Here is a 144,179-nt window from a genome sequence, read left to right on the forward strand (position 1 = left end):
GCAAAATTACTAATGTACAGCAACACCTAACTTGATATTAGAGCTTCAGAGCTTTATATTTAAAAATATCTTAAATGAAACCATCACCAGTGTGAAGATTTGTTTCTACAATCGCCTGATATTTAATAGATTTTTTCCATGTGAGGCAGGATGAGACTGGTGAAAACGGAGAGCGTGGGTGGTGGTGTCCAAACAACAGATGCATGTGGAAATGCAGACATGTGTTCGCTTTCCGGTTTTTGCCCCTCACTGTCAGCCCACACAGATGTTTTAGAGACGCTGAATTTAGTTTTATTGCCGGGTTGTATTTATTTTCTTACTATGTCTGGCAGATGCACAGATTTTTCCACCTTGTGAGGTTTAGTGAAGACATTCTGAGGGACAGTGGTTGTGTTTAAAAAAAAAAAAAAAAAGGCACCTTTAGGTCACTGCTATTTTGAAACCAGCCCTTTATATCTGCCACAGTAAACAATGTACAATATAATGCTTTATTTAAAAATCATGACTGTATGAATTATCAGCATGTTAGCATGGATCTTCAAGGGGCATACGAATGATTTAGAGGAGAAGTTGACTTCCAAATATTTCTTTAATGGGAACATATCTATGTCCCCAGGGTTCAGTTTTCTTTTTTCTTTTTACTGGAACAAGGCTTCAGAACAGCTATATAAACAAAACAACCCAAACCTCATTTGACAAGTTCCCTAAAGTGTAAACCTATTATATTGAGAGCCATACAGCAGTACTGCAGAACAGAAAACCCCTCTGAGGAGTTCCCACAGTAGCCCATGTCATATTAAATGAATTCAGAACTGGGGAACATAGGACCGTGGGAACATAGAACCAGGGGGACCTCAGGAGAACACATATATAGAGCTAGGGAACATAAGACCCTGGGGAACATGTTTCCATTATGTGTCATTTTAATCTGATGAACATAGGAATGATTATTACCGTAACATGCGTTTTAATACACTGAAACAAGGTGACTGATGACTATATGTCTGGTGTCGTCTGTATGTTCTCCATTCATTCTGCTTGTTTACATGTTGCCATGATAACTGTCAATAGCTCTTCACCGTCAGTTCTCTTGGCCCACACTTCCCCCATTTCACTCCCTGTCAGACATCCCATAGGTCCACTTACTGCTTTCAAAACATCATAAAACAGAACAACTCTATGTTCAAAATTGTGCCAGGCCACCAGCCGATGGTTTATAAGGTCATGCTGGTGACTAAGCATCAGGAAAGTGTCTTACTTGTCTAAGACACTTTCCCTTCATGTGGTGCTTTTTTATTGGGAAGGTAGTGATAATACATGAATTAATGGAAAAACACTAACAGTACAATTTCCTCAACAAAACACAAAGTTTAGAACTGACACGTAAACACACAAATAAGCAAAGATTATTTCTAAGTGTTGTCAATCAGTGGTAAATTCTGCACTCTCTGCAGAGTTAAACTAACTTGATCCTGATGGGAGAAGCAGAAATGCTGAGAAACATTTTTCACCATAACACCTCTCTGGGGTGTCTGGACGTGCACGTGTGTCGACCGCAGCAGCTCCCCCACTTAGTTTTATTACATGGGGTCGTAACGTTCTTCCGTGCGTTGTTCTCCTGGCTTTTTTTTTTTTTTTTACCTCTGTAGTTGCACATAATACTGCCAAGGGCTAATTGGCATAGTTACATATTCCTCAACTGTATCTGGTTCAGCCTGTGTGTGTGTGTGAGTGCAAGTGTGTGTGTGTTTGTAAGTGAAAACCAGACACAAACCAGCCGAGAGAAAGAGAGGGAGAGACAGGTTGCATCGGCAGAATGTCTGGTTCATGCCCCCAGCTAACCGCAAGTAGCCAAGATATATCGGCAGTTCCTGTGCATTATGGGACGCCGTGCTGGCAATAAACAGAAACAGAGGAAATCTGAAATGAGGTGACTGAGACTTTTTATGACTTGTCCTCTTCAACAATGCCATCTGCAGCCTGAATCACCAGCCCAAAATCAAACACATAACCTGCTATGTATTGTACATATATCTCACTGTCTGCAGCTGAAAAACAAGAACACACACTGAGGTCTTGCATGGAAAAGCTGGACTGTCTTTTCATAGATATTGTCTCCTAGGTTAAACACACTTTAATGAGAAGTCCTCCTCTCCCTCCCGTCTCTCTTCTTTTATCTCCTGTTGTGACTGCTCATCTGGCTCATTGGCCCAGGAAACGTGGCCTGAATCACAGAGGCAAGTTTGATGATGATGAGCTCTCTTCATTCTGAGAGCGTTGACATATTTGCTAGCATAGCCACGATAACTCATTCTGCTATGTCTGTTAGTGTGTTTCTGCACATGCATCAGAGTAAATTGTGAAGGAACAGAATTCAAATAATAATAATAAGCACCAAAGAAACTCTTTTTTATGTCACTGTGTAGTCAGGGTGGACATCACTGACTGACACTGACTTATGTTTTAATAAAAAGCTGATATCATCCTAATATATCAGTGCAACTCTCTTCTTTGCCCCATTGCAAGTGGGATCTTGAAAACATTAGATGTTCCTCCATCCTCTTTGATTTGGTTCTGGCTCTGATATCAATAAGCTTGATTTGGAAGGGAATAACTGAGGTCATCCTGTGAACTTGAACTGGATCCACTGATACTGTTTGGATAGGTGCACAGTAGGCCTTGAGAGACATACAATGTAGCTGTAACCATCACTTTTTTATTCCATGCTAACTGGGCCACCACTGTACTTTGGCTCAGTCCTCAAAAAGAATCATTTGGGGGAATGAAATTGCAGATTGAAAGATGAATTTATACAAATATTTCTCAGAGCCAGTGCTACACTGAGGGTAAGTTCACTGGTTAAAGGATTTTTTTCTTGTTGTCAACAAGTTCCATGACAAGAACAAAACTGACAATGTGTTGATCCTACAAACAAGTACTGTGTGCATATCCAAAGACAGATATATCATATTCCTCTGTGGCACAGAGATCCATTGTTCTCAACACATCAGTTCACTGTCACACTAAGTGACACACCCCTGCATGAACATGAACACTGTAGGTTGTCAGTCAGCCCCACATACAGTACACCATCTTACCAAATTATTATTAATCTGAGGCAGAAAATAGCTCCCAATAAGTACACAATTTACTCTAGTTTGAGTAAACTGCAGTGCCTAGCCTGTTTAGGAAATTACCTAATTTGTTTTTTAAAATTGAAAATTTATGTTTGTGATCTATTTCTATATCTTCAGTGGAACAATGGATGGACAGTTGGTTTTACTGTTGGAATAACTCCAGATGTATGCTTTAAGATGCTTTATTAACATTTGTAACATCTGCTCAGCACCACCAATGCCTCAGAGAAAACTTTGTAACAGAAAATGATAACAGATAAAGTAAATGGCAATGGACAGACTAATATATACTTGAATATTTAAAAGGGAAGTAATGGTAGAATAGGTGTGCCTGCATAATCTGGAGCAGCTCAGCATGAGCATTAAATCTTTTGACTACACATGAGCTATTTCTTATTTGTCTAAGTCCCATGCATTGCCAAAACTTCTACATTACATCAAACTGTGCTCTTGAGCCGCAGAAAAAATACAGCACAATGTAGTTACATTTCACTTTACATGCCTGTCAGTTTATGCATCCTTAATGTCTGACAGGAGAAGCTACGAGATCATTCACACCCTAAATTGTGAAAACAGCCTTATGAACATATTTAACTTGATCCTTGACACAGTCTTTCAGAAGAAAACTGCCTGCAGTGATAAATCACAGATGTTTCTTTTGTCTATTTTGTCACCATTTATTCCGTTAAGAGATGCTTGAGGTCAGAGTATGTCATATTGACTTTCTCCACTCAGATTTTCCCAGCGTGGATTCAAACTAGCAACTCTCCAGCCACAGTCTTGATTCTCTGCCCATTAGGCCACAGCTCATGTTGAAACTCTTTGTACTCTCCAGGATGTTCCTGTTCAGAGCTGCTTGTTGGACCACTCAGCCAAAAGTTTAAGCCACTGTGACAGTTACTGGCAACAGACGGCAGCAGCTCTGCTTGAGTTATAGAAGAACACTCCATGTGGGATCCCACCGTGGGTGAGTTATGCTCCCACTGCCTCACGTTGTCTTTTGATCACAATTTATTGCTGAGTGTTTTGTGTCGACCTTGCCTTCTGACACACTGAGCAGAAAAGTGAGGGTGAGATAATAAGATGATATTTTTATGTTGTCTCTTGGATCTTGCTGAATAGGACTGTATTGATTAATAGACTGAATGGTCTTACTGATTGATGATGTGCAGGATGAAGCTATTTGCAGTGTACAACATGTAAAAGTATGGTGATAATCAGGATAGAGAGTTATTTTGGCTGGTGCAGCTTTGTATCAATTTGTTGAGTTAACTGACCATTTGATAGCAACCATAACTAGACACAGCAGGCCTGTTAAGCTTTGAATTTCTTCACTGGCAGAAATGTTGTCAGTAGGGTTTTAGAAAGAGCAATACTCCATACACCTTTCCAACACCAGAAAACAAGATGAAAATATAAGGAATGGATCAAACTGAGTGCTTATCTTCTCTGACCTAAGCTATATATATATATATTAGCATGCCCAGCTAAACAACTTACCTACAGTACAGTAGTAACCTTGTATGTTTAAGGGCAGAGACTTTACATCTATTGTACATTATTATGTGGGGTTACAGGTTAGATTAGAAAAATACCTGTTCAGGATTGATCTGTCAGTAGTAATCCATCCTTTTCAAGTCATTTCCTCTTGTACAAGTGAAGCACAATGTTTGAATATCTGAATATTTAAGTGTAAACCTAACGGCCATATTGTTTGTCCAAGTATGTTTTTCTACAGTAAGCATTAAACCATCCAAGGCTCATGTTAAAACAAATAAAATTTTAATTCTATGTTGATAAATAACACTGTGTTATAACACTAAGGCTTACTGGCTCTATCCTGCACTACACAAACAATGCTGCTCTTTTATTTCCATGTCTTTTAATGGATCATCAGCTGGTGAGGATGTTGACCTTTGCCTTAGGCAGAGATATTTAGGCTGCACCTAATCTGTTTGCTTTGGTTAAGACAAACTGTTGTGCATTTGCCCAGTTAGTATGGTTCGTTTGGACCGGTGAGGAAGCTGTCAATCAGACTTTGGTGCAGACCAAATACCTAGACTGAGACCATTTGAAAAGAGAGTCTAAGTCTGCTTTCAAGCAGACTCTTGTGCAGTATGCTTGTGGTCTGTAATCTGTGGTCTGCTGTGGTTGTAGTCTCTTTGTATTTTGACAATTCATGAAGTCCATTAAAACACAGTGAGTTGAATCAAATCATGCACAGTCTAGCCAAGATTTCTGGTCTCTGGTGATAATCTTCCTCTCTAATGATAACCTCTGTTTAGCAACATGCACACTCAAGAGATGGTATGCAACGCTCTTGTCCTTTGGCCACAGGTTCACCAGATGTTGCAGCAATGAACAGAGGGGAAAACTAAACAGTCAGGGTAGCTCTGATGAGTCACCAGCCTAATGGACCATGGTATGAAACCTGATATGGGCTGCGTCTGCCTTGAGAGGGCAGTTTAGTGAAAACAGTGTCATTACAACAACCTGAGGCCTCCCAGGCCAGGACCTCATGCGGTGAACAGTATGCCAAGAAATGAAAGAGAGGAGAGGGAGAGGACAGGCTGAACACGATACAATCGGGGATGGAGGGAGTCCAGTTTCAGACAGCGAGAGCAGGGAGGAAGGAGAGCAAATGGGCCAAAGTCTTTGTTTTATCTGGAGCAAATGAGATACTTGCATCATAGCAGCTCTCCAAGAATAATGTCAAAACCTGATGACTCAAAGAGAAAATAGAGAGTTGATGAAAATGAAGCTTAGCCTGTCTCGCCTGGTTAACACTCAAACGTTGGAGCAGAGTGCAAAAGAGGGGCTCGGACAACAGACATGTTTGTATCTCATTATCTCGTTTTTATGTTGTTGTGCATTTTTGATTCAAGTAGGAAACCAAAATAATGGATGCAGACAGTGTGAAATACTCCCAGTTATATAACGCAGCCAATGGCGCAGCATAACCCAGGTGACCAACTGTCAGTCGTCACTCCTCAGCACTCTGAATCTGACCACAGTTCAGAAAAGAGCTAAATTGACTGTACAAAACTAGGGTGTGTATGCAACTCTGTATTTGTAAGAGAGCACTCAAGGTTTTCACTTTTCATTGCATGTTTGTTGGAATGGTGCTAATGTTATTCTATGTCCCCAAGACAAACTGGGAAAAGAATCGACCTTTGCTGCCTTCTCAGCCATCAGCACTCACTCCAGTTCTTAGTCAGCTGAAAATTAGTTTTTTCATTGGCTCAAGTGTAAAACACACAGGAAAACTTGTCTGCAGACCATCTGAGGAAAATAATCGATAAATGTTAAACATTTTTCATGATGGCTTCTGAAATGGATTACTTTTAATACTTTGCAATCCTCTGTCTTTCTATCAGTGATACAATAAACAACACAGACTCAATTTTTTCCCCCAGTTTTTAACAGATTATGTTCCACAGTTCTGACTAAACTGACTAAAATATGAATCAAAATAGCTAAATTCCAATTACAGGATTTAATATGTAGGAGGAGGAGCTTGCTAACTAGCTTACAAGCCAGTAATGCTAAATTCAACTTGAACACTCATAGTTGAGGGAAAGGGCTTCGAAAATTTACCTGAAAAACGAGAGTATTGGAAGATAACAGTTAGCACAATACAGGTTATATTCTTTATTTCAATGTTTTTATTTTTACCACCACAAAGTGCGCGCGCGCACACACACACACGCACACACGCTGCAGTGAGTGCAGCTGTGGTTATGAGCCTCAGTAAGCGCGCTAACCAAACCGAAGTTGGTGGAAACAAGCTACGGGACTTAAGTACTTATTGGGAGAACAGAGGCAAAACGAAGCAACAAACTGTGCCAATAACACAAGGGAGGCGGGAGAAAGCACCTGCTTTTAGGAAATGTTCTCGGGTCAAGGGAATTAAAACAAGCGAGACTGTGGGACTAAGTTAGCTACTGCAATTCTCGAGTTAGCATTGATGCTAGCTAGCCTTGCTAGTGACAACCAACCACCTAGCTTAACAGCGCGATTGTGAGAATTCATTTTCCAAGATGGTTGTCGAAAAAATGAAGGAATACATCGATAATTTACATGTAATATGCTGGTTGCCCCCAAAATTTATCGTGGTGGATTCTTCTGCAGAAGGAAAGGCACAGAACAAACACCAAGGTAAGCTAGCTCGTATTGTTAGCATATGTTAACGTTTATTGCTGGTTGAAAGAGCAGTGCGACTGTTGGGCTTGTGTTAACGATGCTTTGCTTGTTGGTGAACAAATACAGGTGGTTCACTGGACGCATTTCACAGTAGAATTTTGTCACAGGTAAAGGTTATAATATTATAGATAACTGGATTACAGTTTGCTGCTTTATTTCACGGTCCTGGCATTATGGTGGCTCACTGTCATTCTACTGATTGGCAGAAAAGAGCAGAGCATTTGTTAATGTTATTACTAACATCTGTGCTATTCCTGCTATGACAAGTCAAACTGTCTGCTGCCATTAGCTATGTTATTACTTAAATCTTAACGAGTCAAAATCTCTGTTGTGAGAAAAATTCACTGTAGGACGCCAGTAACCAATTAGTGTAATTCAGATTTGAAAGTGGTGGTTTTTAAATAATGGTGAATAAATCACTGGTGTGTTACAGAGTCTCCTTAAATGTGAACAATGGAAACTCTGATTAAATCCTGTATTGGAGTATATAGTACATCTGAGGCACACACATCTTCATGTGTGGTGCAGTTCACATTGCCACCGGTAGTTTCACCCTGTTTCACTGGTTGACCGTTCTCAATGGTAATATATCAACAGAAGGAAGGGAAGAAGACTTGCTTGCTGGCAGTCTGCTGCCTGTGTCAAAATATGTATTCATATATTAATCCTACCAATAACATGAATCTGCTTTGAAAATGCTTTGTGATGAAGGAAATGCCTTTAAATTTTGTTGGATCCCAAGAATGCACACAGTTCCTTTTGGTGAGAAGCACCAATGAATGCACACCAATGATGGGTGAGAATGTAAACATAACTGTGTTTTAAATGTACAAAAACATTTAGAAATAAATCTCCAGCAGCAGCAGCATAGAAGGTGAATAGTGATGAGTGAAACATTTCAGCCATCAACAGCTGAGTGCTGAGCATCTCTCTCTTGAGAGATGATTGCTATCATGTGGCCTGTCAGAGGCTATTACCATCCACATGTGCAGTATTCACTGCCAAGGGCTTCCCTGCCCTCCACTTGGCTTTGGAAAATGTGCAACAAGAGTATTAAGAAATGGAAAAAGAGTGAAAGTAAAGGAAACATTGGGAGACAAAAGAGGGAATGAACTATGTTTTAAGAAAGACAATGGAATAAGGGTGCAAAGTACATATGTTTACTGGAACTAAACTATTATCTAATGGTGGACCCAGCTAATTAGGCATGTCTGCAACAGTGCATTTAAAACATGACATATTGCTGTTGAGCGATGGAGGGAGACACTGAGTTGCAACCAGCTGCTGTGACCTATTCAAATAGCTCATTGGCTTTACGTGGTTAAAATGAGTAAAAATTTCCATCAGAACTGCAGTTAAATGCCATCTCTAGTGCTCACAATAGCTGACACATAATGGAGCTCCTTGTGTGCATGAGACAGGATAGTCTGGAGGTAAAAAATGTGTGCCCTTGTTCATGTTGGTGAATCTGTGGCAGCTGTATTTGAATATATTACTATATGTCCTCCCTCTATGGAATAGTCTGGATTTATGACTGATACTAACTCTGGAAAAGAGCCCACAGTGGAAACAAGCTTTGGGTGTCCGCCCTTTCACCTTGAGGGTCCCACGCAGTACCCTGTCATCACTGCCGTCCCTGTAGACACTCACACAAAAGGCTCTGCTTCGTGTCCCCAGTATGGCACTGCATTAAGACTGAGACTGTGTGTGTGTCTGTCTGTCTGTCTGTATCTGTCACCTCTGGTTTGGGGACACCCATAAACACAGATGTACACACAGACACCCACATCTACGCCCACACACACACACACACACACACACACACACACAGAATAAAAAAACATTGCCACATGATACCAGGGGTTCATGTTCATTTTGGGGAGCTGTACATTTGAGAACCTCAAGATGTCTGTGACTGTTTTCAAAATTATATATTTACACTAAAAGTGACCTGTCTGTGACTTAGCTGCAATCACACATAGCCAGACAAGACAGAAAGACAAACAGATAAAGTTTTTGTGGTGGTGGAAAAGGCCTTGAAAACCATTTTTTCATCACTCATGTAGAAGTCAAAAGAGCATTGTCTGCTGTGCTAATGCATAAATGACCGCAAAGCAAACCAAGTGGAAAACGTGCAATGGCTACAATAAAGTGTGGACAGCAAAGGGGGAGTTAGTGGTCGGAGAAAATGCATTTGAGGCGATGAGTAAAAACGAATGTTCTCACTCCTGATGTCATAGGCAGGGGTGCACCAGCCGGTGAGAAGTCAGTCCACCTTTTTCCTGTCCTGGCATCTCAAGGACGCCCGAGGGAGCCAGACGTCAGCGTCACCGCAGCCATCAACCACCGTCACCATCATCGACACTAACATCATCCTCGACGTGTGGAAGGTAAAGTTCACATATCTTTCATCCATCCATTTTTACCCACTTAGGATGAGTGATTTGGTCCCTGCCTCTCTTTACCTATGTCAGTGACCCTTGTTTTTGTTTTTTTGACTTTCTCCCATATCCCACAACTAGCATAAACACTCTTCTACACAACACCATGTCATTTAAAGTGTTCCTTTTCCTTGGTTTATTTTAGTCTGTAGAACTACTGCATCAATAATTCAGTGGGCTATCAGTCTTATTCTTGTTGGAGTTGTAGCAAACGGGTGTGTGGTATCCAAATGCAGGGTACATCTTTAATACCATATTAAAGATGCTAAACTCATTCAGTGCAAAAAAAATTCAGTGCAAAAAAAAAGACAGAACTAAAAACAATCTTTTCCTGCAAAATGCATTTAGTCAAAACTTACTCTACAGGCTCATGTTTCTTGATATTTATATAAAGTAGCAAAATGTGTACTTAATTTTACCTTGCTTTTGCTTTCCTTCTGTCTTTTTTCTCCCCACTTCCCATCCTTACTGTCTCACCACAGCCATTCACTGTTTGGGTTATAGCGCTTGGATTAGACAAGCCAGAATTTACACATGCAGGAAAGATAAGGGGACATTTTTACGGCACAGCCACTATTTTAGAGGTGCGTATGAGAGTCGAAGAACCATTTTTAGAAAGCAGACACGGCTGGAAAATTGGTGTAAGCTACTAAAAACTGGGTTGTAACATTTTAAGGCCTCATGGCTTTTCACGGAAACACCTCCCCATACAGAAAATACACCTTATTAATCACATAGCTATTAGCATGATTGTCTGTATCCAAGAGGGGTGGGTGGGAGCGTATTAAATATTATACTCTATTTAGTCACATATTCTTGCATATGTTCTTTGTACTCCAGACTCGCCTAACTGAAGAATCTAGTCCAAAAGGATTTCTGCATGTACAGGCCAAAATTAATAATGAAAAGTATTATTTAAGGTTTAGGATTAGGACAGTAAAAACAACATAACAATGACAGCACTGAAGTGGGTCCAAATGTACAGTATTCTACTTATATATTCTGTAGCTGCTCCATTGGTGCATAGGGTTAAAGGCCTTGCTCAAAGGCATCTCAGGGGTGGTCATGAGAGAAAGGCAAGCACTGCTATTAATTTCACTTTCAACAACCAGATAAATCCTGCTAGTTGGTGGATTGAAAAATTGTATAAATTGGTATTTTTATTCTCCAGATATATTCAGCCTGACATTGTTTTAGCCCATTTCTTGTCAGTAAGGGAGGGTATTTGGTTTTATTCTGTCCTCACCAGTTAGCATTGAGTAATGGATTCATTACGCCAACACAGAAGCTGTGGTAGTGGTTGCTAGGTGCAGTTAATCAAACACTTTTCACAACAATAAAAGAATTTGGGCAATTTACAAGTTGCTATTTGTGTAAATCAATTCCTCTGTAGCTGTCACCACTTTTTTGTTGCTGTGTTTCATAGAGGTAGCAAACTAATTATTTAGGAAGAAGATGTTCCCATTCATAATCCAGACCACAAAGATCTTTATTGGTCAACAGTTTCTGTTATGGCTGTCTGTTTCTGGGAGAAACAGCCATCAACTGGTACACCAGACACCAGACCTGTTTCAGTGCCCAAACAAATTGAATATGTGGGTGGTGATTCAAAGGTCTGGAGCCAGTCTAGTGCAAATCAGCAACCTTTTGGTAACAAAACATGGTTTTGGACATCACTACCAAACATTATAAATTAAGAACTTGGGTAAATTTAGCCAGATCCCTGTCTATATCTTTTGTTTTTTTAACCAAATGTTGCCAACCTTACGCAGTAGTGCTTTTGAAATACTGACTAGTAACATGATTATCCACTACATGCAGTTAACTTGGACAGAAATGAGCTGTGGTCCTCAATGGAGGCCCCGCGCTTACATTTTCTCTATGTTTTCATATGTCTACGATTTTGCCTTGAGTCCCAGAAACCAACCAGTATGCTGGTTAGCTTGTGATAATCTGAAATGCAGATTTGTTTTTGATTAGCAGTCCTACAGTGTAAACAAGATGCAGCTATATTAGGTTCATTTTGTGCAGTAAGTGTTCAGGTTGTTGTACCATTGCTACATTGGATACACAGTCTGTATTGGCACCAGTCATAGGCAGGGCTTCCCCGGTGGTTCATCGTGCCTGTTGGTGACCTGCTGTCCTGTATGGTAATGGTGTCAGTGGGACACAGAGTCCTCTGTGCAGCAGTTGCACACTGGCCCGTTGTGACTGTGGCTAGTTAAACAGAGGCCTTGTATGCCCCTCCATGAGTGGCACATGTGTCCTCCCCTTGCTGTTCTGCTAAATATAGCAACAACAACAATGGCACCGGGAAAAGCCTGGTTAGAAAAAACCTGACCTCAGATGATATCCGTTTACAGCCTATGAATAAAGCATAGAGAAATTTTACTACTACTAAGGAGGGTTGTTTGCTGGAGCTATTCATCTGTTTCATCCCTTCATGTCTAATTAGTATCAACTTAGATCTATAGGTGGAGGTATAGAATGTTGTTTTTTAGAACAGTAAATGGAAAAGGTGTGGAACTATGTTTTGTTTATCAGCTGTTTATATGGAGAAAGTAATTTTTATTTAGATGAAAATGGTGCAGATTATTAAAAACTTGTTTTTCTCTTCATGAACAGACGTCACTTGAATCCACAGTTAAAGGTTTTTTCCTGTTTAACCCAATTTGAAACTGTCCGCATATAATATAAAAGGTGCCTGGCTTTATCAGGCCTAGTGCCAAAATCGCTAACCGGATCAGCACAATACAGTATATTAACCCCTCAATCCCTCCCACACTGGGGGGAACCATTAGAACAGTCCCTGGTGGAATATATCATAGTTATAGCTCTTAACCTTTGTAGCTCAAATGGTCCCATGCATATTGGTCTGGACGCCTGTGTTCCTCCCCAGTGGTCCGCTCAGCTGACAGCCAGCGATTAAATTATCATCATCAATTGGAATCGTTGCTGTGGGTCCTGATACGGGGCAGCCTCCGTTAAGAAAATGGCACGTTCCTCGTTGAGAGGATCTGTCTTTGGCTGGAAGGCATGGAGGGACTGTGCAACCTCAGGCAGTGAACTGCAGCTATTGAATGGCCTCCTTTCACCCATGGGGCTGTGAAATGATTTATTGAATAGAAGAAAATAGATTTTAACGTGTTTTCAGACTTGCAGTGCAGTATAATAGGCTGAAAAGGGCAAATAAATATTATCACTTCACATTAATAATGATTGATGGCTCAGGGGGTTGGCAAACATGCCTTATAACTCAATGCATTAACAGAAGAATGTTAAATTTAGGATATTCCAACAAAACATACTCCAGTTAACTCTTGTGATGAAGTGGGATTATTGACTTATCCTTTGTATTTGTAATATAAGAGTTGATGAAAACTGACAGTGATAGAAGGAGCAGTGAGACCTTTACTAAAAGTAATACCTCAATGTCATAATACAAGTAAAGTCCTGCAAGCTTAATTTCACTTGAGTAAAAGTACAGAGGTATTAGCAAAATTAGCAGAAGAAGTGTTATATTATTATATATGGCTGTTACTGATGCATGAATGTGTCAGCAACATTTTAATGTTAGAACTTTTCAAGGTGGAGCTTATTTAAAGAAGTTTGTATGTTCTTTTTCTGTAACATGTCATGTGTCATGTGATGAAAATGCACAACCCACTCTAATGGCAGTTTGTGAAATAGGCACAAATGTAATCTATTGTGTCATGTACACGGACACAGATGCAAGTGTCTCAAAGTTCAATAACTTGGATTAATGTATACACAATGACTGATTGTGTCTTGTATTGACAAGTGATGTGAAATTTAAGAAAATGGTTTTGAACCTTGGGGTGTTGTTGTTGACTTTTTTTTTGTTGTTGTTGTTGTTTTTGCTCATGCTATTCAGGCTTTTAAAAATCCTTTAAATAATCAAGGATAAAAAAGCCCCCTTATACACACTTTATCTTGACAAGATTAAGAGATCTCATGCTAAAAGGTTGTGCAGCTTGCCTACTGAGGGTTTTATACTGATACACTTACAGGAATGAACACTTGAATGACATTAACTTGAAAATAATGATTTTGAATTTCATGATATATTTTCTGGCAGATGACTATTTCATTAATCAGCAAATCACGAACTGTGCTGTAGTTCTGTATGACATACTCTCTGATACAGCATTCACATCTTTAGAAATCTTTTTCCATATATTACATGACACCTAATTTTACCAAACATGGCTAGTGAAGCTCTGCTTATAGCTATTTTTATTCAACAAGCAGGATTTATTTACATTTCAGCCCTGTCGGTTACTCCCAGCCCTCCCCAGCCTCTTAAGCGTCTTGTTATCTCTGTTAGGTGTGTTTGGTCAGGAGTGTAAGAGCTGGATGCTGTATGGACGTCTTGTTCCGTGTGTTTGCTTTTCGTCACTGGAGTGGCGAGAAGATGGATGAGTCTTTCAGTGCTGATAACTCTGGTTTTTGCCACCATTAGCTACCAAGCAGGCTAACACCCCCTGTGATCCCTCTTCATCTCAAATAGACTGGAAAATCTAAGATTGTAGAGCTGTCAGGAGTGACCACTTCTATATTCAGTCCAACCATGATGGACAACCTGGGTTCATACCCAGCAGTCTCAGTACCTCTCAGTGTAGGTCTTCTCACTCTCTCTTCTTTCTTTCTCTCTTTCACACACGCTCTGTCTCTATTTGGAAGAAATACACAGAAACGCAGGAAGGCAGAGTTCCTAGATCCGTCAAAGCTAATTTGTCCGAGCAGTTTGCCAGCAACACAAGGATTTAGACAACGAGGGAAATTATGTTGAAGTAAACATGCCTGCTTGCATGTAAACTCATCAGCACTCGCAGCGCGTTCCAAATAATTCTGTCTAATTTTCAGAGATGAAGTGGAGGAAAATGCTTTGCGATGGTGCAGAGAGTCGTCAAGGTTTAAGTTGTGGACTGTATAAGTTTGCGTCATGGTTCCCAGACTGCGGCGCTGCACGCGTCATGAACAAAAAGAGCTGGAATATTTCCTTTCAAGAGTCATGGGAATCTTAATATTCACAATCCAGCTCTCTGATTGTACCTACTCTGCTAAGCTCTTTTCTCTGCACAACAGCCAAACATTAAACATTTTAGCCCCTTGATTAGAGCTGAACGCTCCATCTGCATGATTAGCCAAGCCTGTAAAACACAGAGGAAACATTGTGGTTGTATTTTAAAGGGATATTAATTAAGTTCATAAATTTCAATAAATAAAACGTTTTTTGCAGATCATTGTGCAGAAATTCCTAACTAATCATGAAATCCTAAAATATAAGGACAAAAGCTCACACAGTGGGGTTAGTCGTAGGGTTCAATAAGAATAGTCGTGTATTAAAGATGCTAATATACAACTTTCTGTATATTCATCATTTTCCTTCCAAGAAATTATACTCACATCACCAGGATTGAGTGTCTTGGAAAATTATACCATGATCACATTGGAAAACCTTGGAAACACAATTTAAACCAAAACAGCAAACCCCCTGAAAAAAATTCTAGGTCAGTAAGTAACTAAAGGTTAGTGAGGCAGCTTTCATTTTAAGTTTACAGACTCATAACTGCACTGGATAATTAAAGATTTAAAGACTGTTGACTTAGGCTGCTGAATGAACATGTGGCATCATATTTTGAGTTTTGTCATGGAAAGGGATCACATTTTAAACTGAGACAAAGTAAATTTTGATAGATGAAATAACACCCTCTTCCCCGTACAAAGGAAATATTGAATTGATAATTAACAAGATGTGCTAGTGCTCAATTCAATACAATAACTTGGTGATACAACCTTACTTGGTCTGGTAAAATTAAGAAGGTCAGTGGCTAATAATACGAAAAGAAAGAAAAAGTTGATGCAGCAGAAGCAACATATCTATAAATTCCCCTTTAATAAACTTTAGTTGGACATTGCTGTGTAATGGACATTATTGTGTAATTTTCCTGATATGATAACTTCCTCATTGTGCTACAGTTAAACTATGTTTAAGCATTGACCAGTATCACATAATTGTTACTTTTGGACCACTGTGGCTGCTATTCAGCAAAAGTCACACAGACTTGTATTTATTTTTGTAAAGAAACAGCTTTTGGTATTGTTTTTGCAAAGGATGTCTGGTTTTTACCATAATCTTCAGTCATGTCCACAGTTAGTACATTTAAAGAGGCTGTTCCCAAGTCACACTACAACTATAACGAACTTCTTGACCCGCACATATTTAGAAACCAGTGTGTCAGATGTAATCTCCATCTCACCTGATTTATTGTATGCAGTCCATGATTAAATTTGTACCAAGCCTAACATCTAACAATCGTGATTTAATACTTATCTATTTGAGGCTCCTTTATATCAAAAGAGGTTTAGGACCTCCTGTGATATAGTATCAATTACTGCATATTTTAAGAGCTTAGTGGTAGGTAAAGCCCAATGAACAAATATTTGGTGTGTTGAAGCAAACATTTTCCCCTGTGTTTAATCGTTTGGGGGAACAGCAGACCTGTGTAGGTGTCCTTCAGTGAATCTCAGTGCTACATAAACACTTGTGGTAGAAGGTGTTTACTCGAATCTCCAGCAGACGTGTGCTCAGCTTCCACGGAACAACTTAAATGTGTTGGTTGCATGGCCAATTTGACCTCCTTGAGAACCTGCGGCTGGTGTGTGTGTTTGTAACATATCTATTACAAACACAAGGTGAAAATGCTGCTGGAAATTAGAGGAGTTTGGAATGAATGAGGCCCTCCTCCCTCCTTTCTGAAAGTGTCTTTTGTTTGTTGTATGCAAAGGGTAAAGCTCAATATGCAGCCTACATACATCCACAAATCATTTTACGCATAGAGCCAGAGTGTGTGTAATGAGGATAAAAATATCAAACTATTCAGTAAGTATGTCTTTGTAGAACATCAGTTTTATTAAATGTGTGGACTTTTGTGTGCATGCACATTACAAAACTGATGTGATTCTGTGCACATCGCTGCTTTCAGCCGTTGATCTAGAAGTCTCTGTATTTGGCTGTTTCCTTCATTGTAAGTCACTCTGAATAAAAAACATAAGCTAAATACCTTAAATGTAAATGTGAAACCCAAGTATTGTTCTTCACGGTAGGAAGCCTTCTGGAGGAAAGTAGCCTCTCATAGGGGAGATCTGTCAGCCTAATAATGCTACTATATCTGAAGATGGATATGGACATTAAAATTCAGCGGAACATTGGTGCAAAGATTCTCTTGAGACTGTCCTCCCTTGTGCTAATGTACATTAATGTATGCAGAGAAACATACAGAAGGACTTGCTAACAGTGGTGTGTATTACATTACTTATGAAGAACTTCCTTTATGACAGTTATTACTTAGCCCTAACCTTTGTCTAACCCTGAACCCTGACCCAGACCTAGCACTGTCTGGGACTGTGTCATTAGCTGCGTGGGAGACAGTCCCGGATACTCTATATCGCATTGCAGAGTTTAGGAAGGTGACTTTATGCAGCTCTTTATCAGATATGGGTGAGATTACCTTACATATTTTCACCAAACCAGTTTGTCCTCATCCTTGAAGCTTCTCCTTTTGCGAAAGAAAAAGATACTGCTGCCAAATGATGTGTAAATCTCACTTTCTCTCTTTGTGAGGCTAGTGTTTTCAAGACCGACTGGAATAGTCTTATTGTTGCTGCTTTTGGTGAAATGTGGAAAACACATATCAAAGCCAATAGTAGTTGCATCGGTTGCTTTCTTACCTTTGTCCAAAATGAGCAGTAATGAGCCTATTCCAGCTTAGCGGAAGACAACATCATTTCATTAATTAAAGCATTGTCACATCATAAATCTGATTATTTTGTCCACTAGTGATCTGTGGCAGTTTTTGGAGTCTACAGATTTACATCTGAGCCCCTCAACTCCGCCTTTTTTTTCCCTGGGCCTATAGATTTACATTAGTCTTTCTGTAGAGCGGAGGAGGAAGCAGACTGAAACATGGCACAGGAAAAGGTTTATGGGGTCGCTATCTATTTACAATGATCTACTTTTAATCCCTGAGGAGAGGACAGATATACATTTATTCCCACATGTAAATGCAGGAGGGAGCTCTCTCTTGGAATTTATTGTGCAAGATCCTTCAGCTTCATAAAAGCAATGTCACAATTTAACGTGACACAGCTTCCTGTAAGAGAGATCTACCCTGAGGCCAATTTAAACAGCCTACATTCAGCTAAATTCAAACTGATTGAATGACTGGTGCATACTCAGCACTGTCAAGCTCACTGCTGAGTCTCCCATTCACTTTGACACTCTAACACCCATCTCAGACCAGTGCCTCGTTTGACGTACCATGTTTGACAGTGCAAAAGCTGTTTTATTTCAAAATATTTGCTCAATAATTCAGAGACAGATGTGCTCGTATTCCCATAGATTTGATTTCACGCAACTTGAAATAAAAGCTCACCCCCGCTCATAAAATGCACCAGTAAGCTGAGTCTGCTGTGGGTAGGTTATTTTGCACATGGAAGGAGGGATACATTTCAGATTGTTATCAAGGATTGTCCAAAGACTACACATGCCTTCACTGCTATACTGGGGTCTTGGCACGTCAGTATATTTGCACAGTTCTTCGTGCACACCGACAGACTTATGGAGTCAGTCACACTATTACATTTCTGTTGCTTGTATGCCAGTAAAAATGTTGTATTCATGTCTTCTTGTGTATGCTGATTTGGCACTTATAGTTACAGACTTGCACAGCTCACAGCAGTTTTTGGTGTACATGCCCAAGGACTTGTCAGGATGTTATACCAAAACATGCTCGAGTAGATGGAAAGAGAGGGATTATTCCCCTGAGATATTCAACAAAAGGGTGGTAGACAAAGTTATGATTGTAACTATGATGTCTGTCTTTGCCTTTTGTCCATCATGTCCTTCTTCAGTTTGTCTGTAGTTTGATAAAATTGTCCAATAGTTATGTTTTGTAAGCATATTGAAGAAAACCAGTTCAGTTCTTTTTTTTTTTTTTAACTGGTGCATTGCCAGTAAAACAGTAGTGTTATTGTTGATTTAGTGTTGAAGGACAGGCAGGCAGAAGGTCAGAATGTTGGGAAAGGCATTATATCATACATGTGGATGCTGAGAGGAGCAGAGGGTGACGTGGTCTTTTTTTTGTCCATGGATCAAAACCATTCTACAGTTCACATAGCCTTTTTAGTTGAGAATGTCTGAATGTGAATCTCGCTGGTGGCGAGATAATGTTCCTTTCAGTTTTCCCCCTCACCTAACGATTCAGCTGCTTTTAGTTCTTACTTTTCAACTGACATCCAACCTAATTCTGCGATCACATTTCAGTTGAAAGTTCAGATCCTCTTAGCACGCTTAAAGCTTTGAACTTAAACTTCAACTCCTTTCACTGTAAGGTTAGCCATTTCATAGCATATTAAATACATGAACTCAGGGGACACACGTACATACTCAAAGCAGAACCCAAAGTCAAATCTTATTTGTTTGTATATCCACATGCATTTCATTATAATATGTGTCCATATCACAGTGCTCCAAGGCTCCACCTGACCAAGAAAGTGATGTCACCCTCTTAAAACCAGACGTGTGATATACCCAAGGCCACATGACCGCTTTATATGTCAACTCTACCTGCCATGACATCTTCATAGGTTTGGCCAAAAGACTTATTAGTTTAACACAGGGTGTATACAGTTCATATCAAATTCCCTTTCTGAGCTTTGAGTTATACTGTCAAAGGAAGCCAAAATAATTCAAAGAAATCTATAAAAGAAGTTTATTTTGACAAATGGTGCTATACTATATCATCAGGCTTTCCAGACAATAGTGCAATCTGATCATTTGATATCAGAAATACACAGTTCCAGAGAGGCATTTGGCAAACAGGCTGCATATTATCAGGTGAAGGTAAAGAATAAGAGTTTTTTGGTGGCAGCCGACTGGCAGGTTTATTAGGCGAGATGTAATTTGATATCCAGAGTGTCTCGAGAACTGATGTAGTTTGTGTCAGAGCCCTTTTTGATTCATTGAGATCCTATAAAAGCTAAGAACAAACCAACCTCCTCCTAACCTGATGCCTTAAGGCTCCTGTCACCACAAAGTCTCAGGCCAAAAAATGTTCAGTTGAAAGATTACATCAACATTTACCCTGATGTCAAATGCCAAATAAAAGAGGACATTAATTGGACTTGCTTGTAAAATCTAATATAATGCAGTCATTTTGAAGGCATGCATACTCTACGTGAGTAGAGTTATGTTTTTATATCTTACCCCACCAGTTTGTGCCATTTCATCTGACTGAAATTATTATTTTTTCTTCTTCACACTCATAGACTGTAGTTGCTTGATATCCTTAGATTTCTTAAGTATCATCCACAGTTTGGGATTTTAAACAAACTCCCAACTTCATCAGAAACCTTGGCGTTAACAGATGAGCGATCATCATTTCCTTGGAAAACCAACTTTAATGTTCCACTGTAATTTTTATTGGAAAACAGACAGTCTTTGGAATGTAACATAATACCAGAAGAGAACCAGTACACACTGGCTGATACGTACACCTAACAGTGTAAGTGACAGCATGCAGGTTTCTATTTACCTGCTTCTGCTGTTGTACTTTAATTATTCCACAAAAGCAGAAAAGAGATGACTGACAGCGAGGAAGAAAATGCTGTTCACTGTTAGGATTGAGAAAACTTTAGGCATTCTGCTGAACAAAAGGAAGATTTTTACAGGAAGAAGTTTAAGAAATTTAACATTGTAAAATTTAGCAAATAGTGAATAATGTGATCACTTATGTGAGATTCTAGGCAAAGAAATAAAAAGCAAGGAGAGGGGAAGTTAAAATTTTCTCTGCCTTTGACCCAAATCTGCCTCGCTGAGGTAAATTTCAACTCCAGGAAAGAGAATCCCACAAATCTTTGCCAACAGACAGACTGACACGGACAGAATGGTCCCACCAATGGGCCGTGAAGGCTGAATTTAAAGTATCTCTTTTACAGCGAGGGGGAAAATATAAATATTGTTCTTGAAAAAGCTTGGAAGTTGACTATTTCAATCAAAGATTTTTAAAACTCTCTGATGTTACAGAAATGAACTCATAGGTCCAGGAGTTCAGCTGAACGATTTATCAGAGTCCCAAGAGAGTATTTTTGTTCTATTTTGCAGCCAAAATCTCTTTCAGTCTCTAACCATCATATTATTCACTGAATTCACTTGCCATTTCATTTGGAAAGTATTAGTAACTCTTAACTTTTATAACTTTACATGGACATTTGGGGCAGAAGAGTGTTTTGGGCCATAAACTTTAGTTGTTATAATATAGGATATGATCCTTTCAGTTCACATTGAAGCTAGATAGTGGTACACAATAAGTCAGAATCTGTCAGTAGATGTGAAAACAATGCTCCCAATAATGAAAATACTAAGAGCTGAGAATTGCTTTATATAAGAGGTCTGGATTTTTGCTTCTGACTTTTTGAGTCTATGGAATAGTTCTGGATTTTAGGATGTATGCTTATTCACTTTCTGTCTTCTGTCTGAGATTTAGTCTAAGCTAATCGGTCGCTAACTTCAGTTTAATATTTAGCATACAGATATGAGTGTGGTATCAATCTACTCAGCTAACTCTTGGCAAAAAAACAGTGTTCCTTTATTACATCTTTAAAATTGCTACATGACTCAGGTAACTTGATTTATCTTCAGTGTTTGTACAGAACACAGTTTGTATCAGACTCAGGAAAAAACACTTATGTCAGCGGTAATTACTGGACACTGGACATATGAGGGTTACTTGCCAGTGTGAAATTGACTGATGTTTGTGTAATAGTAATAATAAAAAGTAATTAACTGGTCATATTCCTACTAACTCAGTCAACATGAATTATGAAAGTAAGTGTAGCTCATTTTAACACGTCCCAACAAATGCATCAGCATCAGCGTCAGCATCTTTGATGTGAGCACTTCTAAGGCTTTTAAGTTGCAGCAGAAAACCCGAAAGTGATATTAACCAGTAGTATTTAATATAAGTCAAGTGTCTAGAATACCAAGATAATATTCGGACAAATACAGCTGAGCATCTTCAGCAATTCTCCTTCTCTCTGTCCATCTCTCTCTCACACTTCCCCCTCCCTCTCCACCCAGTGTCATTTGTCAGTGTGACAAATACGACTTGTAGCTAAATGTGTCCTGTTGTCCCCAGACTGCACTAAACACCAGTCATGAAAAAGTCATTGCTAACAGCCAGACATCCTGATCCAACTTGTGTCATGGTAGATGCATTAAGCCCCCCTGGCTGCCTCCGCCTCCTCTTCCTCCTCACCCCTGTGGAGAGGGAGTAGAAGGGAGATGGGGAGAGTAAACAGCAGGAGGTATGAGTTGGTTGAGAGTGAGACAAGAGAGGTGGATGGATGGGAGTAAAAAGTTGAGAGAACGAAGGAGGGCAAAGTTCGCTGAAGGGAGGACAGACGCTGGAAAAGAGCTGGCAAAAGATGAGGAAGAAGACTGATAGTTATTGAGTGAGAGAGAAGGCAGAGAGAGGAGGGGAGTATAAAGTAGACATGCTGGATTGAATGTAAACTAAAGCAGGGTAGCACAGTGGGGGGTGTATTTCAGAGTACCTGAGGGACAGCCTCGCAAAGCAGCCCCTACAAGCATCCACAACCCCTGATGCGTCCAGCAGCTGTTCCAGTGGAGCACTCTGCGTGTCTGGCTTCTGGGAAACACATTTTCCCTCCAATTGTGGGGTCTCTTTCTCTCTCTCCCTCTGTCTTTCTCCCATCATGGGTAAAACATATCAAAGCAGTGTGCCGTACATCAGGAACACATTGGCCCTCTGGGGTCACTTTGAGAAGTGATTTTTACTTTTTTTTTTTACTCCTCTCCTAATTTTCCTACATCTGTCTCCAGCACTTACTTTGTCATCCAAAGCTGCTGTTAATGTTGACCAAGAGGCTTATTAAAGGAAAGTGTTAACGGAGGAGCAGTTGTCACATTATAACAGCAGAGGATGATGTTCTCATTGTGACTCATTGTGTGAGGAATTATTGGTATTTTTCATTCAGATGGGAGTTGCAGTGTTCCTCTACAGTTTGTCTGACCTCCCTATTGCACACCTGTCAGACAATCAGCTGAGTTCTGCCTCTGTTAGAGCAGGTGCTAATATACGTGTGATTCAGCTTGACTGATATGGGCTTTTAAATGCCAGTACTAGTAATTTTTTTGAATGATCTTTCCAACTGACCTTACTGTTTTCCCTGGATTATTTTTGTCTGAATTATAATTTATACCACTGGTTTCCAACCTTTAACCTTTGTCCTTAAAACACATCAGTCAAGCTATGACTTGAGCTGGGAGGTGTTTAATCAAAGAATGATTTTAGAGGCCTGTAGGTTGGGAAGTATTTAGAAATATAAGATAAATATTCTTTCTCATGCTTTTAATTATCTTGTAACTTGTAACTTTCTTTTAAAGGTTCATTGTGTAGTATTCAGAAAACACTTTGTCATTAATGACATGGTGGCCATTAAGACTGCAGTCAGCATCCTGTTGCCCATGCTTTCACTTGAACTCTTTCACTTTCACTTGAAGGTAGGCATGAGTATAAATAATTATTAATATAATTTGTAATGATTATCATATAGATTGTACTGACCAATGACAAAAATACAAATATTGGTTTTACAAAGATATATTCCCACCATGCAAAAAGCCAAGCATGCATGAAGGGTCAAAAGTGTCCTGTTTAAAAAGAACAATGAATATGAAAGCATCTGGGATACTAGAGGAAATACTAAGCTTAACTAAACAAAGCTGCAAAAACATAACTACCAGTAAGTCTTACCTCGAGAGAGAGAGAAAAAAGAAAATCATAAAGAGACATTCTTAAAGGCATAATCATCAGTTGGCGTACAGCAGTCCACACTGTCTGCAATTCAATTTGCAACTCTTGAAGAGATAGTATTGATGAGTGTTTAGCCTCTTTGACATCTAGCTGCCCTCCACAGAGTAACTTAGAGAAAGAGAATAAGCCAAAATTCCTTGAACACTAATACTGGATGCAACAACACTGAGCTATGGTACCTTGACTACACATGTGTTTTTATGACTCAACAAGGCTGGAAAAGAGTTAGGAAAAGGAATAATGTACAAGTGGACCAGAGAAACTTTGTTCTAATAAACAGGTCAAATACAGGTGGCAAAATGTTCCTAAATGCTGTGAATGTTTAGGTGAGGTTAAGTCCCAAGGACCAAAGTAATTGTTGGTACAAATTCGAAGTAAGATGTAATTCAAGTGGTGTAGTGTAAATCCAATTAAGAAGTGTTAGACACAGTCTGAAATCTGTGGATTCCTTGGGATGTAGCATTGATTTGCTGGTAGAAAATAGATAAGTTGAAATTTATGATCTGTTTAATAGAGATGCCGTTTTCCGTTTAAAGGGGCTGTTCATCGATTAAAGTTTCTTGCCGGGTGCAGGTGGTGGTGATGGTCACTTTCTAAGAGCTTCAGCCATCTTTGTGTTTACTATACAAGAGGTTAGACTAGGCCCTCTGAGTGGTGCTATTTTTTCAGGGCAGTCTGGAAGCTACAGTGAGTAGCTATCAGAAAGTTGGCGCTGGGGCTAGCTGGTTAGCATGCTAACCAGAATCGAACTAGAAGCAAAACAAAAGTGACCATTGGCGTTGCTTTCCACTGCTGGACACAACTCTTCGCTAGTATTGAGTATCTTGAGACAAGACAATGTTAGAATGGGGAAGTCATGACAATGTAACATGGATGAGGAATAACTGTGGGTGGAGAACAGGCATGAAGCTCAGCACAGAGAGCGAATCAGACTGTCGACATGCCAAACACAAAACACAGTAATTGGAGAGTAAGTAATTGGACGCATCCAATTTTCCTTGAAGGGGGAAATGGGTTTTGAGGAGTGGTGAGTAATAGAGGTGCACCACTGTGGGGAAAGTGGATCAGTAAAATATGAGAATCTTTCCTCCAAAGCGTTTGCCATGCACTTTAAGCCATCCTGGCACTGTTAACAACAACATGTCATCGAACTGCTACCTCAGAGATTATTGTTCTTTCCAATGTCTCCAAATATTACAACATTAAAAGCTGACTCCGGTAAATGTTAGGCTAAGTAACAAGCATTTTCATAACAAAGCCATGGATACTGTCATACCTTTGGCTAGTCAATAGGAGATATGACTCATAACTCATCCAGAGGGCTAATAGCTAATGACTTGTCATGGCATAATGCAAGAGATACTTTGAATTAATGTTTTCCCAGACTTGTAGTCTCATAGTTGAGCATTGAGACCAATTTAGAGTTAGGGTTACATGTCAGAAGCCGTGACTTTGCAACCTTCTTGGGCAGCAGTGCTGCCAGCCAACCAGCCAACCTGACAGCAGCAGCGGTCAAGCTGCTTCATGATTTCCCTGTCAGCAAGGTGAGTCAGGCCGTGACTAACCAGCGAGACTAAACCACTATCGAGTCTCTACATCTATGGCATGAGGGCCAGCAGGCATGATGTGTAGCACAGGAGTAATTCTATCTATTCCCCTCTATTCTCTGCTCTCCCAGAAACATAACACACTCTTTTCTGTCTGAGAGACAGAGGGTGGGGTTAGTTTTGTTCCCTTGCTGGATCCTGACACGAACCTGGAAGACTTGGAGCCACAGGGGCCAAATGTCTGGGAGCTACCCAGTCCTCAAGGCACCCAGACTGAGAAGTGAATGCCAAGAGGCTGCCTCGTCTGGGCCGGGTGTCTCCCTGGGGCTTGGACTACAAGCATAGAGATGAAGGGTGGATGGGACTTAACATGGACAGCAGGAGCCTATACTGTAATTTGATGTAAATTGTGGCCTAAAATTTGCCATGTGAAGACAGATATAGTATGATGTACTCATAATTTCTACCAAAATCATCAAAACATTGTTGATATTGATCCACTGGCATCAAATTTGACAAAACCTCATGTAGAAATGTGGGAAAAGCTTCTCGTGGTGTTAACAGCAGCCTGTCGTCAGTCAGACTGAGGAGTCGGCTATTGACTTTTTGTCCGTTTTTTCATGAGGAGACAAGAGCTCCACTTTGACTTAAAAATGTGACCAATATGAAAAATTATACTTGTAGCTATTCAACTACAAACTGCATGGTGCACCATTCTTGGAAGACATGTAAATGTAGCAGGAATGAAAGCTTTCAAAGAGGCACTTACAAAAAGAACAGAGAAGACTGTTTCATGTCCTTATGAGCCATGTCATTCTGATGCATGCCTTGCTACTGATCAATATTTTCAAATTGACAACGTGTTAAATGATTAGTTGTAATGGCGGAAGGCACTCGTAGTTTTCCCCAGCTCCATACCAAATACTGGTTTAGCATCTTTTAATTGAACTGATTTTCTGCACTCTTATTAACCTCTTCTCCAGCAGCAGCAGACAGCTGTTCTGATAAACCCACTGTACAGTGTTTCCCATGCACCAAACAGGAGACAGAAAAAGTCACCTAATGTTACTAATTAATAATTCTAATTCTAGCTGGCAGTGTAAAAAGAGTTTTTACACTGAACCTTGCCCAGGACTTTACAGGAAATTGGGCACTTTCCCTTCAAAGCATTGCAGTTTGTACTTAAAGCCTATGTTGGTGTGTTTGTTTGTTGTTTTTAATGCCTACGCTGCCAACCACATAACAGGGAGCTGTGAGAGCCAGGCCAGCCACCCAGACATGATGCAGAATTAAGCAGCTTAACCGCACCAAGCCAGCCAATCAGAAAGAGCCTAATGGGAATACATGGACCTGGGTATTTAGCTGTCACAGGGCCGTCAGCAGGAGATGGAGAAGCGACCGCGCTGTGGTGCCGCAGTCTGTGATTATGCTCCGCCGCCAGAGGAAAATCAAAGTACTGATTACACTCTGCAGCTCGCTGTGGGCCTGGCCTCACAGACTCAGTGGTCAGAGATGACTGACACTCAAATGGCAGTGGAGAGAATTTACAGTTTCTGCTTTCTTATGTAAAGCAACCCTCCGTAACTGATAATCAGGGATTCCGTTTCATTTTGGGAATCCCATAAAATGTTGATGCTCCAGTGCGGCAAGCTTCCATTGTGCTGTTTATACACTTCTTCCAAATCTGCTGTCAACCATGCAAGACTCTGAGAGATACTGAAATCCTCTTCACACTCATCCCTGCCTCTGCATTGATGGAAACACTGATTACAGTGTTGCTCAGCGTGGAATTAGTCCTACAACCACATGCTGGTCAGAAGTGGCCAATGTTCAGACGGTAATAGAGAGAGAAAGGCAGCCTGTTTTCTTTTCCAGGGTGGTTGTGTTGTCACATTTAGATTTTTCAGCTTCGTCCTCTTCAGTTGTTCGTCTGAGCTTACAAAGTCTATACAGCTGAGTGCGGCTCAAGTTACTGTTCATGTAGTTGTTCTAATTCACTGTGAAAAATGTCTTATAGTGGAAACAATTAGTCATCCAGCAAACATAAAATCTATTCTCACTAATGATCTCTTTTAAAGAGAAATATTTGATATTCTAAAAGACTTGTCCAGAATGGGTATATGGTGTTGTGTAGTGTTCTGAAAGTAATCATTTCAGATTAATTTCAGTTCTTCACTGAAAACTAAAACTGCTGTTTGAAGCTCTCAGTGTTTTCTCCATACAGCACTAGCACACTGACATAACAAAAACGGTTGAATAATCTTAATTTTCTCAGTAAGTGAACATGATAAGGATTAATACTGTGTAATCCATCTTTTTGCCGGCAAGAAAAAAAGCTTTTAACCTATTACTGCTAATTTTCTGTTGTTTTTAAATTAAAATTATTGAACTTTTAAAACCCAGCATCATTTTTGTTTTGGCCCCCAAATCCTTTCATTTTCTGATATGGTTAAGTGAGACCACTGTCCTGGATGTACTGCTGTTGTCTGCATACGTATGGCATATGTATGTCCCCAAGCAACAAGATGTGAACAAAGGTTCCAGTGTAAAAGTGCAGACACCATTTACACAATCCATACAAGCAAATGGTGGTAGTGAGTCACTTCATAATTTGCCAGTTCCTATAAAACATTAAAAGAACAAAAAGGAAAGTGTCCACAACAAACATGTTGGGGGAAAATGAAAGAGTCACCACCAGCCTGAGCATTGAAGAAGAAAAGAGTAAGATCGACAGTGTGTCAACAGGCATAAAAAGAAAATGACAAACAGCAGAGCAAGACAAGAATAATCCTTGGTCCCACAATAACAGGATGGAACGAAGCAAAGTGACATTTGAGTTTTGAAACTGACTCAGATGGCATCCGCTTTACTCAACCAGTAATGTAGCTTCTAATATTGGCCTCTGCTGTGCATTGGTTACTGTGTTGAAGTGGCTGTTTGGTGTGGGAATTACATTTTGCTGTCATTGCTGTTTGTGGCCACAATTCAGTATCCTTATGTTAAGAGAGTACATACTACAAAATAAACTTATGTTAGAGTTTTATTCAGCTGAAGCATACGTAACATATCGTTACACACGACTCATAATTCACTAGAAACTATGTTCCTTGTTCATATGTTAACTCGTGTTAACTCAATAACATCCTGGTGTTTTGAGCTGTCACTTGCCAGCTGAGGGAAGATCATCCCCTGTTACTAGTCACTAGTAACTAAGTCAATGTAAAGCTTGTAGTTGCTTTTAGCAAGTACATTTTAGCACACAACTGTCTTGGGTTCAGATGGTTCTGGTCACAGTTGTCAGATTAGCCGTATGCTGTCTTGAGATGGGTGGACAGCATGATGGCTGGTTTGTATTGGTGTGATGTATGAGATGACTCAGAACTTAAAGCACCAGCGTCCCGTAATTACCACTTGTTACGTAGTCTCACTTCAAAGGAGCTGTTGTAAGTTTTGTAATTGCCACATAGCCAAGTTAAGCATTAACAGCTGTTTACTTACTCGTTTAAAGGAAATGTTGCGAGTTCACCATCAAACTTCATTCTTTTACTCATCAAGAGCTTTCGGTAAACAGCAGCGACAATGTTTTGCATTTTCTTCTACTGATATTAGCATGCTAACCAGTCCGACTGGCCCATCTCACTACTTTTTGATAGCAACTCGTTGTAGTGTAGAGGTAGCACTGCTCAGAGGGCGCATTCTGACCTCTTGTGTCGTAAATGCAACAATGGTTGAGGCACTTGGCAAATCACCACCACCACCTGTTTTTTGCCAGAAACCAAGCTTGGTAGCAGAGAAAACGTACTAATAGCTTCTTTAAGTCTTTCTATGTTAGAATGCTGTTTGCTTCTGACTACTGCAAAACTTCAGCCAAAAGACAGGTCCAGTCATTTACCTCATCCAGAAAAGCTCATCTGAATGATTAAGATGATTAACATTGTAGTACTACCTTTCCTCATTTAAAGCAAAAACACTGTGGTTCCCCTTACTGCCATATTTGGACCCAAAACATATGTTCACCCAGACCCTTATCATACTTGTTTAAATAAGTCCCTCCCAACTCATATTACTGTTGCTGACCATCCCTCAAACTTAATCCCTCTTGACCCATCCACAGCTGGTTAGCAGCCTGTCGCCAGCAACCTTTAACCCCTCACCCAACATGGCTGCCATCTCTAACAATTATCAGCAATTGGTCAGTTATTTTCTTAGGCCACTGAAATTACCATGCTGTCAAAGTAAGGAGGCGATAAAATGTAAACGCTTCCATTTGCAGATCAGAGCGCAGAGAGGTGTGCACACTCTCACATGTGGGTAAACAGCCTCACACGTGCACCCAAGGACTTTCACATTTGTAGAAATAGTCCTCATACACCACAGCATAATCCCAAATTTTTAAAAATTACTGTCATATCAAAGCATTTTGAAATTGTGCACAAATATATGAATATTTATAAATCTGCATTTCGGGGTGAACATGTCACCCAGCAATTCTGTCCAGTGAAAGTAGAGAGCAGAGATTTTAAACATGTGAACTTCCCCTGTACTGAAGCACTGTAGCTGACTACAGCCCAATTAAATCCCTATACACACTTTCCATCATCATTTCCAGATTTATTACCCTTTCCAAACAATACAGATCCCCCAGTACAAGAATGATTTAGTGCTGCTATGAAACTATGATTCCTGCGAATGAGGGAAAAAGTGAGATGGACAGAATGGAAGAAACTATAATAGAGATGTTAATGGTGGGTATTTGGTGACTTATGTTTGACAGCGGTGATTACTGGAGTGGTGAAACAACAGCACTTACAGGAAGCTGTAGACTTTCATCCAGGGCTGGACTGCAGGATCAAATGAGATTGATGTCAGACATCAGCAGAGAGTGAGGGCTCTGCAATGACACCAACACTGCCAGGGTTAGGACTACAAGTCTGCGTGAAGCTCAGTGGGTGGAGAAAGGCACTACACCTCCTCAGATTCCCGTTAGTTTTACGATGAGGAAAAAAGTGAATTCATACTTTGCACTTCAAGTGTCATTGTCTCACTGTTGTTGTAGTCATTCGGCTTGTGTTGCATTCAATGCACTTTTAATTAACTAAAAGTAGCAGTACCACGCTATAAAAATATCTCATTACAAGTAAAAGTCCTGTATTCCAAATTTTACTTCTCATTAGGCGAGATAATAACAATAAAAATAACAAAAGAAATATAAAGGTGCATTTCAGTTCAGAAAGCGACTTCTAATTTCTGCTATACAGATTTTTACAGGTGGCACTTACCTGCATTAGAACATTGTGCTAAGGTAGACAGTTCAACTAAATGAGTGATTAGCCGTTGGTGTAGGAAGGTGAAGCTGAGAGGTGGATTAACAATACATTTTGTTTCTGATAGCAACATTTATTGCATTGTAACTTGTCTGACAATGGTTTCTTTCTAAACAGAGTTGTACTGTCAGATTTTGACATAATGATTCAGCAGGATCCTGGAAACACAGGCTCAGTGACAGTGATGCCAGTGGTTTATTTACTTATTTGCTTGTGAATGTGTGTGTATGTGTGTAAGAGAGCGTACTCTATTAGTCTGAGACTTGTCTGTGTTTATGTTGGGATGAAACTCCTAGTGGCGCCATTTTGCTATTTACGCAACAACCTGCATTCCGTCATGTTTGTGTTTTTTGCTGACGGGGCACAGGGCGACTGACGCACAGGAAAAACAGGTCTACGTGCCTCCGCTCCACTTATTTTTCCTCAGTGTCTTCTTCAGGCACTATAACATGTTCTACGGACTCTCCAAGGCAAAGCCAGAGGATCTGAGTCGTTTTTCCATGAAAGGCCAGTGGAGACGAATCCATTTGGAGTGATGTCACAGTTCTTACCTTTTTCAGTGTCAGCCTCTGCTAATATAGTAATTTTCTGAGTGATTGACATGTTTATGATGTAAGCAGCACCTCTTATATTTGCTTGGATAGCACTGAGGATTATCTGCCAAGATGGTGTCATTTGTTTACAAAGCTCATTCCTAATGCATACTGTATGCTCTAATGCTGCACGAAAACCCCAGCTTTACATTTTCCATGAACCTGCTCTCACAGCATAATGTTCAGGTGAGAAGAAAGTCATTCTAGTGATAATTTAAGCCATATTAGAGACACTTTTCCATCCATCTCCTCAGACAGAGTTAAAGGATAACTTGGGTGGTTTTGAGCCTTGACCTTATTTATCCATGTTTTCGGTTGTAAATGTTCGATAGGGGCAAAAATCTTTGGAATTGGTGCAGTGTTGAACAAGAACGGTGTACCCAGCCACCACAAACAGCTGCTACAGTGTAACCCAACTGGGCAACTGTCCACGTCAAAGCACATCCACTAAAGTGCTTGTTTTTGCCACTGACAGGCTCAGATTGTTATTACAAGCATGTGACAGTGTTACGGATAGGAATCCTTTTTGTTTAACCAGACTCAGTTGACAAAAACTGGTGTTTTAGCTTGTTAGTGTTATTGTGTGACTGTTTCAGTGGTGGAAGAAGAATTCAGATCCTTAATTTAAGTAAATGTAGCAGCATGATATCACAAACAAACAAACAGATAGAGGCAGTGGTGTTCCAGACCCCCCTGTGTTCTGTGTGGGGGGACAAATTGTCTTTGTCAATGGATTCTGGTGGTGATATATAGCCATGTTTCTGGTTGAACAAAAGGGTCCGTCTCTGTAGCAGTCCTAACCATAATGTTGTCGGACAATAGTAACAATCTGAGCCTGTCTGTGGCAAAAACAAGCACTTGAGTTGACGTATGTAGAAATGGACAATTGCCCATTGGATTACATTGCAGCAGCTGTTTGTGGTCTCTGGGTACACCGTTCTTGCTCAATACTGCAGTGGTTCCAAACATTTTTGTCCCATTAATCATTTACACCTAAAAACATGGGAAAATAAGGCCCAGGCTCAAAAATACTGGAATTATCCTTTAATCTGTACATTTCCAAAACTTCCAACCTCGATACGAGCAATAAAGTTGGACTAACGTTCAGGAAACAAACACACATAGGCCACCATTCATTTAGCCTCCGTTGCCATGGCGATGTTGCAGTCCAGTGGATGCGCGTGCATGCTTGCGCCCGGTGTCGCTGACTCACGCCGGGGCCACAGTCCATGAGCCAGGCGCCAATCAAATGCAACTTGTGTGCCACCGAAACCGCCGAATCCATGCCACCCTGGCCTTTCTCTACAGCTGTCACCGCTTGGCACGGAAAAAACAAGAAAAAGAAAGAAGAAATAAAGAAAAGAAAGAAATGTCTCGCTCTCGTAAGCAAGTGACAGGTCTCAGACGTTTGGCAAAGGAAACCCAAGACAAAAAATAAAAAGAACTACCCCAGCCCCCGCACCCCCAAAAAGCAAGAAAGGGTAGATTTTTCATTGCTGTTCTTGTCAATAAATCAATGTTCTGACAAGAAGTTTGGGGATTTTTTTTTTTTTTTCTTGTTGAGCATGCCTCCCTCCCTCTCCTGCCTGAGAACAAATGGGAGGCAATGAAAAGAAATGAATCTAAATAACTCTGAAGGTAGAGGAAATCAGAACGGAGGAATAACACAGGGCTCAGGCAGTCGGCTTTCTCTGGCCCTCACAAATCAAACCACATAAAATTGTCCCAAGACTTGCAGCAGGAGATGTTTGACATGAGTGCTCTCCACCCAAACACACACTGAGGGGTACACGCACACACACCACACACATGCATGCATATGTGCATATACACACACAGATGCAGAGATTGCGAGCATGTCTCGCCTCAATAGCAGTAGAGTCAAACAAATTGCTAAGGTCTGTGCAAACAAGAACAATGTGTGGCAGGATTTGTTCAACTACTCTCTCTCTCACACACACACTCACACAGTCTTGCCCTACTCTTCTTGAGTTACCTTTATTTATTCCATAAAAAGTAAACCAGCCAACATCATGTACAAGGTTTTTATTAACGCTAAACATGGAATATTACATATCAAGTTTTTTTTTTAATGACATTTCCAAATCATGTATAAACCTTGTGACCAGTCACGGAGCAAAGTGTTTCATCAAGCTTTATTTAGATGTGTCACATTGAGACCTGCATAGAAGTGCTGGTCTACCCTGATTACCAAAAATAAACAGTGGGTAAGTAAAAGTCTGACTCATTCATCATTGCATCATATTGACTGGCGTTTGATGTTCTGAGGTTTGTGGATGTAAGTGAGAATGTCAGGGATTTTCCTCCGCATTACTCAGCATTTGTACTGTAGATCCATAGTTTGTGTTTGAGAGATACACTATCAAATATCATTTCACGTTTATGTCACGGAACATGACATGCATGACTGGTGAGTTAAGTGACTGCCGGGCAGGCCTGTAACTGTGACATATCATGAAAACATATTTCTTTCTTCCTTTTTTTTTTTTTTTTTTTTTAGCTCTTTGTGCAAAATATCCTGTCATGAAGTTGTAAAAGTCATTACATGTGACAAGGACAAAAAGGCATCAGTGTAACAGCTTGATGCTGCCAGCAACATTATGTTTCAGGTCTGCGTTTGAAGGAAATTCAAAGCTTTCACATATAAAAAACATTTAAAGCTATTGCAGATGTGCATTTTTGCATTTCCAATTATTGTAGCTGTTAGATGTTGATAGATTTTATCTGTAATGACTGAATGCTACTATTTGTCGATTTGCGTATGCTTTCTTATCAAAGAAGACAGATATGGATCATGTACATTGCACTGCGTGGGTCACCTAGAGGGCCATGTAAACACTTGGGCAAGAATAGTGCTGTACACCAATCACAGATTGGGACTTAAATGCACAACATCAGAAAACATGTTCGATTTTCCCTCTCTGTTTCTGACTCCCATTACTTTGACTTGTCTTGCCTTGAAAAGTGCTTAGCTCCATTCATTAGAAGGAGAGTGTATTTTATTTCATATTTTTTTCAATTCTGGCAACTGAAATCAGATCATCTACTGACCTCCAACTACTCAGTGCACATGATTTACAGCTGGCTATCACCTCAAGCACCACAAACATTTGTTCAGTCCTCAGTTCTACTCCCTGTATTTAGCTCAGAATTTAAAAGAGGAACTTCAGTTCATGCTCTTAATGGAAATGTACAACACAGGCCCTGCACATGCAAAACAGAGACTGAATGTATATAGAAACATTCCTTTTAAACAATACCATTTATTTTCTCGACCATAAAAGATACTGTATATGTTTTCTTTAAGGCAGGATCTGGTTGACAGACTTTTCTTTACCGCGGGTGGGCAGATTAATTAATTAGCATCATTAGACTCCTGACAGTGAAATGAGGCTCATTAAAGAGAATTAGATGAAACACACACCAGCCAGTGCAGGCGAGGAGAGGGGGTGGAGCCGGGGTGTGTGCGGGTGATGGGCGTATGTGGAGGGGGCTTAGGTTATGAAAGGCAGAAATAGAAATAAAGAAACTGAGTGATAAATACATCTAACTGCAAAGTACAAAAGCATCAGTGGTGCATGGTGCTGTCTGGAGTGAGCAGAATTATAGCTGTGATTCAAACAATGGCAGGAAATGGACTGACTTAGTAAACCTGTATCATTAAAGCTGCTGGCCCAGTGATGTGACTCCCCATGGGGGTTTTGCCCCCTCTTGTGGAGCTTAGTCAAACTGTTCCATTCAACAAGTTGGAGCTTGTCCAAGAGTGTTTCCACTGTGCAAATTCAGTCTAGTCTGGAATTCTGTAGAATACTGTAGGAGCAAAATAGTGTGTAACAGATTGAGGTTGACGTCCACATACGTTCAGCAGGAATACAGTACAGAAACAGATAAGGGAAAGTTCCTCCTCAGGCAGTGAGTGAATCATCAGTGACTTCCAGAGTGATTGCTTAACATCACTTTCATTTTTACAACCAGTCCTGGGTTTGTCTTCCCATTCGCAGCAAGTAGGTCAAAAATAAACATATTAAATAGAACTTCAAACTAAGAGAGCGTGACGCATCTGTTTGCTCCATCCCTGTATTTACCTGCGGTCCTTATTTAAACTAGGCTCGCCATGCCAATCCCGCTACCAAGCCCAGACCCGACCAAAGAATAAAGGCCTAGCAATAGGGCAAAAAGTGGAAGAGGTGAATGGATAGGAGAAAGGGGTAGTAAGATTAATTGGGGAGGAAGGCAGGAATTAGGCCCACATGAGACTATGAGAAAGAGAGAGGAAAAAAGTCCTAAATAATACTCTACAGCAGATTGATACAGAAAGGACAGAAAAAGCCTGTTTGTTGAACCCTGCATCTTCCTACATCGACAGGGATAGGAAAATCTGCAACTTCTGGGAAAAAGTTGGCAGAGCAAAAAAGTCAAACGTATCACATTGCTGTTGCCTTAGTCAGGATTCCCATCAAAGGTTATTGCAGAGACAGGGTTTACTCACAAAAATGTGTCTTAGGGTTTAAAATCATTTGACTTAGTGGGGAAATGACAACACTGACCAGTAATAAGAAGATAGTAGTAAAAACATTAGTGCTTACATTTTCAGTCAACAGGCCTGTTGATCATAGAAATGTTTAAATCCCTTGAAGTCAAATGTTGAGTTAGTTTATCAGCTTTTTTTCTTATTTGTTAGACCTCATGGATACACACAGTGTGGTTTAGTAAGAAAAACTGAATGGAAACTTAACTTTTAGTTGTTTACAAGAAAACTCTGTGGGGCACCTTTGATTTGGCATTAAAGCAGCTTAGAAAGTACTTGGTAGCAAACTATGTTTTATGTGACAAAAAAAACAAACACAGAGCAGCAGAAATTCTTAATTTGGTCAACAATAAAGCAGCTGTCCACTGCATGGATGAAATTTGAACAGCACACCATCAACCAAGTCTCTTGCAGAATGAATGTAAGGTGAGGGTAAAGTAAACTTTCCCTGAAGTGCACTGTAGCATGTTTTTTTGGTTTGCATGGACCCTTATTCCAGCCAAAAAACACAGTGTTTTGTATTTAATATTAAACTCAAAGTTGCTGAACTGTTTCAAACCCTAATCCTAAATTAGAGCCTACCCTACCTTATTTAATTATGAATATAGTCAGCTTCAAGGCTCACAAACATCCTTCATCATCCCCTAGTTCTCCAAGTCATTTGGCTGGAGGCACAGTGGAACACACTCCGTCACACATGCACACTCTGAGGGGTGTTGTAATTGTGCAGGGGGCCTTAATTGCATCTGATAATTGGAGGCTGTTTTAAGAAAATCTGCCCAGCTATCAGTCACCTAAATGAGGCGATGGAGAGGCCTAGTCTCACGCTCTCACGTCTGAGCAGAGGAGAGGGAGAGCAGGGACGTGTGTTTTCAAGGTTCACGGCAGGAGCGTTGTTAGGGTCTCGTAGCTTTAACCTAGCCAGCTTCCCTGGTGGTCGGCCAAGAGCAATGGCACGGCCCCACGGGGAAGCAGATGACTCAGTGCGTGTGTGTGTTTCTGTGCGCCGGCTACATTCATTTTGCCCTAAACACACTTGAACCTCAATTCAGTTAGAGCCGCACTTGAGTAGATACTTCATTTCTAAGTGCTTTTGTGGAAATGGCAAGTCATGACCACTACTACTGCTACTCCCAATGAGGACTGACAGTTTTTAAGGCTGACACAAGAACATGTCTTTCAATGATAAATAAAATGTGCCAAAACCCCCAGAAAAGTATAACTTCACTGTAATACCAGACATATTGCATTGTCAATTAAAGGCCAATTTGAGCCACAAACAAACATATTGGCGTCACCCTAACTCTTGTTTCTCTTTCTTGCCTGAAATAGAAGCAGTCACTTTTCATAGCAGAAGACCATGATTTTCTACACCACAGACATTTTTCCTTTACTATTTATACATTTTGTCATTTTATTTAAAGCAAGCCAGTGTAACTTTTGCTGAACAGCAGACACTGTACCCACAAGTGATAATTATGGGATAAAGACACATTGAATTTCCCTACACTTTCCAGCATTTTCTTAAGTCAGCCATCATTAAGTGACCTGAGTGCAAGGGGACATACAGGCAGAAGTAGGTTCTAATTGCTGGGATGTAATGAAATTATCTTTACTCTAGCTCAGTAACATGTATTGACATTGGTAAATAAGACAGGACATAGTCTACTCTTGACGCATGATCAGCAATGTGTAGAAAACAACAGCAGACTGTAGACTAAGTGTAGAACTAGACCTAGTTCAGAGTATACAAATTCAGCCTGACTGTGACACAGTGTTGTCGTGGCTGACAAATTTCCAGCCTCCGGTCTGAGTGTGAACGTTTGGGAACAATAAACGGGCCTGTATTGTCAGCATTGACAGCTGTCTGGGATGCCCCGTGGCACCCCAAAGAAAAGTGTAGCATGTCAGATGTACATTGTGTTCTTTGACCAATAGGATGATAGAACACTCTGGGGTTTATATTGCCCCCTGTTGGTTTGGCAGCTCTTGACACCACTTTAACTGAACTCACAATATTTCCTCTAGACTGGTAAGTAAACAGTTGTTAATGCTAACGTTGGCTAGTGATATCAAAAACGTACAAGTAGCTCGTTTAACATAAGTATGTTTAACTGAAGTGCTCTTCCTTTATTAAAATTTTACACAGGGTTATTTTAACTCTCATGTACCCTGTTAACACCAGTGATGTGTGATATCTTGACTTTTGGGTTAAACCTAGTTTACCAGTGATCACCTAAGGCTCTTGAGTGGAAAGGATTTCTTGTATATGAAAAATAGTTAACTTGGAGCTACTTTTTTCCTGTTGAACTTTGCATGAAACACTGTGCCAAGAGGAATATATTGATTAGAGTAGAATAGTTGTCAGTGTCCTGCTGCCCTGCCAGCAGAAAGACACTTATGTAACTGCCTTACATCAGATGGAGCTACTTAAGACAAACTCCTGTCAAGTAGGGGATCAAAGTCAAAGCAGTTCTGTGGGTTGAAGACAGGAAAGTGTTTGGAAATAGTTACTCTCGCCTTATTCCTAAACACTACCCCTGCCAATAAAATGCAATCTCACCTCACAATAGTAAGGCCAAAATGGAAACTATCATTTTGGTTGTCATCACCTTCACAGTTGCTTCTCTTGGCCGTGACTGCGTCCCTGTACGTCTACCTCGTAAGTGTGGCTGTCGCTGACCGGCAGTGGCAGCGGCGGCTGGTAGACAAGGTCTGCCGCCACATGTGGAACATCACAGTCACCGTACGGTAGTCAGCCGTGGAGCCGGAGAGTCGCTGTCTTCTGCTCCCACAGGGATCAAACCTGGAGCGGAGAACTGGGATCTTACTGTGAGGGCCATGACTTCATGTTTTGCTCACCTCCTCCTCCCCCCTCCTCCTCACTCTGGTTCTCATTGACTTCATGTTGTATGACAAAATCACTCTTTCTCTCTGTGTCTCTACCTTACGTGCACAGAGAAGGCCGGGATTTGGCCACACTCCAGTTAGGGTCTTATTTGGATTAAATTATTTACATGCACTGTTGATACCCTGGGGATTGAATCTAACCCTGTTGCCATAAATAAATAAAACACAGCTAGAGCAGCCTGACAGCAAGGTCTCTTTAGTTTAACCGAGTTTAACTTGAACTGAGCAGGAGGTTACAACAGGGGAAAGACACAGTGATCCCAAAAGTAGGTTGTGCTGTAGTGCTTGTCCACCATGTTGTTTGTTGATAGAAAACAGATGCTCTCATTAATTTTGCAAAAAAGTAAGCCTTGACTAGGCTTAACCCAGAACCAGGTTTGGAAGGAAATGTCTCTTTTGGTCTCTACTTCCTCTCACTTTGCCCATTTCATTCTTCCTGTCCGTCTCTGACCCTGTTATCCCACCCTGCAGCCCCCCTCTTTTTTGGTATGTCTCACTTTTTCCCAGCTCCCACCCTCCTCTGTCCTTCTGTGGAGTAGGTGACACAGTGTAAAGCTAGTTATCCAAGGAGCATGACAGCATTAGCCACCTGAAAACAAACAAACTGCAACTAATCTTAGGGACTGTTTACCACTGAATGTCACCACCGCAGAAAGTAAATGTGTGTGTGTGTGTGTGTGTGTGTCATAGCCATAATGAAAACACCTCCGCCCTCTCCTGCTCCCTGCAGCTCCAATCAATTGGCTAATTTCAAAATGAATCACAGCACCTCAGAAATTGTTAATGACCCAAGCAAATAATCGACATGGGGACTAAAAAGGCGTCTCATTTCCTTGCCAACGCCCCCGCCCGAACTCCACCCCTACAGTATTCCCCATCTGGAAACTGTGGCCAGGAATATGTAAATGACAATTAATTGGAGAGCTGAATTTCTACTTTTTTCAAAAATATTTTGAGTAAAAACACAGGCGCAGTCATGAGGCTAGCAAAAGGCTGAGCGTCTCCCAGGCATCTGGCGCTGGCTGACTAAATGATGCCCTCGTCAGTCTGATCGGAGAATAATTTCACCTCATTACACCACAGGCGAGGCAGGTAGATGCTGGAATTCTTTCCAGCGAGCAACTTAGAGAAAATAGAACAGAAAAAAACACCAACATGTAGCTCAGTTGCTCCTTCTGGAATTCAGTCTGATGTCTGGTTCAGTCAGGTACCAGCAAAAACCGCTTCGCCCAAACAGCCTCCACCTGCTAGTGGTAAGATAATTCAAGAATATGATACACCTCTGCATAAAACCAGTGCGACACATAATAACGCCCATGCACCCTCACTCCATCTCCAGTCCACCATATTTTACCGGCCTTATTTACCTTCTCTGCCTTTCTCCTCACAGATTTATAATGTGGCAGGTACAGTTTAGTATGTGAGCAGTGAGCTGTGCAAACCACGTCATGACAACTCACACACTGCCACACGCTAAAGCAGCGCTCTGTCTCACGCACACACACGTGTTGCTGACCAATCAGAGCGCAGAGGAGAGAGGCCCTGGGTGCCACACAGGGACAGGGGAAGAGCCCAAGTGTGTGTGTGCTGGTGTGTATGACCTTATATTTGCCATGTGTGTTTCAGTGTGAGTGTGCATGCCCTGCGGTGGTGTTGGTTAGTAAAGTGGGTGTGACAGCGACATCTTTATCTTCTCCTTCTCTTTTTCTTCCCCTCTCTTTTTCATTTCTGTTGTCTGCATTTTTACACAGTAAATTCAGTGGAGGTAGGCAGTTTGTATTTCAAATAGTAAAACCCCACCCACAGTTTACAGAAATACAAAAAGAAACTCACAAACTCACTTACCTTGCTGCCAATAGCTGAACAAAAATCAGGATTGTTACTGATTTTATTAGAACTAGAGCCAAAATTATTCATTAATTAATGACAGAGATCTAATTAGCAACTATTTTCAGTTAGTGGTTGAAGTAATTTTTTAAGAAAAAATGTCAAACATTTTCAGCTTCCTAATTGTGAGGATTTATCTTTCTGTCTCATGTGATAGTAAACTGAATATCAGACAAAACAAGCAATCTGACTGTAACAACTGGTAATTACAGGACGTTGGTGCATTGAATTCTACTGAGGTTCGAGTTATCTCATACATCCCACCAATACAAACCAGCCATCATGCTGTTCACCCATGTCAACTCAGAATATGCTTAACATATAGCATCTATGTAAATACAGATCCAGTCATTAAAAAAAAACTTTTTTTTTTTATGTCTACAAAACATTACTACAAACACTGAAACCATCCTCACCAAACTGCCTGCATTACTAATTTAACACAGATGCAGGGTAAACACACAAAGCATGATACAACATGTGCAGTAGCTACTGCATTAAACTGATGCATGACATCACCGGAGACCTGCTGGTACCATCATGTCATCGCCTAAACTGACACGCATGACGTAAATCTGTGTGTGGTCTCAACTAGTTGCAGATAAACAAATGACTGAGGTGGGAAGAAGCTACAGAACATGGAAACCTTTTCTATTTTTAGAACATCCTAAATTAATCACACATTGTGACAATCTTTCTTTTTCTGGAACATGCCTCATTATGAAATGCTGCAGAAGAAGAAGAAAAAAAGTTGGTGTGATTTGATTTGATGATATGAATTTTCATATTCCCCTGGCATGATCTCAGAAAAAGTGTGAGATGTTTTGATTTCAAGGGTTGCTTGATTCTGACAGACTGTGAAGTATTTCTCCTCTATCACACCCATACAGAAAAACAACTGTAAAATCCATATGGAAGCACTATACTGCAGCAAAACACCCCATAAACTTCCCTATTTTTCATATTTTTCCATCATCTCACACCCACAAACATAAACCCCCTCTGCATCCCTGAGTATCCCCTCTGAGATGAAATCAATAGCTGTCTGGCTTGATAAAAGACACCTAATTCAATTTATAAATTTGATCAGGCAATGTAATAAAATAGTAGCTTTTGCTCGTAGCGCGTTGAAACCTAATCGTGTTTCATGCTCTTGTGCCTTCTCTCAAATCATCTGTGTTTGGGTTTCAACCTCCAAGCACTCCACTGAACCCGAGAAAAATGGCGAGCGGGTTCTTGCTTGAAGAAACTCGACCCGATCCACTAGTGGTCCTCAATACACACATACATACGTTCAATTTAGTAAATGGGGACTGCTCCTGCTTGGCTTTTAATAGCCTGATTAAAAGGTGATTAATCACTGATTTCTGGACAAAATATATACAGTTAATATGAATCACTTAAGGGGTTGACGTGTTTGGTGCAACAGCTACGGTCACACCGGGGTAAGCGATAAATATGTGGCTTAGTCAGTCAAGCAGGCAGTCTGAGGATCAAGCTGTGCCCCAGTGGACTTATGTTCTGCTGGGTGTGTGTTACATAGACCCCTCGGTGTCTGTATAGGCTACTGACCCGTTACTGGACCCCTCCATTACCGCCTGCTAGCATGTAGCACCAGGGTGCTGTGGGGTTGACACACACACGCCCTCCAACTCACTCACACACATATGTGTGGCCCCTCGCTCACACAGAACATCTTGTTAAAGTTTATGGTCAATTTTAGATGGAAAGAGATATCAGTATGGATTTTATTTGGTCTGCTGTTGATTGGGAGCCCCTTGCCTCTACCAGCCCTGTAGGCTATACACTGAATACTCCAGTGAATGGCACTGAAGAAAATACATTTATCCATCTTAAAGAAATAATAAGTTGTTTTGGGAAATGCTTTTTTACTGTCTTACTGAGCATCAGATAGATACCACCCTAAATGTGAAGCTATAGCCAACGGCCAGTGCAGTTATTGATGCAGCTTAACTCTTGTCTACAGATATGTTAGTTATGCAAACAGACAAGAATGGATGCTTTTTGGCTAATTCAGTACATCAAAACCCTGAAAAATCAAGATGCTTTATCACTGATTAAAACAATAATGATAGTAATAAAAACATTACAACAACTTTAAATCCAACTTTACAATTTTACACAGATTTCTCAGGTACATATTGTCAAATTGCCCATTCTTACTAACAATTTGAGTTAGGGGTGATTGATGGGTGATGTATTCTGACAGTATGACTGATGCTGTTTGGACACCTGGGTCCTGGTTGGGGAAGAAACTCATTCATCAGCATCCTAAAACGTACCCCCAGACCACCCCCCTTTTTTTGTTCCTGTGGTGCATTATGAATGTATGTGATATGACTCTGCAGTCAAACACATCCAACCCGAGTAACACTATACTGTTACATCTTTAGTATATCTAAAGGAATATGAATGTTTCCACACTGATATGGGCCTTTCCTGCCTTTGCAATGCACGATGCAACCCACTATGAGGTTGGTTGTTTGCATTCTTGAACCTTAAAACTCATTCATTTCCTCAGCTGCTCTCCTCTCTCCTTGAAATCCCCCCAGTCTGAAACATGCAGGCATTATCTAGTACCTCTCTACAACTAACACTGAAGTAGTGGACTTGAGCAAGTAAAGCATTTTTCCTCAATGACTGATTATACGTCTGATTTCAGATATGTGACATATACGACGTGTGGGAGCTGATTTAAAAAAAAAAAGCTGGTGCGCAGCATTCATCACAGTCCTGAAAACACGTTGATTTGAAAACAGTATAAATTTGGCTTCAATTACTGGAAGACCTAAAAATGCACATGCATATTTCCATCTTATACACTATACAGGACATAAGAAGAGAAGTTGTGATTGAGTGGAAGGAGGGAGAAAATAACAGAGAAGCAGAAAAAGAGAGAGACGGGTGGCGTCGGAAAGAAGCGAGGCCTCAGTGGAAGATTTCAATTAGTAATGGAAACGGGAGTGGCCCACCCTGCTGCAGTAGTGACAGACCTCACTTGTCCTCCTGACATACATTCGCAGTCCTCCTCTGTGGTACAGCTACAAGCTCTCTACCTCTGCCCATCCCTGCTCCCTCCTTCCCCTCCTCTGTCCATCCATTTGTATTTCTGTTTATCTGTCTTTATTATTATACTCCGTATTAATGTCCTTATTCTTTTTCCCTCACCCTCTACTTTAATCTCCTTTTCTGCCTTTCCCTCCTGTACTTTCTCTTAATAAGCTCTTACCTTTTTTCTTTCCCTTCTCTCTCCTACCATTTGCTCCCAGTGACAGCTGAGCTTTGACAGCTTTTTACATTTCATTTTTCTCCGCCACAGCGAGAGAACAGCCGGGCATCGGGGGCCTTGTTCAAACAAACAGGAGGCCGTGTGGTTCGCCGAGGGTGGCGACACGCCATAACAAACCCGCCGGCTCCTGGCCGTCGCAGGCACACACTGCGTAGGGCCCCTGCTCGCCGTAGCGGGGGCCAAACGGGACCTGCCGTACTGGTTTTCATGGCAACCAGACAGCAACATTAGACGCGGTGAGGTGTGGAGTGACGGCAGATGGGAGCAGATGTATTGAACCACCTGGTCAGACGGTTTGACATGTGCGAGATGGAATCAGAGCAGCGAAAACGGAAAGGGGAACGTCTATTTTGGTCTAAAAAATAACATGAAAGGCAAATATTGAACAGAGCAGGACCATTATAAAAAAAGACAAAAGATGGAGCAATAGTGTTATGATGGGCTGCAGGGAGAGGTGTGTGCGGTCTTAAATATCCTCTTGCATGAGTCAGGATGTGTCAAGGCTGAGTCAAGTCAAATACATCAGTTGTATTATGGGCTTACAACACATAAGGCTGTTAAAAAGTACTTAATCAGAAACAACAGACACCCATAATGTGTGATTCAGAGGAAATAATCTGGCCTACCCAAGCTGGATAAGGGCCTTTAAAAATGTGTCAGAGCTGTTGCTGAGATTAAATCATTTTTTCTGGAGAAGTTAGATAAGGATATCACGTTAAGTACAGAGGTGGAGCCAGGTGATTAGCTTAACATTATGACTGGTAGAAGGGGGCAACAGCTTGCCTGGCTTTCTCTAACACCTCTGAAGCTCACTCATTTATTTAATCCATATGCAAACTGAAATGTAAAAATCTATATTTGAGTTATGCATACTGCATACTGGGATAGTTATTTGGCTAATTGCTAGGCTAACTTTAGCTCCATACTTAAACTATTAGTTTAAGGACTAAAGTTAGCTCCATACTTATATCATTTTATCTTGTTAATGTTACTGTGATAGTACAACTAACTCCATACTGTGTGCATACTTCTTAAACTTAGAAACTCTGATATATATATATATATATATATATATTATATATATATCCAATACATGCAACTATATATATAGTTTAAATGTCCAATACATGCAAGCTAATATGAAGTGTCAAACAGCCTCATCAGTCAAAGTCTTTCTTTAAATTAAACCTAAATTCAATGGATATAATATTGTCATAAAATTGTTAATGTGTAGTACTTTTTGACCCTCACACAAACAGCACATTGTCCAATAACAGGAGTACCCCAAGTTGTGGACTAGTTGAGGACTAAAAACCAGAGAAGTTAGAGAGAAGAATAAAGTGGCAAATTGAAACACAGAGACAAATGTATAGTCATGGAAAAGTTTTTGAATTTCATATGAAGGCAACAAGAACCAGGACTGGGGGAGAAAAAGGGGAAGGCTGGACTGCAGGCCGAGGGTGAAATGTAGCAAGATTTCTAAACAGTCCAAACTGTTTATGCCATGCATCTTGATAAAATCTCCCTGCCACAAACAAAAAACACATTAGCAGTTTGTTTCCACAAATCTCCCTTGAAACTGCTACTCCCTGCTTGCACTTAGCTTAGACTTTCCAAGTAAGTGGCCAGATCTGCACAAAGATTACCCAATGACCGAAGCCTTTCTCTCCATCTCTTCGACCACCTCTACCCCCTCCCACCAACGTTAATCCACCTCTGGACTCGCGGCACTGACTGAATGGCACCTAATGACCTCCCAAGTGATGTTTTTCTTCTCTTTCTTCCTTTCATTCATCTCTCATCCATCCAGATTGTAATGGCCTGCAGGTTTATTTTTGTCAGCTACAGGAATTATTCCATTCTCTTTCAGTCAAGTACAGGTGATATATGATTTTTTTTCTTTTCTTTACAGTTTCTTTGCCTGTTTATACTTTTCTCTCTCTAGCTTTCTTTACTTGTCACTGGTTGTCATTTGGTTTCAGTCTCAGTTATGTGAAACTTTACCACAAACCTTAAATTTTTAGATTAAATCTCCTCTATTTTACAACCTAGTATTGCTGTAGCTTGAGCAGTGAACAGTGGCACGAGAATCCATGGTCAATAAGACCAGTTAGAGGTGAAGAAGTCAGATTACGCACATTTCTAAACTGATTACTCAAATTAAATGGTCACTGGAGACCACAAACCTTGAGACTGGAACGGGGTGTACTCGTTAGTTCTTCATCAATGAAGAATTTGTGTTTATTTACATATTTACCTTGGCCGGAAGCCTTTGGAGATTCCTGCATGCTTCTAATTACATTTTTCTTAACCAACCAATGCTAGGATAAACACATTTTTCCATGGAAACTGACCGGTGAATCCTTGGTGCACTCCCACAGCTTCACTGGGACATTAAACCCATGGCTTAAACAGCAATTGAACAGTTATAGTTAAGCAACTGTGACTTGGCACTGCTGTTCCATAAGAACAAAACCTTGTCTATCTATCTGAAATCAGTGAATCGCTGTTTAAAGAATGACATTATATGTGACAGTTATATATGTAAAATGCATTATGTGGGGTCTGAGAATGGAAAGCCTGACACGTGTAGCCACAATAACTTAAGTGAATGGTCAATCAGCTGTGAGGTGCCTTGCTTTAGAAGTTCAGATGAGTGAGAGTGAGGTGTTGGTTGCCCACTTATCCAACTCATTTTCTTGCTGTTATAGCCCTGCCACTCTATGCTTTTTAAGTTAGACTTTTCCCAGCTGGGTCAGTCATAGGTCAACCTGTAACCTCCCACTCTTCATGATGTGTCCTCCTTTTCTCTAAATCTCTCTCTACGGAGATTTTGGTGTTTGGCGTCGACTTGTTTGGATGAAAAAATCAGCAAGGGATCACGCTTTGTGTGTGTGTGTGTGTGTGTGTGTGTGTGTGTGCGTGTGTGCGCGCATTTTTTGTTTTTTTTTTAATTCCCACCCTTACAGTGAGCACAGCGTGGTTCGACACCACTGATTGCACCCCACGGCCCTGGGAACATTGGCAGTGTTGTATGGTGAGGGAGACTCCAAGTCTGATAGATTAACATTAATATGGACTGGGGGAGAAGGCTGGGCATATTAAAGGTCATTTTCCTCCTTCACGGCTATCCGGGGAAAATGCAACGGGCCATTGACTGCAGGGCCACACACGCATGAGCGAATACACCCGCTCACATAGACACACGAAAAAAGACACAAACAGCCACAGAGATATAAAGACGCACATGGAGGCATGAAGAGCACAGGGAGGGGTGTAAGCAGGCACACATGCATAAAAAAGACACATATGCAGACACAGACATAAACACTCACTCTCATACACAAATGTGAGGCTCCACATGAGATGGCATTATATACATGTACTGCACTGGTAAACTCTGCTGTGGCGACAGCCTATTAAAAACCCAGCAAATTTATAACTCCCAATTTGGTGATTAAGGATTGTGAATTTGCTTGCTCTTAGCTTCAGGTTCTTGTCACACAGGGCCTGTTTTCTGTCTATAAATCTAACGGCCAGGAGTTTTCTTCTCACTTGCCACCCCCCTTCCCTCTTTTATTGAGGTGATTGCTCCAGCCAATATAGGATTAAGACTGTTTCATGTACATTTTTCACGACCTCTGGGCTAAATATGTGAAAGCTGTCTCCCAGGTACCACCAGTACATTTCCATTTGTCTCTGGTTCACTTGGAGAAACATCCATCAGATTTGCTTTCCTAAAACTAGATGGCAACAGAATTAGTCAAAAGGCTATTTCTCCCATGAGACATAGCAATGGTAGATGTCAGGTATAATTTAAACCTGCAAGAACAGTATCACAGTTTTATGTACGCTTAAACATAACTAATATCACTCTGTGTCTCGGTGGTTTTCTTACCTTTCTCAGCCCCTGTGGCTTCCTCCTCTTGTGTTAGATTGTATGACTGACTGTCATTTTCACTGAGGCTTAATTGCTTATCCTGGATGTTCAATCTTAAATCTTCCACCCATTATCTATAATACCTAGAAATGCAGGTAATGCCTACAAAGTTCAAGGTGGCAGTGCACGTGTGAAAGCAACTTATGAGGCCAAAGGGAAAAAAAGTGTAATACCAATAGTAGTAATTGTGTTGTAATGGATGAGCCAGACGTCTTGAGTCACTAACACTTACAAGTTACTAACAGCTGTTGTGTGGGGAACAGTATGTGTATCTGATCAAGCAAGTAGCTAGAGCTGAGCTCACAGTCAGAGACATGAACCCCCTTTCACTCTCTGTTGTATTCTGGGGTTTTCTATTTCCACAGAGACTTCTTACTTCTTATCTGTCCATCCTCGCTCTAAAAAGTAAACCAGCAGCTCATTTACCTCTGTTTAGCTTTCCACTCGCCCCTCTCCTCAAGAGCAGAAGCAATAAATACATCGGCTTATAAAATGTATAACTTTAGAATAATGTAAATACATACAGCAACGCTGTAAACGGTGCATCGCATACACATACATACACTGGCATGTGTTTATCTGGACTTTTGCTTTCCTGTGTGGTTGATGTCATGTGATGTTTACGTGGGCAATACAGCACAGTTGGATTGAGAAATCATGGGAGGTAGTGGTGAGTAACACGCAACTTAGTTTAACCGTCTTTTATTAGTAGAAACAGTGTGTTCACATTTTCAGCATACACAAATATTTTGCCATAAACAGCTAAAGGAAACTGTTTAACATGAATAGTGTTTATTGTAGGAACATTGCACAGTCTTCTTTTCCATTCAGCCATATCAAAATAATTAAATGTAACATTAATGCAGCATTTTAATATTGCATGAGAAGTAAAAACTGAAAAGTTGATCAACCTGTAGAAGTAGTAGTGGAATGTCTGCAGTGAATGTTCTTTGTTCTGATTCAGTCAGTGAGTCAGTGTCCAGCTGTAGCATCCTTTTGATCAGGTTCATCCAACAGATGCTGATCACTGTGGTGTCCCATCGTCATCATCATCAGCCGCTCAAGGTCATCACGACGCTTGAGTCTGACGTGTCTTGCTTCTGTGGTAGTAGTAGAAGAATGTCTCGTGTGTGAACTCCTCTGGAGTCTTAAACCTCCAGTGCTGCTGGCTGTTGCTTTATCTCCTGAAATAATGGTTGGTACCCATCCCTCGGTCCAGCAAATAGTCACAGGCTGGCTGTGAGTTTCTATGATGAAACTGAGCACATCATACCCTGTGGCCAGCTCAGCAGCTACCAAGCCTAGAGACCACATATTATTAAATGGGATATGTAGCATCACCTCTGGTGTCCTGTACCAGGTGGTCTGCACACACACCAGGGAACACTGCCGACACAGGACACACCAGTCCAAAGTCAATAAATTTGACTTTGAGTGGCTGCTATTGGCGGTCCATGACCATTTTCAGGTCTGAGGTCTCATGGACTCCAGGTGGCACAGGCCTCAGCTCAGTTATGGGAAGACCATGGTTGCTCCTTTCCTCCATATAAGCGCACAGGCTTTGGTCCAAGAGCTGAGGCAGATATGGTGCTTGGAGAAGAAAAAGTCATTCCACTTCAGAGTATTGCAGGTGTCTGGATCCAGACACTCCAGCCGCTTTAGGATGGCAGTTTCCTCTCTTTCTGTGAGTGATTATGAGGATGAGCTCCAGACCCCTAGTTGGTGTTTTGTGGGAAGGTAGTGTTTAGATGTTAGTGTTAGTGACAGGAGCTGGTGGCAGCATGCTACAGCTGCAGCTGAATGGACTGATAAACAGGGCAGGAATGTGTGATTAGACTTCTTGTGGGTTATTGAGAGGAGTGGTAGTTTTAAGCTTGCTTGATTGGGCGAAGTGAATCAGGCAGGAGTTTCCTCTAACATGTTAAAATGATGATATATCAGTTTTAATAAAACATAGGTTAGGAATTATGAATGGAAGCGTGGAAGCTGCAAAAGCATAGAATCCACTGGGATAACTGAGAACATTTTGTTTGTGATTACACTGGTATAAGATGAAGTAACAGGCAGTCTGAAGTTTGCAAATGATCTGAGTCAGCCAGCTTACATTGCAGGATATGAAAAGCGTCAGTCGGACGCAGGTTGAAGTTCCATGCCTCTGTGTGCCGTGGCCTGTTTGTGTACTTTGGATAAGCCCTGCGTTCCCTCCGAGAGAGAGGAAAGAAAAAAAACAAAACAAATGAGGAAAGGCTTAAGAGTTCTTATTGATTGGAATTAATTACTAATGGCGTCACGAGCAGAAATAACAAACAGGTTAGTAAAGACTTTATTATATGACTCAGCTGGTTTTACACTAATCAGCACTTGGTAGGAGTTGTAATTATTAGGTAGGAAGAGAGTAACCATGTATATGAATTACAGTGTGTGCAGTATACAGGATGTGCCTTGTGGAAATGTATTTGTGTAAAGAAAGAATGAACATTTTTTTATTTATTTTCACATAATTTCTTGACCTTATTGTAGTTGTTTCAGATTTTTTTCTGGTTTTGATCTACAAATTAGTCCCCTGTATGCAGTCCCATTCTCTCTCTCTGCACCACCACATTAACAAATTTATAGCTGTGGCTTATAGATATATAGTGTTTTCTTTGGTTCTGCTCCCATCTAAGTCTTGCTTATTTAAAAGCTGCACAGCCTCATACATTACCTGTGGAGTTTGGATCTTAACATTATGTCACCATGGGATTGGTGGGGTTCTGCTCCTGCACTTAAAAGCCCCCTGATGACGGACAAAGACGTAATCAAACGAACTCGGAGGAAAAGTCGCCTACAGGACCTCGCTTAGTGCACATGCTGCTCCATGGAAACACATACACATACTCGGTATATGTGTATGAAGCTACGTTTAGCAATTTTGTACTTTGGCAGCCCCAAGTGGCAGTAAGAAGAAAAATATTTGCTTCACTATGAAGACATAGAAGTTAAGCACCCCTCACTTACCTCTTCTAAGTACATTTTAAAGAGAAACACACAGTCTTGTAGTCCCTTCTCACAGTTCCCTGTTTCTGCACAGTACTGTATATACTGAAATGGGATAACTAGTCACTAAGTTTACAACTTCGGGACATGGTCATATTTGATACCAGTTTTGTTATTAAACCATGAAAATGCCATTTCACCAATCTATTGTCCACCTTGACAACACTGAATAATAACTAATATTACTGGATATAACAGGGATATAAAAGGGGCAAAGAGGTAGTCTGTCAAAGGGAAGAGGCTCCTGAGCATATGTGTTTTAGTGAAATTATGATGCACAAAATGCTGACAGAACAAGGAATGTGGTAGAGAAGATTTGCCAGAGGCTGAATCAGCTGCCATGTCCAGGCCAACTGTCTGACCAGAGTCAGTTGTCACTGCTGCATATTTTCTTTCCCAGAACCACCACACTGCCAATTAACTACAGTATAGTTAGCTCAGAAATAATAACCTAACTCGTTTCTTTTGTACTGGTTTTACAGACCATGACAAAATAACAGCTTTTATCACAAGTACACACTGTCACCACTGGACACAGAAAAGCATTGGCTTAGTGGTTTGTAGCTCCTCAAGGAGAGCAGTGATGCTGTTTGCCCAGCGCTCAGGCCGTCTGGGTGGTCCAGCATGAGGTTTTCTGGGAAAACTTGTTGTCTCCTCTGGTGCTTTATAGAAATGGCTTGAACTGCAGTAGTATAAAATGGTGATGTAGGTCTCTACAATGGACACAACCTGGCCTTGTACAGTGTAATTTACTGGTTTATGGTAGAAGTCATAGAGGCAAATTGATGATGTCTTATGTAATATCATATGTCTTAATGTTACATTTAAAACCCTGGATTGATTCAGAGGCATACACACATTTTAGCTGTGTGTGTGTGTGTTTGCTTTCCTTTAGAGGCAAGGAGCTGAGGTGAATCTGATGTTGTGTCTCTCGACTTCTTAGTTAAAAGTATTTTCTCTCTCACTCTCTCCAGGTCTCTGATAAGGCAGCAGAGTAAGAGCTGTTGTTTCCTGAGTAATTTGGTTAGCACGGGTGCTGGGTCCAATGTGGAAGACAGGCTGAGTGTGTTAATAGTAGGAGGGATCCAGAGTCAGCAGGTGGAGTTGGAGCGAACTTCAGAAGTGACCGATCACACAAGCTCTCATCTCCTTTAAAGGCAGCAATGGAGGAAGAGAGGCTGAGCTCTCTGAGAGAGAGAAGAAGTTCATCTTCAGGTTTTAATAGATATTGTTAAATATATTGTTGATACTTTTGGCACGTTCACAAATCTACAAACTTTTTTACAACTGTAAAAGTCTAAAGTACTTTTTCATAATCATAGAGAGTTGAATCCCCATCTGTGATGTAAGACTCATGAGAAAGTAAACACTTGTTTGCCCTCACAACTGTTGCACATGCAAATTCAAACTATCCACGGCAATGAAGGCAGGAGACTGAGAGACCAACTCAGTTTTTCTTCCCTGCCACACACACATACACACACGTGCACACGCACACATACCCATGTACACACAGTCTCCATGAGCCTCTGTGTTGTAACAAGAACCTCTGGCTGTCAGCGCAGCACTGTGAAAACAAATTAGTCCAATGATTAATGGAAGGGAATTAGAGCCAGCAGATCATCCTGCTGTGAAGATGGGACATCCAGTGCAGAGCAGCATGTGGCATACAAGTCTCAGGCATACAGTCCACACACACCGATTACTAAACTTGTGAGGACTTATGCTTACAATATTTATTTCTTAAAACCCAATCCGTGATGTTCATATTCTTATTCATCTAATAAAAAACACACACACACAAACATCACAAAGCAAACATCTGCTTTACAGATTTCAGGAATATTTATTATATTATTACAAATGATCTAAATGTAACAGCAAAAAGTACCCACCACTGTCCTGCATCAGTACTTGTCAAATCACCCACGCCACTGATGTGAAGATTTTTATAAGATAACCGCAGCATACCATCAGGGTTGGTTTATTTAGTTTTAGAAAAATGTTACTTTATCAATAAAGACAGGATGTTGATTCCTGGCTGGTTGGACTGTTTGCTGCATGTCATTCCCCTGCTCTTTATTTCCTGTGTCATTGTCCCTTGAGGTGAAACATTTTGCTGGAAACAGGAACTGTAGCAACAAGTGTGTAAAGTAATAGTAGTAGAACAAAATCAGCGAACATGTATAACTGACGTATCGTCAGTTATAGCATGTTCTCGTTCAGGCATGCACTACCACACTGAGTAAGGCTGTAGCAGCAAGGTTATTATATTATTATTATATGCACAACACAAGATCAGATTGCAGAATAAGATCAGTTTAGGTCAATCAAGGTCTAGAAAACAAAACTGTGTAATTAGAAATTATAATCATACTTTTCACAATAGTCATTTTAGCTAAGGAAGACTGCCCACCATCCATTTTTCTGTTTATTTACAGACTTTTCAAAAGTTCTCTGCAAAGGGTGGTGAAGTTTTAAAAGCCATAGAAGAGCACATAAGTCAAATCATGACAACAAGCATGATTACTCTTACAAGATGTTCACAGCACAGCACATTGCAGAACTTCATAAATCCTACAGTGCTGAACAGCTGAACATCAGTCCCACACCCTGTCCCTCTCTTTGCCTCTGTTCTAAGAGTTTTCAGCTGTGTGTTATAACTCCAACACAGCTGCATGTTTGCTTTGTACCTATGGCAACACATCCTGAAATTCTTTGATAAAGACTAGCTCTGGATGGTGACCAAATGAGGCTTTATGAGTGCTTATCATGCAACAGTTGGATTTATGCTGGAAGTCACCAAATGAAGCAAAGACAAAACCATGATTAACATATTTCTCTTCACCCACAGCAATGAGAAAAGGTTACTCATGTGAGCACAAGATACTGAAGTAGAAGAGCCAGGGTTTGAGATCTTGAGTTGAGGACTGGAGTTAGGATGGATTACATTCAACCAAAAGGCAGTTTAAACATGTAAAAAAAAAAAAAAAGATATATTATTTGACAGGACTGTAGCCTAAGGTCAGTACACAAACTTAGTGACTAAATATGAGGTCAGTGTTGGCCTTTTGTTAAGTAAATAAAACCTCATATCAACCAGTTACATCACCTTCTGTAGATTCATTCTTCAATAGAAGGCAGTATTGTATCCCAGAGTTTCTCTAGTATTTGATAGGTGTGGTTGGTCATGCTGCCTCACAGAAATACCATCGCTAAGACAATTTCATGCTGCTCAGTAGAGACTTAAAGGTGTCCATGGTGATCTGAATGCTCTTCCAGAGGCTTTAACACATTGACAAAGTAGGGCATTCTGGAACAAACATGGAGCACTGCTCACTGACTTGTGGCAAAATATACAAATAACAGTGAATGTCAGTGGAAAATACAGGCAGTTCTTCATATTAAACCCATTTTCAATAAAAAAATTTTACTGTCTGTTTTCATTTCTGCCTTAATTCTTACTCTGATGATGCTCCTGCAAAATGGGCTGCAGTGTTGTTGGAGAGAATTAAATAACTCTTTGCCAATACCACAGATTAGTCAAACCTAGGAGGGAAATGAGACTGATTGTAGAGAAGAGCTAATTAGATTAGAATTATTTTTCATTAACGTCATTAGTGTGGCGGATTAAGAGGGGAAACCATACAGTGGTGAGAATAATGCTTTCAACGTGCTCTCTGCTATGAGCTGGCAGTATTCGACACCAAAGTAAAGAGATATCCTTTTCAGAAAATGAGCCACTGGAAGTGATCATCACCAGAGCAAATATTGACCGCCAATTTGGATAAGTGATAGGGGGAAAAAATAAATACTGTTGTGAACTTTTACACCATGTGCCCAATACTCTCCATCCTCTTTATGTGTTGAACTAAGCCGGAATGACCAGCCACAGTTTCCCCTTCAACATTTATTCTGGAGCGATATACCAATTATTTTTAATGGAGCTGAAATAAGAATGGCGCGAGGAGCTGGTGTGCAGCGGAAGGCATAAATTGGCCGCGGGTGGGACGCATGCAGCGCAGTGATGACCTCATACAGGAAGCCCAGGCCTTCTTCTTCCCCTTCAGCATCTGAGAGGTGATGGGTGATGGGATACGAGGCGGGCCGACGAGGTTTGGATCTGGAGGCTGGGCGAGCACTTTGACTGACCCGTGTTCGGCAGATTGACAGGCGAGGGAGCTGCAGATGTCTTACCTGTCAAGAGGCGTATCGCTAACACGGTGGATGGTGACTGATGGAAGAAGGGATGGAAGAGTGGAGGGGTGAAAGAAAGGCCCTGTGAAAGCGAAGTTAAAAAAAAGGTGAAGAAAAGGGATTTGAAGAGCAACAGAGGAGGAGAAAAGGTGGAAATATGAGGAGATCCTTGCTAGAAAATGACAAAAGGAAACAGAGGCAGGAGGGCAGAGAAGTGAAGGATGTAGGGTGAGAGGCCTCAGTCCCTCTGGTAGTTGGGGTGGATGTAACCTAACCAGCAGGAGCAGTTAATGACATTTTATGCAGCTATTAAGCTATTATTGAATACACAAAGCCTTTTTATAGCATCCGAGCTTGGTGTACATTAGGGACTTAAACAGCGGAGGGGGGCAGAGGGGATTAAAAAAATAGTAATAATAAAATCATTCGAACGTCCGGGCCAAAACCTACATTTTCATTTGGTAAAGCAGTCACGCTTGTGCATAATCCGCAGCGCACCTCGGGTTTCATATGTGACTGGGGTTTGTTCAGAGTGGCCTCAGCTACTCTCTTTAACAGGTACAGTGCTCTCTGTTGGCTCACTCAATGAGCCTGTATAGCAGACCACCACTCTGGCTGCTGCTTTCTCCCCTCCAGGCTCCCAGTAGAGCTCACACAGTGGAGGGACACACTCACACTCAGGTGATGGAGCCAAGCTGCCGAAAGGCTTGAAGGTCTGTGGCAGGATTCTGAAGAGTGGCAGTCTCCAAAGTCCTGTGGCAAGCGAGCGTTCATGGATCACACACAATGAAGATGGTCTTAAGGGATCAGCTGCGCAATACGACATAGATAACAGTCTGACCTGAGAGATGAGGGGCACAAAAATGAGCAATGGTGGTACTTAAATATCCCAGAAAAAAGATTAGCACCCCAGATTTTTTTTGCCTCAAGTTTGACAATCTTCTGCACATGCTGAAGCAAAACTGTCTAGTGTAGTCTGTCACATGTGTTGGCCAAGTCACAGCAAGAAGTTCTGACTCTGCTGTTATCAGTTTAGGTTTGTGCCTACCTGAAACCTGAACTGTAACGTTGCCACTATACTGGTTTGTTGAAGGTGCTGTTTGTATGTTTTTCAATGTTAACATTAAACTTTGTTCCGTTACTCACCAAGAGCTATTTCCATTGATAGAAAGCAAACGCCAATGGTTTGCTTCAAGTTCTATCACTTTGTTTCTTCTGTTACCAAACTAACCAGTTAGCCCTGGACTAACCAGCCCGTATCATCACTTTCTGACTCATGACTCACTGTAGTGTCCAGACTGTTCTGTAGAAATACACTGTTTAGAGGGTGTATTCTAATCTCTTTCATTGTAAACACAATAATGGCTGAAACTCTTGGTGCGTGACCATCACCACTACACACTCCTCACAAGAAACCACCTTTGTAGGCAGAGAAAACTTACAAATAGCCTTAAGTTATATCTTAGAGAATCTGGAAGCTGTTGACGGTGCCAGTCTGCCTTTACTTATTTTTCAGTGAATTACTTTTACAAACTGTAGTTGGAATAGAAAACAACTTTCTGCTTCCATTGGCTGGGCACAATTGGCTGTCTTCAGGCTGTCACTCTTGTGCGTCAGCAAACTTTCTCAACCTCTCCACATTGCCTCCAAAGTAAAGAGATAGACTAAAAAGTTGCAAAAGTCAATGAGAATACCTAAAAGTTGCCAGATGACTTTGGAGTCTTGAATTGTAATTGGCAGTGCTGATATATTTTTTAACTTCAGGTCCTTTCTTAGAGGCTTTCGTTTCTACATTTCGGAGGAATAAAGGGGTTAATTAGCTTTAAGAATCAGGAGGACACTGCTTGGCAGTGTACATGCACTGGTATCATTTCATAATGCCATACTGGCCTTGTAGACATTCCTCTCTATGATTATGGGTACTTGTCGATGTTGCAGGACACAACCACATCAGAGCTGTACACATAATCACAGCCTCTTGGTTATTATCACCACATTAAACAACACCTCCAGAACTCTGCGTCTAATTCTAGCTCTGAACATAACTGCAACTGTAAATCATTTTATTTAGATAAATATGGAGTATTTGCTCTTGGAGCATTTCCGAATGTTTATATATTCCTGAATTAGTTACTGAGTGTTGCAGGGGTATTAATCACCAGTTTTTCTTGCCAATGGAACGAAGTTGTCAGTAAAAACCTGGGAGCTGAGCTGGGTCTGGACAGATCTCACTTATATTTACTCTCTCTGCAGTAGCACCATGGGACCTGCTGTGAAAGCAACCTCTGTCTAATCAGGAGAGAATATTCTGGATCACTTAGCTTTAATATTTCATCCGCCAGCAGTCCACAGAAAGGGATGTTTTGGTCAGAGGAGAGGAATCCCCACATGACTCATGATGCTCCTACATCTACAGTCATTAATGAGGAAAGTTAAATTTCAATAATTGCTGCCATTTATTTATAAGAAGCATAAAAGTTCAGATTGAAGTTCATGTGAATGTTCTTTTAATGATAATAACAGTAAAGTCCAACACAATAGTTAAGCCTGTTAGTAACCGTATGAAAAACAGTTGGATGTAAGTGGATGTGAAACACCTGAGGTTCATCATTCCTCGGAGCTAAACTTTATATACTGTCAGGCTTGTATATTGTTTCTAAATGACTGCATTTTTTATGCCTTTCTGAGCAGGTTTTACAGCTTATTACTGATTGTGGCTTTATAAATGTTCCCCAAATATGAATGTGTACTTTCCAGGTCGTGTATATTATCCTGAATGCCTCGCGTGTTCCATTAAAAAAGAGGGCCACATTCATCAGAGCAAAATAACATATAATTCAAGTCACTTTTTCATTATTTACAGAAAAGAAATCAGAGTTATTCTGTGGAACAAGGTGCACTATACATGTCAAAAAAACAAACCAGGAAAAGGCGACTAAAAATAACTGCAAAACCAAATCATAATATTTTCTCAGGGCACTGTACTTGCACACGCACGTGACTGGCTGACACAAGGAAAATAGACAAAGAAGATTTTTAGAAGTATTTTCTTTAGACCTCACTCCATTTCCCGTGAAAATATTGTGTGGAGTACACCAGTACATGAAGTAGGAATGATGAGCAGGAAGTTGACTGGGGGGGGCTTGCAGAAGCAGGAAATTCTGTTTAAGAAGTTGGTTACATTTATTTATCTAAATAGACCCATCTGCAGTCAGAAAAATACCAAAAATGAATGAACAGTTATTTTGTAAGCACGTTTTGCATACAGTGACAAATACATGTTGTTTCCTGTGTCCTCTTCATAAAATCTTCCTTTGCTGGTTGAATTGTTTGCGTGAGCAGTAACTCAATACAGTTCCTATACAATGCCGAGGGAGAACAGTAAGCAGATGACATCAGTGAGATATATTTTGCTGGATTAAATCATGTTTTATTAATATTTACATGCAGAGTAAGATATCTAATTAATGCAGAGATACACAAAGGCACCTGATAAAGTTGTATCAAAACTGGAACATTGTATTTGTTTATTTTTTTACCTGAAATTTGGGCTTTTGTAACGTGATACAAAGATCACATTTTTTCATTTAAGCTGCCTCCATCACTGAGGAGCAAACGGCAGCATCTGATCAGATATTCGTTACGTTTATGGTTTGCACTCCTCACAGTTATATTCATTCAGTTTGTGCCATGCTGCATTAAAAAACTTTCGTACTACACATTTTATCCGTTGAAAAGGCCACACAGCAGACCCCAGCTATCAGCCATGTTTATAAAACAGCACGTACCTGGCGGGCAGCACTGCCATTCATCCTGACAGCTCAGCCGGACAAGACTGATGGAGTGCTGACAGTGTGGATGGATGGCCGCGGAGGGAAGGAAGGAAAGAAAGACGGAAGGTGCGGAGGCTGGCACTGCCAAATGGGTGGAGGAGAGGAGGAGGAGAAAGGTGTGCAAACTGGCAGCAGACGGACAGATGGAAAATGCAAGGTGGGGATTGTGCAAGGTGTGTAGGGTCAGTAAAGGAGAGCATAATGGGGTGTAGGTTGATGGTGATGGAGGTGCATGCTACAGGTCTCCCTTAGTCCAATGATAACTTGTGGTTTTTGAAGTGTTCCTCAAAGCCACAAAGAGGCCTAAGAAATGGCCAGCACTTGGCAAATGTTGGGCTGTTCCATCACAAACAGGGACCTGGGACCCTCACTCTTGAAGACGGAAATGTCTCTAAACCATATACCACCCAGTTTACTCTGGCACCGTTCTGGAAACCAAGACTTTTATATGCATAGCTTTAACATCGACTTTTGGAAATAGAGCAGATGATGGACGAGGGCGGAAAGCTACCTGCTGCTAAAAGGAACACCAGGCTTGTAAAGACTGCGCATTACCCTTCGTTTGTGACTTGTTATAGCAATTAAAGGATTTGGGAATTGAAAATAGGGAGTGTAGCTGCATGTTTATTCTTATTCAGTCACTGCTTGGTTGTGTTTTGATCCCAGCATGGCCATAACTTGTGTTTCTGGTTTATGCTTAAAGCGATCCAGAACACAACACGAAATCCACAGATCACAAATATCACAGAAGACAAAACGGGCCCTGTTAAGGTCCGGTGTGAGCCGAGGAGGAAGGCAACACAGCCCTGGCCTGTGTTCTTCTGGGACCTGCTTACAGAGGCATGTAGATGTCACTTAAAAATCTGCTGTAAATGCATTAGGCACTATGGTTCCACATCCATCATGCTTTTCTTGCAGCTAAAGCTACCTTGTTACCTGTGTTACGCTACATAGTTTTCAGTTAGAACTCTCTCTCCCAGTGTTACCTTAGATGTGACAGGCACTCCAGATACTGTTAGCTAGAGGCTTAATAGTCAGCCTGTTAGCGTTAGCAATAGCATAGCATTGTTGCCTGGTGGTGTGGAGTTTATTCCTGTTTTATTCCTATCTTGCAGTCACTCCTCCCATCAGCAAACTGGTTTTTGACTGTTGCGAGCCCTGTTAGCCTGCCTACCTCCTCTACCTCTGCTGACAGGGCCAAGCAATGCACGCTGGTAATAGAAAACTCAAAGTTAGATTAGCATCACCAGCCACTGTCTGTTTACTGTCTACATGGGGCCAGAGCTTCTGACATCTTCGGGTGCTGGCATCATGAAGCTGAGACAAGGAACTCAGACAAAGTCCGCCACTAATTTTAGCAACATTGGTGTGTATGTTGGCATCTGTAACGTGAGGATCTGAGATCATAAAAGAAAGGCTAGCCAGGATGTTTGAGTTTGCCAGAAAGATGTGTCAGCATTGATTAATTGCTTCCGGTCCCTTACCCCAGCAGGGTATAATGATGAGATGTACAGTAGGATTACTTCACTGAACTGCTGGCTAGCTCATCATTGTAACTAGTGGCTTATTCTTTAATTACTTCAGCCCTGGTAGCTGTTTCCATTCTCCCTCTGGCAGGTCAGGCTCAATGAATGTCGTAAACCTTATGTGTACATTATAGTCCATGTTGTCCTGCCAACAAGATTACTGTAAACTTCCTGATAACCACTGCATCTCTCGAACCCTGTTTGTCTATTCCCTCAAGCACATGAGCATCCAGGCAGTATGCCTAACTCACTCTCCTTCTTGCTCTCTGTCTCTACTCCCCCTTTTTTCCTCCCTGTTCTCTCTTTTCACGTATGCTCTCTGTGCTAGACCATCAGCCATCCTGGGACCTCTCTCCCTCCCCTGGCCATGGTTTATGCCAGATGTTTGGATCTGGATCTTTGTCCTCCCTGTCTCTTTCTCTCTTTGTTTCTTTCTTCAAGAAATGTGAGTGATGTGCTTGCTTTTGATTCTTGAGAGGAGGTTGTGTGGCTCAGGTCTTATCTGTTGGTGGCACCTAAAAGTTGCCTGATGTCACTTGATTTGACTTGGCTTAACCTGTTCTACATGCAACACAAAATACCAGAAATAAAGGGAAGAATAGGAAAATATAAGATAACTTCTTGTTTCTTCTTTCCTGACCTGTAATTGTAAAATCACTAAACTGAGGAGATATTCTGCAAATACTTCTCTCTACTTGGTCCATTGAATGAAGTCCTGGAAAGGTCAAGGTCATGTCCTCCCTATCTCAACAATGATCCTCATGTAGCACCTTCAAGTTCCTTAACCCCTCTGTCCCTCAGTCCCACCAATCTCGCCTTCCTCTCCTACCCTCACTCCCCCTCCCATCCTCCCCCCACCCTCACCTCCTGCGTTCTCCAACCTAATCCGTCCTAAGTGTTTACAGACTGCTCCATTTCTCAAAGGGGGTCAGCTGGTCTTTCTCAAACAGGCCCATCGAAAACAGATGAGTGGCAGTGGTAGGACATGCTGGCAAAATAAGTGTTGAGAAAATGAACACAGTATGTTTTTTCATCCTTTGAAACATAGCAGATATTGCCTTGGAGCAGTAAAATGCATTGTCCTCCCTTGCCCACTTTATTAGGTGGTTTACATGATGAAGTCTGTGGATTTGTGTTTTAGCTATACTTTTTTCACAAACAGCTGTTTTAGAGGAAGAATTACAGATCGTTGGTTGGGTTAATCATGGGGCAAAGTTCTTCTGATGGAGCCCTAACTGCCTCCATGAGCTCTGTGTCACAGTTCCTGCCACAGCAACTGTTCAACATGTATGTGAGCAGGCTGGCACCACAATAACTAACTCCATGCTGTTTGTTGAACACCAGCATGAATCCTGATCCTGCCTCTTTCACCTCACACAGTATCTTTGCCTCATGCCCCCACCACACCCCAAAAAAACCCCACCCACATCCTCTTTTGGGATGCAGGATTCATAGTTTGATAAGCTGCGACAGGGCCTTACAGCCTTCTTGTTGCTAACCAACTGTACCTCCATGTTCAGCTTAGCCATTTTAGACTGATGTATTCTAGGTAAGCTAGTTAGCCAGTCTGCTAGCTTTCCAAAATCAATGGTGAAGCAAATTGGACAGAGGAGATTAAATTAGGGTGTAACTGCAAAAGTGAAGCTACATGAGCACTTCATGGGCTGTTGTTCCATGGGAAAATCTATCCCGTGTTTAGCACCGTAGCTTACTGTGCTAGCATGTTACCAAGTCGTACAAGTACAGCTGAGGTTAAGTACACAAAACGTATTGTATCACAAATGTTATTACAACTATTATTTAACTAAAAAATACCAAAAGTCAGGGAAGCGCCAAAGTCTTCATGATTCTTCCCCCTGGGACCAAAATAGAAGTGTGTTTTCTTCATTTTCTGAAACAAAAGAAGTGAAACACAACACGAGAGGTCAAAGGTCAAACAGCAGGTTGGGGAGTGAGTTAATAGCAGGGAGGAGTGAGAATTTGGGGGATCACACAAGCAAACAAAGAGCAAAAGGTGAGAAAGGTCAGGTGAGGGAGAGTGGGACGTCCAAAGAGAGGGGTGTGTGGAGTGGCAGGGAGATGAAATGTGACCGTGTGTGCGTGTGTGTTGCTTTATGGAAGCAATGTATGTTTTTCTGTCTGAGCTGCGGATCAATGTCGGGACAGCGAGAAGGGAGGAAACAGGATTGTCGGTGGGATGGGACAAGATTAGAGGGACAAGTGTGGAATCTGGTGGGGGTGGGGGACAGGTCAAGGCTAAGATTTAGGTTTTTACTCTTGAGCGTAGATCATAGGAATAGCTTTCAGTGTGTGGGGGTTCTGTGTGTGTGAGAGAGAGACAGAGAGAAATGGAGAGACACAGTTATAGAAGTATTGTGGGAAGCAAAGTCGAGTCCTACCCAGATTCTTCATGCCTTGCCTAGGTACACAAACTTTGCTTGATTGCCTCTCATTTGAACCGAAACCTCTGACACACACATGCACAAACAGACATGCAGAGATACATATGAGCTCATACTAAACACACACACGCACACACTTTCTCTTAAATCCTGCACAGCCGAAAGCTCCCACACATGAACTTTCTTTACATTAAGACAAAGCTTGTTTGATTTATTTTAGAGGATGGGAATTACTCAGACATGTTTGAAAAGCTGTACATTCAATCATTCTGCCGTCCGACACCTACGCCTCCTCTGCTTTATCTGTCCTTATCTGCAGTATCTCTCTTCCACTTATATGTCTTCACCTCTCCATCTCCTCCTCCTTATCCTTTGATCTTGATATAGCGATGAGTAAACACTCTTCCTGATGCTCTGCTTAACCTGTATTTATCAGCTGATGTCTTCCCAGACACACACACACAGCCATTCACCACAGACCCCCTAAACTCCCTGTCCACGTTAACTCTTGTCTGCCAGGCACAGCAGTCTAATTTATGAGTTGTAATTATGGAGGTGTCAAAGGAACAGAAACAGTCCTGTGGCATAAATGAGCGACATTCTGCGTCAGGCGACTTCCTGTTTTTTGCCCTGCTGACCTTGTTGGTTGACCTGTTTCTCCTAATTGAAGGGTAAAACGTGAGCACACGGCAACAAACAACAGGATTAAGGTCAAGCACTTGGACAGTGCAAAGAGCTTGATGAGGCTGAAAGTAAAATTAATTATGCACTTTATTTTGAAAGGTGATGGATAATTAAAATCCTCTGTTGTCAAAATAAAACTTTTTGTGCACATGATTTGAGTCCACACAACACTGCAAGATGTATGCAAATAAATCCATAAAGAAGTGATATTATACAATATAAAACAATAATTGTAGAAAATCAAAAATCTGGATCTAGAGTCACATTGAGTGCATAAGTCTGGTATTGCAAGACACTTTGGATAAAAGTATCATAAATATGATGTTTTGATCTTGAGGCATCCTTCTCATATCTTTGATATTTATGTGCATGTTGACAGTTTGAGTCTAACTGTAAAACTTTCTCTTCCTGTTGTTCTCCCTCTGAACTCTCTTTGTCAGTCTCTCGGTGAATGCAGCCCAAATGAGTCAGAACGCTCCCAGGGGTCGTCGTCGTCACGGAGATCAGGATTACAGACTGCAGGTCTCTCGCTGGAGCAGTAGCCGCTGATACAGCCAATTACAAACCAGGTCTTGCAGAAAGGATGGAATTGGAGAGGAACATCAAACGACAGCAGACCTGCCAGGTAAGAGAGACATCGCCTGAGTGCTGAATTTGAAAATGTGAGGTAAGGTCTCGATGTGGTTTAGATCCAGCAGTACCATAAGTCATCTACAGCAAAGTTTTTTTTTTTTAAATTTACTTAATGCGTCCATGTTATCATGTGGGTGTGATGTACATTTTGTCATCTTCTTGTTGTCAGTTCATGACAACTTTGTTAGATTTGCTGGAGAATCTGGGCTGAACCGAACAGCTTGTTTATAACTGAACAATAAGCAATGAGGACACGTGCACTTTTGATTTCTCGTACTGTGTGAAAATCTTCTGTTTTGCGTCACGGATGAGAAACAAAGACAATAAAATGTGAGTCTTGCAGATACAAGATCAGACTCAGGTAACTGTACTCTAACTGGCTGAAGGAGAGAATAATATATTTATCACATTGTAGATCAAGTGTATTGAGGAAGAAACATCAATACTAATGTTTGATATTCATGAAAATGATCTATAGATAATAAAAACTGAACCACAATCACATAAATTCAAATCCTGAAGTTGATATTAACAGAGTTGATCCTGGGGGCCTTTGCGTGTTGATCGCTTACTTATATTAGCTATTATCTGATCTCAGGCATTCAATGGCATATTTACGTACTGGACAGCTCCTCTATGAAGCAGTGTGTTATTTAAAGTTGCAAAGTCAAATAGTGTCTAACTGGTTGTGTGAAAAATTGCATAATGTTCTTGAGACCAGAGCAGATGCTCAGTAAATGAGGACTTGTACAGCGTTGTACTGGCTACCTGTCATGAACCAACAGGAACAGTTGTCTCGTCCAAACCCTCACATGGATCATCACTTGGGCTTCATTGTTTTTCTTTCTGTCTGTGGTGAGACGACATGCTGCGTGGGGGAGGCAAGAGCTTCATCACTGTTTACCTTCTCCATGCTTGGACTATACTAAAGCTGTGTGTGGGCCAGACCCCCGGTGAGACCGTTCGGTGGAACTACTGTCAGCGGTGTGAACAACACCAATATCGCCTCCCGCTGTATGGACAGGTTCCGCACCATTATCTGGGTGACTTGCTAACCAGAATTCCTCATGTGTGAGCCGTAAAAAAGCCTGCAACGCTTGCCGATTGGTAGATACTTTTATCCACAGCTTATACAGATGTAACTGATGCAGATGTCACAGTTTCTGCTGCGTGTTTGCCAAAATACTGCTGCACTCTTTGTTTGGGTTTGGATCTCTTTTGGGATCCAGTCTTCATTTTTGCTTTGCATAGCTCTGAAGTTGCTCTTTGTTGATGCTAACTTTTAATTGACTGGTTGTTTTCCGTCTTAGTTGAAGTGAATCTTTTTCCCCTGTTCAAACACCCTGTGTCATTTTCGAGTGTCTAGAGGTTTTTCAGACTAAGCAACCACCCTGATCACTCACAATGAACACAAACACTGACCACTCATTATGAGTTGACTTTGGGTTAGTCAAATCCTGTTAACAGTGAGAAAATAACACTGAGAGAAGAAGTAAGACAGGAGGTGGATACACTGAGTTTTATGCATCAGAGATACTTTAAGGATGCCAAAGGTCAGATTTGTTGTGTCGTATTCACCATATTAAATTATAACATCAGAGGGGAGAAGAAAAGAAAGCCTTAGCAGTGATGTCTAACAGTTGGCAGCATGTACATTTGTTTTGTTGTGGAAACATACGGACTTCAAATGGAATTCAGGAGCTCGTAGTCACGACATGGGACTGACGATGAACTTTGAACTCCACTGCGAGGTAACAGCAACACTGATGCCATAAGACTCCTGCTTTTTCTCTTGTCATTCTTCATTTCTTTTCAAGAAACAACAACATATTGTTACAACAATATTTTCTTCTAATCCAGTGAAAAATGATCTGCCATGGCCTCTGCCATTTCTGAAAACATCAGCAAACAAATCTTAAGTCATGAACTCAGAGCTTCCAGAAAATTCAGAGGTCCAAGGTGGAGGATACCACATTCATATGGACTCAAGAACCCATCTGAAAGCAGTGACATTCCATGGTCTTCTTGTTTGCCTTAACAGAATTGGCTAGAGATGAAATCAAGCCAGTGGTTCAAAGCCAACCAGTGTTAGTCACTGTAGGGGGGGGGGGTGCATGCATCAGTCAGAATTCCAAGAATTATCGCTCAGTCGCACCATAATTTATGACCACACTATTCTGGACCAAAATCACTAGAATTACTGGAATCAGTGGATGAACTTGCAGATGAAATAAATAAATTCCAGTAGTGGCCTAAAAAGCATGTAAATATAAACCCACAAAATGGGCAAAATCTTAAGTAGTCAATATCTGTATGAATGAATAAAACAGAAAAGCAATAATTTACATTCCCGCTCCAGCTGAATTTTCCTGCACGCTTAGCTTTTTCAAGTTTCAAAGACGAGTCCTCATTCTGACCTTGTGACACGTAACACGTTCAGGATACCAAGAACAACTCATTACAAGCTCCTTGAATAAACCATCCTCGTTTCAATAAATTTAAGGCAGCAAAAGAACCTCCAGACGCTGTAACCTGGGCCAGTTTCAGGCCTCAGATGGTGGTCTCCCTCATTGACTCCGTGTTCGCTAATGACCCTGGATCTGGATTGCCGTTATAACACACAGATAAATGTTTACTGTCGAAGGATGACATCACAAGAGTTAAAGTCTGTACAAATATACAGGTGCTCCACCACCCCTCTGCTTTCTCCACTTCCTCTAGTCCACATTGCTTTGATAAAAACAACTTGAAACGCCAGCGTCCCGTGTTCACATTTGCTCTGTTTCATTTATTTTGTTGGCCGCTGAAAACATAAACTTTTACTTAGCTGTGTGTTATTAGAATGTAAGCTTTTTTCCACAGAGGCGGTTGGGGATGAAGGTCGGGTGTGTGTGAGTGTGTGTGTGTGTGTGTGTGTGTGTGTGTAGGCATGTCTGTATTTCTTGACCTGAGTTTTTCTTCTCTGTGCTGTCACTGATTAAGCCCCTGTATCCAGGCACTTGTTTTTGAAGACACTGCACAAAGCATAAAGCATTCAAACATCAATCAATCATTACCATGTTGATCTGGATCCATAATGTATCATGACTGTAACTAAACAACATTGATGCTGAGAGGACTGGCAACCTCTAACTCTATGTTGCATTTGAATTTTGCGACACTGAACTGGTTTAAAGGGAAATTTGATATGTTTTTGGTACGGAACAGTCAGCTGCTATTGAGTGTATTGTGTCAAAATTGGCTTATATCAGAGAAATCGATATTCCCTTTCATCCAGGACTTACTGCCTCGTCCTCAAATCAAATGCCACAGAGACAAATAGAAGCGTCCTCTATGTAGTTGATAAGGTTGATAAGGAGAAAGATCTCACTTCCATATCTGCGTCCAAAGTATGGAGTTAGAGTCCGAATTTGACATGTTTAGCCTTGCAGGTTTAGCCTAGCAATAAAGGTCCGCATAAAACAGGTATTGTCTTTATATTTTTGCTTCTCTACAAATGAGACATACAAGTAAAACAAATACTGTACAAATAAGATACAACGTACGAAATGGTGAACTTTAGAAATGATGAACGTTTAACTTGGACAGATCTCTTTCCTCCTGCTCCCAGTTACGCTAACATAAACTCATCCTAACTCTAGCTTTGTACTAACGTTCAGACAATGTTTCACCCTCTGAAAGAAAGGGGGTGAGTATATTTTACAAAATATGAAACAATTTTTTTGCAAAAAGGAGGTAACTGTGAAGAAAGGACATTTTCTAGATTTTTCTCATAAAAAGCTGCTTGTTAACATAAATTGGTTAATTTTTGTTAGCGTCCAATCCACAATGCCATTTTTTCTCATTCCGTTATATTTAGACATAACTTTTATGATTTATTTCATAAGAATTTTACGAGGAATGGGCAGGTAAAGAGCTTTAGTTTGTCTTACAACACACTGATTACCTAATGTAACCTGTAACATTTAAAAAACACAGGCTAAAAGCAGGACAAACTCACAACTGCTAAAATGACTACTACTGTGTACACAATCTTTTCTGCTGAGGTTTCATTTTCCTCTGAATCTCATTGCTGTCACACCCGCTTCTCAAACAAGACTGACATCCTCTCTCGTTAGACATTCAGCAGCCACACAGTAACTTGAACCCTGTGCGCACACACACACACACAGGGTGACCCACTGCCACCACACTCCCATCACAACCTGTCTACATCTCGTACCATATTTTGTGTGTATGCATAGTATGTTTATGTGCAGACAAAGCCCCATGCACACATGTGCCTCAGCTGTAGCTGACACTTTGTACCAGCCCGGAATCTAATATCCCCCCATTGGAAACACATGTGGAAGTCTGACAAAAGCCGGCATGTTCCCTGTGCCATGTATGTCAGCAGTCAGTCAGTCTCGGTGCTGTCTGTTTTGTAGGCTGTGCAGTGCTCTCCAGGGCTACACAGTGCAGCGGGTTTTAAAATGTGTGCAGGAGAAGCTGTGATAAAGGCCTGTCTCCTGTTGTGGTTTAATAGTCTGGTGCAATTTGACATTTAATGTGGCTGAATTACTGTTTCACTCACATGGACACCTGTATTAACGACAATGTTTTTATGGTTTGATGTGAGCCATAATAACAGGTAGAAGAGTCTTGACTACATCTGAATACTTCTACTAATTCAGCATTGTCCTTTAAGGCTCGGTCACACCACAAAGTTAGACAGCAAACATTTATCCACTCATAATAATTGGCTCTCTGATGAGACACTAACTTGCCTAGTGGTAGTAGTAGTAATAATCAGGTTCAGTGTAGAGGTGGAGATATATATATATATATATATATATATATAAACCATTCGGCTATGGGATGCCCCAAGATTTTGCCATTTTAACTTGACCTATACTTAAGACCACCTGGTTTGAAAATTTTACCTTCGTTCTGTTTTCTGATTTCAAAGAAGTGCAGCAGAGGCAAGTGGATGTATCTTCTAATCGTCAGACGTTCTGTTATTTTAATGAAAGCTGCTGCCTACGCCAGATCTGTAAAAAATAAATGACTGTTCTGTCAGTTCTACTTTTATATTTTGAGCAGCTACAACAACATAAATGTGTATTTATTCAGACAATAATTGCTATTCATGCAAAATGTTGCTGGGCAGACATGGAAATAAAATGTTTTCTGTTACTGAAGTGTGACCCATTTAAAATGTTGGCCCAACTTTGCACTAGAGTATGCTGGTTATAGGTACCAGGCAGGTTTGTTATATTTGAATAAAATTGACATAATTTGTTAGTTTTAGACCAAGTAATCCAAAATCATTTTGCTGAGTGTACAGTGATGACAAAGTTCCTGCAGGGAAAGCAGAGGTAAGCGGCTGCTCAGAGCTTTCATTTCTACCTCGAAACCTTGCACCTTCCCAAAGTGCCAAATTTCCGCCCTGGTTGGAGCAGGCTGGCACTCGTGCTGTTGGCCTTTGAGAGATTGTGGTTGAGCTTTACTCAGCTGCACGGACGGCTTGTCTTTAGCCACAGACTCTCAAGCACACCTAACATAAGCTGTCTCCATTCTCTTTTACTGACTGTCTGCTGATTTGAATGATTAAATCATTCTCAAACCAATCTTGACATTCAGTTTTCTCAAGCGGCTACTAATCAGCGGTCCTTCAGTCGGAGGAAGTAATCAGGTAGTGCGAGGAGTTTTTTGAAAAGCAGCACGTTGTGACAATCTGTTTTGGCGCTTTGTCAAAACCTTTCCTTTGTCACCAGCACAAGATTGAGAGCTAATAGGTGGTGAAAAGCCTGGTTGGAGGCCCAGATGAAGCAGATTATTTTATGAAGACTGAAGGAGAGGGAGGAGAGACATCCAAGCATTAGCATGTGTGCTAGCCAGAGCCTGTCCCAGGAGGGAAACCCAAGTCTGGCCACGGTGTCCCGACGGACATCCTCAGCCGAGGTTAGCATATCCCTGTTTCGGCTGAATTGCTGAAAGTTGTATGTGTGACCATGTATTTGTGTGTGTGTGTTAGGGGGGTTATATGGTCTGTGTGAGTGTGTGTGTAGTCGCTGAAAGATTTGTTATTTGGAGCGGTGAATTTTAATGACGTTTGTCAACTCTAATACGCCGAGCTGCCCAGCTGTGGACAAGACTGAAGTTTTCTCAGCTTGCTTTGAGTTTATTTAAAGGAAGTGCCGGTTTTCAAGAAGACTACTGCAACCTATTTCTGGAATAAATGCATATTATTTATATTTAGAGACAGAGATAAAAGATTATATACACACACATCCACAGCCTCATAGTCAGCTGGAGGAGGGTGTGTTTTCCAGGGATTGCAGGAGAAGACCAGTAAGCTGTCATCACTTGTCATCAGATGAAAAGTGGTGGCAAACTGCTTTCATCTTCACTTGTTGTAATTCTGTTTAATAACCTGACTCCAGGGACATTTATTATGTCCTTGTTTTTCATTAAGGCTCCACTGCTCTGTTACTACCAGCAGAAATACAGAGGTGTTCCCTGTAGAGGACTATTATTTTTTATCAATTAAGAAATAATTATGGAGTCCATGGAGCAGTATTGTATGTGCACCATAAAAGATTCTAAATGATATTACTGATTAAAAAAAATATCTACATATTAAGTTCATTGTATCATAAAGAAAAATATTGCTGTCTTAGATTTTGAGAGTTTCTCTTTATGTTTTGACATGTAATGCATCTTCTATCTAGATCTGAATCACAGGTTGTATCCTCAAAGCTGGTGGGATTATGAAATATAAATACTTAATTTCAATTCTTCAATTCCACAGTGTCTGAAAATCTGAACATACCTGCACTTTTTACTTCCTTCTGGAATTTGCAGTAAAGCCTAATTTGCTGTTGCCCTGGCAGCATCAGTTTAGAAAGAATGTGGTAAATATGCTGCATTAACAACATTACAGTGTCAGTGGGAAGCTGGAGGCACATCTGCCACAGATTACTCTGCTGCACACGGCCGACTGCATACCTCTGAAACCCAACAGGCTGTGAAACGTTGCCCCCTTCAAACTCCGAATCCCATAATTCAGGAGGACAGGGCTGACAGCGCCACCTTCTCCTGCTTTCCTCTCATCGTCCAGACTCATCTGCTGCTTCCATCCACCCTGAAGTGAGACAGGCGCAGTGTGTCTGTCCACAGTTCATCATCGCATAAAGACATGGTCAAGTGGTGTCTTTGCTGTCTTTGTGTACACATGGCAGTGGTGTGTGTGGTGTGTGTGTGTGTGTGTGGTGTGTGTACACGCTCTATATTTCTTTCTCTCTCTGTGATCAGATATAATGTGTTTATAAAGCACTCCAGTGTGCCAACTCTGAGTAGCCAGTGTTTCTTTGTGCCAGTGAGGCTTGTCAGCTGGGTAACACACATAATTGCTCCCTAATTCTCCCGTCAGTGGCTGGGTAATATCTGATTCACAGGTAATGAGCCACATCCCATTCAGCAAAGCCCCGCCTGTAACTCTGTCTCACTGTATTATCCCCTGTCTTTTCTTTTTTTTTAAAATTTCTTTTTAAAACATAATCACCCCTTTTCTGTATCTTTGCACTGTAGTGAAAGCATACTCCAAGTTAGCGGTGCATTTTAGAGTCTGGTATTTCTTCTAAATAAGAAAACAGGCACCTGTTTTGATTGACAAGGTAAATCCATTCAGTACATTGATTCCAGCATTGAACAGGCTAATATTACAGATGGGTAACAAAGGAAAAACTAATATCAGCAGTGCTGGGGGGAGAGGTTCCAATGGTGGAAAAACAATGCCCAATATATATTCTGTATGATTCACATTATTTTAATGTATATCAAACTATTCAGGGACCACTCCGTCCCTCTGGATGGAGGCTTTGTTATCCTGGAAGAGACCACTCTCATCAGGACAACCTTTATTTGAAGTGACCCTTTATTCTAACCGGACGAACAGGCCAAGTCATATTAAGAAACCATAACAGAGGGCCTCACTGTAGGGGCCTCAGTGGCCCACATGTTGAGAATATGGTGAGGAATGATTCATCTTACGATCTGACTAATCGCTTTTTTACACATCCCTACAGTATAGACCGGTGCCTATGTGTTTTTGACCACTGAACTTGCAAATGTGCATTTATCTTTGTAATTAGTGGTTTAAGTGCTGCAAACCTGGTATAATATCCCTCTGTATGTAGTCTGTTAGTCTAGTCTGATCACGTCACAGCTGGATTAACCAACTAGTGGGCCTTGGGGCAAAAATGAGCTGTGGTCTCCCACACCACCACCACCATCTCTCTGTGTGTTGTGTGTATCCTTTCCATAGATCCATTCAGTCATTGCTGCTGTTCAAACATTTGCTAGTTAAGCAGTCTTTGTGACCAAAGATCCTGTCATCCATACTCCAATAATAAACCCTCTTTCAAAGTTACCATGAGCTTTTTCACTTGCTATTTAAAATGTAGGTCAGTTATACCGCCTCTGTTATTTATACGTATCACAAAGCATGATGGGACGTTAACTGCTTGACTGGACCAAGCCAGCTGCATTCATATTTCTTATCTCACTTACTCTGTTGTTCTTTAAAAATTTCACCTGCTGTGGCTGCGCTTCATTTGTTGTCGTTGGTGCTCTGTTCTAGCTCATTCTTTGTTTTGTGAAAATTGTACAGACTACTGTATTTAAAGGGGAGAATAGGATAATACCACTCCTACTGATAGTAGTCGCAGATAACAAAATGAGTTTTTAATGCTCTTTGGCACTGGATAACTCTATCGAGACAGTTTGGAAGCAAACTCCCCCTGGTTACCTCAGACACTTTTAAAGAAACACAATTTTTGCAGGAGCAAAACTTCATCAAACACACAGAAATATGTGAGACTTTTGCAACATTCTCATTTGAGCTGTTCCTGATGAATTCTCACACAGTTTTTAGCTGTAAATGTTGGGGAAAATGAGAAGCAAAGAGGGCATAACGCAGCGACTCTCAGAGTGTTTAATACCCCGTCTGATAGGTTTATAAGCTTCAGCGGCAGACCAAACAGCAATTTTTGCCGCCATAATTGCTCAATTTATGAGCCAATGCTTAGATATGAGAAGTATTGTGCTGGATATTTGTGCCAAAACAAGTAAACTAATCAGATTTAAGGGGCAGTACAATTGGAAATGGTTTTCATCGTAAATGATTTATTTAAAAAAGAGATCGGGTGATATTTTGTGATGGTTGAAATAATCTGTTGAGGCTCTTGCAATGACTGAAATCCCCTTCCAAAGAAAAGAATACAGTTTACTGACTCATTAGTCTTTATTTTTACTGTGGACATATTCAGCGTCTGTACATCTCCGTGTACAGTGTGTGAGAACGAAAGTATGTTTGCGTGCAGGTACTGTAGTTACATGTGAATGCATGCTTGCACTTCCACATACTGTATATGCATGTAAAGATACACAGCTCAACAGTACCTTCCCTTGTGCCGTCCAGGAGCCATGAGACAGTGGTATCATGGAAGGAGCCTGGGGTTCAGGACCTCTAGAATTACTCTTGGAAGAGTCTCTCAAACTTATTAAAATCACTGGCACAATAAAACTGGGCGCTGGCATGACTGTAAATGACAGTCTGTGACATTTGAGCGCTGAGCATCGAGTTGATTTTGGCTGTCGCCTGCTGTTGTGGGCAAACGGAGGATGTGTAATGAGGAGGAGATCCACAGAGGTCACGCACATGGGAGATGCTCTTGAAACCTCATGCAAAAAGCCTGTGTGAAGAGATTTAATTCTAATGGTTCTAGTAGGTTTAACACAGAGAGGGGCTGATTTATTTAACTGCATTAAAAACCTTCATTGGATCTTTTGCATTCCAAAATAACAGACCTCCGCAGTCATTCTCATGAAGACATTTGGATGCAAGCAACAGTACTCAGCCACTGACAGCATTACAGTTTTGTTTGTGGGCCAAGTTGGTTTGAAAAGTAGCTGATGAGCTGAGGTGAGACACTGAAGTTACACAAATTAAGTGAATATCTTCTAAAGTTACAGTCACTTTGTTACTGCAGCTCAGAAAGGAAATACTGTCTGGGAATGCTGCATTACAAGACTCGAAAAATGCTCACTTAATTTTAGAGACTGCTCAAGACTCATATAATTTTCAGATAAACTCATAATTTTTTTGCATGGACTGAGGAATGTAAATTTTGTCTACCACTACTTACACTGGAAGCATGTCAGGAATTGATCTCTTAATGGCCGGTATGAACAAGAAAAATGATTACAGCAAGAACCAAGTAAGCATAATATGAACTAAAATGTCAAAGTAGATTTTAACACAGCCGCCCTCAACAAAGCAGACCTTCAGGGTTGGTTTAAAATGCAAGAGAGGCCTTAAAGCTCTTTTTATTTCATTTTATAATAATTAAATATCATCACAAACCACAACCAATCTGCCAGGGGCAGTTCTTCGTGGTTGGTAGTTTGTCAGGCTGTCAGGCATAGATGGATTACTGAATGGGACTACTGGGCACAGGCCCAGGGCTATGAAGAATCAGGGGGGACCCTAGGTTAACACTTATTGTTTGAAAGTCAATTAAAGAACTGTAAAGAGACATAAAATGATCAAAAAGGCAGTGTGCGTCCACATACTCTGTATGATTTAAAGATAAAGAGCTGGATCTGAACTTTTCACTGTGCCAGTTCAACAGTACATTCCCTGCTGTACTGGGGCCGTGAGATAATGGTATCATGGAAGAGGCCTGGGGTTCTGGACCTCTAGAATTACTCTTGGAAAAGTCTTTCAAAATTCGGAAAGTCACTGGCACAATAAAACAGGGCTGTGACATTTGAGCATCTCGCATCGAGTTGATCTTGGCTGTTGTCTGCTGTTGTGGGCAAACAGGGAGGATGTATAATACATAATACAATTTGTCTTTTGTGTACAAAGAGATGCAAAATGATCCGTGAGTGGTTAGTTTAGCTTAGGATAAAGGGGGGGTTCAACTAGCCTAGCACTCTCCTAAGATAAAAAATGTCTACCAAAGCCTCTAAAACATGTGTTGTATACCATTTATTTTATATAATTTATCAGACTCAAACAGAAATGTGAAAAACAGTATTTGGAGTTTCAGGGGAGGTGTGGTCACAACATGTGCAGAGCATGCAGCTGGTGGAGGACTAGTGCATCTTTTTTACCTAAGATGCCTTGAAAAAAGTTTGTAGAAAAGTTGGACTCAAACATTGGAAGTGTGAAGGGAGTCTAAGGCCAAACAGTGGGAGCAGTTACACTGAAATATAACCTGATATTCCCCAGTCTCTGTCTGCTTCTTCATCCTTTGGTTGTGTTTGGTTTCCATTGGGAACTGAAGTGTTTTATCTCATTATTATTCTAATATTCACTACCTGATACCATAAAGAACTGTTAACACAGAAGGTGCTTTGTGAAAGGACTTAAGGACTAGAATACAGTATCTACTAGAGTAACCACTATACCTGCTGTCATCCACTTTCCTCTTAAAACTCAAATCAACTCAATGCTCATCCATCAAGACATTAAAAAGTTATCTTTTGTCTGAGCCTGGCTTCAGGGGTGCTGCAGATTGTGACAGCATGTCTGGCCGGTGTCATGTGTGTGGCGACAGAGTGATTCCAGAGCCTTTCTTGTCCTTTTAAAAACCCAACAACCTGCTCCGGCCAGCGCAAACACTGCCGAAAGTGAGCGGAGGAGCGAAAGATAATATATTATATTTTATGTGTTTTTGGGAAGAGAGAATGTTAGTGTGACTCCATATATTAAACATAAACCCATTTAAAGCTAATTGAATACAAATACAGGGTCGGGGTATAAAATAAGAAAAGTGGGCAAGGGGACATATCAGGTATTAATGTTAACTGTTATATTTTTCCTACTAGTAGGTGAGAGATTCTATGTCCAGACTATTATAAGAAGTGAGGCCCCCTAACATATTTTTCTTGGACATGACCCACACACTACATACACACCACATATACACATCCTCCGTGGAAGCTCCGCGTGCTTGGAGAGGAAAGGCGGACATTTCGGGGCACGGGGCTACATTATACTATAGTAGCGGCTTTTATGAGACAGACAACACGCCTGGCTCCAGCGGGAAAACCTCATGATGGACAGGCACTTTACCTGAGCCAAGAGCAGGCGGGCTAGGAGGAGGGAAAATGAAATAAAATCAATACTCGAACATAACTTTTTAAATAAACATTTGCACTCCACGGACATTGTTGGCAGTGGGAGCCAGTAACCTGTCCCTATTGGTGGAACTCAACACCAGACCATTCGTGGAGCACTGGCTCCCATCGAGGTGATGGCTACTGGCAAGATGTGACGTGAATAGCAGGCTATGTTCTGTTTATTCAAGGCAAAAGAAGAGAGAGAGAGTGAGAGGGGGAAAAAAGAGGTAGACAGGGCTCAAATCCTGAAGTAAAGCTGCTCTTTCCCTGAGCAAGGGTTTTCACGGCTTGTTGATCATGCTAAAAGCTGCCTTAACCTCCGCAGGAGTGATGCCTGGTAGCTTTGAGCAGCAATTCTTCTCCAAGAGGGAAGAAATGAGATTAAACTGTTTCAGCTGCAACAGGCCTGTACCTCCCATGAACCAAGGTGGGATTCAGGTGCAACGTTTCGGTTTGGACTGAAATACAGGCATGCATTTAACGGCATAGACACCATTGGAATGTAGGTGTTAGGCCAATATGTCATCAACTGAAACAGTATACAGAATTAAAATGGCTGTTTCCTGGCATGGTTTTGAATTCAAAGTCTAAGAGGGAACACTTTGCTTATTTAAATTCTAAAATCAAAATTAAAAAGTATAAAAAGTATATATATATATAAATAAAATTATTATTTCCAAGGGATAATGTTTTAGGACCAGTGCAAGAGTCCAGATAATTAAGGAAAATCTATGAAAGCTCATCATTATTTATCATGTGGATATTGGATAAGACACAAAAGAGCTGCCATACTGCAGCAACCCGCAGTTTCTCCTCTGACTGTGGACTGAAAAACAAGTCAAGTAAGACATGCAGAGCTGGGTAGTGAAATTTGTTGATACTATCACCATGAGTTTCAGGGTTTTGATACCAAAAGCAAAAAATAAATTTAGCAATATCTTGTTGAAGGAAGATGGAAGGAAGAAGTCCAGTTTTAATATCAAACACAACTTTATTGTGAGACCTAAATAATGCAGTCTGTAAAAAAAGAAACATGGAGGTCTTGCAATGAAGTTGTTCCCTCGACACTGTTTTCCTTTTCCATGCAGTTTGCATTTGGAGGTGAAGCTGTGCCAGAACCCAAAAATTATGAGTCAAATCAGGAATGGTGTGATTGAAGAGTAAGTAGAAAAGGAATCTGACCAACTGTCATTACTTTAAAGCTGCAATAATGAATATTTTTATATGAAAAATAGGTCACATATGTAAAATGAAACGTGTCAATTGTGGCGATGGACCCACAGAGAATTTTTATCAAATTCAACATTTTAAACAGCAAACCTCTGAAGTTAGAGTCCAGCGGGTGAAAACAGTGGAACATTTAACAGCTAAAGAGTAAAATAAGCAACAGGAGAGTGACAACTGGTGTCCAGAAACACAGCAAATGAATGTTAATGTAATCTGCTGGATGTGTAAATAGGCGACTGTTTGCTCACATGTTCACCATATTAACTTCATAATGTGATAATGTGCGAGTGTTTTTCCACCTTGTTGCACTGTCTACAAATGGCCAAGAGTACCAGGCTCTAACATGTTGAGGTCTGATGAAGAGATACAGCCCTTTTTATACTGGCGGTTAATTCAGATGCTGCTGTCACTCTCTCTGCCTGAATGTGCTGAACAGCATTTTGGGAAATATAGGCTCATCAGAGGAGCAGGTTGCAGGAAGGCGGGTACAGAGTGAATTACGACACCTCATCTCAGATTAACTCATGGAATGCAGTGAGCATTGCAGACTGATGAGCAGTGTAAGAGTATCTGAGGGGAATTTTTCCTTAAAACAACAATAGACAGTCTGGGACTAATAGTCCACAGGATAAACTGGGTGGCCTGGCCTGGCCTGGCTGCCGGTGCTGCCCTGAGCTGCTGGCCCAGGTGCTGCTGACTATGGTGGAAAAGACCTCTCACTCTCCTTACAGCTGGCTGGATGGACACACATACACACACACACACACACACACAGACACAGCTGGTTCCTGCAGTCGCCCAGCTGCAGCAGCTGCCACACTGAGTGCTAGATGGACTGGGTCACAGTGTAACACCTGGAGGCCGAAACAGTCAAGTAATGGTGGGGATCAGACCGACTCTGGGATAAAGTAATAGATCTGGATCAGATTTCAAATGACTGAGCTGCCTAAATGTGACCTTTGATTGTATTTGTCATCCTGAAAAGAAACATCACATCCAACATCTACATTTCATTTCAGTTCAGTTCTTTATATTTACATGACGGCTTCTGTGGCAGTAATATCACAATAATATGATTATACTGTACGACAAGAGCTGTTAGAATAATAGTACCATCTAATTGCACTTCTCCTTTGCATTCCTCTGTACATAGCAAAAGAAAAACAACAACAAAATTCTAAATCTAATAAAATTGTATATTTTTTCCAAGATTAAACAGCTCTTACTGTGAAAAACTTCTTGACACTAATATTTGAGCTCTCCCAATATAACTTAACTTACTAAACCTTGGACAGCGTCAAAGTATTTCAGTAATTAATCATCACACAGTATAACTTGACGTTACACAGTAATGTTGTGCACAATCTGTAACTCTTACTTCTAAATAACATCTTGATGAGACATTTTTATATTGTTGTGAGCATGGAGATTCATTATTGACCTTCACATCTGTGGTGGTAAATTTTCTAAATCTCAGCTTTCGACTATCTTATGCCCTTCTTCAGCGGATGGAACTTGCACTAGTATGACGACCCAAGTCCACGCCCCCCCAGGGCCGGGCCAGGATGATAATTCTGGCTGTGACTTTAACGTCAGCCCAGGCCAGCCTCCACATACTCACAACACACCACGAACTGTACTAAACTGTAACCGTGTCTCCCTCAAGGTAGGGAGGATGTTTTGTCTAACCGAGACGATGGGAAAAGCTGGAGTGGTTGTGAATGTTTTGCTAATTGAGTGAAACAGCTGTCAGAGAACTGCAGTAGGAATTAATAATCGTGATTCGTCTGGCTAGCCAATGAGTGAGCTATGTGATCTGACCAATGAAAGAGCAGAGGCTGGACTCTTAGTATTTCACATGAGAGCATGAGAGGGTAATGTGGGAAGACTGAGAGACAAGTAGTATGTTTGTTTTGTTTTGTTTTGCTTTGTTTTGTTTAGGTTTTGTTACTGGAAGCGAGGGCAGGGTACGTGTTTTAACACATGACACATGAGACCAGACACCACTGTGATTCAGACTCAGTGTTGTGGAGATAGATGACACTGGTGTGGATATACCCATCTGTGGTTAGCACACACACACACACACACACACATTCAAGTGTCTGCAGACACGCTTGAGATGACACCAAATAAACAGTTACACCATCTTCCTGCCTCTATCAAATTTAATTGCTCCTTCCGTCCTGCATGCCCACACACACACACACAAACAAACATCCACCTGCTTTACTCAGAGCTGACGCAGTTCATCCTCACACTGCATGTCCACCGCTGTGTGTGTGTCACATTTGGAGGAAAATATCCACAAATCTCTCAAAACGTCATATTCCATTGAGTCTTTTCTCATTAGCTGCCTCAGAGCTTTACATGTAAACAAAGCTGTCATATGGGATGATCTCTGTGGAGAACATGACAGTGGATATACAACTCTTCCCGGAAAACTAGAGCGAGCAGAAAAAGGGAGATTTAGCTAGGATGTGGATATGATTAATAGAAATGTCAGATTTGAATTGCCAAAGCCAAGAACAGCTGCGAAAAACCAGGGCAAAGTGGGCACATGAGTGTGTGTTTAACGTGAGTGTGTTGCCCTTAAGCAAGGCACTCAACCTGCCCTTACTGTTGTGAGTCCAACAGTGGAGGACTGTGGTTACTGGGCAGCTCCCAGGTGTGAATATGCGGAACTGTGTGAGTGTGAAGCAATGTTAAATGAAGCATATTGTTTTTGAAGGGAGAATGGGAGGTCCACTCATCCTGGTGACAGAGGCTGAGAGCAACACACAGGGGCTGAGACACAGGCCTGAATGGCCTCAAGATGTGGCAGGGTATTCATTTATATTTATCTGCATTCTGAGCATGAAACATTTCACACTTGACAAAATTAAAAAGTTAGTGACAGGTCAGGACAGAGCTTAGTTTTATTCATAAAAAAGATTATTTAACACAGCTGTCAGCACCTATAAATGGTCCGAAATGAAGGGGAATTTTGTACCAGTAAATAACAAACAAATAAAAACACAAGACAGTGTAGTGTCACATCCTCCCCACAGATATAAAATATAGACACGGACATGCAACAGAAAATCTTTCAGTTTGGTCCTGATATACTTACAGTTGTGAGACATCTCAAGTCATTAGAAAAAAAAGTAACTTCACCAGATATGAATCTTATTCCAAGTACAGTTAGAGAGCCAGTGAGTGATGCTGAGTTGTAGTGAGAGTGAATACAACAGAGCATGTGTTTAGTATCAGCTTAAACTCAGTGTTAAATGTGGCTGACTGATTAAGTCTCAGAACTTGTGTTGAAAGTCACATTTTACTCATTGATTAGTTTCTTGTCTTCCAGTGATTCTGAGGCTGTATACCTTCAGCATCTCTGTTTAGCACAGTTACCATGGTTTCAAATATCATACTCACCTATCACACAGTCAGCACAAAAGGCTCTGATCACCTGCTTGTAGTTCAGATTATATTCAGTTGCCTGTTCACTCCTTTACCACTGCAGCTAAAATGTGACAGGGTGAGCAGATAAGTAACAGAAGATCTGCATGGTTACAACCGACATTTTCTGGTAAACTTTTTTTTGTTCTTTTTGCAGTCCTGCAGTTGGCAGGACAAATTGTTGGGACAAAGAGAGAGCAGCGCTGACTCACCTTGCCATATCTGGCTCTATTAATACATCTGTGGTCCAGCCGAGTGAATCACAGCAAAGTGGATATGGTTGCGTTTCAACATAGTGACTGGATCCAGCTAAATCTTACTTAGTGTTGGCCAACTGAAACGGCTCAGTCAAGGTCTTTGAAAGGTTTAGTAAAAATTTAAAACCTTTTGGAACATCATGAATATCCATTTTAAAGCAGCAAACTTATTTTGTGAGATTTAAGTGGACTAAATATTTCATGCAACTTTCCAACAACTGAGAAGACAGAGAACACAAGTAACTCATCACATTATTTAATTCACCTCTCCACACAATCATATTTGGTAAACCAGTTGTTTACACTCACTTGAATGAAGTCATTCTGCAGTCATCTGCAGTCTGAGACCTGCTGAGGCCGAAGGCCCTCAAGAGTCCTACCTCCAGGCGGGCCAATCAGCATGAGAGTTGTGGGGAGACGACGCGTGGCTGGCAGCGTGGCAGCAGAGAACCGCAGCCACCTCGCAGCTTATGAAGGCCTCCATTCACCTCCGTTCACACAATATTCATGCTAGAGAGAGACTTCCCCAGCGAAAACAAGCCCCGTTTAAAGAGAAAACAATTGCCCCTCCCTGACAAATTCCTGCTAATTTGCCAGCGCCAGAGAGGCAGGATAGGAGCGACGCGAGTGATGGACGCCTGCCCGTCTCGCTGCAGAGTGTCTCTCTGTGTGTATTTGTAAATGAGTGTGTGTGTGTGTGTGTCCCTGTGCTACTACATGTCTTAAGGGCGCCAGCTCTTCCACCAGTCTTAACTTTGACACATCCCTGATGCATCCTGTTCTGGAGTTTCACTCATCAAACTTCCAACATCCCCTTCCTCCAAACACTTACCACATACCTTCTGGTCAAAAATATATATATATATATATTTTGCCTCTCTCATCTTATTTCGTTTTTTTTAAATAGTTTGCTGTTTGAAAGTTGATCCAAAAGCCTAAATTGAATGAGTATTTTCATTAATCACAACCCTTGGTAGCACACGTGATTGACTTGTTATTGTGTGTCAATTTAACACGCGATGCAATATGACTCAGAGTATAATTTGACTTTCCATATTTATTTTTCTGCCTTATTAGAAATAGTGCTGCTTGTTCAGCAAAGGACTGTGAGGGTGCACTGTGCAGTCAGGAACATGTTCCAGCCCATGGGGGAGGAAACGTGGAGGAAACCTTGTCTCACTTTGTGTGTGGAAGGTACTCGCGGTAACTGTGTGTGTGTGTGTGTGTGTGTGTGTGTGTGTGCGTGCACTGTTAATATGCAAGTTCATTAAGCAGGTGGGTCTCGTCTTTAACACTCTGGACGGGTGTGTTTGTTTGTGTGTATGAGGTTCAGGTGTTATGTGATGTGAGACGGGGAAATGGAGGCTTGGTACAGTGTGCATGTGTGTGTGAGAGAGAGTGTGTGTGTGTGCAGTACTGAAGTTTGAGGCTGACGTTGGTCACAGAAGTATTTTATTGCAGCTTCTTGTTGTGCTGTTACTCAATGAATCGCAGTAGACCAAATATTGTGCAATAATTGAGAGAATAAATACATTTTTTTCACATTTTTGTAGGAAAAAATCCTAATCAGGTCCTTCACTTCCTGTTGCTGTGCCTGTCAAACTTTAATGCCATAGTTTATAGCATTAATGGTGGCAGATTTACCTTTGAAATTCCTTGTATTTAAAGTGTGTGTCCTTGATTTCACAGAGGTAGACAAAAGCAGCTTCTTATTTTTAGCTCAGCGACTGTCAAGTTTGCCAGCTGAAATGATTTTATTAGCTGTGGCTAACCAGCTAACTCAGTTAATATTAGTTTGGTTAGCCATTTTTATAACAGATCCAAAGGGAGGGAACATTTTTGTTTTTCAAGCAACCCAGTACAGTGCTAGTTCGACTCTTTTCTCTCTCATAGTTCAACATTTAAGCACAGATACTGTACATTACAACACCACCCAGTTAAATGCGAGAACCCTGCAACTTACAACATACACCACATAAGAGTTAATGAGGGAGCTTCCTAACATCATGAACGAGGCTTTCTTTTTAATACAAACTGTAACCTCACCAAATGTAGTCATCTATTGGAATGAGGGTTAGGTTACTACTGTTGTGGGTGGTAAGCTCGTAATGCAGATCTGCTTACATTTACAGCTTAGCAGATAAACACAGTTTAATCCCGTTACAGGATTTCACTCTTCCTTTTGTGCTTTGGTTTTGTAAAAAGACACCATTATCCAAACTCTTTGAATGCCGAGTATCGCTCTTATTAAAGCCCCATGCACACTGTTTCAGCAGCATGCAGAGAAGTCCGAAGTTTGACAGGCCTGCCGTGCCTAGTTACGGTTGCTAAGCTGTGATTGGACAGTCGCTGTTCAGTGCAGGTGATTAGTCAGCGAGTGTACAGCACAACAGAGATCAGTTTATAATCATCTCTCTCCTCTATCACGTCCCCCTCTATGATCCACCCCCAACACACCCCCGAAACTGCCCTGCCCCCCTGCACTCCCCAGGCCACTCTCCTCTCTTTGCTCCTGCAGTCAGCTGGCATGGAGAAGAAGGGCTCTTTGACTCATGTGGAGGGGGGAAATGATGAGGGTTTGGGGTGGGGTGGGGGGGGGTCCCGGTGCTCTTGGAGTCTGATAGTCTGGCTGGTTCGTACAAGCTTTTCCTCCAGGGTTTTAAGCAGTCAGAGAGGCGAGGAGGGAGAGAGGAGATTTCTGACGGCACATCTCCACCATGTGGACTGCTGACAGGGCCACCACTGAAACTGGTCAGAGAATCACTGCAGATAGTGTATGGTTGAGACGAAGGAGTTCATTAATTCAAATGAGCAACAGGTCTTCAGTAACAACAGTTCTTATACTGGGAATGTCAGATGAGGTTGGATGATGTTACTATAACTTACAATATTTACCATGAGATTCTGCCTCAGATATTTGTGTATAAATGGCAGCTGAATGTCAAGAAAATGTACTGTCTTGTACTGGTATTTTTAGAATGTGAATGAAATTATTTTTTTCCCATATTCCCAAACCCCCCGAGTTTACATCTAATCTACAATCCCAGGAGAAACTCAGTGTTCCTGGCTGCAACCAAACAAGCAGTGCTTCTATTAGTAAAGGTTTGATTTAAGAGTAGCAGTGCTACAAGCCACCACCAACAACCACCGCTGAGTGATGAAGCCAATAGAGAAGTGTTATTAAAGTTATAAATTAAATATTTTAGTGTCTGTGGAGCCTGACAACAATCAAAATACAACTGAATAAACATGAAAAAATTGACTTTAGCAGCAAGCTGCCGTCCATGACGACTGTGAAGGCTCAAAGAGCTACATGTTTAATCACACTCAGCTGTGGTGGTTGATGTTTTCTCGTTTCACTCAGTGATAAAGATGTCGCTGAGTTGGAAACTGATACAGATACAGTACTTTCTGTATGCACAAAAACATATCAAATTTAACGCAGAGAGATGATGCAGGGTGTATGATGACACAGGACATCATATCCAACACACTCAGTCAAACACACTCATCAGCTACCTCCCCCCGCCTCTTTCCACCCCCCACCATTCAGTAGCTGTAGACCCCCATGCCGACACCTAATCCAGAGCCTCGCTACCATAACATTTTCACAAGGGTCGCGAGCCGCGCAATAACAGCTCCACATGAATTGGTGAACTGCCTCTTTATAAGAGGAACGACACACACAATTAGTGTTCATTGGTGGCAGCCTGCCGCCACTTTTTCCTGTGTATTTTTACGTGTTACGTGTGTTTTTTAAGAGTTGAATGTAATCCTGAGATAGTGTGTATCTTTTAAAGAGACTGTGTGTGATGGTTTCATAATGTTTTTTTAATGTGTCGATTGTGTTTTTAAATTTAATAGGACCTCAGAGCAAATATTAAAGGAAAACACAGTTAACATTTTGCTTAATCAAAATAAAATATCCATTATCCAGAGGTGTGGTAATTTTTTGAATATATTTTTCTCTCAATATTATATAAAATAGTCTTTAGCTTTTAGGGAGTAGAACCTTTCAAACTAATATCTCTGACAAGCCAACTCAGCCGTCCTCTCTTTGCCCAGCAGTAAAACTAATGACAAAACTGGAACAATCTGCTTTTTGAATGGCCACTTTTATTCCTCAAATGTAGCGATCTGCGGCCTAATTTGTCCTGTGGGACGCCACACGCTCCCCATAAAGCCACTATTAGAGCTCCAGTAGCAGGGATAATGAATATGATTCAGACAAGGTGCCCGGCAGCAGCTCCACCTCCCCAGGACACAAACACTGCCGCAGCTCGCCAAGGAATTGCACACGCGCACACACACACACACAGATATTTTACTACTTTTAACATCAAGGTCACTGTAATTAATCACCCCCGAAACAATCGTTTTCATTTCATTTTACTCTACTTAAATGTAAATTCTGATTGTCATTACTTTAATCGAAAGTGACATCATTTATTGCTTTTCTGTCCTTTTAAACACAAGATTGATTTCAATGTTAGATGCTTTGGTTTAGCTTTAATCAGTTTTTTAATGAATAATGGCTTTACAGTCAAACTTTAAAGCTGCATGAGTTAGGGTTTTATGTAACTGCATCTATTTTATCAGCCTAATTTAGGAGCTGAAAGTACCCTGTGGATTTTCTTTGTAAAGAAAGTTTATTTTTTAAATTTTGTGTTTTTCACTTGAACGGTGTGTGCATGTACTTTGCTTAAATATCTTGAGTCTTCCCTGCTATTGTTATTGCTACCAAATGTTCCTCTATATTGTGAAATATACACAAAACAGGGCCTGTTCACCAAAGCATTGCTACATAAACTATTAGTACCTGGAATTTTTAATCTGCGTTTAAACACCAGGGGAAAATTTGGCAAGTTTTCCTGTTGGTGGATAAAAATGGCTACAACCAGCAGGCGGCTGTAAGAACTATGCACAATAATGATGCCATATAAAGCAAAGCACAAGCATAACTGCAACAACAGTAGTTAACAGTGGAAAAGAGATGAGCAGTAGTTGTACATGCAGCTACAGATTTTTGTGTGGTGATGGAAAGGAAGTACTTGACGAATCAGAAATGTTCAGCACTGCAAGCCTCACTCTAAAGGTTCCTGCACTTTTAAAAAGTCCTACCTCGCATAGAGTTCCTCCAAAGGTTCCTAGTTCCTGGGGAAAGTTCCTGCATTTGAAACACAGCTACAGCAATGATCATGACAGGACATCTTTAAAGTGTCTCATCCCTGTTTACTGAGACACCATTAAAAGGGATGTTCATTACATCTTTCATACATGCTAGTGGCACTCTGGTATTGACTGGAGCATGTTCATACTCATGCTGCTACATGAGGGCAGCTCAGACCTTTGCCATACCCCCCACCCTTCAGCACCTCCAGCCTGTACATCACTCAGCATCCCCAGCTGTCCTGAACAGCCCAATAATACTGTCAGTGTCCACACACACACACACACACACACACACACACACATGCACACGTAACCAATTACATGTTCTTGACAGACACAGGTTTATATGGTCTCGATTAAGAACCAATTTTTTTGCATATACACACACATAGTTACACACACACAACATCTGTGCACACAGAGAAGGAACATCCATCCACACTCCAGCGTGTGCCAGGGAACTGTGTTGTAAAGATTTATATGACAAGGTGGCAGACAGACAGTGGCAGGGCTGCGATCCTACCCGTCTCACTGCTGATGTTGACAGTGTTATTGCTCTGGCTCTGCTTGTCTGTGTGTGTGTGTGTGTGTGTGCGTGCACTAAGCTTATCCACATTCAAGCAAATCAAAGTAGATTAACAGAAAAACACTCATGACTGGTATGTACTTGTTTTCGGTTCAAACTTAATTTCATTTTTCTATCTTCCTTTCTGTCTCTTTGCCTTGCTCTTTACACAGTATGTAGTCTTGACTTCTCCTTTTAAGAACCTACATTTACTCACATACACATTGTTCTGGTCTCTGTTGCCTTATCTGACTCTTACTTACAGAAGTGCTCGCTCCACCCCCTCTGATGTGTGTGTGTGTGTGTGTGTGAGGCTGTTACCGTCCAGCTCTACCGAGCTCTGCCCCCTCACAGTAAAAACAGAAAGTGCTTTGGTAACTGGGGAGCAGGAGCTCAGATTATCTCTCCTGCAGGCGGTACAGGCTTGGCCGCAACCTTCTCTCCATCCATCTTCACTTCTATCCCTCTGTATTTTCAACCGGTATGGCTTGTTGCCCAGGAACGACTTGCTTCATGTACAGGATAGCAGTAAAATGGATGCAAGCTGTTCAGTTCTGTCTGCAAGTTCACATTCGCCTGAATGGACACTGCACACACCAATCAACAGCCTAGCAACACCTGAACAACCACTAGAAATCAACTAGTATAACACGATCACATACTAGGATTGACGTCTAATCATTCTGGGCTTACATTTGCATTCAAACACACACTTCACGTAATTACACAAAAACATGAATCTGCTTCACTAGATGTTGGTAGGTTACCAATCAGTACACTAATCTATGTGCAGCACCTTTCCTTATCTCTGTCGACCTGGCAGCTTTGAAAACTGTGTTTATGCCAGTCTTAAGATAACATTGAAACTACAGTGAACACTCCTATCCTCAGAGCAAAGCATCAGCTCTCAGAAATGATTAAAAAAAGCCATCATTTCTTTGTCCAGAAGACTTCAGGCTGCAGGAAACACAAAGCCAAGCCAAGGTTTTATCCGTCATCTCAGGCAATTTGAGCCTGTTTTAATTGGAAAACTACTGCAGTGTGATAACTCCCAGTAACTAAGACCACGTATATCAATCAGGGTACTTCTGCAGTCATATATAAGTGTTACAACTGAGAGAGCTTAAAAATTAGCAAGTGAGCAGAAAGTCTAAACAATTAGCTAGTAAAATATTGAAATACAGTAGTTAGCTAAAAGTAATGGATAAACATTTGGAATAGCTGAAACTGACAGATAAATGGTTGAAAAGGAAAACTAAATGAACAGGTAAAACATTCAATAGTTAGCTGAAAGCATTAGTTTAAATGTCCAGCTGACTCACGGTCCAAGTAGTGGTACAAATTTGTATGTCAGACAAAAAAAATAAAAATTGGAGAACCTTTGACGTACAGCATCCCCAAGCTTGCCTGATTATGTAAACACCTTAGAATATTAGCAGAAGGACTCATATCGGTGCTGACCTTCAATTTCTCACGTTGGGTGGACTTCAGTAACATTCGTGCCTGCCTGTTTCTTGTGCATGTGTGTGTTTACAGTGTGTGAAAGCCTGGCGCATTTGACTTGGCAAAGAACTTGCACATAATGGAAATCTCACCATGTGACAAACCTTTTAGCTGCATGTGGAGTGACACTGGTTAAAGTAAAAGGAGGAGAGATACCTGATCATAAAATGCAAAAACACACTCATGCAGAGCCATCACTTCATAACAGGACCTGGTGCAGTGGTAATGACCGCTAATGTCTTTCTGACAAGTAGGAGCTAAGCTTGTGAAAGCAACATGAAAGGCGACTGCTCAGGGTCTTTCTACAGTCCTGCTGGAGGCTGATGCCAGGACTGAGCCGCAGGCCGAGTCTGGCTGGCAGAGCAACACTACTCTGTGGTGGTGCTCTGCACAGGTCTGCAGACTGTCTATCTGACTTCACCTCTGTTCTGTACCAAACCACAATGTGAAAATCAACAGCTCTCCTGCTTCTCTCAGGCTTCCTCTAATGTGATTTTACATGTGTACATGCTTTTATATTTTCAGTATATACAAAAGGCCTGATCCAAAATGAGATATTTACCATAAGGAAAGGGGAACTCCGACAAAATGATTGATGGTATAAAAATATAATAAATTATCTTCTTTGGAAGAGATACAAAGCTGTACCACAAGTTCTTACTGGGCACAATCATGACATTTTACAGAGTGGAACCTCTATATTTAGGACATATTGAATGATGTACATAATGATTTGATCATTTTTTCCCCACCATGATCAAATTAGGTACAAATACAAAAACTACAAGGCGCTTCATTTTCTTTAGAAAATGCATGTGTGCTTTGAAATGTTTGAAATATTAAAATACCTGAAGTTTTGTTGAGGTTGCAGTAAAATTACAAATACTAAAAGAAGCTGAAGGACAGTGATGAAAAGAGTTTAAGTTTTAGTTTGAGTGTAAGTGCTGAGTGTAGTAGAAGTAAGTGCTAAAAGAAGCTGAGGATTCATTTGAAGCTCACAAACTGGAGGGAACTGAAATGTGTAGGTGATAAATGTAAGTGTAGGTTGAAGTGGAAGTCCTAAATGAACATTCCAGTCCATGTTCAGTTGATGCCTTTATTCACAGTTTAAAAATTGGCCTCCTTCTGAAAAAAAAGACACCTTTTTTTTTTTTTGCCTAAAACTGTTTGAAAAAACAAATATTGCTGAAGCCTGTCATCCAGGTATCAGCCATCTTTCTTAAAAACTGACAAGGTCTGAAAACAGCAAGAAACTTGACCTGTGAAAGTTTTCACTCATTTCTACTGCTTTTACCATGGCGGCCCACATACTTATTTCAAAAATGTATGAACTATGAACTAATAACTAGTAATTAAGGAACAATTATTCAGTTTAAACAAATAACTGCATTGCCTGCAACTTGTGTCACAATCTTCCCAAGACCCCTCTTAACATGTCAGCCCCCAGGTAAAGAAGCTTCTCTTTATAATTACAGTTATTAGCCATATAAGCATGTTTGCCTCATCCAATATTTTTTAGTTTACCTTTGTGAGTTCCAATACTTGTGTGGCATTGCTCTCAAACCTGTACCCCAAACCATCACAAACATACACACACGCACACGTACACAAGTGTCAGTCCTGTTTTAACTGCCTGTTACTGTTTTCCCGCTGTGCTCAACGTCATTTAAAATAACTAATATATCCTATAAAACCCAGCAGCAGTAGCCTGCTCAGGTTTACACAAATAATTAGCTGCAGGCAGACACAATTATACGCTGAGAGAAATATGACCTGCCAGAGTGCATGATTGAAACCAAAGGTAATGACCTCATATTGTGGAATTTCTCTTAAGCACTCTGCGGTAAACAACTAACAGGATCCTTTTTTTGTCTTGGGAAGCAAAACAAGCTGTGATCTGTGGCTTTGAAAAGGGGGATTAACAGCATTACATGCAACATATCTTTCTCTTAATTCCTCCTCCCTCACCCTCTCCCTTAATTCCTCTCCTTCTTTTACCCTGACCACATGCCCTAAAACATGTAGGCACCGTGTTTTTCAGGAACAAAACCAGCAGGGTGATCTGTGGCTTTTTTTAACGGGGCTCAGTACTGTGTACCTCCAGGGTCTGCGGTCCCTACTGACAGCTTTACAGGCAGCTGATTGGAGGTGCCATGCCAGCACAACAAGGGAGGCCTGCACCCACAGTGGCAGCCATGATGGCTCTCTCAGCTACTGTGCATTAATATCCAAACACAATTTCTTCCTGGAACAGTACACACAGCAGATTTTCAAGTCTATGTTGCGTCTTCTATATTTACAGTAGGACCAGTGTGTCCAGTGGATGCTCAGATAAAACCTTCCCTATCAACACTTTATAAGACAAGCAGAAAAGGATGAGGTTGGGTTTATACAGGGTTATGGCTCATACACAAACAGTGGAAAACAAGAGTGTTAAAGTGACACTGCAAATCCACATCGGGCACACACACACACACACAAATACCCACACAGACAAACACTTAACACACACATTGGAAAAATAGCCATGACATCACCGTCACTTTACCTACCATCGACGTGCTCCTATTTATGTGCAGACGGCTGCTGCGTGCCACCAGGACATAAACACACACTTTGACGTACCACACCCTCACACACACCCTCACTCCACCCCATACACACCCATGCCACCACCTATATACCCACCCAATGCCACAAACATAGTCACCGTGTCTTTTCTGGAAGTCTGCCCCTCCTGTCACACACACACACACCTCTCAACCTGCCCAACAAACACATAGCAACCCAAACACTTGTGTGTGTGTATACGTGTGTGTGTCTGTGTAGTGGAAACTTTCATTGGTCCAGAGGTGTCACCTTGCAGACTGACGTCACACGTTTGCTCCTCTGACATTTACCGGAGGTTTCCTGGTTGTTGCTGGTCTTTCCCCCACCCCTCTCTAACACTTTCTCTTTCACTCTCTTTTTTTAATTCTTTCCCTCTTTCTTTGGATATTAATTCTCAGAAATACTTACACAATGTGATCTCCACATTTTGCTGTAGTGCTCCATGCTAACACTTAAGCAGGCACCGTGAAGGTGATTCAAATTTCAAATTCAACTTTTTTACATTGCTGAAGTTAATCTAACTAATATGTGTGACTCGTCTAACAGCTTTTGGATATCAGTAAATTCACATGATATAGTATAACACAACATTTCAGTACTTTTGGGGGGGTTTAAAATCTAGATAACAATCCCCTGAATTTTGTTTTGGCAAATGTGTTTATATGTTCTTATATCGTTGAACATTTTGGGTAATACGCTTTTAGGACAGTCACTGACAGTATCTGACAACCCAGGAACAAAGTACTGAGTGGATGAACGAGCTACAACATGTCACCTAATAACAGTGCTGCTCAGCACACTGTGTCTTTTTTTACTTTGGAAACAGCAAGGCTTGCTGTTTCTGATGCTCTCAGATCCATAGAGATAAAGGGATGTGAGTGGTATCAATCGTCATATCGTCATGTCTCACCCTCTGAAAGAAGGCAAGTAATTCTCAAAATGTTCAGCAACACTTTTACATTTGTGGTTAAAACTAATTAAAATATTGATGATTCATGTGATAAAACATCCTTATCTCATAAAAGAAGAAATGCATCTTTCAGTTTGAAATAAACAGAGGAAGTGACTAGACTGTTTGGAAGTTATGCAACAACAGCAGAGCAAAACCCACCCCACTCACACACACAAACACACAATCCACTTTTTGGCTGCTGGGAAATGAAGTCCAGAAACGCCAAAGCAATTAGCACTTAGCATCAAACGATGAGTCCACTGATTGTATTCTTGAGCTGGGTGTTGTAAGAATTAAACATGTGACCTATATGAACAGCCTTGCTAATCTACCTACACACTTCTGCCTGCCTCTCTTTCTGTCGGTGCCAGTCTCTCCTTTCCTCTCTCTACCTGGACCACTTTTATTGGCGTCCTGTTTTTGGCCCAACTGCTGTGCATTTTTTAAAGTGCGGTCAGCAGAGTTCACAATAAAGTAGGAACATGTGTACAGACAAACACTCCCCACGCTCCCCGCTACTGTTACTACACGCTCACACCATCTAATTAAATTCAAAATGTCAGGTTTGATTATTGTCAAAAAGGTTTACTCCGTAGTAAATGCTTTCGACGCTTTCGAAATATCACAGAGAAATGTGTTTTGGTTTAACTGGTTTTCACTCACAACAAAATGACGTGTTGAAGGAAATGTCTGTGTGGTTTTACTACCTTAACATTTCTGTCTTCCTTTTTTTCTATACAGCAGATCTCTCATTGATTCTTGCCTTTCCTATCAACATCTTTTACTTCTTCTCTCCTAATCTGTTCATCTGTGCTTCTTCCACTTCCCTCATTCCTCTTGTCCATGTCCTCCCTCTTTTCTCCCCCTCTTTTAGTAATTTTCCTCATGCCCCCCCCCCAATCAGCCTCAGGTCTGGTTTAGTGCTGAAATCAACCCTGTGATTTAGAGTGACACCGTTAATCAGGGTTCAGCTAAAGTTGGACACGGCCCTCTTCAGAGTATGCATTATATGGTATGTGAATGTGGTGTGTGTCAGTGTGTTTGTTCAACAAGGAAACCAACTCTTTTGTCCCTCGGCCAACACGGCTGGTGCCACTGTCACTCTTTTATCAGCCAAGTAGATATTTAGAATAAAATACCTCCAATGACGACTGGTTTCCTTCCAAAGTGACTGGTGTTGTGTAACACACAATGTTTGTGCGTCTGGTAGTAATTTCTCACTGTGATGTCTTCATGCATGTGTGTGTGTGTAGCTATTGTAATGTACTTTGTGTGTGTGTGTGTTTGACCGATATGGGCTTTTTTCAGTGTTGAAGCTGCAGATAGCTGACATTTTGACCTGGCATGTTCATGAAGTATGTAGTGGACATTCAGGTCACCACAGGACACTAAAACAGCACTAAAACACAGCTAAAAACATATTTTGATTGGATACTGAGAGCACCAGATGGAGGAAGGCAATTGTTTTTAATGGAAAACGTTGCCATGCTCACGTTAACAGTTATGAATGTATCAAAGCTTTGCTCACTGCCTTGATTTTATGTCAGGTTTTCCACCCAACTTTGGTCCCCAAATATGCTTTACGAGCCACGTCCATGTGACATTCTTACAGACAGAGAATAGAGTTTTATTGGTGGCAAATGTGACTCCAGAGAATAACAACAAATACATTTTTGTTTCCATATTCTACTTTTTAGTTCAAATAAGCCCCAGTAGTTAATATTTAAACTGCTCTGGATGATATTAAAACTTTAAAGGTGCCATGTGTAAGTTTTTGCTATCACTACCATTAGCAGCTATTCACTTATTAGACCAGAACTTCATTCCTTTACTCACCAAAAGCTGTCTCAAGCGATGGAGAGCAACACCGATGTTAACTCTTGTTTCACTTCTATTTTTATCACTTCTTTTCTTCTACTGATGTCAGTATGCTAACCAGCTAACCCCAGCCTGTCCTACCGTAATACCACTTTGCAATAATGAGTCACTGTGGCGTCCAGTCTGTCCTCAGTCCAACATGAGAGGATGAAGCTCTCATTTTAAACTCTTGTGTCATAAACACAAAGATGGCTGAAGCTCTTAAAAATAATAATCATTAAATTAAGTATATTAACGAAAACAAATAACACACAGTGAAACTGAATCAATGGATGACTCTGACTGGCCACTATTACATATTTAATAAAACCTTAATATCAGCAATAAAAATCATTCACCATCCCTGCTTGCTCTGGTTCAGCAGTGGGGTAAAGGCAGGCTTTATTATAGCTTTCCACCACAAGCCAGACAGAAGCCTTAACTCCCCCAAATAATCTGCCAGAACACTGTCTTAGAAAAATAAAAATAGAAAGAAGGAGCGGTTTGGCTTTTACCCAGCGAGACCCCGGGGCTGAGCTGTAAGACACAAGCGCTGTAAATGTTCAGCACCTGATCATTTGTGTGTTTTGGACTTCCACATCCCTCCCCATTGTTATGGCAGGAGGACGGAGAGGGAGGGCAGGAGGCCCACCGGAGTTGTCGCTCGTAACCCCGGGGCAGGCGGATGCGTGACGTGATTGACAAGTCTGATTCTCCCTCAGTATATTGGTTTGGATTTTTTAAAACCCTGGTCGCAAGTTGACATTTATTTAGACAAGGCTCCTTCAGGACTGCCGAGAAGCCACAGAAACCAGAAGATGTCTGACAGAGACAAGTATTAAGTGTGTGTGTACGTGTGTTTGGGCTGGCAGGCAAATATTAAAACCTAGTTGCTCTAAACTAACGTACATACCTGCGAAGCCACGTAGCATCTTATTGAGGCAGTTAAGGGACAGTATGAAAATTATGGAGGTTATATATTGTTTTTTTCTTTTGGCTGACCGGAGGACACTCAAATTCAAAACAGAGCTGGGGAGGAAGGATGTGGATCTCAGTTATTAGTGACCAAACCTCTCCTATAACAATATCAGATAAGTAGTTTAGAAATTAAAAAAGATTGAAACTGACACAGCAGAACTTAAAAAAATGATATTTAATTTTTCATTTCATCAGTTTTACCATCATTTTGGGCAATTGCTAATTCCATTTCTGTTGTCCAGATATTTGGGGGACCTTCAGTATGTGATGGCATTTTTGCTTGTTTGTTTGTTTTCTTTTTCTTTTTTAAGTCAAGGGGAGGGTACAAAGAAAATATTTAAAATGCTAGAGAGGATAATACACTGTTCATCCCCCACCTCCACCCCAATAATTTTCACACAGTCCCTTAGAAGAAAAGTGAAGTAACATCAAGAGATGGTCAGGGCAGATTGAGAAGCAGTGAATATCAGCTTATGCTTCTGGTTTGAGTCTGGGTGTGATGATGTCTGTGTTTGTGTGTGCCTTGGAAACGGATGAAAAGTCAACTAAGATGTAATAAGCTAGCTGCGAGAGAGTCTTAAAGTCTTTGGTAGAAAGCCGGGCTCTTGTTTCAAAGTGCAGAATCTGCTGTAAGCCCCCACAGACGCAGACTAAACACAGCATCGGCCCTATTGTTGTTCTGCACTGTTACAGCCCTCCCTGGAGATTTAGCAGGAGCCATAAACCTCCGCGGCTGCGACAGGCAGCCAATAGCCACGCAGTTTACTAATGACCTAGCCACCGAGGTCACACCACAGCCTGATCAGGAGCATTTATACAGCGCTAGATTGGAAAATGATGGGATTTTGGATTGTTTTTTTGTCAGTTTTCAGGTATGCCGGTGAAACAAATCCTGACTAGCTTCAATAGCTTTCCCAGTATAAATACAAAGTGAAGGCAGGAATATGGCATGGTTTCCTTTTATGGCAGAGCTACAGTTGGTGATAATCGATTCAGCATGTTCACCATGTCTAACCATTGTATTTTAAGACCTGGACAAAATGTTTCACATGTCAATTTTTTTCCACCTAATACATGACTAGTCACTCCATCTTCAATTTTTTTTTTTTTTCATCAGTTTCCGTCACGTGCCGTTCTGTGGTTTGAAGACCATGTATACACAAAGTAGCCGTTACGGGAAGGAAAAGGAGAGAGTTTACTGGAAGAGGAGGCCCATTACTGAAAGCATGGAGGTGGATCAGTGGATGGGTTGAAGGTCAAACAAACTCTACGCATTTATTCCGTCCATTACGATGGACGTATGGGGTGGTTGCACATGCATTTAGGCTTGTATGCATTTGTATATATTTGGTGTGTGCGTGTGCGTGTGCGTGTCGTGTCCGCCCGGCTCTGGGTTTCATCGCCATCTTCCACTGGCGTCTGTGAATCATGTAATCTACCATGTTACTCAGTGATTACCTGTCATTACGCAGAGGTCCAGTTTCAGTGACACCATTCGATCCACCATCCAATCTGGGTGTTTACAACCTGTCAGCACTGACTTCTCTTTCCCCTGCACCAGGTCTGAGATGAAAATAAACATCTTCTTTTTACTCAGAGAGCAACACAGATTAACTTCTACTAGCAGAGCCAGATAGTGAACATGATATGGTTATAATTTTGGAGAGGTTTTTGAGTCTGTGTTTTAAAGGGCTACTCCGTCAACCAGCCAGAGAGAGATTGAGTCATTACTGCACTTCTTCTGTGTGTATATGTGCACATGCTTGTGTGGCCATGTGTGACAAATCAGTCTATAAAAGCTCTTTATATTTACAGTGAACTTGAGTTGACATGGAGGCAATAACCAGGTTCATTTGCCTTCTTTTTACCCAATCATCATCTATAGAGGCCAGGGTGGTTTCAAGCCTTAAAGCTGCACCAATCAATTTTTTATACTAACAAAGGGTCAAATGACTATGTGAAGGGGGAAAGGGTTCAATCACACTAGTGAACCCACTGAGAATGATCACCAACCTCTGCAGCTCCCCTCAGATCTACAGCGCACATCTTACAGTTTTATTGTTCTTTATTGTTCTGGTTTTACATCCCGCAACTTCACTGTTTGGTTCATCCTCACTTTCACTTCCCATTTTCAGAAAAAAAAGCTTGGATAACCCCACAACAAACCACCAAGGAGACAATGTTAGCGACTAGCTGGTGGACATACTGGAGCATTTAGCAGCTAAACAGGACACAAATACAGCATCAAATGGATGCTAATGTTGATCCATGTCTGCTAGATGAATAAAAAGACAAGTGTTTGCTGTCATGTTGCTAATAAGTGTCCAAAAAAGCAATTAATGTGGCTTTAAAGCACTGTTACTTGTTGTTTTGTATGTCCATATTTGTACCCTTTCTAGCAGGTTGCTAAGTCAGGGATCCACTTTTGTACACAAACTGATACAGTCAAAGGATTTCCGTTTCTTTTCTGTTCTTCAGTTATGAGATATTAAAAAATAATTAAATAATACGTGTAACAGAATAAAGAAAATATGACCTGAGACGTTTTTCAGCTGCAGTGTGAACACAGCCCCTGGAAACACGTAGATTCCACTGCAGATCTTACATGACCTGCTCAGGTTTCTGACTACACAGCGGGTGGTCGGTTGTCTGGATCCTCTTTAATACAGTGCGTTATCCTGCCAGATTATGTTCCATATGTGCGTGTGCACTCCAGTGAACAAACTTATACTTAGAATAAAGCACACATACGCACTTTATCCCCCCGCTTTAGTCACCTCGTGAGTCAGTTATCGCACAAAAAAATCTAAGGGGAAATCTTGACGTCTGCCACAAAATGAAGAACAGCCCCCAGTGGCATGAAACACAACTCCCAGCATGCTGTAGGGATGAGAGGAGAAGGAAGGCTGTGATTATAGTGAGAGATGGTGGTCGGACGAGGTGACCGGTCCACATGGACACCATGTTTTTACACTTAACAGGTATTGTTTTGCTCGTGGGTTTAGAGGGACACATGATTTTAACGCGTTAAGGAAACTGAATAAAATCTGAAATCAAACACTATGTTCTTTTTTCAGTGATAAACACTGAAGTGGACAAGAAATTTGATTTTCATTCAAAACTCCTATATCACATCTGCTGTGACATACATGGATGTGAATGTGTGTGCCCTCATTCCTCTTCTATTTCTTTCCCAAATCCCTCAAGACCTGGATTTCCACCTCATATAACGTCCTTTACTGACAGGAAGTGTTAGCCTCAGTCTCCACTGGCCACTTCTTTCTTTTGGCTTTAAAGAAACATGTTTAAAGCGCTGGCCGGTGCCCGTTGCTGCTGCTGTTGCCAAGCAACTATTGAAAACCTACTTGAAGTGCTTTTTTTGTGTGTAAAGCATTAAAGTATTTTTAACTGCTAGCACTTGGCAGGAACCAGCTGTAACAGAACACTATTGCCATTGAAAATAATGAGGCAAAATGAGGCCAGGGCTACAAAAACAAGGACAGGAATCATTCAAAGAGGTTCAATACATTTTAGAGTTAGTAGTGACTTCCCAGGTATAACAAATACAGCAGAAGTTAAAGGGTAAATTCCTGGGGGAACTTGATTAGTATGTGAATTAAAGATTTAAAAATGGTCCATTCCTGGTGACTCTGTACTCAACTTTCATCCTACTTCACCCTGTAATAGGACAGTAGTCACATTAGTTTTTATGTCAGCGATATCTCTGCTGTTAATAGATGTTGATCCAGTTTTTTGCATATACCGCAATGAGTTTCCATGTTCTTCCCTTTAACATAAATAATTTGACTTGCGGTTTCACCACAGTTATTTTGTTTCCTCTGTTTTCTCTTATTACTTAAAAAACTAAAAGTCCACATTGCTGGAAAATGTTGTACCTACATTTGTGTTTACATTTTTTACGTGTTTATCTATAGTTAAAGCAGCACCATGTACCTTTTGCTTAGTAGTGGAAACAGTGGCCTCAAATGCTAATTACAGTACACTGATGAATTAAATTGTGTTGTTTGAGTCTAAGCAGAGGGAAGGCTGGAAGCTTGTTGGAAGCTAGTTTGCTAGACTGGCAGCTAGCTTCTTCTGTGTGTAAAGTAGTGCAGTATTAGGATGAAAAACAGCAGAAAAAAAATCGTTATTGGGCCAAAAATGAAAACAAATTGCTTTTAGCTAACGGTTCAGTAGTCCCCTTTATTAGCCTGCACCTGAAACCTAAACCACCATCAGCCCCCTATCAAACATTAACCACTGCTTGTGTCACTGGAACGAAAGATTAAAATAATAAATCAGACGTAAGCTGGAGTCACTGTAGAAAATGCCATAATGTATTTATTTATTTTTTTAAGACATAAGAGATATTTCCTAATAATTCCACAAATAGCAACAGGCTTCTTTTTTTTATTTAATTTTTTTTACCTAAGCTGGATACAAAACAAACCAGAAAGTTCTGGGAGAACTGTACATTCCTCTTCTTGTTATTTTAAGAATAGAAAATGAAAAGTTTTTTCATGTTGATTTCTGGAATTTACGTCAGTCTGGCTAAGGAATATTGCACAAGGCACAAATGGGACCAAAACTTAAGGTTTGTCTTCACTTTAAGAATTCAGGAGGCTTTGAAATTTTTTGAGAAGTTGAGATGAATAAAATTAAGTGAACTTCATCACCTCATGGGATTCCCTTTATTAACTTCCTCTTGGAAACGTTAGCTGCCTTAGTTGAGAGTGAGACATTAAAAGAATAAATCAAGAAATGTTGTACTTTAGGCAATTGTAAGAGAGTATTCTCCCAAACCTCTTGTAGGAAGGCATTAATAAGACAGAAAGGATGCAATAAGAGAAGGAGGAAGTGAGAGAACAGTTGATAGAGGATATGAAGCAAACTGAGAGGAGAAGAAAAGGAAAGCACTGCTCTGTTTTATTGTCTGACTGAGGTCTTAGCTTATTAAGTATTATTATTTTTGGATGCGGTGTGACCTTATCCCAGCAGTACCTCCGGCTCGGCCCTGTGTTCCAGCAGCTGGCAGTGTTCGACACTCGTTCTCAACATCTCACAGTCCGCACAGAAAAGCCAGTAGATTGGAACCCAGGACCTTCTTTCTTCGGAGCGACAGCAAAACCACTAATACTTACTGTCCCAGCTGTCCCGTGGCTTAAATTAACAGATTCAGTTAACAGAAATAATTAATTTAAGAATTTGTGTGTTATAAATATTCAGTAAATTCCAGCAGACCAAGCTGCAGATGTACTGTATACAGCTCACAGTAACAAAGACTGGAGATGTCTTAAAAGACCTCCTGACCTCCAGACCCTGCTCCACAGACCTGCCTCCATGCTTCCTGCTGCTCCACACACACACACACACAAACGTGTACAAACACATATGACATCTGCTTTTCATGAGGCTCCACTAGTAATCTGTTCAAGGTTTTTAAATGAAGCCATTTGTATTCAGAATCAGGTTATTGTAGAAACTGCTATAGCTATATAGCTATGAAAGCAACACATTAACAACAAAAAAATTCTGAAAACGACTGCAGTGCTTTTTGTGTTACATGTGCATGTGTTAAGTACAGTCAGTATATAGTTATGCAGTTTCCATGATCACGCTTTATTATTATTATCACTGCTTTCTGAATGCCGCTCGCCATCTCCTGCTTGACTTTAACCAGAGCTCACAGCTGAGGTGCACAACTAAACAGACGGGAGGGAAAACCTCTGCAGTTTGTTGCTAATGTGTTTGATTTATTTACATTAGAGGGCAATTAAGGACCCGACCGTGTTTGTCAGCCTTTTCTCGCTCCCGCTCAAAGAGGCGCTAAGTTACGTCCTGGCTCAGATCTTTCAGTGCTGGACCACCCCTCTGTTATATTTAGTGTGCAGGGCTGGCTGAAGGCCAGTCACTTGTACACTCCAACGCTTGGCTACAGACACTACCATATGCCTGTTTATGTATTTGTGTGTGTGTGTATAGTCACACATTACAGCAGCATAAGTCAATACCTGCCCAAGCTTTAATACATTTTCCACTGCAGAGTTGTGGTGGAGATGATCAATCGTAAAACTTCTGATGTCCCTCAGCATTTTATCTGTAGAGCTTTTTCTTTATGTTAGTCATATGCAGTAGCTGTACATACATATCAACAGTCTGTGGTGAGCAGGCATGTAATATTGTGCGTGTGTGGTGTGTGTTTTACTGCTTATGAGCAGAGGATTAGTTACACAGTCAGCTGGATTTGCTATTAGACAGCATTTAAAATCTGACCCTACTGTCTCCAACCTGTTTTCACATCTAAGAGCCTCAGAGCTCCATTTCCATTTGTGAGAGAGGTGTGTGTTCATGCTGTATGTGTGTGAGCGTGAGGGACTTCTCAGTCAAAACAAAGACTGAAGATGTGTGTATTTGAAAGTTAGAGGGCGACCCAGGCCGTGCATCTTTTCAGACAAAGCCCACATCTCAGCTTGATTAAGGGTTAAAACCTGGCTCCTCAGATATACTGAACTGAGTTTAACTGTGTTTTGAAAATCTCAAATATTATCAGAGCATTTGCACAGACAGTATTTGCCGAGGGAGTATCATCTAGTTATGATCTATGGCTTACCCAGGACAAATCATGCTGGATCCTAGAGACTGAAACATACAAATATTATAATATGTGTATTTGTGTGTGTTTGGGGACGGAGGGCGGCTGACCGCGGCACATACCTGGCTTTGATCCCCACTTGCGGAGGAGACACAGAGGTGCAGTGATGGGATCCGAGTTCATAAATCATCAAGTTATTTACTACCTGATCAGAGCTTTCCTGGCCATAAAACACAGACCAAGAAGTTCATAAAGTCATCAAATGGGTTTATTTTTGGAGAAATCTAAGAGCGAGACGCTGCTTGTTCCAGTCTGTTCCCCAGATGACAAATGAATATTTAAAGATTTATTACCTGTCTCATTCTGTTAAAAGAATGCCACAAGCATTCTCAGCTACTATCCAATATTAAAACTAATAGAATCCATTTAGTTACATTTATCTGATGTGGCTACAGGGCTAGCATTGGGGGCACCATCTTGAATTAATGCCTGAACGCTCCATGCACCACAGTAGTTGACAGCATGTCTCCTAACAAAGTGGATCCTCGAGTATCAGTCATCTGTGACGCCAACAAAGAGTCTTTGGCAGTATTTCTAATATGTCCAAAAATGGTTTTATTCTCTTTTGAAAATAACAATAACTACAATCGCATTATGTTTTGCATCATATGAAAAATCAAGAGAAGTCAAAGTTCGTTTTAACTTTAATTTTCCTTTCTTTTTTGAATGTTGCAAATTCAGTGTCAAACTTGATTTCTTTACTCGAGGAGAGCTGCATCCAGCAGTGGAAAGCGATGCCAGTGTTTTGCTTCTAATTCTACCACTTCTTTTCTTCTACTGAAGCTAGCATGCTAACCACTTAGCCCCAGCCTGACAAGCATGTCTCATCACTGTCCGATAGCGAATCACTGTCGCACCCAGACTGCTCTGAAGAAGTAGTGTTCTTTTATTGTATCTTGTAACGCAAAGAAGCTCTTGTCAGTCCGACCATCACCACCACCTGCTCCTAACAAGAAACTACGTATGGCAGCTGAGAAAACTTACAAATAGCCCCTTTAACTGTAAATTAAAAGGAAAATATTAGAAGTGGGTTTACTGGGATCTTTGTCCATTCCCTCCTCTCCGCAGCTTTCCAGGTAAAATAATTTCACAAAGACGTCAAAAAGTAATAATTAACTTCTCTGAACACCTTGACAAGCAGAATTCCCTCATTTACCCGTCACACGCACAAACTCTGACACATACACTTGAAGAAATCTAGGTGTGGGGGTGGGGGGGGATTTGAGCCTGACCAAAGAAAAACATGAGCAACGCTGACGTGACAGATCGAAGCTAACTGATGTTGTCACTGGCCTCTACTGCCCGGACAAAGTGGTGTGTGTGACTGTGATTGTATTTGTATTCGTCTGTGTGTGTGTGTGTGTGTGTGTGAGCAGTAAGGCCCATTAGCGTGCAGTAATGGGAGGGATATTGGTAGTGTATAGGTGTAATTACCTCGAGCTAACATGGAGCTCAGGCCGCGTGGCGCCTCCAACACAAATATGAACTGCAGAGCATAGATACCACTTTGTCCTCCTTTCACCGCTTGACCTGGGGGAGAAAGTTCAACAGGGCCTATAGTTCTGAGAGTGTGTGTGATTGCATGTGTGTGTGGGTAAGAGAAGAGAGCCCTGGGAAATAAAGATCCCAAAGAAAAAGCAAGAAAAGGAGGCAGAGAAAAAAGAAAAGTGTAGGTGTGTTGGACAATGTCTGCGGTGACTGTTATCTGCTGGTTCTGCTTTGACTGACATTTCTCCTGCTGTTGTCCTCGTCTGTGATAATCTGCAGAGCTTTTTCAGAATCCCCCGTTCCCATCATCTATCTGTCCATCGATCCACTTCTCTGGCACTCTTCAAACGCCCCCCCTCCGATCTTTTCCTTTCCCTCTACAATCCATCAATCTATCTCCACCTCCTCCCTGACACAGAGGCTGGACATCTCACTATTGTATTTGCTTTATGAGAACATCTGTTTAGCTTACTGGCTCAACCCTTGGCCTTGAAAAGCCTCCAGTAAAACCTTAACGCAGCCTCCATGTGGAGCACCACCACTCCTTTAGCTGGGGGGCATCTCAGGCAGGACAGTTAAGTGGCCACAGCTTGCCTACTGTTAAACTCTGCAGCCAGCTAATAAGGCTTTTCAGGTGATAGAAGATTAAAGGTCCTCATTTCATTGTGATAAAGGCTGTGAACAGCTAATTGCAGTCTGAAATGTAAAACTGTACACTGTCTGCTGGAAAAGATTCTCTTCAGATTTAGTCAATACAGCTGCTGTTTACACCAGCTAGTCGATTTCCTTTCAACTTACATGTCCAGCTACACTGATTGTGTATTGTGTCGTGAGCTTATTATGCAGTTTATTATGACTAATAGTTTATTATTAGTTGTGTTATTATTTTATTAGATTCATCTGACAGGAAGGTCTTGCATTGAAGTTTGCCGCTGTGTCATATACTTCCACTGTGGGACACCAAAATTAGAAATGTTAAAATTATACAAATAGTGGCTCTAAAGGTGCAATATGTAAGTTTTTGCTATTGCTACATAGCCAACATTAGCATTAACAAGTGTTTACTTAACAAGAGCTCCAGCCATTGTTGCATTTACAAGACAAGAGGTTTTGAACATACTCTCTGGGTAGCTCTACATCTTCATCCTCTGTTGTTGGACTGAGGGCAGATTGGACACTACAATGACTCACTTTTGCAAAGTGGTACAAGCTGGGGCTAGCTTATTAGCACGCTAACTTCAGTTGAAGAAAATAAGTGATAGAAACAGAAGCAAAACAAGAGTTAACATTGCTGTTGCTTTCCCAGAGACAGCTCTTTGCCAGTAAAGGAATGAAGTTTGATGCTGAACTTGGAAAGTTTCATCTAGACTGGTAAGTTAACGTGCTAACTAAAGGCTAAAGGCTATGTAGCAACAGAAAAATGTAAATATGGCACCTTAAAAGTCTCAGATTAACAACAAAGATTGATCAAAGATTATATTTTAAGTTCTTAAGAAAGACTGAAGCTAAAGAATGACACTTAATCAAAAACAGCTGCTTTGACTTTCAACATTCTCATTGTAGCTGTATTTATTTTTCATGTGTCAGTTTGTTGCTGTTGTTATAAACTATTATTTATGCACAGTCCACCTTCCAGTGGATCTTAATAATGATCAGGTTTACTTGCAAAAGACATGAAAGTGCAAAGTGTCACTGACTGACATATTAGAGGTTACCTCTGTTTGGCCCCGAGATAGTGTTAGATTGTAACAAGGCCAACTTGTTACCGTAAGGTTTCTGGTTCCTGGAACAACTGAGGAAGTCTGGAATAGGAAAGTTGATGAGCAATGCTCATTTCTCAATCAACTGGAGGTAATTTTGTGTTTTGTGCGCGCAAGTTTGCATTGACGCATGTAGCTGGCCCGTTACCAGGTGTGAAATTGTGTTACTGTAAAACAGGGCGATGCTGAGCACGAACATGTGCGTTAAGTCTGTGTTCTCTGCAAAAATTAAGATTAAGAAAAAACAAGGGCAACTGCAGGAGGATGGAAGAAGAAGGGGAAGACAGGGTAGGGCTGGAGGGGTGGGATGGAGGGGTGGGGGAGGGGGGTTATCCAGAGATTTATAGAGCGTGGTGATGTCATGTTTGTGGTTTGGGACATGATGTCACACATGGTTTCTATATCAGTGGGCCGCTGCTTGGCCTGATGCATCAGACTGGACTGGACAGAGCTCGAGATCCAGCAGGAAACACATCTGTAGATACACACTGACCTCAGGCCAAACTGCCGATTTGGTCTCAGGCTTTTGTTGTGTGTGTGTGTGTGTGTGTGTGTGTGTGTGAGTGAGTGTGAATGTGTATGTTTATATTTTTGTGACACACAAGCTTTCCTTCATTTCAGCTCAACTTTTTTTTTATATCTACTAGAAAACTCTTCATCCAATTAGAGTGTTTCTGTGTTTATCATTTTATCACACAATTTTCTCCAGTAGGTAAATAATTCTGTTTTTTATTCACAATTTAAGTCATAAACTCAAAAAGTATTTGACTTAACATCAACATGGCAGGACACACTGTTAAACACAGTGTTCTTGTATTTGTTTATAAACTCTAAATATACAAAACTTTAATTCTAAGCAGTGATTAGCTTTAAATGGTAAAATAAATAAAAGAAAATAAGAAATGGATGTCTGAAAAGTGAATTGGACCTTGAGTAGTTAGAATGTTTTTTACAACAGGGTCCGTTAGCCTTCCACAACATATAATATTTAGTAATTCAAAAAAATACTCCCTCTTTTTTGACATGCTCCTTCCTGTTTCTTTCTGGTATCTGAACCTAGATGTTTAAAGACACAAAATGTAAACCTATCATCTGAGTTTCCAATGAATGTAAATAAGGCAGGTTCTGTCCACCTGTTGAATTTAAGTCCAATATTCACTCTTCCTTTAACTCCTGAGGGAAATATCTGTCTCTTTAGCTGCTCAGTGTTCCTCTTTGTTCACCGGCTAGCCGCTAACTTTGTGTGTCTGCTGTTTGTGCTAGGCAGGTAGAGTTGGTTTTTAGGGCTCTTTATCAGAAAACAGCTGCCCGCTGCCACTCATTGCTGACTGTATGAGCTCCACATAGTAATTCGAGCCATTGTTAATATATAACCATTAATTAGTGCAGTCATATACACTGCAGGACATTACTTTGCTGGTTAATATTATTAATATTTTTACTTTATTCTGTAGATGGTCAGTGAGTTTTGAGTTGTACCTGCATGCCTCTGTCAGGACCAGTGAACAGAGGCCAAACAAAGTGAAGATGGGACAAAAACCAGAGACAGAACGATGGGCAAGGCTGCTTTCACTCACCCACTCATGCAATCTCTATTACTCCTCTGCCTGTTTCTGTCATCACATCATGTCAGTGCTCAGTTTCAACATACTGTTGACTTTATGCACGTACTGCATTTGTGCACCTGTAAGTCATACTCATAAAGACACGGATCCAAGAGAGGAGGCTATTTCATGCCTTGTGAGATTCAGAAAGTGATTGGTGATATTAATGCTATAACCTCGGAAACAGAGGAAGACAGAGGGAGATATGTGAGGTGGGTCGGATGGATTGAATGACCACAGGAACTTATGCTACTAATATGACTAAGAGGAAGGAAGTTTAAGAGCTAAGCTACAAAATAAATGTGAATATACAGAATTTAAACTCAGGTGTTTTTTAGTCACTGATGCAGTTTAGTTGCATTAGCTGAGGCCTCTAAAATAGCCACCACTGCACTTTGCCATATACAGGTCACGTGAGGACAGGGGTTGTTCTGGGTGAGTTGTTCCACCAACTGGTAAATTAAGGCCACATCCCAAACTCCACAAACACATGGCTGTGCATATGAATAGCCTATTCTCTTGTTCCTGCCTCACAACTAGGGTTGGGCATTTTCTCGCCTGCAGAGGGAAAGGTTAGCAAAACCAGCTGACCCTCTGTTTCCTTGGCTACCAGTGTTTATATAAGCAACATACTCGTATGTTCATGTATGTGCAATCATGGGGACCGCAAACCTCACCAGCAGGCTTTATCTGCAGTAGAACAAATCAATCATGAGTGTATGCGTGTGTATGTGGGTGTGCCTTCATGAGTGTTTGAATATGCAACTGTAGCAGTCATTTCCCTCAAGCTTTTGAATTATGGATTATTGTATTAGCTGAACTATCATGAGGTCAGGCGGAGCACTCTGTGTGGAATAAATTGGCTTGACCCCCAGAAAACAGTGCTGCTCTTCAGTGTTTAAGTTTCAGACCCCGCTGTTTGGGGTAAAGTGTTTAAAGCTAATGAGGGCAAATTAAAACAGTCACACATTTTACCACATTTGCTGCACAACATCATGAAAATTCTGTTCTCATTTGGTGGTGGATGAACTAACAAATCATTTTCTTTTTTCCTCCCTCCTCAGTTCCTTCATTTATCAAACATGATTATGTGTTGCCCAATGTTACTCAGCCTCTTGTGGCTTTGGCAGTTGAACTTCATATTGTTGGCTACTTCTGCAGTTGGTTACTCTATAAAAACAAGAAAACACATATTTCAATCTTGTTGCTGTACTTCTGGTTAAAAAGAATAATGGGGTGGATCAGCAAGCAGTGCCAGTGAAGGTCATCACATTAACTTCTTGGACTACGTTAATATATAAAACATTTTCAGCTGTACACAATGCATAAACAGTGATATAAAATATAAATTATCACAGTAGTTATAATAATTTCCTTGTGTAAATGTTTCTCAAAGTCCATAAGAAATGTTTTTTGTGCTTTATCTCAAAGGCCCTAAAAATGTGACTTTAAATCTTCATTATTGCTTCATCACATTAAATATTCATGACTACATAAGCAATAATAACATTTTATTGATGCACAAAAGTATGTGACATCACCTTTTTCCAACTAAGTGTTGTCCACATTAAAACACTGACAAGACAAAAACACAAAATACCAAAAATATTGCATGTTAATTGCATCAAAACTGTCCCAGCTTTGACAGAAAACTGTGTGTTTATGACACTGGCCAAAAGAAAATCCACTGATATTTTTGCAGTTTTGACCCAAGCAGAGTTTACACAGGTACATACTGCCTCCAGGAAATAGCCGTACACTGACACAGAAGCTCTCACCTTCTTTTCTTTCTTTATTTGTTACCAAACTAACTGCCATGAGTACTGTATGACGAAGTTTAGCTTTGAGCAGGGCAGATGGTGACTGACTGAACAAAAACTCCACAGGGAATCTTTTAATGTGAGAAACAGACAATGTAGATGCTGAGTTTCCAAAGTATGATTTTTTCTGTTAATGAATAAAAACAGCCACATATTGTTGTGATGGTCATGTATTTCGAACACTATGCAAGACAGTATTTTATGTGTGTGTGTGTCCTCAAAACACAGAGTAGGCCAGTATAGAAGTCACAGTGACACTGATCTAGTCAATGAAACAATTTATAAAACATTCATAGCTAGACGCCCAGCTCTTTCACTGTCTGACAGACAAACAAACAAAACAAAGTTACTTTATAACATTGGTCTGACATTATTCTTCCTATCAGTGTTGCACCTGGTCCATTACAACCATGAGCTGCTTGCTAATCACAGTCGGTTCAGTGGCATGTTTTCTTTCTCCAAATGTTGCTGTGTTCCTCTCTGTTGTCATAGAGAGAGCAGGAGGGAGGTGGAGAAATGGTTCCCACATGTTTGAATATTACTCTGTTCATTAGCTGTGTGTGTGTGTCACAGAGAGCTCTGATTAATTGGTCCTATCCACTAAGCTCTGGAAACACCAGGGTTCGGACCAGGCCACTAATTGTCATAATCCACCTTTGTTTGTTTCAACTGCTCGACCAGACCTCACCAGCTGTGTGTGTGTTTGCTTGCGTCTCTGTGTGTCACCTACACTCTCGACAGCACATGACTTGGCACCAGTATCTCTTCCTCCTCTGTTCCTCTCTCTGTCTAGACTGCAGCAACGAGTGCAAGAGGTAAACCGAGATGCAGAATGAAAGAAAGGCGGACAGAGAGAGAAAAAATCACAGAGAAAATATGCTTTCTGCTCAGCCTCGTTGGGGCCAGGCGCATTTGCCAAATGGATCCCAGTGGATGCTCCATTCTCTATAGATGGTTTAAACTGGTGTGCTGCTTGCTGAGCCTCTTTAAAGCCTTTCAGCATATAATACTTTTCTGATTTTGCATTACACAGGGCCTTTCATGATGACTTCCTCCCCCGAAATGTAGTAGCCTGTTGTACGTCCTAAAAGTAATATGGCCTACCGATGTGTTCTCGAGCAAGATACCAAACCTCCAACTGCTTCTTTCTGTAAATAACCTCCTAAATAATCTCCTAACTTGTCAGATCATCCTGCAACAAAAAGCAGATAGGTGGTTTAAAAATGTTTCTGTAAAGGTACAGACATTTTGACTGTTTGCCTGCTGACCCTCTCCACAGTATAAAAAAGTATGAGGCAATGTCACAGGTGAGACGTAGGTATAAAGAAAAACTGAGCAGATTTATGTAAACAGTAGGGATGTAACAATGCTAAAAGTGAGATTGAAACTGTGATATAAAGGTTCACAGACTCATATCATGATATAGGAATGCAGAACCGTGATCCCCTCTCCTATCCCTGACCTGCTGCAGTTAGGATAAGTTAATATTACACATTGCACCTATGTTGTTGTCTTTTTTTGGTCCAATCATGACCAAGTGATCTCTCCTTTGGTAAAAGTTAGGTTAGTTTAATTAGCTCGTTAGCTTTAATTAGCCCTTCAACAGAAACAAAACAAGGTAAACCATAATCACAACAGTTCTGTCAAGCTGTGGATTGCTCCACATGTCCCAGAGTCTGATGGCTCTTGTCCTTTTCATCGTCTTTCCAGAGACTAAAGTACAAAAGTAACTAACCTGTTGCCTGCAGTAATAACCTAGCATATCAAAAATATAGCATAAATGTGACCTTTGTATTGCTCTGCTGACTTATGTTTCTATCTGCAACAGAAAGTAAGAAGAGTAGCTTCAGTGAGAGGCAGGTGACCTGATGTAGGTGTAACTATATCTATAGGACAGAGCACTTCAGGAGACAGAAATTATTTTCTCTGGATGAGTCAGATATACCAAAGAGATTATTCTTCCCTCTGAAGTAACTCTGCCTCCAAGAAATGTTTCTGTAGCTAAAACTTCAAACTGCAAACAAATACGGAATGAATAATAGTGATGCAACAGGGATTAGTCAGACACACACAGTAAGTGGTGACAGATTATTCATCTCTGTGTTCTTTATTAGTCACAGGATCTCCATATGTCATCGGCTGACTGGTTTGTTGCAAGTCAGCCAAGCGGGGGTCTCTAACTGCCCTGCAAACAGAGCAGAGAGCCAGGGTTTGGCTATGATAAATGCTGCCTCTCCCCCTCTGACCCCGATAGATAGGACCTCCTCAAGGAGAGCAAAGGAGAAATTACAACAAGAGCCCCTCTCTTGTGCTTCCCCGTCTTGTTCTGTGTTGTTGTGGAATCTGGGCTGATGCTGCTGTCACCTCTCACCTCCATACCCACGCGCAGGAGATACAAACATCTGTCCCAGTGATGAATGTGAGATACTTTTGTATTTGCTTGTTTTGATACTGTGCCACAGCCATCCTGTGAGGGAAACAAATGTGTCTCCAGAAAACCCAAAATTCGACAGAGGATTTACATAGAGGACTGGGGCGAGTATTCTGGGCTGAATGAAGCAGCACTGTGCACATAGAGACATAAAGAGAGAGCAAGTGGGTGAAAGAGGGTAAAAGCAGCAGAGAGATCTGCAATCCAGAGCAATAAATGTCCTGAATTACTACTGCAGGAAATTATCATCTCTTGCAACTGTTGAGCAAGACTGTGCTCCAACTGTGATATATTCAGTATAATGTTACTATCCTATTACTGTAGGATAGAAAAAACTGCACCAAAATAAACTTAGTGATAGACAGTCATGCTGATTGGTTGATGGCAGCTGTGTTTTTTGGAGTAGTTGAAAAGTTCTAAAGGTCGAGGGATCACCAAAGTTATTATAATTCATCTTGAATCTTTTCCATAATCCATTCAACAGTTGTTGAGACACTTCATTCAAAACCACGAGTGGCAACCTCCCATTGGTGTGAGAGAAAAAGTCAGGTCGTCTTTTGTGGCAGGCACTTCAGTAGATGTTGTGATATGTTACTGAATAAATGAAAACTTTGACCAGGGGATCAGAACAATAGGTTCCATCCTCTGGGGAACACGAATCTCAAAGGTAGTCCATCGAACAGTCATTGATATATTTCACTTTGGACTAATAGACTGACATTGCCATCACTTGAGCCACACCACTGGCATAGTTAAAACAATTAAATTGCAAAAAAATCTAAAAATGGTGGAAATCCTGGCATAGGCATGGCCTGACTGTATATGATGATATACATGTTGGATCAAGGAATCCAGGAAAAAAATACATAATATGAGCAGAGAAGGCACCATCCATTCCAAAACCTATTCAGTTCTTCATTGGCTCTTGGCCTAACCTTTCTCCACACCTCACTGAAGTCTGTCAAACAGTGTTTGTGATATCCTGACAACTAACAGACAACCAAGGCTGAAAACATGAGGTAACAAACAGGCAAACAGTTGTAGCAATTACAGTGGTCAGCATCATTTCCTCTAGTTTATTGGGCTGTACTCTGGTCAGCCCCCATGCTCTCTCTTTCCCTCTCTCTGACCTCTGACTTTGACCCCATGGAGTAACAACAGGCCTGCCTCCCGTCCTTCTAACACCTCATAAAAATTGACAACAGCCCTTAACTAACAACTAATCGCTGGGCTGCTCTGGTGCGGATGGGGTGACCGGGAACCTGTAATTAAAACTTTCCCATGAGCAGCCAACCGGATGAGGCACCTGTTAATGATGACATGATGTCACTCTGTTACCACGGCTACTGGTCCAATTAGTAAACAGAAGTGTTTTCCTTGCCTGTTTTTTTATTGAGGGCCACCAACAAGACTTTCTGGCTTTGCTGCTCCTGTATTTTTTTCTTGAGCAGTTGTTTTTGATGGCTAGCAGGAACATGGAGCAACTTCCACCTTTTTCTGGCTTCTAACTCTGCTTTTCATCACACTTGCATGGAAACCTATCTTGGGAATTTGAGCAAAAAGGGGAAAAAGAGTCAGTACTACCGTCTTTACAAAGGAGTCCCCATTGACCTTGATAGAAGCTGGTTCACAGTCTAGAAGTATCCCCATCTAATTTGGGCATCCGAAGTGCCATTTGATACCTTGGCTAGCTTCACAATAAACGACCCCTTCCTTTACTGCCCTGGAGGTTACTCTAAGAAAATACAGCATTGAAACTACAAAAAGCGACTAAATGGCCAGCTACCCTTACACACATTGTTCTAATGCAGGCCCTAAAGGTTCACTAGCAGTTCACCGCCTGCTATCCACAGATCGAGTGTTAAATAAGGCATTATAATCTCACCCTGGAACTTGAGTGAGCCTCTTATACTGCCCTGAAACCCTCTTAACCACCCTTCCCCCAAACACCAACCTCTCTCTTTAAGGTGGGGCCAATAAAATACACTTCCATTTTGCACAACTATCAGCCGTTTTAATCATGCATATTAGTCCTCCAATAACTTTAAACGTCATCTAATCCCCTAAAAGAGGCAGTGAGAGAAAGCTGGCCCTCATGCCTAATTTTACCCCAGTGGTTTTAGTCGGGCGCCTGGTCTAATTCAAACTTTACGTGGCCCCGACACTTTTGAGAACAATGTGGAGGCCTTGAGGGAGCAACTATGGTGACAAATGAGCCCAAATAGGTCTGCTGCTCTGTGACTGTCGCTGGAGTTAAAGTGGCTAATCTCTCAAAGTTTTAATGTGTTTCAGTGTTTGCGTGTGGTTTTGGACTTATCCACCATGCACACTTGGGAATCTGCAACCCAGTCTAAACCCCCAAGGTGAATTCAAAATGTCCTTTTCACTTGCTTTTATGAGGAACTTAGTTTAAATTGTGGATAAAAATAATTACAGTGGGTGTGTGAGCATTTGTGTGTGTGTATACTGGTGGCCCTTATAGAAGGTACAGAGATGTATTTATTCTTCCTCCGATGTCATGTACAGTAGTAGACCTAAATCACTGTCGCATGAAACAATAAAACTAGTTTCTGAGTTTGAAAAAGAGCAAACTCTGACTTCATGCACTATGAGCTGGAAAAAACAATTCAGCATAGATGCTGCTGCAAAAACTTCTACATCTGTTGGACTCCAACCAAGATGTATATACATGTGAGAGTGTGGTGGTGTGTCACTTTACAAGTGGTCACACATGTGCATCTGACTACATACATATTTTATACCTTCTAAGTGGTATCATATTGTTTCCCTTCGTGTTCTGTGTCATGCAAATAACCGCAGCAGACGTCAGTGCTTCTGTCTGACTTCACTCTCTCCGGTTCACTCTCCTCGGCCTCTCCAGAGGTTGATGTAACTGGCGCTATCTCCCATACCAGGGCACTGATGCAGTCTCAGGAGTCTCAGCACAGGAAACACACAAATCACACACACACACACACATACACACATATAAACATAAATCTGCAAATGTAAATGCACTTTTACAAAAGGTTAATCGTAGTTAAACATCCGAAATGAAGCATTTTACAGTTTCAAGGTTTTAGCATAGTCTTTGATAAACAAGCAAGACTATCACTGAGCAGACTTTCAGGGTTGGATTTGAAGGGAAAACTCAAACACAAAAAAGAAATGATTTATATTTATATTATTTATTGTTTTTCATTTCAAACAAATTCCAACTACAGCAGCTGGGTGCACAATAATCACATCTGAGAGCATACAGACTGTTATCACGGGCTAATATCATCAATTATGTTACCATTTAAAACCCACTAAATTCAGAAAGGTAAATATAATCTTATAATTGTTGCAATTAAGAAGTTAATTACCTCAAACTGCTGCCATTGCTGGTAGATATTAGTGTTTTCCACACTGTAAATGTACTTTATGTTCTACAGAAACTTGCCTGATTTTCTTCTATTAAGGTAATAACCTGTAACTGTGTCAGTGGAGGTAAGGGATAACAAGAGGCAATATTAAGATCCTCCTTATGAGAGGAAGAGTAAGTGAAGCACAACAGCAACACCTTTAAAGTTGTACCCGTTAAAAATGTTTATATCAGAATTACTTTTACAGTAAAGGGGCAAAATTGCTTAAAAATCTGTAATGTAACCACTAAAAACACAATAATAGTAAATACAACTCTAATAAAAAATCAACAACAAAAAAAAAGAAAAAATCTAATATCACTGTACACACACACACACACACACATACAAAGCTACCCAACACACACTTTTTATGATTCATTCATCCCTCTCTGTCCATCTCTGTTTGCCCTGCCGTCGAGCGCTCCCGCTGTGTCCACTTTGATGTACAGTTTTTCAACGAGCTCACTTTCACATACAAACATGAAGAGCACATATATTCCTCACTAAATGACTACACTTCCTCCCTGATCCTCTTTCCATCTCACCTCCTCTCTTTTTCCAAGGAAATAATTAAAAAGCCCCGCTGCTCTCTCTGATATTCCCCTGATGACCCACTGTGCTGAGGCCAAGCATGGAAGCTTTTGTTTTATGTGCTTGTAAGGTCTTGGCATTAAGAGGAAGCACTGGACTTGCCAGGGATATATATCTGTCTGTCTCTCCACATATACTCTGCACACATACTTTACAGTGGTGGCCTTTGTAACAGCTGCAGTTCATGCATTAATCATGAATCCATCCTGGGTTATTGCTACATACAAGAGAAGAAACATGAGTATACCGTAGCATTGATAGTAATTGTGTTGTCTTGTGTTCTCATCTTGTGTATCTTCCTGAAAATTATTACTTAAATTATTTGAATTATTTGTTTATTATTTTTCCATCTAGTTAAGAGAGAAGTCTCACCACAAGGTTAATTTAGGAACTGCTTTCAGTCATATCACATGATCACTCAGAAATGTTTGTTTCCAAGGTCAGGAATGAACTTTGAATCTCAGCTTTTTCAGTTTATCTTTCACTCAGTAAAGATCCTCAGTGGAAACATGTTGTTGTTGGTTTATCATCTATTTTAGAGCTACAGAGAAGAGTTGAGAGCTCTGCTCTTTTTCAATCCAGTTACATTAATAATAGTATTGAATGTAAGTTATCTTGAAACTATAAAGTTAAACTACACTACTTTCGTGTTGTGCTGTTGCCTCCTCAGCTCATAAGCTCCAGTTTAACCATTTATTTGTGATGATCATTTCAAGCATGAAGAAGTGGACTGAGTCATTCTCTTTTGCCATTTCATAGAACTTTTTCAGTCCAGTAAACTTGTTGGCAAGTTTTCCTGGATGCTCAGCTTCTGTAGGAAATGAACTGTCTTCTGTTGACGCAGTATGAAAGCAGGGCCACACACATACATCAGTGCTGTCAAGGCTTCTCATTTAACCAGTCTAAGCACATTCACTGTGCGTTCAGGCCATCTCTTCCCAGGCACTCAGATCTGCAGGATGAGCTCATGCTCAGCCAGTCCAAAGCACTTAAACATGTTCTTATAAAAAGATAACTATTCTCTGGAGACCTCGGAGCCAGACTGACAGAGTATATATGCACTGCTTATAGGGACCACAGCTCCTCCATATGCAAAGCTTTAGGCGAGGATCATCGAGATGTCAGACACAGCTCATTTTTTCTTCAGCGTTCTTTTTTGATAAATCCAAGGTTTTGTCATTGAAGTTCTGGCATGCATCAGCAACATAGAAAATGCTGCTGAGGTAATTTTTCTTTTCTAGAAATTCATCATTCAAACATCATCACTGAAATGTAGCAGGAATGTTGAATACATCTGTTATTACAGAAATATGACTTGACTCCCTCACTGTATACTGTTATATTTATCACTAGTAACACTACACATCAATAAACGTGCATATTTCAACTGTTGTGTTCTTTAGATGGTATCAACTCAGTCTAAGAAAATTGTTGTTAATTAGCATTAGCATAATTTTTGTTATATGACTCACTCTGTGCTCTGGTGGCACAAATTGTAGGCATTTAAGCTACAATAATGTTATGCTGACCAAATGTGTCAGCGAACACATCCAGCAACTCCTATGTAGCTTTGATTATTTTCACAAAAGACAATGTTAATTTGTATGGCAGGATTTATTTCCATCAGGTTTAGTACTACTGCTACATGCCATAGCACAAACTGCACACGTAGCTAGCAGTCCTCCGTGATGTGCCAAGTCAGTTCTGCTGGGACTTGCACTACTCTGAGGGTCCCATCGTGTTCCTCTCCAACACTGGGTCTTCATTAACCAGGTCACGCAGCAGGACACACACATACACACACCTCCCTTAAGGACAACTAGATCCTCTGGCATTGCTGTTTCCCTTAGTGACAAACATGTGAAAAGCCAAGCTCAGATTCTGCTTTAGGGAAATAAATAAATGTAAATTAAATTAAATGTAAATTCTGTGCGTGCATGTGTATTTGGGTGTGTGTGTGTGTGTGTGTGGATTTAATGAGAGCCACAAAGCCACGGTGCTTCAGGGGAGGAGTGACTTGTCTTTTTTTTCACTTTGAACTCTAATTTACACCACCGTGAAAACTCAGGGGGATTTACAGATTCACTGTGTGTGTGATTCTCTGGAGATCTTGAATTTCAGAGTCAGAGGGCACATAAACACAACGAGCCAATCCTTTTGTAAAAGTTTCCCTCTCCACAGCGTCTTTGCTCCACTTTTATTTCTTACCAAATGTATTTAAATGAGCTGAGTTGATGTTCGAGGTATGTCATTCCAGCTTTGTGATGCTGATGTTCTTTCAGAAGAATTGAAAGTCAGACTGACACGCTAACCTCCCACCTAACTGTCAGACTTTCAACCAAACGACCTACTTTTGGAAAGGTCTCTCATTCAGTGCTGCTCTCAGCCAGAATCAAACACAACAGAAATGAGTGAATTAATGGTTGTTTACTTACCAGTCTAAATGAAACGTTGCGAGTTCAGTTCTCCAGCAGTGGAAAGCAACACCAGTGTTGACTTTTATTTTGTTTCTACGTCTATTGTTTCTTTTCTTCTATTGAAGTTAACATGCTAACCAGCTAGCTCCCATTGGGCTGTCTCATCACTTTCTGATAGCAACCCACCATAGAGTCCAAACTGCCTGGAGGAAGTGGTGCTGCTCAGAGAGTGTATTCTACTGTATTGTATTGTTAACACAACAATAGTGGAAGTTCTTGGCAAACGACCATCACCACAATCTGCTCTGGGCAAGAAGCCACGTTGTGCAGCAGTGAACAACATGATTTCCTCATGTAGATTTCTTCAGGAGAACACAGATTTCTCTGTCATTTATGCAACTTTTTATAAGTACATGCAGGTAAAGTGGACACCTTGAAAGTGTAAGACAAAAAACTGACTTCACCCTTTTGAAAGATGACTGTTGAGCTATAAGTTTCACCTGGAAGAAACGATGCAGTTGCAGTTTCATCGATGGAGTTAAAGCTATGATGTCATTTCATTGAGCTTATGTCTACTTCTCATCATCAAAACCATAAAAAATCTTGAAAGGAAATACCAAAGCACTAACAATCATGAATGGACATGAATTTTTCTTGGTCAAAGAATTATGGCTACAACTTTTCTTGCTCTGTGCAGCAGTAAAGTCCTGCCCAAAGTAAATTTTCGCTTCTACTTCTGTGCTTTTGCAGACCTTTAATTGTTCCTCTGCTGTGGCCTGAGCCTACAATTGGCTCCACCATTCAGAAATAATGAGACTGCAGTGCCAAGCCTGCGGTCAGCTCCACCACCAATCAGGAGTGACCCAGTGACACAAGAGTCAGTCCCGGATGTGATGGTTCAATCCAAGATGGCAGAGCGCCAGCGAAACATGTTCTGATTGTTTTGTTAATGATGGATGATTGAACTGTGGCAGTAAAACACAAAACACCAGAAATAAATCAATTCATCACAGACAAATGCTGAAAATGACTAATTCAGTGAGATTTTACGGGCATCCGATTTGCATGAGTGTGTGCTGGGACAACAAGACTTTCCTGGTCCCTGAGTCAGTATATCACCCACTACAGAACGTAGCCAACTTGGATGAGGACACTGTTGGATGAGAAATAAAGAGAAAGGAAACAAATGAGACATTCACTTTACAAAAGCAAGTGATCAGTGAGCGATGAGGTTTAGGCTCTAGAGACGTTTGACCCTCCAAAAGAAGAGGATAATGGATAAAATAACAACAGAAATGATACACTCCAGGAATACTATCTGACCCAATACTGAAAAAAACAAGCTACGCTGTTGGAGATTTCCTTTCATGTTCCTTTGTCATTGATTAAACGTGGTGCATCATTTAATAAATCTTCTTTTAAATATTATGGAATCAGCATGGTAATTGTGACCTTTTGTGATGAAATGCGGGTCTCTAGAGTGAGTGTGTGTTCATGGCGTTCGGCCACTAATGATTCATTTTTTCAGTAAAACTCACATGTAATTACCAATGTGCCAAGGTGTAAAACATAAAACAGACACCCTGTTTTCTTGTTGCTGGCTTTGCTGTCCTGTTGGCTTGACTTTTGTGGGAAAGATTAGTGCATGGATGTATTCCTCACTATAATTACACATATGAAAGCAGGGGTGTTAAAATTAAAAAGAAGTGACATTTATGAAAGGAGTAATCAACCCTTTTGACCTGCAACCACTGAAAATAAACAGATGTTCATTCACAGTCGAACCACAATCTAAAAATGAGCTGGGAATGTCAAATAATCACTGAGCCAAAAGACTCAACATTAACACTCACAACTGTCAACTATCACCATATATTCTAACCATGCTATGTCACAGGGCAGTGCAGAAAACATTTATTAAAGGGCAATAATGAATAAGCTTTGCTACTGTGAGTAATGTTGTCTTACATGAACATAAAACACAATTTGAAAGAGTTTTGGCTGACATTTTGGCTGAGAGATTTCTACATGTGCATGTTTTCTCTACAGTCTTCTTTCTGGGTTTAAGTGGGTGGGGCTCAGTTGGATAAAGGTGATATCATGTACCTCCATGGACCAGATTTTTAGCTTTATTTCACTCAGAATCTGATGATAGTTGTGTAATTTGCTCATGTCAAAATCTGATGGACCCACACCCCCACACTTCTGAGAGAGCTGTAAATGTTTTTTTTCTCAGATTTTTGCTTATTTAGTCATGAATGTTTGATATTATCAAGAAAATCTGCCTTGTAAAAACAAGCATGGGGATTGTTTAATGGATGGCAGGTATTGTATATATTGCAGTTCAAACTTTAAAGTGATGTCTTGAATCTGGCATGTCCTGGGATGGCTCACTGCCCTCCAGCTCAGGACCCATGGCACGCTAAAAGAAATATTTTCATCTCCAGTGGTTAGACTGCTCCGTTTGCTGGCCTAAAATAGAAGATGAGAAATATTTTGGATTTATAGTCTCTATTAACCAGCGTTAGCCTCATCGCCTCCCGGCAGCAACTCATAACCCTGGAACATCTGTCTCTGTGTCTGTTTAAAAAAGACAAGTCACATCTCCTGTTGACCTGTTTCTTGGCAGTTTGATTCACCTGTGTGTATGTAAGACAGAGCAGAATGAGCCATCTTTGTCCGTTTCTGAAGCCAGAGGGATGTTGACTCTGTTATTTTATTGATATCTGCAGCTGGAAGACAAATATTGTCGTCTTGCAGGCCTATTTGCTCAGACTTGGTCAGAGAATGTCTGAATCTCTTGTGGTACCTTTCAGATGCTAACTAAGAGAGGCCAAGGCCAACTGTCTGACTTCAAGGTTTAAAAACAAAGGTTGCATCATCAGCCTCAGTTTTCCGTCTAGCCCTTGTCCTCATATGATAGTTTGCTTATGTCCAGTTCTCAGAGGAGAACTCCCTCTCAGATAATCTTACACTGGTAGACAGGGCTGTTTTTCTTGTAATTGTTATAATTGACTTTCTTCTGGCTCATCCAATTCCCAGAATGTCTTTTTACAACCGTTTTGATGCAGTTAATACTTAAGAATACGCCTGCTATTGCTCTTGAGTAAACCACTGACCTCAGACCAGACCAGACCTTGTACCTGATTTCATGGTAAACTATCCAGTAGTTGCTATTGTGTTTCAGTTTGGACCAAATTGCCGGACAAACTAATTGACCAACCAAACAGAGAAAACCACTAAAGAGCCAGATATTTGTCTTGGTAGTTAGTAGAGTTGAAAAGCAGAGCAGCCACAAATATTGCTTTCAGTGAATGATAATGCTGCTCCAAGTAAGCTACAGTAACTTAGAAGTGATGATCTGTCATGTGATAGATGTTTACAACTTGTTTATACTGCCCCCAAGTGGCCAAAAAAATCAGTTATTGCGACAAAGCAAGACTTTGTAACATTTGCTAAGGAGTAGCAACAGCAGCCTCTGCAGTGGTGATTACAGGACGACAGGACGTTGTGCCACAAAGTATTACACACTCATGGGAGATCGTATCCATTCAACCCAAGTTATACAGTGCAAGAACAGGCGTTCGAGGCACAGACTGGGAATGAAAGAGGCGCAGCTCTCCCTATTACAAATCAGTGTACCAACAAAATTATTATTTCAGGGTAAAATAGTTTCATAGTGTTGCTTAACGTCCCAAAGCTGTGACCAAAGCTGTTCGTTTTTGCTGACCTCTAGTGGTGTAATGTTTTACCTTGTGACAGTGATGAATATCACTCCAGGACCCCGTTAGATCACCTTATGTGGGTGTGGTACAGGTTACAAGGCAGTTCTGACCACACCCAGTCACACCAGACAAGGCAGCGAAGCTTTGCTTTTCAGCCTGCTGTTAAATTAGTCTTTAAATTGGTAAATGGATGCATTTATATGGCACTTTACAAGCTGAGTTAGGTCAGTTGGGGTCGCACTGTTTTGCTCAAGAACATTTGGACATGTGGGCAGGAAGAACCGCGATCAAGCCACCAACCCTGCAATTAACGAATGTCCTGAGCCAGAGCCGCCCCAGTTTCACAATGCTAAAATGTTAAGGTGGATTTTGTCTGTCCACTCCAGTGGTGTTGGAACCCTGCCCTCATGGTCAGGGAATATTCCCCTTGGATGAATATACAACAGAATACCAAATTCAAGCAAAAAGGAAACATTAAAATATGTTGTCTGTATGCATTTTAAGTGCCCTCTCAGCTAATTCTCTAATATTTTACTGGAAAAACACCAACCACTTGCCTCGCCCACTCGCTTTTCTCAAGCTCTAAACTTTTTGGCATGTCTGCTGTGTCTCTCCCAGCAGGGGCTGCAAAAACAGCATTAGCATACGTGGGAGGGGATTTTTTACCATTACTCAGAATCAGATAGCGCACAGTTGACCGTGACATAATTTTATTTATAATGGCTTGAGACCCAGGACTGTATAAATGTCATATCCTTCTATCTGGGCTATCTACATGTCTGCCCACAGAGCATGAAGAGGGAAGGCGTGGAGGTGGAATATGCAGGGACTGACCCGCGACTGGTCAGAATGTAAATGTAATTATACAGTGGGTAGTTTTAGCCAAGCAGTCTGATTGGTCAGTGGTGTGGTCAAGCCTTGATGATAATTCCCCTGAAGCACAGCTAGCCATGCAGTCGGTTGCCAACTTAAGGTGCACTAAAATCCACAGAGCTATGCATCCAACTGTCTTCTTTCACATTTCTGTTCTACCCTTTACCTTCTTTTCTCTGTGGCTTTCCTTTTTTACTTTCATGTCTCTTCCTCCATCCAAGCTCATGCAGCCACAGTGAAACCTGGGCAGCACATGTGTTTGATAACATCATTTGAGTTACGGATCAGGCCCTGGTCTGTGCTGCTTACGTAAAGCCATAACAAGGCCCATTTAGACAAACAAAATGAGGTAAATTCACCAAAGCCATTTTCTATTTATGCCTAATTAGACTAATTTCTTCATAAACGGTCAAGCGAGAGAGAAAAAGGCAGAGACTGCGCTTTTGTGTGTTCAGATCTGATTGCACATTTACAAGTGGCTGATATGCCACAGTGGCACACATACACACATAACGCCGCATTAAAATTAAGTCACTGGGAGGAGTCACAAAGTGTAGTTCAGCTGACATTTACTGTCATTGTGAGATGTAAAAAGTTACCTTAGTTTCAGGGCACAGAAACAAAACAAGCAGAATAGTTTACTGTAAGAAGAACATTTACGATGCTTTATTGTAGCTCATGGCTCAAACCCCAAAAAGAATTAAAAAATCAACACACACTGCAGTCTGACATTACTACATAAATGTATTTTTACTGGATAAAGATGAAGAGGAAAGTCTTCTAGAGTAAATGCAGGATAAAAGCATCAAAGAATATGTTTATCACCCTGTTTATCACAGGGTGCAGTGGGTGCGGCCACATCTGGGCCCAAGCCTATGTAGTTTGTGAAAAACTACAACAACAGTGCCGCAAGATTAAGGATAACTACAGGGTACATATGTAAAAACAGCGTCCAGCTTAACTTTGATAATTACTGATAATTACTTACTTACTTTATTACTTATTTGAATATACCAGATACATAGTATGTTGAAAGACTGTGTCATATGATAATGTGCCTACAAATGCAGACTTGTTCTGTTAACTGTCATTAAAACCATCCCATGTGGAACCTCATAATGTCCCAATATTAAATACATTTCCGAATAAATCAAGCTCATAACATAATAACATAATAATTCATTTGGTTCTACTTAAAATCTTAAGTTCAATTGCTGCCTTAGAGTAAACTCAACTTAAAGATAAGCCTTGTTTCAACTCAAAAAGTTACATCATACAAGTTGTTTAATGATCATTTGTTGTTTAAAGTTGATACTCTTAGTTGAAATAACTAAATGTTTCATTATCCAGTCAAGAAAACTTTTTTTACCTTGAGAAACAAACACTATAACTATGTTCAACTGCCATTTCAAGTTAACTTTACTCAATTGAGTGGACTAATTTTTTAAAAATTGTTATTCCTTATCTTGACTAATAATGACAAGCATGCCAGATGAAGTACGTCCTCAGTGGCTGATACTGTGAGAGTCGGCCCTCTGTCTCCGGCTGAGGCTACTGCAGGTTCACGGGGGTCACAGGTGGCTGCATGTAGGGGCAAGCAGCTCCAGATGGATGTCAAAGGACACCTCTCAATTTCACAACTCACCTCTAAGATAAGGAAGCGCAGCAGTGTCAGAGGAAACTCCCTCTTTTCTCATTGTTTACTTCTGTCTCACTGGCAGTCATCATTTTGTCCCCTCATGTATTTCTTATCACTGTGAACAACAGAAAGGTGTGTGGGTTCACATTTTTTTCAAGTTTAATTCCACCCTGGATATTATTAAAAATATTAAAATTTAATGCTAAAATTGAGGAAAGCACTGGCACAAAAACAGGGACATGACATCTTTTTCACATCACTGTCAGACTTATTTTACATCCTAGAATTCATGAAAACAGTCATTCATAGAAAAGAAAGATCCAAATTTAGGCATTTTTTCTGTGTCTGTCTCTCTCTCTCCCTGTGTGTCTTACTCTAAAGTTTAAACTTTTTCAATGGAATTCAACCTGGGAAATTCCCTCTTTTGACACTCTGACAGCTCTGGTTTGTGTTGCTCGGGATAATCAGTGAATTTTAGAGCACAGCCGAACCTGTAATTACAAGGGAAATTAGCAATAGGCAGTAATTTGTGTCTATATACAGCCTGGGTTTGACAGGGTGGGCGGGTTCACTCGAACCTGTCTTACAAAAAGTGTGCAAGTTACAAGGAGGGAATGGCAAGGATGTTGAATGTGCTTTATAATAATCCTGAAACATTTAAATTCCCATCCATTATAGCAGAACTGAGTATTCTGTGTTACAGTTCATATTATGGAATTGATCTGAGATCTAATCCAGGTGAGCAGAGAATGACCGCAAAGACAAAATGAATTTGTAATTCCATTCCCGCATCCCTGCATTTTCTCACTTCCTACCAAATTACCTCATGTGACTGTGTAAAACATTGTTTAGTAATAAATCTTTTGTTGAGCTCCTGAACCAAACTGCCAATTTCTCTCCTTAGAGGAACCAAGAATTGTGCTGTGACGCTGGTAGTCTTGAAGCCATTTGGCTTGAGAAGAGCCCACTGCCCAGAACACAGTTAAAATACATTCGGTCCGTGTGGTTTCAAAAGCTCAAACCGTTTTTAAAATGCTCTGTGTTGTTGAATCACTACCAGCTGCCACAGTAAGCATCCTGCCAGGTTAGTCACCCACCGATGTGCTAGCAGCTGGCTGTTACCCAGGCTACTGCTGCACATGGTTTAGGTTGGTTTAGATGCAATGAAATGATAGGAAAATGAAAATAAACAGCATCACAGTCTGCCTCAAATGGAGAAAATCATTAGTCAAGATGGCGATCAGTGCCACTAATGGCATCGAAAACGGAACAAGAAAAAGTGGAAATTCAAGCAGGCAGACTCTGAACAAAGCTGTGCCATGCAAAAATATTTTGCCTATAAAATTACACTGAATTTATCCTTGGGTTTTAGAGAAGTATGCAGCATCAGTTTAGTTTTGACTGCAATTCAGATAAAGCACAAACCTCCATAAAAGAAATCTACCGTACCTTCTCTTCAATTTAAATCTGTAATGGATTTATTCAGGCCAAATGCTTTACTGTGTTCACCAGCTAGTCGCTAACTTTGTTGCTTAGTGCTGGGCAGGTAGCATACAGTGGGTTTAGTTTTGTTCAGTGAAAACAGCTGCTTGCTCAATGACAACGGTGAGAGTGTGTTGAAGAGCAGTTGTGTGATAATTCTCTAATAGTGGATTCACCTCTATGTGGGACACCTTTCAGATTGCACTTTGAGACACTGGTTGTACAAAAATACTGACTGGTGCAGCTTTAAAGTTAAATGTGTTTGGATTTCCTTCAACTGTTTGTCCCTGTTGTCAAAATTAGCCTGTTAAGGATATGATACAAGCTTACTGCAGAATCAGAGAGCTCAGAGATTCCCCCATGTCCATCACAGTAAATGTGTATATGTGTTGTAAATGTGAGGGCAGTGGTAGGCCTGTAATGTAAAACCAGAAGTTGCCTAACATTTCCAAGGATTTACTTCATCCAGTTAGAGATTCAAGTCATTTTGTTGAACAAAATAGACTTTATTACATCAACAAAGTGCAGCGTTTGCAAGAGCCACCATGTGTATTCTACGTGCAGTCGTGTACTTCGAACCACATCTCCTGTGGTAAAAACAACTTCTTGCTGTGTTTGTTGTCTTGTGTTTTGTCTCGTTCTGCTTCCCAAAAGGTTGCTATGATATTTGTCTCGGCTCTGGACACCTGTGTGGGTGGGCACCTCTGTGTAAGTGTGTGTGTGTGTGTGTGTGAGCCAGCTGCTTGCAGGATAACAGCAGCATGTGATGACAGGGCACCCAGGTCTAATTAGAGGGGTCTTCCAAAAGCTGTAGTGCTGATGTCAGTGACACTGCAGCTGCGAGGGTCATCTCTGTCCACGCACACACACTATTAAATTAAAGCTATGTTACACACCTGGAGGGGCTGGAGTAGTGGGTGTGAAGTGTGGGGGTGGGAGGGAGGGCTCTGAAGTGCCAATCATTCACTTTAACTGAGGGAGATTACGTGCTGACTCAGGCAAACAGTCGATCAACAGCAGTCATGGGCTCAGACTGGGGCTTCCCCACCCATTAGCTACTTAGATACAAGAACAGCAATACACCTGTGCACTATATTCAGATGAAAGACATGCAGTGACTTCACAGTGAAAGTGTGCTAAACTTTAAAAAAGCACTGGTAGCATTTTCTGAGGAAATTCTCAAGTGCATTGGGTGTGAAATCATTTCTCACTTAATAGTTTGACATTTTGGGAAATATGTGTGTTTGCTTTCTTGCCAAGAGTCAGATGAGAAGATTGACACCATTCTCATGTCTGTGCTTTAAGAAAAGCACTAGAACCAGAGGGCAATTAGCTTAGCCTAGCAGAACTGCTAATCACTAATCTCAGCTCTAACTCAGACACAGGAGTAGTCTTGACCTTGTCCTTTAACTGTTGGAAAAACTGTACCTTATCATAGGAAGAACTATAGGCTACTAATACCATTTAAGTATGTTTGAACTAAAAAAATAGCTCAGTCTGGACAAAACAGTCCAAACTGTCCTGTAATGATTTAGTAGAGATCTTATCGGCGTGATGGACAGCAAAGCAGGTGGAGTGGCTGAAATGTTTCCATAGAAAAAGCTGGGAAGTGATTCAGTGTGTTGAGGAGTAACTACAGCTTGGATGTCAACGCTGGATCATACAGTGGTCCATGCTGCATACTGAGTTCTTCTGAATATTTTTGCACTCATGCTGAGTACATTTTAAGTGAGGAGGATCAACTTTAACCACGAGTTGTTGCACCGCATGACAGTAACAGCCAACATGGCTGACAGACAAACTGACGAACCTACGGAAATTCAAACAGAAATTTTGAGGAAGATACCACAGCTTCACAGTTTGACTGACAGAATGCTGTGTCTGTAACACAATATGTAATCTCTCAGTCTCATCTCTTCTCAGACAGTATTTTGTTTGAGCCTCCCACATTGTGCCCATCTTCCTATTCCCACCCACAGAAACCCAGACTCTTGGAACGGCGCTCGGTACCGCAGCCAAGTCTCCGAAGACCGACTTCCTCCAAAAACACAGTAATCTTGTTTGTACTGCCAATTTGGGGGTTAACAACACGATTCTGGTGTTTAACTAAAGGCCCTTTATCATTCCTCGGGTGACCTCAACGTCCCCGCGGGGACCTAATGATGACATCATTCACAAGCGCCAAGTGTTGCTGGCTGATAATCCCTGAGATCATGTACTGTAACTGACGAGGGCAGATCCTGACAGAGGGCGTGAGTGTGAGAGAGGAGGAAAGAGATGTAGAAAGGGAGAAGAAGCTTAAAGGGTTAGTTCACCCAAACTTAAAAAGACACAAAAAACAACCCACACCCTCATAATTAAAATCCTGTACAAAATTACATCGCAATCCCTCTTATAGTTGTTGAGATGATTCAGCCTGGATCATCACTGCTGTTCATGGAGCAGCTCTGGTAGCTAAATATCTGACAGTGTTAAAACACTTGCCACTAACAAACAGAATGCTAAAAGCTAACAGCGGCCTTTTCTCCGTTTGTACTTTTATGCATCTGACCGTAGTGGTGTCAGACTCGCCAGCCAAAGATGCACTGGTCTGTGACTCTGCTGGCAAGTATGAATGGAAAGCTCCAGCACAGGCTCAAAGAATGCCACATCATGTCCAAACAGCATTATAGTCGACGTATCTGCTCAGAGAAGGTGGAAAATGACGCGGCAGTGTATCGCTGTCATATTATGTCACTGTCATAATCATAGACAGGCTTGAAGGATCTTTCACTACAAGAAAAACAGAAGCATTGGAGTGTATGAGTATTTGAAATGCAGCTGTAATGTCAGTGAATACGCTGCTATCATATAAAGTCAACAGACTGGCGTGCCAAGTGATCACACTTTCTAAAGAAAAGCTTCTCCACCATGCGGGTATCATGACACTAAGGTTTTTATTAAGTTACCCACATCTGCTTTCTGCATAGAGAACAGTTCACAACTTCTTTATAAAGTTCTTACTTGTAAAAGGGTTTTTAAAGTGTTTTTTGCCATCTATATAGTGCCTGAACATATGGCAGCTCCGTCTGAGCTTCTCCTCAGAACAGTATGAAACTTGGCGTTTATCTCAAAGCATGCTTCCTACTCAGATGGCGTGTGTGTTTATGTGGTGAGTGGGATCTTATTGTGTGTGAGTTATTGGCTCACACACACACACACATATACACATAATTTTACTTTCCAGCTCTTGTCAGTTCGTCAGGGCTGATCACAGGAGAATTTAATCACATCTCATCTAACTGTGAATGTGGAGAAAGATTTTTAGAGGCCTTGAATGACAACTGTAGGATTCAATTCCCTTATAGCTCCAATGTATTCCTGCAGGAACTGAGCCCTCAGTACCTGTTGCATATTTCTGGAGAGATGAGATCCTGCCAAAGGTGTTAAGAAATAAAAGAGGAGCAGCAGAGAAATACAGAGCATATGGTGTCAATACTTTTTTATTTATTGCCTGTAATTATCTCCTTCCTGTATCGGACGTGCTGGAGCACACATCTCTTGTTGCTTAGACAACCTTGACTTTTACATAGTCCTTTACTGCCTCCATCAGGGCAAACTGGGAAATGCTAGCTCTTTTTTTGTGACATTTGACATTGAGGATGTGACATTTATAAGATCAACTTAATTTGTTTTTTTATCACCAGGCAGAGTAGATGTATATCTCAGGAGTACTTTCATAAAATGCACCACTTCCAACTTTCCCACAAAAACAGAAGTTGTCAGTCAACTGGTCGTTTTATTGTTACCTTCAGTTTACTAATTGCACTCTGTGTCTTTTCTACAATGGATTTATATCTGTATGACTTTTGGCACACAGACACATTGATGACAGTCGCACAGGATATGCCAAGTCTTTAGGAGAGAAAGCGTTTGACCACAATCATGAGGACTTTTGTGATGGAAAAAGCATTAGCTCCCTCCTCCCCTGTGACGCTGGCTGTAAACGCCAGCTGGAACCTTTAACAGATTACAGACTGTAGGTCCTGAAGGGCCATAATACTCATTATGAGTATTAGCACAGGAACAATCACCGGTCAGCTCTCTGCCAGACTCATCCACCTGACAGAGGAGAGACATCTGAAAAAGAAGGGGTTCAAGAACAGTATTGCATTGGAAAGCTGGAGTATGTCATCAGGAAGTGAAACCTAGAGAACGGCCAGTAAGTAAACACAGACTTTATGAAAAGGATCATGTGAATTTGACAGCTTCTCACGTTACGTAAAGCTGTGGACGCTCAAAAGCCAACATGACTTGGTTGTCAGTGCTTCTCGTCAACACTTAAACACACCACTACACAGAACCTGGCCATGTTTTTTAAATCAGTGCATACTTTAACGGTAGTATGACACCAAGCGTACTCTGACAAATCCAAATTTAATCTTCACTGTGATGGATTACCTATCATAGTGAAATTCAAGGGTCTGCAAATGAGATGATTATGCAACATACGCAGCAGCAATTCAACCTGTGATATAACAAAGATCGAGACAGAACCATAAGTTTATAAACTGCTCTTATCTGACTCCCCGTCAGTACAAATGTGTCTGACAGGAATAAAGGTTTTTGACTGTATAAAGTTTAAGTATGAAATTATATAACCCTAACAACCAAAACCTGGATCTGTGCTCAGGATCCCTGAAACATGAGTTACCTTAAGAAACCTTCTCAGGATGTGGTTTTATTTTCTAGAGTCTGATAATTTGACACAGTTACATCAAGGAACTGACTATTTATAGCTAATGATTATACAGTTAGATTTACGTATACACCTGTATAAATATGATAGGACGTTACGAGCCACACAGCTGCAAACGAGCCAATGATTGTGAAGCATGAAACAGCTGATTCTAATCAGCCAATACAAACCTGACTTCAGTGCTCTAGCGTAAACTCAGGCTATGCTTCATTTTTTGATGCTGGCCTTCATCAGTATCATTAACCACTCTGGAAACATGTGACTTACTCATCAGGGCACAAGTGCCCACTGAGTCAGTATGCTAATCTGTGCCCAAAAATCCAGTTCATTTTGTAGTGATTCACTGCCTGCTGACTGGTTTACAACACACCCAGAATATCCTCCAAGTTGTAAAAAGGACTTCTGTTGCTTCTTTGACAGGCTGCAACAGCTCACTCTAATTTCTGCTTCTGTTTGTTCCAAACTAGAAACATGTATCACATCCTGTGCAGCAGAGAAAGTTTACTGGAAAACACCTAGCTAGTGCTGATTTTTTCCCCAGGATGGTTATGGAAGACTTGCGAATAACTACTAACTACAGTGGTCATGACTTCAGTCAGCAACTTCATCTGCCATTAAAATCAAGATGAAAACTAACATTAGATATTTTTTCTTATTTGTGATTCATGACTGCCAGCATTAAGCCACATTAGCTTATTAATTATTTATTAGTTTTCCACTGCCGACACTCTCTTCAACACGTATCAAACAGCTGCCTTTACTTTCTGAATCAAATCCACCTCTGCAATGTCCTCCCAATGTTTCAGTGTAATATAAATATTATGTGGCACTATAATAGGATCACTGATTGTATGCTAATTACTTTAATATTTCATATTTTCTGTCTCAAGGAAATTATGATTAATTGTACTTGTAATATCGGGATGAAAACGGCACGTTCTGCTGCTCACTCCACAAATCAGCTTTGTATTTTCAGTGTGCCATTAAACTCTTTGTAAATCATTGTGGATGAGAGCAATCAGAAAACTACCTGAACCGCCTGAGTTTTCTCTCCCAGTAGTTGGAACAAAGCAGCAACAATGCTCAAATCTCCTGCCAGACGAAACTGCAGAGGAACGGCAGAGCAGATGTCTGATGGGAGAAATTTTCACGAATTCTGCCAAACCTTCAGGGAATTTCATGCTGACAGAAGACAAGAGATGCCAGAAATGAGAAACAGAAAGTGAGACTGAGAGAGAAAATGATGTGAGAGAAACTCACCAACAAGAGTGCAGTTGAGTGTGACACTGTCTTGCATAAGAGGAGTTATCATCATTCAGTAGGGCCTATGGAGCTACCAGCTACCAGCTACAACACAAAAACAAATCATCATACAATAGCTAAACTTTGTCAAAAACAATTCTATTTTTAAGTTTTTTGTGGAATATGAAGCCTTGCTGGTAAAGAGGATAAAATGTTTGATAAGCCAGCGCAGAAATTAGCGACATCTCCTGTCTCAAATTACATAATTCAGAGATATGCATTACTAAACAAGATTCTCTTGAGCCATTTGCTGTTGAGAAACATCATTCAGTGGTTTGTCTGAGAGGGAGCGGGATGGTGCCACAAGCAGGAAAGAAGAAATGTATCTCCTAGAGGAATGTTCATCTGTCACATGCTAACACATATGTTAGAAAAGTAGAGAAGGATTATAAAGTTAGCAAACAGATTTAGTCATTCGTGTTACACTGCGATATCTATCTACAGTGCACTGACACTAGCTAACGTTAGCCACTATGAGCTCCTGGTCCTACCACACTGTTTTAGAGTGTACAAAGTAAAGTTAGAGTATTGTACTTTACTGCGAATGAAACCAACATTTCATTTATAAGATAAAATTACTGTTATTTCTTCTTTCTAAAGTTACACTGTCTCCCTGTAGAACAAGGCGACTAATTGCTAACAGCAATTATAAGCTAAATTGTAGTAATGCTAATTATTACTTGATACTGGAGGATCTATTTTTACTCACTGCAACAACTTTATGTAAAGCCTAACAAAAGCTGACATGAACAATGTTAATGCTGATTTTTGTTAAAGGAATGGGATTAACCATTTGTCATCAAAACTATAAAGTTTCTTGGTTAGTCATTTATCATTCCTTTGAACTCATGCAACTGTAGAGTAAAATGATACTGGTGTAAAATAAACATACAACTATGATAACACATTATAAAATATGTTTGAATATGTTAAACTGTTTGAATCTGAAGCAGCTCTGGTGGAAAGGGAAGAGCACACATGCTCTGAAACTGTCCCTGAGATACGTGATTTTAAAAATGAATTCAAGAAACTTGTGCAGTTTGTTTATATTGTTCTTGGCACTTTTTTGCCTTTTAACAAAACCGAGAATAAGCGGTGGGCAGGCACTCTGTACTTCCAGCCAAGCTTGGATGTTAAAGCCAACAGCGTAATAGGATATCATTTGGTTAAATCCTGGCATTTTGAACCTTTGGAAAATCAAATGTTGGTTATTTTAAGGGGAATGAATCCTCCCCAGGCTTTAAACGTTCACACACACACAGACACACAAAAGCTGTTCCTCTCTTCAAATTATACGCAGAAAGATAAAATCAGCTGATTGTATTTGACAGATCCCTTTTATATTCCTTTTACTCTTTGTTCTTCATTCTTTCTGATTTTCTTGAAGGATCTTGGTAGATTTGAGGGATCCTCAACAGGTTTCTCAACATATGAATATGAAGTACTGTAAATACATATGTGCTGTAAGCGTTGGCTTCAAATAAGTTTTATGTTCTGTCAGAAAGCAGCAAGGTTGTCTGCCTTGACATCAACGTTTTTAAAGATGCCACTTCTTTAAGCCTCAGGTAAAATGTTGTATTAATGCAGATCAGTATCCCTGGGAACTGGAGCTTATGATTTTGGCCACCTAAGCTGGTAGTACACAGTGGGTTGCAGCTGGAAAGCAGGTTTGCAGAGTTTTCAGGTCATAAAATCAAAGCAATGATCTAAAAGAAGCTCAGTAGAGCAGAGTTGAATTGCTGAGTGGGTGATTATTGTCCGTGGATTCATCACTACTAGTCATTTGATCCATTGTCAGTATAAAAATATTGATTAGTGCAGCTTTAAGGTTTAGCTCCAATATATAGATGTGGTCTTGTGTAAATGTTTATGTGTCTTAAATCGTGTGTTTCAAACTAAGGCAACACACCATAATTGACTTGCATACATGTCGTTTGCTGACTGGTGCAGCTGGATGCAGAATTCTTTGGACTCTGGTCCTCAAAAAACCCACTGATTTGGCAAGAGCAGGATATTTGCAAGAACAAACAGAACGAGTGATGAAAACTGGCTTCAGGCTGCGTTTTAGGAACAAATCACAGAAGCTGGTGTATCATTGGATCGACCAGCACTCTGAGGAACCAACATAAGCACAGTTCCATACCATAAATATGCAAGTACAGTCATAAACACAAGTGAGGTAGACGTTAAAATAACATGACTGCTGTCCTGCTACGTGACGTCCACACTGTGGGGCCCTGGGCTCCTCTGTTTGTCTTGGACCAACTACAGCAACACACTGATGACCCCAGTAAACTCTTTTTTAGGCGATTACTAAAAAATTATTTATCATGGATGTAAAGAATTTTGCAACCTCAAAAATTCTCTTCAAGCATCACCTCTGCCGTCCTCTATCCCCTGTCAATGAAGGATAGTGCACTGAGGGGCCATTTAGAGGGTTTCATCTTCAGTTTGTCTTGGCTAACAGAGCTGACATATTTCCCCTTCTCCCTTTTGTCATGCCTCTCCTTTTCTTCGCCTCTTACTGCCATTTTTGTCTCACACTTCTCATAACAACAGTCATCCCCTTCCATTTTTTTTTGCAATGCTCCAGTCCAAGTGATCTCAATACCTCAGGTGTCACTGAAGACTCAGATTTACAAATATCCTTTTTCAGACACAGTCTATTTGACATCGTTGGATTAAAATCATGGCTTCTTGCTGTTCGGACATACTGCAGGTGTCCGTTATGTAAATGCTCAGCTTATTGATGCATGTTTGCTTTCATTTTTGTGCAGTGGAAGGAAGTGGAGACATGTTGTCCATCCATAATACAATCATTAGTACAAACAAATCTTTGACACATCTTTCTATCGACCAATCCTTTGAGTATTTTATTTTTAGCAGGAGGATTCAGCCTTTTTCGTTATTTTCATCATTAATTAGAGAAATCTGCTGCCTATTTTATGATGTTGGATGGAGAGCAGAAATTAATTCATTCCTGTTTCCTCACTTGTTGAATGTAAAGCATTTTGCTGGGTGTTGACAGTTTAATTTATGAGACGGATATCAGTGAAAATCATAGGAAGAAAGGCTGCTCTGATTATTATTGTCAACACTGGTTGATTCGCAGTGTGCAGTGGTTTATTAAAAGTTCTTCATTTGCACAAAAGTCGATAATCTCACTGTGTTTTACCTCATGCTGCCACGTCCTTTAACTTAACTGCATTCACTTCAGTCTTGCGGCATGTTGGAGGTTACAGAAATAATTCCAGATCTGACCCTGTGAGATTGCCATCGTGACTTGGTTTTTCAGACATGAGTCCAACATGTAAAATCACCAACACATGTGAACATGAGGTTCACATGTGAAATTTTGGATGCACAAAACTGAATGAAAAACCTCCATTTTGTTGCCATCAGCAGTACCAACAGCAAGTTCTTCTAATATTTTCATTAAAAAATCTCTGCACATATTTTCCAGACAATCGAAAAGGTCTCAGGCATCAGTGAGATCTGTTAAATCGATAAAACAATGATGTAACTCAGACTTCTCCCTCTCTGCTGGACTCTCTCTACCTGTATTTGAGCTGTCTTTCAGTTCAGTATTCACTTTTGGCATCAATTATTGCAGAGACAGCACTGTCAGGGAGAGAAATTCAACAGATATTAATCATACAGACAGGACTCTCACCTTCTACACATCTGTCTTTCTCACCATGCCTCTCCTTTTGTGTCAGTCTGTGTTTATTTCTTCAGCTTTCGCTCTGTCCCCTCCATCATCAGAGGAGTTGTATTTGTTGTTATCCTGCTTTGAACCACAGATTCCCAATTAGAAATCAAAAAAGTCATTCTGTCTTAAATCCATTTTTTTCCCTCTGAGCTTGAAAGCTCCCAGAGAAAAGCATCCCTTCATCTCTTGCCTTGCGGGGCTCAGTATGGGTTGCCTTTGGGGCACAGCAGAACTCATTCAGTAATCAAATTAAACTGTCTCTTTGAGGATTTCTCCGTTATGATTTGGCAGTAGCTCTTCTATATACAATTCTCATTTTCTGTTATAGTGTGAAGGTGGAGGTGCAGCACATTTTCTGACCAGTGACGTTTGCTTGTCTGGATGAATTTCAGATAGAGAGGTCCCTCTTGGCTCGAGCATTAAATTGTGGTGCTGATCAGATGATTTCCATTTTTCAGTTAGTATAATGCTATGTGCTGGTGGGAGTCCAACATCTGGGACTACCAGCAGTTATACAATACATTCACATGCTATTTTGTGGAAAAAAAAGAAATGAAACGCAGATGAATTACAAATATCAACCATTGCCATTTTTCACTTCTCCATCCTCAGCTGGTGAGAAACGTAGTGTATGCTATGATTTCAAGTATCTCTAAAATAACAGCACACCATTATGTTACATTTGTTATGTTACCTTTTTTTCTTGCTGTTGTGCCAATGACTTGGACCAGCCAACCTCCAAATGAATATTTGATCTGATCTGATAAATGGTACTAACAACAAACTTGACCTTACTGTTACACTGGCTGACAGTGTTGACTGCAGGCTCCAGACTTGTGCACTCTGACTGCCTCTGATTTGGCGGCAACAAGCCACAACAGAGTAGCTATGAGAAAATGGAAGCAGTAATGTGAATTGGGTTTAGGCCAACACAGCGTCTCTATATAGAAACGCTGATTAATACGTTGGTTTGTACATTGACAACCACTTCAACCAGCATGTTTATGATGAAAGTTTTTGTTCCAGGCTACAGCAAACTGTACTTTAAAAGAAGACTCAGATTGTGAGGGGTTAATGGACGACTCAAGATGTTATTTCACAGATCTGTCTTTTAAACTGAAACTCAGTTACACTGAAATTTAAGCCTCTGTCGTCTTGTACAAACTGCAATGAATGTTACAGGGAGGAGAGAACAATGATCACTGCAATAACTATACAAAATATTTGTGCATAGGGCGACATAGAAAACAGTGAACGATCCAACTCACTCCTCCACTCTCAGTATGAGCTTCTGGTTAATGGTTTAGAGTACCAAAGAAAACTTAACCAAAACAAAAACTCATGAGTTCCAGCTTCTATTAAGATCTTAATAGCAATAAAATTCTAAACCTGTGATTATTATTTTATTGTTTTATTCACAAAACAGTGAGCTATGTCCGAGTATGGTATATTGTGTGGTCAATAACCAAATTAATCAAGTCTATTTGGTTCTGGGCCGAGGTCCCTGATGTGAAAGCCCCCTGAGAAACTGGATTTCAAACAGTTGAAGAACAGGTTCTCTTTAATCCTGTGACCTCCTGTCAGAGGGTAGTACAGTATAGGTAAGAGAGACAGATACAGCTGGTCACAGTGTTAGTTGTCACCTTTTTGTGTTAGTGATGAAACCCTGCTTTATGCTTCAAATAAGACACCTATTAAAACAGGTGAAATTCGTTTTTGAGATACTAACTTCTGACTTTGAAACATCGTTCTCAGCTGATTTTTGGCTTCGAGCTTTCTTCTCTTGTCAACTCACATTTGACTGTGATGGGATTTGAAAAACGTCTGAACATGGGGTCAATTTTTCAGCCGTTGTTTGTCAGTTAAGCAGTTGTGGAGATTAAGCCATCATGCAGACCTTATTGTAAGTCTGAACACATTTTGTAAATGTTTAAATAAGCTCAATGATCGACAGTCATTGGAGTTTTGGCCGAGGGGCGAACTTGATTTGAGCTACTCAGCAAACGGAGCGGTGATAAACATTCCTGCAATGTAATTATCCATTAACGAAGACGTCAAATAGCAGTAGCTGTTCTAAAGCCAGGCCTCACACTTCAACCCTGCAAATGTATGTCTATGCACATGCATGAGTGTGTTACTATAAAAACTTGGGGTTGGACGTAGCAACAGATTTTTTGGTCATTAATTAAATGTAATTGCAGTCAAACAGAACTGTTATCAGCTTCTCCTCAAACAAGCGTTTTGGTTGAAACTTAAGATCCTTTCCTACATTTGGCATCATCCGCCCCACTCACACTTTATATAAACACTTTATAAGTCCTGCCAACTACGAGTGTCTACACACACACACATACAGTATCTTCAAGCTCCAAGCAATTGAGGCACTTATTTATAAATGAGGCCTGTCTCAGATTATTCATGAAGGCTGTGCAACAAAACCACAATCTGCCCAAAGCGAAAAGCCAAAGAGGTAAAGAGACTTGGCCGTGATTTTTCTCTCTTTTTTCTTTTTTTTAGCCTTTGTCTGAGGAGGGGAAAACTTACATAAAAGAAATATTTAGTTTCATATGTTCTTTCATTGTAACTTTTTAACTAGCTGATTCCTCAGCAGTATATTTTAGAAAGAATTTAACAATAAACTCTGTTTATCCCTGCATAGATCAATAATGTCAAGAATTTAAAGTTCCGCAAGAAATCGTTGTTTAAAATAATCACCTTTGGGTATTTAACAATGCTTCGCTCGAATACATTTATTGTGCAGGGTCTTATACTGAAGTAATGTTATGAATGCATAAATTCAAAACTTACTGCTTGTACCTGTTGCACGGCCGTTTATCGTGCCATATTGCTTTCTTGCACAACAGGAACAGTCTCTGAACTTTCTGATCACACCTCGTACATCTAAGGGTTCAGTAAAATGCTTAACCTTTCAGGATTTCTGGGTTTTGAAACTTGAATTTTCAAGAAGCCGCCTCTTAAAGCTATGGCCTGTTGTAGTTTGAAGACACTTTAAAAGACAGGAGCCATTCCCAGACCCCTGCCAATGGGAGGGAATGAAGTGGATGAAAGAGTGCAGAGTATTTGGCGTATAAATGGCCCACCGGTCGACCAGAGTCCCATTAGAAACTCAGCACAACAATGGAGAAAGGAGAGGAGGGTGATGATGAAAAATGGATGTATGTAGTGGATGAATTCCATATGCCGCTCTCCTCTCAGACGGGAGCAACAGACCTGGATCAGGTTCCCCATCCCAAATCCCAATCCTAGACCATCAGTGAGAAAGCAGAGAAACTGACCACAAATCAGCATCTAGGGTTTCTTTATCCTCCACCATCAGACCTTTATGTAAATCCTTTTTAGTATAGTCTTTATGGTTTTATTCAAGATGACATGCTAAGGTTCTTCTCAAGGTAAATACACTGTGAACAACTAGACTCTGACACCTCAGGCTGATCAGATCACTTGTGTTTAATCACCTGAAATATTCTGTATTGTTTTAAGTATAGTTTTAAATACTGTAGCTCAGCCTTTAATATACTTCTTAAGTCTTTGTAGAAGGAGCTCTCTAATACTTGTGGTGGTGCTAATACAGAAAGTAATCGTCATTTTAGTGGTGGTGTGTAAGTGTTCCTGATCAGCGCCAGTCTGTTACCTCATGGCTGCTGAAATGTCAAGCTGTTGCTGCAGCTCTGTGTATTTGATGCTCCAGGTTCCCTAGACGACTCACTGTGTGCACTTAGTTCATCTTCCTCAAAGCCTGTGTAAACACTGGCATAACATTTTAGAGTTTAGACTCCAAAAACCTTTAGTACTGATGTGGAGTTAGTGTCATATTCGTTGACCAGGTAAGGATCCTCCCAAGAGTCTGAGACAAACTTGTCCTGCCAAAGCCTCATGTTAAGTTGTTTATTGGCACCAAAATGGCTGTTGATGTATCTGATGAGATATCTGTTGTATGTATCTGTTTAAAGTAGCAAATAGTTGATTCACTAAACAAATCCACTAATATTATATAACAAACTGATAGAAGAAATAAGGTTAGTTATGATTCTTGCTAAAATGTTGTGTTCAGATTAACAGTCGGCCTCCATGAAAAGTCACAGCCCTCTGATTCATTTGAATGGAGCCAGTCTAACAACGCAATGCAGGATCATCCAGTATATACACTGAACCAGACTCAATGTAGGTGCACCTGTTTGACCGACGCTTTTATCCAAAGCGACTGATAAGTGAGTTACTTCACTACTACATTTACATGCACCTTTTTTCTGAAATGATTGGTGAAGTTTCCACTCATGGTCACTCAAAAGCTCCATCGCCCAATGTGGGGCTCGAACCCACGACCCTGAGATTAAGAGTCTCATGCTCTACCGACTGAGCTAGCCGGGCCTCTTGTGCTGATGTTTGAAAACATGCAAGCACACATCCGTGATAGTTTACTTTTGCGCGTGAACACTGTATTTCTACTGTTTACCGCATGATCGTAGTGACAAGATGATGATCTGTTATCAGCTGTATTTTTTCTATCACCAGTACCTTAAACCTGAAATAACTTGAGAGTTTTAGGTCATGGTGATGAAAATTTTGTCTTGTTAGTAGTTCACACAGCTGCCTCTCCAGTGGACCTACATGAAGGCACAAGTCATGTTGGCTGTAGATTTGTAATATGACTGAAAACCCTCAGTTCTGTGGCCTAAATCTCCATTATAGGGTTTTTAATCTACAGTATATCCCAGCCTGAAGGTTTGATCTGATGTGGGTTTGGTCAGGTTTTAGCCTGTAGCAATAAGACTGCTGAAAGACAGAAATGGAGTAACTTTTTTTCCTGTGTTTTTCCTCCAACTAAAGTCTCAGATACTGTAGTGCTGCGGTAAAGAAAATGGAAAGAACAAATTGGAGCAGATAGGCACAGCTCCAGTTTTTCCTCGCACCATTTGGGATCAACATTTTTCAAACCAGTGACCAGTTTATGCAAATAAAGAAGACAAAACGAGAGCGGGAGATGTGTGGTTCAGATAGCAGACCTCAGTCATAATGGGCTGGTAGCATGATGTATGAGCCAATTTAAATAACATAAACCTTCACTTCTGGAAACTTGACACGCACGCATGCTTACACACACATGCATATATATAATTTCCAAGCGTACGCACACAGTGGTACAGCAGATATGGCATTAACAAACAAACATTACCCTTTGCTGCTCCACGTGCTTGGCTCCCTGGAGCCGCCGGAGCCATAGCTACAAAAACTGGGCTACTTCAGTCTATTTGGCCAGTCCACCTTAATCTACATCAGTCGAGCTACGGGAGCCACAGGATGTTGGCACACAATGAAAAACAGCAGGAGAGAAGTGCAGACATTTCCCTCCTGCTCACCGTCCCTTAAACGCATCACATTCCTCCATTTCTCCATTTAGCATGAAAGATCTTCATGTGTCTCACTGTGAAAAAAGACGACTATTCACATTTTAAACTGCATTAATTCATCTTGTGGGCACATGAGGGCAGCAGAAGAAGCTAAAGATTCACCTTTGGCATACTGTCACTTTATTCAGGTCAGTCTGCTCTGCTCAACCTCCTGGCACATTTAAATTGACTCACGGCACCACCCTCTGTTGTGGAGGGCAAATTACTCAGAACATTTGTGATGTATTAGAAATATGTTGCATATTTTCTGGTAAACTTTGTATTTGCAGAACAAACTGCATTGGTTTGTTAATGATGTTTTGTATTTTCAAGCCACACTGTGTTTGTTAGTGAATTTTGGGGCACTGCAAAACATGTTTTGTTTGTTTGCGAAGTTTTGGCAGGAAATTAGCTCCTTACCGACGGTCTGGCCCAGCTTCAACCACTGCATTCTGCCTTTAAGCAACTCCCTCACTCACTCCTTTCATCCCTCTGCCACCAATTTACTCACTGTTGGCTTCCATCCCTCCATCACTGGCCCCAGACTGGCTGAACACACTGGCACTGAAATATTTACTGTTGTCAACTCTCAAGTAGTTTTTTGTGTTGTGTTGTTTTGTTTGTTTGTTTGTGACAAACAGGAAGCATTGCATTTCCAATCTGTAAACAGACAAGGAAGAACTGGGCAGTGATTGTGGTTCCATTTACAGCATTTAATCAAAAAAAATGTTTTAAAAAACCTACAGTGATGAGAGCCTAGCAACAAAAATGCAGACTGAATAAAAAATAAAGAACTCCAGCTCAACCACACGCATGATTAACTTCACATTCACAGAGGTAGAAACACTTATGCAATCAAATATGAATGTATTCCTAAATGAAAACTCCCTCACACACACACACACACAGACCATGCAGGTGGCCGACCATGATAACAAACATCATAATTAGGAACAGGTACATGTCGTGAGGCACTTTCTACTGCACATATCAGACGAATGAACAAATGAACATGGAGGTTTCAGCGATCAGGACAATAATCTAAACCGCAATAATTTCCCAGATGAAGTAGCGTCTGGCTGATTTAATGACAGAAAGGTGAGGTGGCCACGTGGAGCAGGAGGGGAAAAGGAATGCAGGAATTTTTTTTAAAAAGAGCATAACTGGTCCACAGCCATGTACAATACCACTGCCTCTGGAGTTCAAGCCAAGACTAAATGTTCTCTGTGTTTCTCTAAATTAAAGCTGCAATTTGGATGAAATGAAAGATTGAATTTACAGTAGATACTTGATAAGCAAACTCAACACTGCAGAGACTGAGAACAGAAAGCAAATAACACTGCTCACAGCTAACAAACAAACAACAATATTGTCAACGCATCTTGTAAATTGAAATTTATAGAAAATGCACTTTACAAATGCATTTTCTAAGGAGAGTTTCATGAGAAGATTGACACCACCCTCAGGTCTGTACACTAAATATGGAGCTAGAGTTGACTTAATGTGCCATCAAAGCTGGAAACAACAGGGGACAGCTACCCTGGTTTTCTCTGAAGTTTTTTGTGTTTTTTTTATTTGTGTACTTACTGAACAAACATGATAAAAATGTGTTAATTAATGAGCTTTAGATTTGCCAGTAGACATAATGCAAATGCAGCAGACGTGAGCAGTAACTTTAGTGAGTTAGTATTCCGCATTATGTTGCCTCTGTGTTCATAAGGATTAAAAAATAATAGGATGTCAACATTCAGTGTATTTGAGACTGCAGTAGTCAGTATCAGGGTTTAGATGTGCAGTGTTCAGATCCAGTGTACGTATAAATACAGCTAGATTCAAGACTGACTCTCAACATCCACAATAACAGCTGCAGAACAGTGTAAATATACACCTGAGGCTTAGCCACAATAACCACTCCCACTGCAACTATAATGAGTCATACTAAAGTCATTCTTGCTTTTCTGGTTGGAGGACGCTGCATCACAGATTTTAAAGCATGTAATGATGATTACAGTGACCTGTTGTTCCCAGATAGGTTTTGAAAATAAAAATAAAATCATGTTAGTGATCCCCCTTCATAGTTATCTTGGTGTGGCTCATTTGCAGTTGAGCTCACAACTGCACCCACGGTACCATTTTCATAGAAAGAAAAATAATCACAATAACAGGAGCCATAGGCCTGGCTTATGTGAAAACACTATGATCACTAAAAATAAGACGAACTTAATCTATAATAATATTAATCTATGATTTTAGCAGCTTTATACCCAAGGCAATGTAAGCAAACATGGTATCTGTTATGTGTTGTTTCTCATCTCATATTTTAGTTCTCATCTTACTTTCATTTCATTTTCTGTTTAGTTCTCTGAGCTATCAATTCAATATTCAGTGTGGATTTTCAATACAGGTTAAGAAAAGGAGGAAAAGAAAATATGACAATAATAGGGCATTTTGAATATTGGGTCAAACCTGTCCCAGTGCTGCTTTAACCTCAGTCCCAAAAGAACACTAACATCCCACTCACTGTTTACATCAGGATTGATCTATGTCACTGTCAATCTACACAGTTATGGTGGGTATTTCACAAGCAGCGGTGTGGCCTCTCTCAGCCTGTTGTTTGCAGACCTGACCATGAAAGATACGTGATGCAACATATTAGCTGAAGACTTTCTCTCTTCTCATGCTATCTATCGTTGCCATATTTTGGCAATTTCTATCTTAAAAATCTTTGGACACATTGACTTTGACTTTTTTGGCTTTCGTTTTCCTCTCATTGACACAGGCCTGAGTGTTTGATGACACTGATCGTTTTACTTTCTGTTTTATATTGAAATTGATTTCAGATAATCAGGTGGCTTCTTGGAAGCACAAACTCATGGTAAAGGCATGCCTACATACCTGATTATTACACTGTCAAAGCCATAGAGGGTTTGGCTTATGAATACTGGAAAGTTTGACTGATGATCTATATATGGCACGAGCTGTAGCTGCCGAGAGACCAATTTAAGTGAAAGTATTTTGAGAGAAGGCACAGACATCAGGAAGAGTGAACCATCATGTAAGCTACTTTACTACTACTTTATTTTTGAATCCATATTAGGCTAACTTATCTTAGTCTGCATTTATTGTTTAAAATTAATGCATAGATGCAAACATTGTCTGTGTCTATTTTACTTTTTCTCCTGTTCAGCCTAGATTGAACATGGTATCTTTAACTTGTTGGCTGTAATCAATGGATACAAAGATTTGAAAATATATCTCTTAATGACAGTATGTTTTGGCAAAAGGGCAACATTTTTTTCTTATTCTTGTCTCTTATTGTATGACATTTGTTTTTTGTTTTTTAAATGTGTATTTTTGACACTAGAAGTTAATAACCGACTTGCTCTAAAGCCTTTTGCATTTCCTTGTTTGTGATAGGCAGTTTTTGTCCAAATGTTCTGGAGCAACAAAGCTGTTAAACCATTATCATATTTACTGTATCTCAACAGGTCATTTACAGTAGATTCCTGCACTAAGGACAAATAACTGCTGCACTGATGACATGTATGTCAACTGCTTCCTTGTCCTCCTGAGGAATGAGATCATAGCATGATAGAAAAAACTAACACAGTGCAAACACAACAAGGTAATATTTACTGCAGAAAGTCACTTTGTTACGTTGCACTTTCCTTTTACTTAATTATCTTTAATGTATGTTAGCTTGCAGAAATTTATCTTGACATGTTTAGCCTCTGTTCTGTATTTTATCGTTTAGTCTTCAAGGTTGTAGAAGAAAGAACATCTGAGTCTGTGGTGTACATATCAAATAAAACAGACTTTTTGTGTAAGTCTAAGCTCATTAAAGCATTTAAATTAACACACACACATACAATGATGAGCCAAAACCTTATCTACACCAGCACAATATGTAGGTCCTCAATGTGCTGCCAACATAGCACCAGTTTTCCAAGGAATAGACTGCTGCTGTCTGTGCTTTGTGTTTAATTGGTTGTGTCGTATTAAAAGGTATAGTTGTTGTACCTTGGTTTAAGTGTAACTAATAAACCTTTTTACAATTTTCAGGGACTGTGAAGGCTTTGGAAGACAAACAATAAGTGGACTGAAACACTGGCCTCTTTCACAAGAGGGTCACTGAGTTTAGCTTTGTAACAGACTTTGCTTTATAACATATTTGCACAGATTTAATTGACTGGAGTCACTTTGAAAATGGATGGACAGCTACCAACTCATTTGTCTGTTCTACTAAACAGACTATGTGAAACTGGGAGATCATTTATTGAACTGTATGAAGACAAACAAGACAGAATGCAAGCCATT

At 40.7% G+C, this 144,179-nt stretch overlaps 3 long non-coding RNA genes and 1 other non-coding gene across 5 annotated transcripts in view; 2 read left to right on the plus strand and 2 right to left on the minus strand.

Annotated features, from left to right (window-relative positions):
- Positions 1-3,977: 3,977 nt before the first annotated feature.
- LOC127139214 (uncharacterized) lies at positions 3,978-118,929 on the plus strand. Of its 2 annotated transcripts, none has more exons than XR_007809237.1 (4): positions 3,978-4,104; positions 9,581-9,730; positions 63,882-64,066; positions 117,734-118,929. It is a non-coding gene; the product is annotated as an uncharacterized LOC127139214 (long non-coding RNA). The 2 variants fall into 2 exon arrangements; XR_007809236.1 differs by lacking the exon at positions 3,978-4,104 and adding an exon at positions 6,822-7,295.
- LOC127139215 (uncharacterized) lies at positions 82,622-91,078 on the minus strand. Its single transcript, XR_007809238.1, has 3 exons — positions 90,966-91,078; positions 86,295-86,340; positions 82,622-83,936 (listed from the first exon to the last, which is right to left on the minus strand). It is a non-coding gene; the product is annotated as an uncharacterized LOC127139215 (long non-coding RNA).
- Positions 118,930-138,770: 19,841 nt separating the features above from the next.
- trnak-cuu (transfer RNA lysine (anticodon CUU)) lies at positions 138,771-138,843 on the minus strand. The gene has a single exon. It is a non-coding gene; the product is annotated as a tRNA-Lys (tRNA).
- A 3,901-nt stretch (positions 138,844-142,744) lies between these two features.
- Positions 142,745-144,179, plus strand: part of LOC127139196 (uncharacterized) — a 4,865-nt gene continuing 3,430 nt past the window's right edge. The window contains exons 1-3 of the long non-coding RNA XR_007809199.1: positions 142,745-142,917; positions 143,351-143,487; positions 143,925-144,179. The exon at positions 143,925-144,179 is cut by the window's right edge and continues 3,430 nt beyond it. This is a non-coding gene — a long non-coding RNA (uncharacterized LOC127139196). The remainder of the gene's footprint in view (positions 142,918-143,350; positions 143,488-143,924) is intronic.

The sequence above is a fragment of the Lates calcarifer genome, linkage group LG23 (assembly GCF_001640805.2).
Source record: "Lates calcarifer isolate ASB-BC8 linkage group LG23, TLL_Latcal_v3, whole genome shotgun sequence".
Taxonomy (NCBI): Eukaryota; Metazoa; Chordata; class Actinopteri; family Centropomidae; genus Lates; species Lates calcarifer.